At 43.6% G+C, this 144,179-nt stretch overlaps 1 protein-coding gene and 1 pseudogene across 5 annotated transcripts; both read left to right on the plus strand.

Moving 5' to 3' along the window:
• The window catches only part of LOC147458680 (protein STRICTOSIDINE SYNTHASE-LIKE 3 pseudogene), a 534-nt pseudogene extending 225 nt beyond the window's left edge, over positions 1–309 (plus strand).
• A 6,574-nt stretch (positions 310–6,883) lies between these two features.
• Positions 6,884–93,845, plus strand: LOC147458681 (prolyl 4-hydroxylase 1). 5 transcript variants are annotated; one of them, XM_086510128.1, is made up of 12 exons: positions 6,889–7,115; positions 7,696–7,743; positions 8,517–8,569; positions 59,049–59,114; positions 59,308–59,382; positions 72,922–72,996; positions 79,321–79,442; positions 90,061–90,112; positions 90,538–90,627; positions 90,702–90,794; positions 93,364–93,477; positions 93,546–93,691. In XM_086510128.1, the coding sequence occupies exons 1-11, from the start codon at positions 7,055–7,057 to the stop codon at positions 93,469–93,471; spliced, it is 843 nt and encodes a 280-aa protein (XP_086366254.1). In that variant the 5' UTR covers positions 6,889–7,054; the 3' UTR covers positions 93,472–93,477; positions 93,546–93,691. The 5 variants fall into 5 exon arrangements, with proteins under 5 accessions (XP_086366256.1, XP_086366254.1, XP_086366253.1 ...); XM_086510127.1 differs by having other exon boundaries at positions 6,892–7,115; positions 93,554–93,692; XM_086510125.1 differs by having other exon boundaries at positions 6,894–7,115; positions 93,364–93,845.
• The last annotated feature ends 50,334 nt before the right edge of the window (positions 93,846–144,179 follow it).

Here is a 144,179-nt window from a genome sequence, read left to right on the forward strand (position 1 = left end):
AAGCTAGAGAATTTCGGGTAGCAATCCATCATAGGCAAAGCCTTTTTATATAGGTAGCTTTTCGCTAGTCCTTGATTGCGGCACGTCCTTTTGAAGCTGTCCATATCCATCAAGACAATCTATGGGTTCTTTTTGGGTGGAGAGCCACATGCCCTCATTATGCCATACAACTCTAGTGGAAATCTGCAAGAGGTAGTCAAAGATCAAACTGGAAAAGCTGTGAAGCTTGTAATCGAGGTTGAGGAGAGAGATGATGAACATTGGCTTGGTTTTGTGCTCATGCTATATGTGGTTGTGTATTCCAAGTAAGGTGTGTCTATATTTATGGAGTGAGGAGAGGCTTTGGCACCAATGGCCATGGGCTCATTTGCTAGCATCATAACTCATCAACTTGTACATTGACTGCATGTGGGCATGTGCGCGCAAAGGCATGTTGCATATGGATGCATGCTCAATTCAAGCAATTTTTTGGAATCACATATTAACAAGTTCACCACAGAGAGAGAGAGAGAGAGAGAGAGAGAGAGAGAGAGAGAGAGAGAGAGAGAGAGAGAGAGAGAGAGAGATTGAAGGAGTGGGAAATAAAGAGAAATAGAGACGGGGAGAGGTAGAGAGAGAGAGAGAGAGAGAGAGAGAGAGAGAGAGAGAGAGAGAGACAAAAAAAGCACGGTCCAAAAACTCGTGTTGGGGCGAACATTTTGGAGCGAACTTTTAGAGGGAGCTTTTTTTTCTAGATTTGATCAGCTGAGCAATATCTTAAAAAAGCTCACTCCAAAGCTTGCTCAAAAATCTCGTTGCAGACCTCAACTCGAAGGCCATCCCCACCCGGCTACAATTTCCCTCCACCTCTCAACATGTTGAGGATCGCTTATTGGCCTCTTCACAGTTGTAATTTGAAGGAAAGAAGATCTCAATCTGCCAAGAGGTAGTAGATAAGTTCAACTTATCTAGTTGCTTACAATCACTCTCGGTGAAACGATAGAATATGTTGGTCACAATTAAGTGATAGTCTAAGCAATTTCCATGCAGAATATAACCAAGGGCTTCCAATTGCAAAATCTACACAAGGGGTTTGGTTTGCCAAGGCAACACCTATGGTTACCAATTGCAAATTGGTTTATTTTGCTAATCTTTCATTTAGTGTTTAACAAATTAAAGAAATACTAGGCATTTTGATGTTGCACTTTGGGTAATGTACCTTTCAAGTTTGGAAAGTACACTTGACTCCAGGTAAGTGTAATATACCTTTCAGGTTTGGAAAGTGTACTTTGGGCAATATACCTTTCAGATTTGGAAAGTGCACTTAACTCCAAGTAAGTGTAAGCACCTCCTAGTAAGCATATTATTTGGTTTAGTCTCATTTTTAATTATGCTTTGATTGAGTTTTCCAAGTGGGATGCATACTATGCTAGCATGCTTTCATCCATTTTGCTCTTCACACACCTAACAAGGTCGTGTTAGAGCAAAGAGTTTTGGGATAGTAGTGTACCAGATATATTTTGCACCTTGCATTTATAGGCCTACATGGTAAAGTTTTGTTTGGCACATGTTGTGAGTTTTACCAAATACCGAGTGAACTTTTTTGAGCAAACAAAACATCAAGCAAGTTATACATCTAATCAAGGAAAAAATTGATTAAAAAGCGTAACTTGTCCACTTGCTTACAAAAGCAAGATGGTGTATATAACACAATTTTAATTTTTGCTCATATTGCCTTTGAAGAGATGTTGAGTGATCATGACATAAAACCCAATCATCAAGCTTGCTTTGCGGAGAGTAGAGACTAGTCATACCAACTAATGTGCATGCTGACATTGAAGAGATTCCCTTGCATAATGGCGTATAAGCCATCTCTCTAGAGACAATAAAGACTACAATATAGAATCCAAGTGTGACTTGATTTTTACAATTGAAAGATTGATTATTAAAAATAGTCTTGACTTTGTGTGGTGAGGACATTTCAAGAAGAGAGAGTTGTTGTGCTAATTGTGCAGAACTAAAATCATGACTACTACCATCATCTAATAGAATTGTGATATGCTTATCTTTGACTGTGGCCTTCACTTTAGGCAAAGCGTGTGGAGATATAGAAATACCTGGAGAAAGGATTTTCATTAGCATCAAGATTGTATCCCTCACCATAGTTGGCTTCAACCTCATTGTCATCAGGGAAAGCATCTTCGATCAGGTTGACTATTACACCATTCATGCGGTTGTTGTTGAAATTTCTCTGATTGTGAATGGGTTTGCTCCATTGGATTGTCCATTGCTCGTAGTACCATTATTTGAACACTTGTTTGCATAATGGCCAAATCGAAAACATTTAAAACATTTCACCTTCTTATTACCATTAGGAATTTACACAGGGTGTTAGTTGGCTTGATGGTTATGGTTGCCACGTTTTTGCATGTGGTTGTTGTTGTTGCCATAGGGTTGAGAGTGTATAGAAGAATTATCAAACTTGCATCTCTTGAAGAAAGTTCGGTTTTGATTCCTATTCCTATCAAAGTTAGGAGAGAAGGAAATTTTGTTATGGTTAATGTTAGTAGGCTAGTTAGTGTAATAGTATTGTCCACCTTTCTTCTTCTCTGCATTGGGAGCCAAGGTAATAGCTTTAGACAATGAATTTGGCTCAAAGATACCTACTTGAGCGCCAATTCAAAGTGCTAGCCTTGATATGTATTTACTACTCTCCACCTTTCTTTTTCTCTGTATTGAGAGCCAAGTTAACTAGCTTTAGACAATGAATTTGGCTCAAACATACCTACTTTAGTGCCAATCTAAAGTGCTAGCCTTGATATGTATTTACACTTTAACTTCTTATTGTTAACCTGTTCAATGGCTTGTAATTGAATTAGACGGTTCCAAAAATGATCAGTACATGCTTTCACATCTTCATCTCTATGTGAAGATTAAATCCCACTGACATCGTGCTTTAGCTTTCTATTGTGTGGATAAAAATTGGGATAGAAATAAATTTTTGAATGCATGCCAAGTGTGTGCACATCTACCATGATGGTTGGTGGCATTCCACCATAGTGCATTGCTACTAGTGAGGTGATTTGATGCACATTTAGCCATTTCATGTTCAAGAAAGTATTCGTTTTGAACATAATCGTCTAATTGACTAACTCACGCCAAGACATTGCTAGCATCTTTGGCGCCATCAAAATCTTTGAAAGTGAAAGTCTTTTTGCTAATTTTGTTTTGCTTTGGAACATGAGTAGATTCAACATGTGCAGTGTGCAATACCCTCTCCTCTAGTTCTTGCCTTTCCATGCACTCATATGCTAGTAATTGTTGTGGTTTGATGAGTTGTTCATCAGTGATTGTTGGTGGTTGTGGGAGATGAGCCATGGTGGTGTGCCTTCTTTTGTTTCTTTTTAAAATAGATATATGTATTGATAAAGAGGGTATGCATGCATTAACAATATTTAAAAACAAAAATTACTTAATTGTATGTTTGTAGTTGGTTGTCAGTCCTCCACATGTGTAGTACAAGAGCGAGGTTGAGTCCAACGATCATGTTTGTGCGAGAAACTTTGAATTTTATGTTTTTTGAACTCCCTTTCGTGCCATGGATGATCATATTAGCTGTTCAAACTTCAAGGGCCACTTGGGTTTGATGGGCAGTCGTACATTATTGGACACGTTATAGCTTAAGAGAAGGAGAGAAAGAATCTTGCAAATGAATGGCCTAAATTGAGTAGCTCCCAAGCTCCATGACACCTCTTTGTGGGGTTGGGTATTTATTTCTTTATTAAATTAACTTGGAGCCAAAAATTAGAGGCCCCTCTTTACACTTGATTTCATGCATGAACCTTCATAGGGTAGGTTCTCACTAGCTTTGTACAAGTGAGCCACACAGGCTTATTGGAAAAATAACTATAATGTTCATGCTAAAATAAATGGATGAGCATAAAATAAATTATCGAGAAGCATTATTGGTATTGTTGTCGATTTTTTCTCCTCAATTTCTAGAGTTCCAATCTATACATCATCAACTCACTTATCAATGAAAAATAAAGACATCACAATAATTAACCATCACAAGCGCAGCTATTCCAATTGTAATGCTAACCACATACAATAGAAGGGTCCCATAGGTCCCTTCATATGGCATTACTTTTACATACGTAACGGTCTCCCTACCCTCGAATAATAGGTATATTGGGTCTTCTTCTAAAGTCATTAAGTTCACAAGCTCTAAAATAACAATTTTGTGTATCTTTCCCATTTTTTTACATACATTACACCACAAAAATCCACCACATTAATCCACTAGCACCCTTGAGCAATGTTTGTACATGTTTGGTAGGCCCTCGTGGGATGGCTACCTGCACATACTCCATAGACATAGGCTCACGGGTAGGATGATGGGTTTTGCACATAGTAACTAGGGCCTCAATTCTCTTTTTGCATCCATAGCACTAGAGAATTAAAGCGACTTCCACATTATCTGTTTCTCCTTTCAAGCAAAAATTATCTACATAAAGCAAAGGCATCCTGCTAACATTTGTCAAAGTAGTGTGATTCTTACAAAACCAACGGATGTGGAGGCTTCTATCCATGAGTTCCTCTAGGAAGCTCAACATCAATCTCTCTCGGATGTATTTTTTTGTTGTAGGACACTTGGACATACGAATTTTCATATAATCTACCACATTCTTCACAGTCTCCTTGGGATCTTATTTAAAACTCAAGATTTGTGTTAGGGTGTTGTGTTTTATGCTGGCTTTTGTGTTGTCTTCTTTAAAGGCTTTGATCATGATCTCAAAGGCATAAAACACAGAGACTTGTAAGGTTTGAAACCATGCTACTGCCTTGTCTTCTAATGTGAGGCCAAATCCTTGAAGGCATAAAACATCGAGACTTGTAAGGTTTTCTTCTTTAAAGACTTTGATCATGACCTCAAAGGCATAAAACACCGAGACTTGTAAAGGTTTGAAACCATGCTACTGCCTTGAGGCTAAATCCTTGAACCATGGTGTGCACATCCATTACTTTCTCTGTGTAGCCCACTTGTCTAAACTAGGCCACATGGTTATGTGGGTCCATTGTACCTTTATACCTCTTTGCACTGTTTTTGAGAATGGGATGGATTGATCTCCTTATGTGAGATGCATTCATGAGAATTCGCAAGCATGATGGTACTTGCAAGGGGAAGCTTACATTACTGACCTTGATCTCTTTAATTTTGGATTCGATAATCAACCAGGTTGACTCAAGTTTTATTTAATAGAGCATATAATTTGTATTTTTTGGTGCTTGGTTCATACTAAGTATTGTATGGTCCTTACAAGTTTTAGGCTCAAGAATTGACTCATCATCTATTGATTCTAAATTAGTTGGCCACTTGAGCCTTTTTGGGGTTAATGTCTAAGTATTACAATGCTCTGTGGGACTTGTTTTTATAAATAATTTGGTTGTGTGAACTAATCATACTTTGTTTATTATAGCAATGTATTTTGTTGTTTACATAGGGCTTATTGTGAGGACACTTTTTGCTTTGGTTTATTTGGTCTTTGAGAATGTCGTACTAGGTCACCTTGGTTGGATTATTGGGCAATGAAAACAATCAAGACCTTCACTTGATAGAGATTGGATATTACTAAGAAGTGTTTCAATGGACAATCCTTACCATAATCCGTAGAGACCCTTGATTGTTTGTGGCTTTGATCATACTTTTGAGTGAGGTTCTTTAACATGATAGGATTTCAATTCCTAGTTAGATGCTGACTAGTCTAATCAAGGACCTTTGCAATCTAGCTCTCTCAAATGTGTTGCTTTCGGTACACATGGTCTAGTTTGTGAATTATTTTGTAATTTGACTAATCAAGATTGTGATAGTGAATGACCATATAGTTAATATTGTTGGGACTACCACTATAAGAAAGACACATGCGATAGTTTTCACCTTTTTCCATAGTTTGTGGCTTAGTTTGGTAATTGATACATTGTGACTATAATCAAGCTAGGAAATATCCATTCATAGTTTGGCAATTGGTTGATACATTGCAACTATAATCAAGCTAGGAACTATCCATTCATACTAGTCTTCAACTATTCGTTGGTATAAATTTTCATGAATTTGGATCAAGTTTTCTCCTAAATCCAACTATTTTACTTATTTGGTTTGTTCTTCCCAAGTTTTGGCACCTCTGACAAACTTTTTGCTTGTATTGTACAATGAAAATTCACCAAGAATAGGGTAGATATATGAGTTGGTAAAGTTTCATGTTATATTGGTGGGTGACCATGGATTGCGATCCATGCACATCTGAAATTTTTAAATTTGACTTTACCAACCTCTGGTAGTACCTCTCTACAATGTCTTCCCAAAATTTTCAAGTGAATTGCAATTGTATTACCCCCTCAAATGTGAGTTCCATTGTCTAATTTTGCAGTATGCATTTTAACAAACTTGTTTCTAGCTGATTTTTTGACCACATTAGCTCAGGATTGAAACTGCTTTTCAGATTAACCAGTTTGGTCCTTTTTGATAAAACACAATTTTTTGTACAATTTTTAATCTAAAACATACATTGGAACATGGATAACAATTGGTTGGGTCTATCGACCCCTTGTAATACACAAACAAGAGTAATAAAAGGTATCTTTTTTTGTAATGGATGTGACTGATGACCCTTCCTAACCGGCTAAAATTGCAAAATCCTATTCCGACCTTACCTTGAAGAAAATATTTTGGCAAACTTTCACAAATTTTACCATGAACATCATACAAATGCTTCTTAACAACTGGTAGAGTTTAAAACGTGCCTTCGGTTAGTCAAAAACATTTTGGCAAACCCTGCTCTCAACCCTAATCGCCACCGACCGCGGGCCCACCCCTTGTAGTTTACTCTTGAGATGTTTAAATAGTCAAAAAACACAACCCAAAAAAGAAAAGAAACGATAGGCCTATGGTCAGTACCGTTTGGGCAGACCAGTCATCGAGCGATTCTTCGTTGGCCACCTTCAACACTACATCAACAGCTCAAGCCAGGAGGAAGAGGACGACGAGCGAGGTCAAAGAAACAAAAGAAGGAAGAGAATGGCGAAATCTAGAGTTCTGTACGCTCTTCTTTCTTTCGTCATCATGGGCATGAGTATCGGTACGTACTTTCTTTCCCTTCTCTGCCTTTTTTGGGAGCTCAGCACAGAAAACATGGCATTGAGCTTTATGCGTACTTATCTTCCTCGCACCTTCCCTGTTTAAAAGTAAATGCGCATGTAGCCAACAAGACAGATCGTTTTAAGTCTGGTGTACTGAGAGCTTAAATCACTCCTGCACTAAATGGTTTTGGAGGAAAACTTTTTAGAGTTGTGGCATTATCATGAAAATTTTTCTTTGTGGAACAGTGCTTCATCTACAATTTTTTTTTCCGGGGTAGGTTGCAACACTCATGGTCTAAGTTGAGGATTTGAAAGCTGCCATTGGTGCTTTTTTCAAAGTAATAAATTTTGTGTCTCGTTTATATGATATTTTAGAGAGACTTTATAAAACCATAATTTCTGTCGGTAACATAGAGGTGGGAAAACTTGGTCATCAACTATTTTATATCGAACAAAATCTCAGGTGCAGTAGGTTTATTTCCTCAAAAAAATTTGTAATTCGAAGTCTGACCTCTAAAGGCATGGACATGCCATTATAATCAAGTTAATTTGTGCATTATGTGGGGATTTTATTTGCAGGGGCAGTCCTTCAATTTGCTCTTTTCAGGCGGCTCGAAGATTCGACTGGTATTGCCCCTCACATCTATTTTTTGGCTGACTGTAAGACATCAATCACTTTTTAAGCTTCAGAGTTCAGCCGCTCTAAATTCTTGGGGCTGCTGCCATTCAAGTGCTGTGTGGGTATTATCTCAAACGTCATGTGCTGGTCCCCCTCTCCATTGCACCATAAATGCTTTGGTTTCAACACCACATACATATGCGCAGCTTCACCTTTCAAGATGACTTGTGAGGCAGTTAAGGCAGATGACAATCTTAGCTGAACATGTGATTAGTCTAGTTCCCGAGTGAGTTATGACCAATGACAAGCTAAATCACAGCAGCATACTGCCTACCCTCACTTATATGATATATTGCATGGGCAAAGCAATGTACCATATAAAGTAAGGACTGACCTGCTAAAAGAGCTGCTTGAGTGAAGGTGGGAACTACTCACTTGATCTCGGCAACGTATGGCCTACTCACTGGTATCATCACTTGTATATATATATCTGTATGTGTGTGTGTGTGTATACCTAGGTGCTTTAGAGAGGGTGTGAACTACTTAGTTCAATAGGGATAGTACAAGAAATGTATGTCCTATAACTGCAAGATAAGCCATCATTACATCTCTCACTTCTCTGTTTACAAGCTAACTTTGTGGTGTGAGAAAGGTAAGCTGGTTTTGTGCAGTTTTCCAGGAGTTGTATGACCAAGTAGCCTGTTTATTTCAGTCGTGCATGCGATTATGGTTGATTTGCAGTAAGTCGAATTTATTTGCAGGGACTTTTACTCTTGTCCAGGTGTTTTTTTGTGGGAGAATGACGCTGATGCACGAGTTTTGCGTGTAGGGCTAGTAAGTGTCCTGACTTGTCAAGATAGTGTATATATTAACAGAGTGGCGGATGCAGTGTAGTCTTCTAGCTTGTTAAAATGTATTTAGAGGTAGGAGCATAATGAGCCATGTGTATGATAGTTTTAAAACTCACAAGGTGATTCACTTTTACCATGGTAGTCTTTAAGAGCTGTTTTGCCAGACCTTTGACCTTAGTTTACTGGATTCATGAGAAGGCTGGAGATCATGCTTATCTGTTCAACCTACTCTAGACAACAGGAAAATGCAGGGTGTTGCATTTAAGCCCACCAGTACAGGCAATGCTTTGAGACTTTCCTTGTTTTTTAAGTGAACTGCTTTGTTCCTCTGATGAAATTGCAAAGTGAGTTGCAAATCAGACAAGATGAAGCTTTCATGACCTTGGGTGATTGGAGTTTTTGCTTAGGAGATATTACAGATCCGGAATAAAGGCTCGTTTCAAAATTTTCTTGAAGCGATATAGTGCTTAAAGATGTATGTACATGCTCTTATCAACAATTGCACCATGCATGTGGCGGGGGAAGCTAGGCATGTTTGTAGTCTGCAAACAAGAGTTCTAGCCATGCATTTAAATGGGAGGTTGAGTTGGTTCTAGTTGTTGGCAATGGTTAAAAGAGATTCACAGAAACTCACACCCAAACAGCACTAGCTGGAACTACATTTTGGTCTGAATTGAGAAAAAGTTTAGTCACCTGACTTGCAAGTTGCAAGTAACTTTGGAGTAGCCTTGCAACAGGTAGAAGTGGCCAAATTGGTAGATAGCAGCTGATCAACAATCACACGTCCTTTCTTTATTTGGTACCTTCTTCTTCCTACCATTCATGGAGGGGCTACATATTGGAGGTCTTATTTATTGGGATCCCAAGTCATTGCTTTGTCTGTGGGACAGCAGGACATATGGTACCTGAATGCACCCAGCGCTCTCTGCCTCCTGAGCATATATAGCATGTCAAGAGTCTTCATACACTTCAATAGAAAAAGATTAGATGTTGAGAAAGCAAGGGAGGGAGAAACGAACAAAAGGAGGCGCAGAAGATTGAGGCAGCCAGTCGTGCTTTAGATTACACAGATTTACAGGTGTAGGCATCCCCCTCCTGGAATCCCACCTCCAAATATAACCTCTGTTTTGGCTGCTTTACCACCTATTTCTCCAAGCCTGGAGTATTTTCCCCCTCTTGATGCATCTAAAGCTGTTTGGTTCATAGAAGATGCCTTTCTCGTATAAAGGAGAAAGAAAGAAAGAAATCCTTATTAACGTCCTCTACAGGTGGAAGTCAACCTATAGGACCAATCAAGTACAACCATTATACATTCCACCTTGGGGTATCATGCCATGAACCTGTGGCCATATGGTGCTGATGAGAATGCTGGTAGGGCTATGTTCCTCTCCTCATGGGCCTCCACTCCTTTCGGAGGGGGATTGGATAAGGGAGTGTCTGCTCTACTATGGCTGATTAGATTAGACAGACCTGGAAGGGGGGTCTTCCCAAGAAGTATGTCGAGAGGGTGAGGCCTAGCTGGGCCGGGTGTGCACAACTCGCATTGGCTGTTGGTGGGGGCAAGAAGAAGAGTGAGGCGCGAGGTGGTAATGGAAGGCGTGCAATTGCTTTTGCGTGCGTTGGGGGACTGAAACCATGAGCCTTGTCTATGGCAGGGAAGTGCTGTAACCCCAGCCCTGCGAGATCCCCCTCACTGCTAGTTGCGGCCCCTTCTCAAGTGCCATAACCCTCCTTTTGTTGTGTTCTCTTGCTTATCACCTGCCGTGTCACGATTGTGACGTATTTTGTCTTTATATTACTTTGTATTACCTTCTTCACTTGATTCTTTTGCAGATATGAAGATGCACCAAATCCAAGACCCCGATTCTCCAAAGGATGTGTCTCTTCGCCCAAGAGTCGCACTGTTTGGCGAATAGCCATGCCTCGTCAGCGAATGGTTGCACCTTTACGTCGAAGGGTTGCAACTAGGGACACGACTAGGCCTAGAGTCATGTCTTTTGACCTATGGTCATGTCTTTTCAGTTTCTATATAAGAACGCCCTTGTAACACATTTCAATCAATCAAACACAGAGTCTTCTAAGTCTTATCTCTGAGTCAAGTTAAGTTTCTTAAGTCTTAATCATGAATTTAAGTACTTAATTAAGGATAAGTAACTAGAATCCTTACAGTGGTATCATTGCAAATTTTTTCCCCGGACCCGAGGGTTGTGAGCCTCTCACCCTTGCTGCTACGCGCTAACCCTCTCCCGACGTTGTATGGAAGCAAAAGAAAGATGGAATGCAATTTTTCTCCCGACGGTATGAGGTAACATTGGTATTTGTTTATTACCTACTACTAACTATATTGTAACAATGATGTGTGTGTGTGTGGCGTACCCAGAGAACCTTGTGCACCCTTTCATCGGGTTACACCTTTTGGCCCCTTTGTGCATGCATGCACCCTTTCATGCGAAAGGGCACTGACCTGGCAAGCGGTCGCTTCATCTCCCTTGGATTGCACCCTTTCGCATAGGGGTGTGTCTCTTCGCGGATGTAGCTCTCCCTTTGTTGGTGGCTGACTTATCTTTGCTTGCTGGCTGCTGCACATCAAAAGGGCATCTCTTTGTGAAAGGGCACAAGAGAAGGCACCCCTCCACTCAGGTGGCACCCTTCCCCCCAAGGGTTGCACACAGGGTGTGCCCCTTCGTGGCACCCTTCCCCACACACCCCGTGGGGCTGCAATTTCCACCCTGACAGTTGCTGGATTTCCACGTTCACTGGCTGCTGAATTTACTTGCGCTGAACCTCTTTGCGCTGGCTGCTGCCCCTTTGTAAAAATATTACGCTGGCTGTTTTGATGTTTCAGCCCAGCAGCGTTAACTTATTAAAACATAAAAAAAACAGCCCAAAGGTTGTATGCTTAAGTGGCCGCCCAAAATTGGTTGGCCTGCCCCAAATTTACCCACTGTGTGGGCACAACTTAATTCAGCCAGCAGCGTAAAAGAATAAAACATACCCAAGCAATGTCAAAATCTCACGCTGCCCCACCTTCCCCCCCTCCAGCGCTGGCTTTGTGTGTGCATCTCTTGCGCGCGGTACATTTCCCAGCCATGGCGGACGAACCTCTTCTATACTCGAAACTAGAACCATGGCGGACGAACCTCTTCTATACTCGGAACTAGAACCAGAGCCTCTCCCGGAACCGGAACCTCTCCCAAACCCGAACTTGTTCCCGCATTGGCACATGCAGAAGAGAGACCTCTTCCAAAACCGCTTCCACAACACCCATTACCGCTCCAAAGGCCAACCCCATACAACAAGAATACAGGTTGTATGCGACACATTGTCACGCCACAGTTCCAATTATTACCTCGAAGCAATCGGCATGGCCGAATCACAAGATGGCAACGACTCTGTTCCACGTGAGGACCTGATAGCAGTTCTCAAAGAGCAGATGGCCGCACTTTCGACAAGTCTCGCATCAATCAACATTCGCTTGGAGAAGATGCAGATGCAAACCTCTTCCCAAAGTCATTCTACTGCTTCTTGGACTACACGTGCTGCTTCTCTGCCAACGTCTTCCGATGCTTCAGTGGTCGACCAGGAAGAAGTGTAACCGGCCCATAGGGTGGTAGACGTTAGCTTTCATCCGATTCTTTAACACTTAACTTTACGACACAAAGCAATGACTTAAAAGAAACCTGTAACTGGGAATAGGATTACACTTCAAAACAAAAGCACAGCCAGGAAGCTAGAATGCCTCCAAGTAGACAGCGACACCGGTAGGCCCCAAAGGTTGGCGCCGCTTTCGGTATTTCTTTATTCTTTAACAGAGGGAATAAAAACTTGTGATTTCCTACAAGCTGCCCCGTATAATCCAGGCTGAATTGTACCTGTTCTGGCCTGATTTTGGCAGCATAACTGTACTAGGACGCTTCACAGTCAGTATCCCCATGCAATAGATGACTTTCCTAACGCATACGGACACTTTGCAAAACCTGGCGAGAATCTGCAGCACGCTGAATTCTCTGTTTTCTGCTCCGAAAATGCGCCAGATCACCTCTACAACGGTCCCCTCTCGTCCCCGAACCTCCTGGGGGTATTAGAGATTGTTTAGGGCCAAAACCCTAATCCTGCAAAAATACACAGCAGGCTGTAATTTACTGTTTCGGGCTCTATTTCGCGTGCCGGTCACATCCATAGCAAGTCCTCGAGCTCCCGCACCTGTAGGGCTACTTGCCCTTTGAATCGGACGAGATTTCGCACGTGAAACCTCTCTGAATTCACCTGTACTTGCGGGGGATTAGCCACTAGCTAATCCAGTACCTGTGCAAGAGGCTCTTGCCTCGGCAATCGCGCATGAACCCACACAACTGTACATTGGTCAAATGAGAAGCCCACTTGAGGGGCATAACATAACTGCTCGTAGGGGAGAGAGAGAGCAGTGCGTAGCGTGCACGGCATCACTCCTGGCACCGCACCGTACATAAGAGGGAAAGGAAGCACTCCATAGCTCTTAACCTGTGACTGAGACTTCAAAAATGAGCCTCCCAGCTATAAATTTAGCGCTACCTTCTCTTGCATGAGGAAAGTGCACAGAAATGTGCCACTTGGCGCGTTTACAAGCCATTTCCCGTTTCGGGGTTGCCGCCTGAAAATCTCCCGACCGGTTGTCCAATTGACTTCGCGGCAATGTAATAAAATGTTCCTCTTGTCACACCGGAGGTAATGACGCGAACACATTTTCAAGTCCAAAATAGCAGTTCCCTAAATTTTAGGAGATGCTTCCATGGCACTCACACTGGTCATTTGACCATCAATCACCACTGGAACCACATCAAAAAATGCAATGTCGGCCAGCTATCATGTGATTTACACTCGTAGCCCCATCGTGGCTAACCTTAGTCCATTTGTCCAACTTTAGTGCTCACTGGCCGTCCGGCCTAGACTCTCACTGTCTGCCTCACACCATGCAACTCGGGCATTGGCATTTCTAGAGGGGTGCTTTAAAACAAGTCAAATAAAATTCCCCCAAAAAGAAATCAACAAGTAAGGTTGCCACAGACTCGTGACATACCCCCCTCTTGAAATCACGAACGTCCTCGTTTGCATGAATATCAATCCATTAGTGTGTACAACACTTCATGGACACCGTATCATGGCTGTCAATCTTTTTGTGTGTACACACTTGGTCGACATGGTACGAGATATACATGCTCGTAGTTAACACTCTTGTGTATTCAGCACTTGTTAACTCATGTATCGTCTACCTGTGAGATTGTTCCATTGACATAGTGGATAGCTTTCACATTGTGCCACTGGCTTTAATAGAGTTCATAACTTTTAGTACACTTCGAATCCTTTCAAGCATAATGAACCAACAGTTTAAAAATGCGTCAACATGTACTCATTAGAAGCAATTGCTGTACTCTTGACAACCGACAAGACATACTTACTTCTATAGCACTGAACAGACTTTTGAACAAAACTTTTATTCTCCAAGGGGAATTGCAAAGCAGGGTACACTTCTATTGCACTAAATCCATAGATACATGAGAAGTGCTGGATCACCCCCCTCTACTGCAGGTCTCTTTCTTTTTGACCTTTGCTCTTCTTGAGTTGGAGAATACGTAGGTGGTAAACCAAAGGCTTCAAGGTAAAGTTGCAATACATTTAAGGTAAAGTTGCAATACATTTGGTGACTCTAACAGTTCACTCTCTTCCATCCACTTTGCATCCATAGGTAGATAGTTCTTGAACTTCACCAAATATCGCCTTATAACCGTGCCTTTGACTTTTCTTTCCTTGTGTGCCATGATTTGTTCTGGGACCAAAATTTCATCAAGCTCTTCAACTTCTGGCTGCTCCTCAACTGGCGTATCCTCTGGCACATCACCAATAAATGGTATGAGAAGACTCACGTGAAAGGCATTGTGAATCTTCCAGTTCTCAGGCAATTTCAGCCTATAACTGACGTCACTGATCTTCTCTGTTACTTGAAAAGGCCCATAGTAATGCATACTAAGCTTTGTAAAGAGACTTTCTTTACCTTTTCACTTTTTTAAGGGTGCCTTTTCAAACCGCAATAGTACCCATCACCAAGTGAAAACAACAATTCACGACGGTGGAGATCAACAACTTTCTTTTGCTTTGCCTGTGTCCTTTCAAGGGCATGCTTTATCTTCTGGTACATTTCATCCATATTATGTACATATAGATCTGCCTGAAAGATCTTTTCCTTGGTATGCAAAATGAGAGGAACTTTCACATGACCTTCGACAATTTCAAAAGGTGCTTTGCCCGTTGAAGAGTGCACCGTATTATTGTACGCATACTCAACCAACGGCAAATACTGCTCCCACTTCGCCTTGTGCTCTGACACATAGCACTTAAGCAAATCCAAGACAATAGAATTTGCCTCTTCTGACTGTCCATCTGTCTGTGGATGAAACGACGATGAGAACTTAAGCGTAGTGCCCATATTCTCAAATATGCCTCTCTAGAATAGACTTGTCATCCGTGGGTCACGGTATCTGACAATCGACTGTGGCATACCATGGTACTTAAAAATATTGCACATAAAGGGACGTGCCATCTGATCTTGTTTTATCTTCTTCCTAATAGGAATGAAACGAGCTTGCTTGCTGAATCTGCAAATAATGGTCCAGATTCTATCATTCCCTGTCTGTGTTCTTGGAAGATCAAAGATAAAATCCATAGCTATGCTTTCCATGGTTTATTTGGAATCGGCAATGGCTATAACAGCCCTGGTGCCTTTTGCCTGTCAAACTTGACCTTTTGGCAAATCATGCATGCTCGCACAAAGGCATCCACATCTCTCCTCAAGGTAGGCCAATAAAAGAATGTCTCAACCGCTTTCACTGTAGCATCTATACCATGATGCCTTGCATACGGTGGGACATGACTCTCTACCATGACCTTATGTCGCAATGGCCTAGTGACACAGAGTCTGCCATGCATCATCATAAAACCATCTATGAGGAGGTAGTGCTCACATGTTGTCCTTCATGTACCTGTTCGAAGATCCTTGCAAAATCTTCGTCATTCGCATACTGGCCCTTCATGTCATCAAACTCATGATGATAAGGAATTGACAGAGCTGAAATTTGTGGCTTTCTTGATAATGCATTAGCCACAACATTCTTCTTGCCTTCCACATGCACAATCTGGAAATGAAACATGGAAAGAATGCTTGCCCATCGCATATGCTTTTCCGATAGCTTTGACTGTGTCAAAAAGTATCGCAAGGTCTGATGATCCGTTTGGACAACAAAATCAACACCTAGCAGATAGTGTTTCCAACTTAAGAGCGCATGAATCACAACTAGTAACTCTTTTTCATAGACTTGCATGGTCATCTCTGGCCCTTGCAAGATTCTGCTCTCATAGGCTACTACAGTCTACCTGCCATCTTGCATTAGCACTGCACCAATGCTACTGCCACAAGCGTCACACTGGACCACAAATGACTTCCTGAGATCTGGCAAAACAATGACTGGATTTGAAGTCATCTTTTCCTTTAAGAGATTAAAAGCTGAAATCTCTTTTTGGGTCCATCTGAAAGTGACCTCTTTCTTTTGCAAAGCATGTAAAGGTGAAGCAATCTCTGCAAAGTTGCGAATGAATCTTCTGTAGTAAGAACATAGCCCTAAGAAGCTACGGACATCGTGCACAATCCTTAAAGCTGGCCATGTCTTGATTGCTTCCACTGTCACAAAGTGATGACGTGGCGGACAACATAAACCCTAATTTCTGCGAGAAACCCTAAAATTCCTGCAAACCCTAGTTTCTGCGAGAAACCCTAATTTCCGGAAATCGTGGAGGTTAAAAAAAAAAATAAATTTTTTTTTGGGGAAATTTTGAGCGACGCAAATCTCTGCTTTTTGCTATGATTTGGGAGAAAGAGAGAGAAAAAGAGAACTTGCTTTTTACTGGCTCTCATTGAGAGAGAGAATCTGCTTTTGCTTTCAAGCTTTTAGGGCTCTGCTTTTGGGCATCCCTTGTAACCTTTAAATAAGTGGTGAGGGTCTCACTTCTCAGAGCATCTGGACGCAGAGTCTGAGAGTGAAACCGTAACCGCTCTCTTGTACTTGGATGATTGATTAATATAAAAAGAAATACCGAAAGGGGTGCCAGTCTTTGGGGCCAATATCTCTAGGCACGGAACTCCGCTGGGCCAATGTACATCTATTGTGATCTGTGACTCGTTTTGAAGTGGTTATTTGGTGCTGTCGCGGTTACGGTGGTATCCGAGCACAGCCGATTTCTCTTCTACGGGAAATCCGATCCCCAATTAATTTTTCCGCGGCACCTATGGCTTCACGCAAGGATCAGTCGACTCCCTCTGCATCTGGAGATGCGGGTTGGGATCACAACGAAGATTCAGGCAGAGAGTATGGCCCGTCTCGGCCTACTCAGGCGGAGAGACAAGAGATGGAGCATCGTCAATTAATCGGCGATGCAACGAAGATGATGCTCAGTTTTGCGAAGGATCCGAAATTGGCAAAATATATGAGCGAGACTTCTTTTAAGGAAGTGCATGAACAGTGGCAGAAAACCACTACACCACCACTGAAACCCGCTCTCAAGAAACTTTCTGATCACAAAGAGTATTCAGAGAAGGAATTACAAGAGGTGGTTGATGCACGGATTGCTTAGCTTTTTGACGCGCAAAAGAAAGCCAAAAAGCACGGCAAAAAGCAGAAGAAAAACACTGACTTTTCGGGATATTTGGGTCGTCAGTCGACATTTGACAAGGCAAAGAAACAGATGAAGCGTGTTCGATTTGAAGGAGTACCCAGTTCTTCTTCTTCTTCTGACAGTTCTTCTAGCTCCTCGGATTCGAGCGAAGAAGGCAGAAAAGGTAAAAAGCGAAGCAAGAAGCAACGCTTCGGAAAGGGCAAGAGAAAGGCAAAGAAGTCTAAATCTCGCCCAGAGACTGACAGTTCTACTGAGGACTCGTCTACAGACAGCTCAGACTCTGATGACGGAAACTTTTATGCGAACAAGAAGAATTTTTATAAAGCCAATTAGTATGACTTTCTGGAAGATAAAAGCAAGAAAGTTCGAGAGTTTAAGGAAGGTGGACAGTCAATTAAATTTGACACTTTCTCAGGATACTCAGATGCTTCGAAGGCTTTGTCTTTTATACAGTAGTTTGACATCGCTTTCGCGGGAGGACGCTACTCAGAGCACTCCAAGATTCGGAGAGCTGCCTCTTGCTCTAAAGGGAATGCTCGCACTTGGTGGTCCACTCTTCTCTTAAACAAGATTGCGCCAGTTAAATGGCTGAAATTTAAGCAGCTTTTTATTTCTTCTTGGTTGACGCAAGAATATGAACGAGATGTACGAGCTGCTTGGAACCACCTTCGGATGACCAAGAAAGATACAATCAATGCTTATTGTGAAAGATTCTGAAGCTCTTTTCTACCCGCTTCTTCATTCAAGAAGATCTCGTTCAGAGAACAAATTGAGCCGTTCACCTTGGGTCTACCTACAGAGATCCGAGATCACTGCTTGGAACAGAAGTCAGCTTCTATTCAGGAGTTGATGAGTCATGTGAAGCGGGGCTTTGCCATTCACTTTGGCAGTCTGACCTACCCCACATATGAGGCCATGACACAACGAGCCAAACAGACTTCTGGGAATGAAAGTAGAAAGAAAAAGAGCAACCCAGAGAAAAAGGATGCACGACTCAACCTTACTCCTGAGGAGAGAGCTCGCTTCATCAGAGAGAGGAAGTGCTTTGGATGCGGGGAACATGGACATATCTCCGCGAAGTGCCCTAAAAAGGCACAGAAAGAACAGAATGATAAAGACGACGACAGGCCTGAGAGTTCGAGAGCAGCTGAGGAAGGTGGCAGAAAAGGCAGATAGAAAAACAAAAGTGGTACCACATGGCGTGGAACCTGCACCGAATCTAATGAATGAAAGTACAAACTTTGCCGCTTTTGGGGCAAAGTGAAGGATCAGGAAGCTCTTTTGAAGGAGCCAAGGCCAACTTCTTTTCACTTGGAATTGGCGGCTCGATTTGGAATTACGCCTGACAGACTGACGCCACAGGCGGAGGTAGTTCGACTGGCACCCAGATGGGATGTTGCCATTACACCGAGCATTGGCAAACTTCGTTTGCAATGACAGGGGTGTTCAGGGCACGTGAGTGACGTTCTACTCGGAATCCCTTGGTACCACCAGAACTACGTCGTGGTTGACTACCGGGCCGAGAATGCGACTTTGACAAATGAAGGGCTCAGAGATTGTACTTAATGAACTTCAGTTTCTTTACTCATTCTTTTGGGAGAGAATTGAACGATGGATAAAGGTTGAATATGTTTTGACCTCAACAAAAGAACGCCAAGATTTTTCTCCACACTCATGCCGATTGCTTTTTAGAGGGCCTGAAGATCAGACCATTGACTTGATATCTGGAAGCACGTCACCGAATCGGCCACCTTACCGTGTGAGCGGAGTACAGAATGAAAAGATTATGAACCCTGTGAAAGATCTCTTGGAAAAGGGTCTTGTCAAGCCTAGTACTTCACCGTATTGCTCTCCAGTGTTGTTGGTTTTGAAGAGACGGATCTTGGAGAATGTGCATCGATTATAGCACTCTCAACGAAATCACCATCAAGAACAGATATCCGATTCCTAGGATCGATGATATACTCGACAGGTTACAGGGATCCTCGTGCTTTAGCAGGATTGACTTGAAGAGTGGATATCATCAGATCAGGATAGCGCCAGGAGATGTCTACAAGACAGCTTTTCGGACGACTTTTGGGTTATTTGAGTTTTTGGTGATGCCTTTTGGCTTAACCAATGCTCCTGCGATATTTAAGCGGATGATGGACATGATTTTTCGAGAGTACAGGCTATTTGTTGGCACTTTCTTTGACGACATCATTGTTTTCTCCAAGAATGAGGCAGAACACAGAGATAATCTGCTTCAAGTCTTTCAGGCATTACGAGATCACACGTTAGAGATTAATGCAAAGAAAAGTGAATTTTTCCTACCACAAATACACTTTTTGGGACACATTGTGTCAGCAGGAGTGCAAATGGACCTGGCCAAGATAGAGACTATACGTGATTGGCCCAATTTGAGGAATGTCCATGAAGTTAGAAGCTTCTTGGGATAGTGTTCGTACTACAGGCAGTTCATACGAAAGTTTGCAAAGGTTGCTTCCCCTTTGCATATCTTGACATAGAAAGGAGTACCTTTCTCGTGGGGATCCACAGAGGTGACTGCCTTTCAGACCTTGAAAGAGAAATTGACTACAAGACCTATTTTGACTTTGTTGGACTTGCAGAAGTCATTTGAAGTATATTGTGATGCTTGTGGTCGTAGTCTGGGTGCGGTCTTGATGCAAGAAGGCCATGTCATTGCTTACGAGAGCCGATTGTTCTCTAGGCCGGAGATGACAGCAGAGATTTATGAGAAAAAGCTTTTGGTGGTTATCCATGCTCTTACTTAGTGGTGGCATTACCTACTCGGAGCGGATTTTACTGCCTTCACAGACCATCAGAGTTTGCGCTACTTCTTGCCACAGAAGCAGTTGTTGGAAAAGCAGATGCGGTGGGTGAACATCTTGTCATAGTTTCACTTCTAGATTGTCCATGTGCAAGGACAGAAGAATGTGGTGGCAGATGCTTTGTCTCGGAAGCCGTTGGTTCTGGCTATTTCCGCGATACATCATAGGAGCTTTGAGTATATGGTCGATCAGTATGCCACAGATACAGATTTTGCAGATATTTTCACACGGCTACGGGATGGGGAGACAATAGCTGGATACTCCCTTCGGGAAGGCTACTTGATGAAAAAGACTATGTTGTGCGTTACACAACCGTTGAGGGAAAAGGTTATGACTGAATGTCACTGTCCACCTTTTACGAGTCACCGCGGCATTGCTACCACCATGAAGGGGGTAGAGAGATACTTCTTTGGGCCGAGACTCAAAAAGGATGTGGAAGAGTTTGTGCGCAGTTGCTTAGTATGCTAGAAGGCCAATTTTGACAGGCATAAGGCACAGGGATTGTTAAAGCCTTTACCCATACCCACCCGCCCTTGGGACAGTATTGAAATGGATTTCATTTTTGATCTCCCAATTACACAGAATAATCACGATGATTTTCCGATTACATGGCACGTCTGAGACGATTGTCTCCGACAGAGACCCCAGATTTATGAGTTTGTTTTGGAAGGGAATTTGGGAGAACATTGGCACGCAGTTGCAGTTCTCGTCATCGTTCCACTTGCAGACTGACGGTCAATCTGAGATTGCCAATTCAATGGTTTTAGATTGCCAACTGCAGACTGACGGTCAATCTGAGATTGCCAACTCAATGGGAAAGGAACTTACCTTTGGTGGAATTTGCCTACAATAACACGATACACTCTTCGACGGGGAAGACACCATGCGAGATTGTTGAAAGTGCTACGAAGGTTCCATCCTTCGTGAGCACGAAAGATTAGATATTTGAAGCGGATGAATATTCGCGAGATTTGGATACGGCTTTTGCCAAGGTTCGGAGACTTTGCAGGAGTCTCAAGAACGACACAAAAAGGCAGCGGATCGCCATCGTCGCGACTTGAAATTGAAGGAGGATGATTGGGTGCTCTTACGTTTTGAGAAGGCACGCCCACGAAAGAAAAAGGGAAAGGAGAGGCTTTTTCCAAAGCTTAGTATGCGATACTACGGACCTTTCCAGATCACTGACAAAATAAATGATGTCTCCTTTCGATTGAAACTGCCAGATACTTGGAGGATTCACAATGCATTGCATGTGAGTCTCTTGAAACCTGTTAAGGGTGATGGTGCCTGATGATGGGGAGCTTGATGAGCAACCCAAAGTGGAAGAAAACGAGATCCTTGTTCCTGAACAGATTTTGGCACATAACGATACGAAGAAAGGTAAAGTCCAAAGGCGGTTCTTGGTTAAGTTCAAGAACTTTCATGCATTTGATGCGAAGCGGATGGAGAAGGAGGACCTAGCAGATACTCCTCAGATTGTGAAACTTTACCTCGATGTTTTCGTTTAGCATAGTCTACTCCAAACGGAACCCCGAAACTCAGCTTGGCCGGAGATCTAGTGCAGTGGGATGCACAAGAGGGGAGTCACTCCGCTCCTTTGTCAACAGATGCCTTGATTTTGATACTAAAGTCACTGATGTCTCTTTGAGCTTCAGGGATACTGAGAGCTGACAGTATTCTGCTAGATGACTTATGAAATGGAATTCCTGATAATGATACTGATTTGTTCTTGACTTCTTTTGAGTGCAGGAACTGATAGACGAAATGACTGCAGCATTTTGGTCTACTTGATCTCGAATAGACAGGTTGCAATAGGGGTTAGTCAATCGGACATCGATGAGGTCTCGATTGGACCTAGATGTGATTGCTAGCTACATTGCCGATAAATCATGGTCTGAATGTTGAATGTCATGTGATGTCCTGTGATGTCTGGTGATGTCCTGTGATGTCGTGTGATGTGACTGTCGATTTTGTACATGTGCTAGATGTGTGTTCCTAGTACGTAGGTACTAACAGTCAATGTCTGCTAAGACGGTTTATGGCTTTTGTCGGTTTTGTAGGCGTAATCGCGGTCGATTACAATGCTTTCAAGAGGGGGGTATGTCACAAAGTCATGACGTGGCGGACAGCAGAAACCCTAATTTTTGCCAAAAACCCTAATTTCTGGAAATCGTTTTGGGAAATTTTGAGCGACGCAAATCTCAGCTTTTTGCTATGATTTGGAAGAAAGAGAGAGAAAAAGAGAACTTGCTTTTTACTGGCTCTCATTGAGAGAGAGAGAGAGAATCTGCTTTTGCTTTCAAGCTTTTGGGGCTCTGCTTTTGGGCATCCCTTGTAACCTTTAAATAAGTGGTGAGGGTCTCACTTCTCAGAGCATTTGGACGCAGAGTATGAGAGTGAAACCCTAACCGCTCTCTTGTACTTGGATGATTGATTAATATAAAAAGAAATACCGAAAGGGGCGCTAGTCTTTGGGGCCAATATCTCTAGGCACGGAACTCCGCCGGGCCAGTGTACATCTATTGTGATCTGTGACTTGTTTTGAAGTGGTTATTTGGTGCTGTCGCGGTTGATTCTTGACTTGGAGTGTCCAAGTCTGTTACATCCACCTTCGCAGGATCCATTCGAACACCATCCTTTGACACAATGTGTCCGAGAAAGTGGATCTCTTCCAAGAAGAACTCGCTTTTCTTGCTATTGATGAGCAATCTGTTCCTGCGTAACTCTTCGAACACAATGGTCAAGTGATGCCTATGCTCCTCTTCATTCTTCGAGTAGACTATCATGTCATCAAAGAATGTGCCAACAAAGTTCCGATATGGACGGAAGATCCTATCCATCATCCTATTGAACGTAGCAAGAGCATTCGTAAGACCAAATGGGATCACTAAGAACTGGTAGAGACTAAATGTCGTTCTAAATGCAGTATTGTGCACATCCTCAGGCCTAATTCGAATATGATGGTACCCACTTTTAAGGTCGATCCTGCTGAAAATCGCCGCACCCTCTAGGCGGTCAAGAATATCATCAATCCTTGGAGTAGGAAACCTATTCTTGATGGTATTCTTATTCAACGCACGGTAGTCAATACACATGCGCCACGAGCCATCCTTTTTTTATACTAAGAGCACTGGAGAGCAATAGGGTGACGAGCTAGGCTGAATCAACCCTTTCTCTAAGAGCTCCTCCACTTGGCTCATAATCTCTTTCCGCTACGCCTCACTAACCTGGTACCAAATCACATGATCCTCGGGCCTCCCCAGCAGTAGTTGAGATAGTAATGAATCAGAAAAACAGCCATTAAACTTTTGCAAAAATGCTAACCTGTCTTTATCTAACACAGATAAATTTGACTGGCAACTATCTGAAACATCACGTGCAAAAACCAAGTACGTAGAAAGATGATTCTTTACTACAGAAGTGATAGTAGAAGCAGATACAATAGGGACTGACTCTCCTTTTAGCTTTACATCCAAGCTGTGAGTTTTGCCCCTATGTTGTACAGTGATCGTTTTGTTGTAGGCATCCAAGACTCCATGCACTCGGAACATCCACGGGATCCCCAACAAGACATCACATCCTTCCAGCGGCATGATGTAGAACTCTTCTGTGTCCACATACGACTGAATATGCAGACGCAACTTTCCAATGATTGGAGTAACGCACTCTGAGTGGCCAGGACATGCCAATCTTGCCTCTGTGGTATACCCCATCTCTTCAGCTCTGATGCCCAGCTTCATAGCTAATTCTGGCGTGATAAAGTTCGCTTTGGCACCTGGATCAAAGAAGATAAGTGCTATCTGGTCTCTAACTTTACCTCCACGCTCTGCATAACTCACTGGCATCTGTCGCCCAACATGTCTGGCACTAAACCTGCCGAGGGCATAGGCTTCTTTCCTTTCCTGTCCTCTCCAAGACATGTCAATCTTGCCTCTCTGGTATACCCCATCTCTTCAGCTCTGATGCCCAGCTTCATAGCTAATTCTGGCGTGATAAAGTTCGCTTTGGCACCTGGATCAAAGAAGATAAGTGCTATCTGGTCTCTAACTTTACCCCCACGCTCTGCATAACTCACTGGCATCTGTCGCCCAACATGTCTGGCACTAAACCTGCCGAGGGCATAGGCTTCTTTCCTTTCCTGTCCTCTTTGTCTTTTGAGTCAGCTGGCCTTTTCTTTTGTGGACAGTTGGTTGCAAAATGACCAGTCTGTTCGCATATAAAGCACTTGTTTTCAGCCATCAAGACCTTCTTTTCCTCGGGTGTCTTACGCATAAAAGGCTTCCTTTTTTGCTTCCTTGTCTGCGCTCTAGAAGTCTCGGCTGAACCTTTGCCTTTATTGAACCTAGCTGGCCCCTGGGACGCTTCAAGAGCCGCTCTCGTAAAGGGTTGCTTTGCTGAATTTTTCTTTTGTTGCCCTCCTTTCTCATTGCTCGAAAACCCACTGTCTTCTCCTTTCAACAAGGCAAGACCAGTGTTAGCAACTTCCATAAGCTGAGCGAGGGTAGCCACTTTGTTCTTGGTACAGTAATTGCGAAGCCCTTTAGGCAACCCACAAAAGTACTTCTCTATCTGCACTGTCAATGGCACAAACCTGTAGGAGGTCACTGAGAGTAACGCTTTACAGAACCTCCTATTGTACTCCAGCAAGCTCTTGCATGTAGCCGAAGTAAGTTGGTGCCAATCTATCATGACGTGGGCTTCAAATTCATTCGACAGCCAAGCAGATGCAAACATTTGCTTGAAGTAAACCCAAGTGGCGGGTGCTTGTCCTTGCATTAACAATGTCGTCCACCATGTGAGCGCATTGTCCTTTAAGAAAGTGGCAGCTTTTCTTACTTTAGAGGCTTTTATAAAATTCCCTCCTGCATAAGCTGTATCAAACTGCTGGAGGAAAGGAAGAGCCTTTGCTTTATCCTCGAAGCCACTAAAGGTGCTGAACTTCACAGCTGCACCTCCTTTGTATGGTTTTGGCTTCTCTATTGGCTCCAAATTGTCATAGGGAAGCTTTTGCAGCATGGGCACTATAGTAGGGACCATCTGTGCCCCTTGGCCATTGAGATTCTGCATCAAAGGTGCCATACCTGGCTGCTGTCCAGAAAAACCAGCCATGCCAAAATTGACCCGTGGCACCCCAAACTGGCCCTGATTGCTCTGAAAGCCTTGCTGCATGCCAATGTTACCATACATGGGGTTTGGCGTCATGCCATGCATACCCCCAAACACTGTTCTAGGCATGTACTGCTGGTTTCAAGGCCCATAACCAGCCATACATTGGAACACGGATCCACCCCCAAAATACCCAAGATGTACCGTGGGTGGTGGAAAAACCTGACGCATTGCTTGGAGACTGGTTCCCTGTCCATTCAATGCAACATTTTGACCCTGAAAGGTGGCGGGCTGAACTGGCAAAACCTGCGGAGTAGGGATCCTCGCCACCTGTTCATGGACAGGAGGGACTTGTCTAGGAGCCTGACGTGACTCCGCAACATGTGAACGCTCTCTATCCTGCTTAGTCGCATGGGGGACCTGGGCTTGAGCCTCAACGGGCTCTATACACTGAGGGCATTCCCTTGCCTGCTGTGACTTTAATGGTGCTTGCAGATAATCAATAAACGTGGGATTCTGCACCAACTGAGTGAAGACATTCACAACAGCAACTAATTGTGTCTTGAACGCATCCTCTTCCAAGTGCCCAGTCATGAACCCTTGAACTTGTTCACGCTGTGCATTCACGAACAAAAGGCGTAGACAGTGGCGGTCGTGAACTCTCGCCAACTTCATGCTGTAAAGGAATAGCCTGTCTCCCTGGGAAAAGGATCCCTCTTCTCTAGCATTGTCTGTCTTGTCAGCCGTAGTGTAATTCCAAGTTCTTGTGCTTTGTGTCTTCGCCGCAAACCAGCCAAGGCTCACTTCTTAAGGAAAAAGTGATCTTATCTCGGCGACGGAACCATGTAACCGGCCCGTAGGGCGGTAGGTGTTAGCTTTCATCCGATTCTTTTACACTTAACTTTACCACACAAAGCAATGACTTAATAGGAACCTGTAACTGGGAATAGGATTACACCTCAAAACAAAAGCACAGCCAGGAAGCTAGAATGCTCCCAAGCAGACAGTGACACCTGTAGGCCCCAAAGGTTGGCGCCCCTTTCGGTATTTTTTAATTCTTTAACAGAGGGAATAAAAACCTGTGATTTCCTACAAGCTGCCCCGCATAATCCGGGCTGAATTGCACCTGTTCTGGCTTGATTTCGGCAACATAATTGTACTAGGACGCTTCACAGTCAGTATCCCCACGCAATAGATGACTTTCCCGACGCATACGGACACTTTGCAAAACCTGGCGAGAATCTGCAGCACGCTGAATTCTCTGTTTTCTGCTCCGAAAATGCGCTAGATCACCTCTACAGCGGTCCCCTCGCATCCCCGAACCTCCTGGGGGTATTAGAGACCGTTTAAATACACAGCAGGCTGTAATTCCCTGTTTCGGGCTCTGTTTCGCGTGTCGGTCGCATCCGTAGCAAGTCCTCAAGCTCCCGCACCTGTAGGGCTACTTGTCCTTTGAATCGGATGAGATTTCGCACGTGAAACCTCTCTGAATTCACTTGTACTTGCGGGGGATTAGCCACTAGCTAATCCAGTACCTGTGCAAGAGGCTCTTGCCTCGGCAATCGTGCATGAACCCACACAACTGTACATTGGTCAAATGAGAAGCCACTTGAGGGGCATAACATAATTGTTCGTAGGGGAGAGAGAGAGCAGTGCGTAGTGTGCACGGCATCACTCTTGACACCGCACCGTACATAAGAGGGAAAGGAAGCACTCCCCTTGTCATACCTGAGGTAATGACGCGAACACATTTTCAGGTCCAAAATAGCAGTTCCCTAAATTTTGGGAGATGCTTCCATGGCACTCACACTGGTCATTTGACCATCAATCACCACTGGAACCACATTGAAAAATGCAATGTCGGCCAGCTATCAGATGATTTACACTCGTAGCCCCACCGTGGCTAACCTTAGTCCATTTGTCCAACTTTAGTGCTCACTGGCCGTCCGGCCTAGACTATCACTGTCCGCCTCACACCATGCAACTCGGACATTGGCATTTCCAGAGGGGTGCTTTAAAACAAGTCAAACAAAATTCCCCAAAAAGAAATCAATAAGTAAGGTTGCCACAGACTCGTGACAAGAAGCCCTTAGACAAAAGCCTTCAGAACTCAAATTTTCTCTCTCAAAGCATGGTTTCTCAGAGATAACTAGACACAAAGGACCTTCGTGCGAACAGCAAAAGTCTCAGCGTGAATATTCTTGGAAATGTTATAGTTCTAAGGAACGTACTTCTTATTGGAATCGTCAACAATAGAAGCAACAACATGATGCTTTCAAAGGAGCATCAGTGATATAAAGATGGGCTTACTTAGTGTTACATATATCTGACGCTAGTTGAGTACTCGTTTGTGAATGCCGCGACGCTGGAAAAGTTCCCCCTCGTGAGCCATGCCCTACATTTAAGTCTTTCTTTTCTGATGGTGGTAAAGTTGAAGATTTATTAATCCTTTCCTTGTGCAAGAGAATTATTCAAAGTTCTAAGAGGCAATAACTCCCTCAACTTCCCCCTTCTCAATTGGAAGCCTTAATACCTGTTGAAATAGCTGAAGATTCAACAGATTCTGGTTCTTGTGTGACAACCAACAGGCACATAACCCCTTCCTCGGCCGTGATCCAGGCAAAAAAATCCGCCTCGTCACCGCCCTTGCAGAATAAAGTCTCTCTCTGAATAGATACCAAATGCAGTGGTGAATGATAATCCTTCAAACTTGAAGACTCCATTCCTTATCTTCAATAAGACAAAGGATAAAACAAATACAGACTCTTGCAACACGACTTTAGTCGCTGCAATTGAATCTTTGGACACAACTTGTTTTATTGATAAACCCTTACAGATGGATATACCTTTGAACACTACTCTATCTCAGTCTACGACATCCCTTCAGGAAGATTTTACTGTTCCAGATAAACCAATGAAATACCTTAGAGATTTTCAACCAGTGGTCATCGCTCAAGAGAAAACTCAAGTCAGTTTACCAATAGTTTCACTTGAAGCAAATAAAGATTCAATCTTTTCTTGGACAAAGCTCGAAGTTACAAATGACTTTGACAAAGGCACTATTCAAGTTGCATATATGATCAGTTTTCGTTTCGGCAAAATATTTATGGTCAATAACAATGCCATGACATGGGACTTAACAGAAAGTTGGATGCAGAAGCAAGCAGAAATACATTTTCCTTTTCTCGGAGTTTCTTCAACTACCGTGGGTTTTATTTTAAATGGGAGGGAATGTCACGATTGTGACGTATTCTTTGTCTTTGTATTACCTTGTATTACCGCTTGATTCTTTTGCAGATACGAAGATGCACCAAATTCGAGACCCCGATTTTCAAAAGGTTGCGTCTCTTCGCCCAAGAGTCGCACTGTTCGGTGCTGCCTCTTCAGCGAATGGCTGAACCTTTACACAGAAGGGTTGCGACTCTACAGTAGAGGGACACGACTATTGGCCATAGTCATTTCTTTTGACCTATGGTCATATCTTTTCATCGTGTCTCTTCAATTTCTATATAAGAACGCCCTTGTAACACATTTCAATCAATCAAACACAGAGTCTTCTAAGTCTCTCTCTGAGTCAAGTTAAGTTTCTTGAGTTTTAATCATGAATTTAAGTACTTAATTAAGTATTAGTAACTAGAATCCTTACATGCCGTTGTTGGTAGCCTTTTGAGCTCTACCACGTGTACACTGCTCTTACGCGCCATCTGTTGTACTTGTTCGTCCCTTGCTCATTGCATTTGCCTGCCTTAACTGCTGTTTCGCTGGCCAACAAGCGGTGTGCCCGCGGAAAAGAGCAGAACTCGGGTGAAGAGAAGATCCTTCTCTAACACAGATTGCAAGTGAAAGAAGAACCTTTAGACCCTCAAGAACCTCAAGAACTCAAGACCCCCAAGAACCCAAGAATCAAAGACCCACAAGAACCCAAGTTCCTCGTGAACGTAAGAACCAAAGATCACAGTGTATGGTCATCACCCGAAGCGGAATGGATACTTTGCATGGAGGTGATGGGCATGAAAGTAGTGAAGGCGAATTTCCTCACCATGGAGGTTTTCCTGACCCTCCTCCTTCGCCATCTATGCCAGGGATTGTACCAAATCCTATGGAGGCTTTGGTGAAGACGATGATAGACATGATGGCACAACAACAAGAACGGCAGGCAGCCTCCGAGGAATGGATGATTCGCGAGCGTGCTTGGCGGACAAGGAACGAAAAGAAAGAAAAGCAGAAAGAAAGGCAGCTTTGGAGCGTGAGCGCAATGCTGCGCTCTTCGCAGCCGTAGAAAGACGAGCGGCCTTGGAGGCCGATCGTGAAGCACAGAGAGACCTACGCACGCAAGAATTGGTTTGACACGTCCTCGCCTCAAAGTCCGAGCCAGCCAAAGATGTTGGTAGTTTATCAAGTGGCGCAAGCGGAGATTCGGACTCCAACAATCTGTCATAGAGAAGATCCAGTTCAGTAAGTATGATGGTAAGATGGATGCTACGGTTATTCATTCTTGGTTGCATCAATTTAATGCTTATTTTGCGACAACTAAGAAGACAGGAAATAGCAAGGTTTTGATGGCAGCTATGTACCTTGCTACTGATGCCATAAACTGGTACCACGCATGGCAAGAGGCACAGTTAGCCGCGCACCTAGAGGAAGCCGGCGAATTCACGCCCCTTTCCTTCAGTTGGGCTGATTTCCAAGACAAGCTCAAGGCGTGGTTTATGCCACCTTAGTACCTCGCACGATTGAAGGATGATTGGCGTGGTCTCAAGCAAAATGGTATGCCAGTTATGTCTTTCTCTAATCGTGTTTTGCAGCTCGGCCCTTAAGTACGCAAATCGGATGCGGAGCGCAAGGAGGCATTCCTTTATGGATTGGACGAGTATATCAAGTATGATGTCGAGATGCTCGATCCAATCGATTTCAACAAGGCGGTAGCGATTGCTCTCGCACTAGAGATGAAGCACAACAAGGGAAAGCTTAAGGAAAACAAGACTTCGACAAGTACCTCTCAGACCTCTTAGAACCCTCAGAACGGTAAGAACGGTAACTCTTCTAACCAATCTTCCAATATTATCTCAGAAAAGAACTCTTCCAATGAACCTAAGGGTAAAGCTAACACAATGGCTAAACCTAAGCTCACTCCAGGTGAAAAGGTAGCACAAGGAATTTTAGGAGGATACATCACGTCGGAAGAGCAAAGCACTTATTCTAAGGAAGGTCGTTGTTTTCATTGTCACATTAAGGGTCACATAAAAAGAACATGTCCTAAGCTTGACTATAATGAATCTAAAGAATCCATAGAACCCATTTCCTTTGTCAATGCAATAAATGACAACACGAGTGTGCCCCAAGTTTCTCATGACCTTCCCATTGATGAGTCTCTCATTAAATGTTATGGTTTTATGACGGGGCAACGTTTTGTCATATTATGTGACCCAGGCAGTATGCATGATGTGATTAGTCTCTCGTCTCTCTTGTTGAGAAAGCCCGCCTAGAGGTAAGTCAGAAATCTCCTCTCGAGGTCTCTGGCTTTGCTCCCGGTATGGACTCTCTCATCATGAAAGAGTGCTTTGATGTGTTGTTTACAGTTCAACAAGCTGCTTTCCGTAGAAAATTTTTAGTCTCTCCTCTCTTAGGATGTGATATATTTTTGGGCATTCGATCGATGGTTTCGTGAGCATAACCCTCTCATTGATTGGGCGGAAAATACGTTAACTTTCAATGCCAAAAGTGACTCTCCCATTGTCATTCGTGGAGGGCAAGTTGTTCATTCTCCATCTCTCATTTCTAATGTGGAGGCGAAGATTCAGGAGAAGGAGACTCTCTCGGTCTCGTCTTCTCCAAAGCATGATACACAAGAATTGCATGATTATGATAAGCATGATGAATTGCATGATAATGATGAGCATGATGCTTTGGATGATAAGGACAAGCATGATGATTTGCATGATGATCAAGATGTGTGTTCTCACAAGCATGATGATTTGTATGATCAAGACGTGATTGTTCACAAGGATGATGGTTTACTTTTTCTAGCGAAGCTAACCGCGTTGCAGATTCGATCAATCATGAAGAATCGATCTTGGCTTTCGAGTCTAGGTCCACAACACTCCCCAGGCAGATTCGATCAAACATGACGAACCGATCTTGGCTCTCGAGCCTAGGTCCAAAGAATTCTTAGAGGAAGTACTATGTGTTCGAATGATTCGTCAGCACGCATTGTCCGAGTGTTTCATTCGTGATCGTTTCCTGTATTTTGATCAGCGTCTTTATGTGATCCCTTTTCCTAGGCATGCCATATTGTACGTTGAGCACGTTTCACTCATGAATGAGCACGGATGTATGCGGATTATTCATGAAAAGCTGAAAAGTATGCATTCAAGGAAGTCACATTCCATGTCTCTTCCTTGGCACGACACAATTGTAGAAAGAGCACAAGAAAGTATGAGCACCAAGCATGGGCATTTCCGTTGTGAATTGCCATAGTTGATTGATTTAGCTCAGCAAGACAAGATTCGATCTCATTGTTTGCGTGTGTGTGGTGAACGGTTTGGCACTCTGTCTATTTCTATGGCTTTATTTCGGGTCCGTTCATGAGGATTCCCGTGCGCGCTCATGTAAGAAACTTGGACACCCCAAGTCTGGAATCTATCGGGACACGAAAAAGAATCACCTTAAACACTTTACACTTTAAAATCATAGTTTAGTTGAGTCGACACGGCTCGGCGTAGTTCCGTGCCTAGAGAGATCGGCCCCAAAGACTGACGCCCCTTTCGGTATTTCTTTTTGTATTAATAATTGACAAAGTACAGTTGCCCTTGGGACTCCTTTGCTTGCCGGCTCGTTAGCACACACTGAGCCAAAAGAGAGCCAAAGGGACTTATTTAAAGGCCCTTGGCCTTGGGGAAAAAGCAATACAGGAAAAGCTTTAAACTCAAAAGCGCTTGGCTCCCAAAAGCAGGCAATGCAAAAAGCGAAATTTCGTACGGACTGCCACGTCAGCATAGCCAACGCGCTCTGCGGAAATCCGTGCGGACAGCCATGTCAGCAGCTCAATGTGAATTGCGGAAAACCCATATAGCAGCCAGTTCGCGCTCGTTTTTTATTCCTAATGTCCCTAGGGCCTTGTCGGCAGGTGCCCTATAAGCTGGGTACACTTCTGGACATGCCGAGGCATCAGTTTGTGACATACCCCCCTCTTGAAAGAGTTGTTATCGCCCTCGATTACGCCTGCAAAATAGACAGAGGCCATAAACGAGTTCAGTAGACACACTCTAAGCACCGACGCACTAGACCAACACAAATCTAGCACTCGCACAAAGACGACTCAATCAATGCACATTTACATCATATCTCACATAGAAATTGATTCCAAATCTAAGACCATGATTCTTGGCAACATATTTAGCAATCGCATCGAGGTCCATCCCGGACCTCATTGATATCGGATTAGCTAATTCTTATTGCGATCATGTCTATAGATTCTCAAGACCGAAATGCTGCAGTCATTTCGTCTTTCAATCCTGCACTCAAACAAAATCACATGAGAGAGTACACATCAATCAGATTCAAGTTCCGGAATTCCCATTTTCAGGTTTCTTATTCATAAAGTCATACAACAGAATATTGTCAGCAAAGTAGTATCCCTGAAATCCCAAGGGAAATCAGTGACTAGACCAACACAAATCTAGCACTTGCACAAAGACGACTCAATCAATGCACATTTACATCATATCAATTACATAGAAATTGATTCCAAATCTAAGACCATGATTCTTGGCAACGTATTCAGCAATCGCATCTAGATCCATCCTGGACATCATTGATGTCGGATTAGCTAATTTTTATTGCGATCATGTCTATAGATTCTCAAGACCGAAATGCTAGAGTCATTTCGTCTTTCAATCCTGCACTCAAACACATGAGAGAGTACACATCAATTAGATTCAAGTTCGGGAGTTCCCATTTTCAGTTTTCTTATTCATAAAGTCATACAACAAAATACTATTAGCATAGCAGTATCCTTGAAATCCCAAGGAAAATCAGTGACTCTATTCCATCCAGGTAATTTGTGACAAAGGAGCGGAGTGACTCCCCTCTCGTGCAGTCCTGTTTGCACCAGATTCAACCCTGCCGATCCGCAAGATCTTTCGGAATAGACGCAGCTAATACAAAAGCCTCAAGGTAAAGTTCCAAGATCTGAGGAGTATTCGTCAGGTCCTCCTCCTCCATTCTCGTCGCATGCAATGTTGGATAGTTCTTGAATTTCACTAAGAACTGTCAAATCACTTTACCTTTCACTTGTCTTTCCTTATGGGCCAGAATCTGGTTTGGAACAAGTATCTCCTCGCTCTCTTCAACTTCAGGTTGCTCATTAGGCTCCCCATCAACTGACACCTCACCCTTAAAGGGTTTCAAGGGACTCACATGAAACGCATTGTTAATTTTCCAAGTATCTGACAACTTGAGTCTAAAGGATACATCGTTTATCTTTTCTTGAATCTGGAAAGGGCCATAGTCCCTCATGCTAAGCTTAGGAAAAAGCCGTTCCTTTCCCTTTCGTTTCCTTAGGCGTCCCACTTTAGGTTGCTCATTAGGCTCCCCATCAATTGGCACCTCACCAAGGGTTTCAAGAGACTCGCATGAAACGCATTGTGAATTTTCTAAGTATCTGGCAACTTGAGTCTGAAGGATACATCATTTATCTTTTCTTGAATTTGGAAAGAGCCATAATACCTCATGTTAAGCTTAGGAAAAAGTCGTTGCTTTCCCTTTCGTTTCCTTAGGCGTGCCTTCTCAAAACGTCAATCATCTTCCTTCAACTTCAAGTCGTGTCTATGTCGATCTACTGCCTTCTTGTGCCGTGCTTGAGACTTCTCTAGAGCTTCACGAACCTTGACAAAAGCAGTGTCCAAATCCCTCGTGTACCGATCGCCTTCAAAAATCTTGTCCTTGGTGCTTAGAAAGGGAGGGACCTTAGTACCTTCGATCCCTCAAGGTAGAGTGGTCTCTGAACTGGCTGAGCTTAGTCGCTTCTTCCTTCAGGATTTTGCAGCTCGAGCTAGGGAGGAGGAGAGGCGTCTCCGTCGGGCCTTGCTTCCTTGTAGAGGATGCAGGAGCAACATCCAGACAGTCCTTGGTTGGAGGAGCAGATGCAGCAGGCTAGACAGAAGTTGGCTGGCATTGAGAAGAGGCGTCAGGAGTTTGCCTTCCATCGGCAAGCATCTTAGTGGACTCAGGTGGGAGATAGAGTTAATGGGGAGTTCTCTGAGATGATGGGTCCCTGCCATTCGCACACTAGGGTCAGCTAGTTGAGGAGGCGTGACGGGTCAGTTGCTTCAGAGGTTGAGGATATGCGTGCAATTGACTTTTACCGAGATTTACTGTTAGTTGAGGCACAATGAGAGCATCAGGATGCATGCACAAAGCAGGTTTGGGCACAAATGCCCTGCCTTCTTACTGAGGAGATGCGTCAGAGACTAGAACTTCCCCTCGAGTTAGAGGAGCTCCATGAGGCCCCTCAAAGCACTCCCCCGAGCTAGCTGTCCAGGGGAGAATGGTTTGACTCCAAGTTTCTTCTTGGAGTAGTGGGACTTGCTTGGTTCAGATCTTTGCATCGCTTTTTGATACATTTCGCACACAGGAGAGATGCTTGATAGCATGAGTGAGGGTTTGATCTACCTCATTCCCAAGGAGGGAGTCTCCTTGGATGAGACTCGACAGCGGCGACCCATCACGTAGCATCCTTCACAACATCTTCACTTTTTGGGAGTCGTCTGTCCTTGTGCGTCTCCGAGGAGAGGATTTGGTGATACTCCTCCTCGATTTTGAGAACGCTTATGACAGAGTTGACTGGGGTTTCTTGTAGGGCACTCTACGCGGGACGGGTTTCTTAGATGCTTGGATCAGAGGTGTGTCGAGTCTTTACAGGCATGCACACAGTCGGGTGCTTTTGGCAGGGGGACGAGGGCTTCATGCTCACACGTTCGGTCAAATAGGGTTGCCCTTTAGCCCCTCTTTTTGTTCTATACTGAGGCAATGAGCAGATTTTTGGCCTCATAGCAGGTTGGCTTGCGTTGGGTACAACCATGGTGGCAATGTAGCTGGGCTTGTGTCGTAATGTGGATAGACTGGTATTTCCACACTTCTAACTTGGCTTGCCATACCTCTGCTCATACCTACAAAAGGATTCGTAGACTGGCTTTCCATCCTGATGATCTTAGCTTTTTGTGCGCGTCTGTCGCACGTGTCGATGCAAGGGACTTGCCAATACACTGTGTGCGAGCCACAAATGGCTGCAAGCACACAACCAGACTAATCTAGCAAACTCACGAGAGCAAGGGTGTGTCGCTCACCGCCCTACGCTCGCCTTCGTGGAGGATTCCTCGCGGGAAGAAGGAGCCGTCGCTGCGCCGCGCTCAACCGCTTCACCGCCGCCGTGCCGTCGTCGCAATGCTCGATCACACTCTCTCTCTCTCTCTCACGCATACACACACACACACACACACACACACAAGGAGATGAAGAAGAAGAAGATGGAGATGGAGCAAGAACACTCTTCAATTGCACAAATGAAAGAATGAGAGATTTTTAGGTTTATGTGACTTTTATATGAACTCGCCCCATTTACACTTGGGCGCCCATACTTAGCCAACTAGCCCTTGAATGTTCTGTTAGAGTGCACCTCTCATCGGCGATCACTCTTATCCTTTTCCTATTGGACCGACACGCCCGATCCTTGACTCTACCAAATAAATAGTACGGCGTCTGTCGTAGGTGACAGGAATGTGCGTGAGGGTTAACATGTCCCCCTTCCTGATGTAGATTCCGTCCTCGGAAGCTATTGAGTTGAAGCTCATTCGTCGAGGTGGAAGAGCATTTGAGATGAATGTCCTTAGCCTTGTTCAGTCACTGCAAAATCAAACAAGATTGGCATAGTACTTGCATTCTCATATACAATTAAAAAGCATATGCAGTTGTAGTCAGACAAATTGATTGGTAACATAATTTTAAACCATTTGTCAGCAATAAACATTAAATTGTAATATAATCAAATGCATAAATAGTTGTAAAGGTAAAAAACTAAACAAGTTCGGAGTCGCTAATTTAACGATCGAAAGGCACTAAGGATCGACTATTATATAATAGGTAAGCTTCTCAATTTTCTCTTGTCAATTAAGTTGTTTAATCGCGAGAGCCAGGTATTTCATGTTCGAAGACTGACTAGAGGCTATACCTAGAAGACCTCGTAGTTAAGCTACGATAAAAGAAATTCTCATGAAATCATCGCCTGACTTATTTACTTTTCTTTGACTCCCCAAAGTCTTTTCACCGTGATTCAATTTTGATGTGCGTGCTTATTTTGTATGCTTTGGGTTTTTTGCTTTTCAAGGAAAAGCGCCCACACTGGGGACCTCTAGTGCTCTAGTACCATAGGCGATACATGTGAGTGGAGTACCAAATCAAGCTGAGATTTCTCTTCTAGCTTAAGATTTTACATTGTGGCACTTTGATTTTTTTGTTTGTTCGTTTTCAGCATTTTAATTTTGTAACTTTGGGGGGTCATATAACACTGTTACCCTCCCCATGCTCATCACACTAGTAAACTTCTTTTATAATACTTAAGCTAAAGGTCAATAAGAACTAAGTCCACTAGAAAGCCCTAGTACATTGCACACAATGCTGCCTGAATCGGATTAAGAACCTAAGTAACCGTAGATTATTAGGAAGGCATTCCTCATGGTATTAAGAGAAGATCTTTAACACCTAGCTTGGTAAAACTAGCTTAGTCAGACTGCTTGATTTTTAAACCTAAACAAGTGATTATGACAAAAAGTTACATTGAATTTAATGTTTGATACTAACAAATGGGCTGAATATTTGCTACCAATCACAGTTAAAGCACACAAACATGGATGCAAAAAAGATAAGGGGCCATGCTAATGGACAAGAGACACCTGTTTGTGTTGATGATCACACTTGATTTGAAGAGTGAACGAGAGAAAGATTCCATGAAGGTCCAAATCCTAACCACAGCAACACGTTCCTGTACACACGAGGAAACACTAAGAATACCTCTAGGAGGCACATCAGTGGGAAGAAAGAACTTTGCTAATCACTAAACTCTAAAACAGAAACACTCCTATCGTACTAATCTTATCTACCCTCCATCACTTGAGTGATGAGGATCAAAGGTGTTTGATGACATAGGTGTCTGTTTCAGTGCACCGGATGTGAATGTGTAGGTCTGTCAATGTTTTGACTTTGATTGTGCATACTCGTTTGCTAATTGCTCTCGCTCTTTGATTTTTTTCTTTTTTGTGAGTATAATTTTTTATATATATGTTCCCTAAGATTGGCTATTGAGAGGTCAGGGAAAGAAGGGTAAGAGGGAATTAATTCAATAGGCTGACGTGAATGAAGACTTCCCCCCTTCCTTGCGTAGGTCATACTGTTTGAAATGTGCTCGTCACCCTTTGAAACCAATTGTTCCAGTTGTTAATAGGTGAGGATTTTTGCCAGTAGTTTTCTATTACCTTAGGTGCCTCATTGAGTTGCAAGGGTGGTAAGGTACTCTCCCAGGATCGAACTTGAAGTGGTTCATTAGGTGATTCTTGAACACTGGGAGGTGTGGATTCCTTTGTAGCTTTATGGAGGTCCACTATTGTAGGTGGAGGCTGTGGAGAAGCTTTTACCTCTATGGATGCATTACATGAGGAGTTAGAAGCTTCATGGGACTCCCCCCTTCCTGAGCTACGTGGAACAAATCATTCTTTCTTCGGTATCCAAACTAGCTCTGGAGCGGGTGTGTAGCATTCTGTGATTTTTTTCTTTTCACGATCGTCAATTCGTTTTGGAGCTACAGGATTGGGCGCACATGGGTCAGGTGACAAGTAAGAACACAATCTACGTTTTGGCACCCAGATTTGATCATTTCCTTGATAGTAGCCTTGGGCTTCCAATAGTCGTTTAGGAATCCACCGCCACGTTTCCTTAACATTTTTTAGAGCGAGTGGGACGTTTCTTACAAGGCTTCTGTTTTTAGCACTAGCTATGGTCGCTAAAGGAAGCTTTAGGGGACCCACTTGTATGTTTTCTTCGTTATATTATGATGAGTCTTGTTAGAAGCTATATGCATTGCTTCTAGCATATTTAAGGGTACGAGTGGTGGCATTTCATCCCCCTCAGGTGTTACCCAAGTCGTCCCCCTGTTTCTCCGAGTGTCTATGATTGTTGCTAGGTGGACTCAATCCACATTGTCCGACTCAGTAATCCCAGGTAGTACATCCATATAAGGAGAATCTTCCCCAACATTAGTGTCCGCTTAACACGTGTAACAATACTGCAATGGGGCTGAGTGAACTGTGGTGTCAGATCTATGATCAATTATAAACCTGTTTCCTAAAGGATGTGCTCGATCAGTTACAAGATCCACTCAAATGACAGAATTTTGGAACTGCAAGTAGACATCGTTTTTAGACTAGTTATGCACCATTTTTGCTTCCCTCATGAAAGGACGTCCTAAGATCATCTCAGATGCGAGAGTGTGCTTGGAGAAATCGATAACAATGAAGGTAATTCTTATTTTATGTCCAAAGAACTTGATCTTGAGATTTGCTAGCATCCCAATAGGTTTAACAATAGACCCATTGACCATCTTTACTACTATGGTTGTGGTCTCAAGGTGTGGTCTTCCCATAGTTTCCCAACAATTTTTAGTCACAATGCTAACCCCAGCGCCACCATCAAGGATTCCCTTCACAGTTAATCCCTTAGTAGTGATTGGTATAGTCGCATTGGATTCATCACCCTCAAAGTATTTGTTAATATGTATTTCTATAACAAGGTTTTCATCTAGGTTGGGTTGTGGATCTAAGTGTTCCTTCTTTATTGGCATCTCCCCAGCTCTATCCATCTGTGCAAATTGTGGTAGTAGCCCAAACTTCAGTTCTCCATCGAGGAAAGCTCGAAGAGTTGAGACTAGCTCAGGGTCTTTATATAGTTTGGACATGATGGTGGTTCTAACTTCTGAAGACATGAAATCCATCAATTTGGAATGTTTAACGGCACTTTTTGGGGTTCAGTTACTTGATGTGGGGAAGATGGGATCTCCATTTCTTCGATACGATCAGATAGTCCCTCATTCTTTCTACAAGAAGTGAGTACGCCCACTTTCCCATGACTTTAAGTCACTTTCTTCTTGGATGACACTAGGTATGGCTAAGGGTCTATGGACTCGGTGAGGTTGTTGTTGCGTAGGGAACACTGTGTCTGTAATCTGGATCTGCCTAGGTGTTGGCTCTAGATCCCTTTGGGTATCTTCTATCAAACTCCTTAATTGCTTGACTCGCTCGATCTCCTCTGTAGGGTTTGGATAAGTTCCTATCTTCTTCTTGGATCCTGGCCATTGTGGCTCATGAAGATCTTCCTTGTTGGTTTCTTTCCTAGTGGTCGTTTTAGTCTCCATGGTTTGACCTGAATCAGAATCCTCTTTAGCGTTGTTCATATATACGGGGTCGTCACCAGTCCCTATGTTGGTCTTTGAACCGGGGTCTGACTTCGTTGCTTTTTGCGATCTCTTCCTTCGTGTTTTTTTCTTTTTCTGAGATTGGGCAATTGATACCGTGTCTCTTTCCTCAAGAATATAATTTTGTTTTTGGAGCATCGATCGTGTGAGTACGTTTACTGGTACCACATTTGTACTTTGTGATGGCTCCTCGGTAACCTCAATCAATTTAATGGCGTGATCTTCGGTGCATTTGGATTATTTGGACATTGGGCAATCAAATGATCTATGCCACATCGATTACACATGAGTATCGGCATTGTAGACGTGCTCGCTTGATTGGTTTGCATTAGTGTGGCATTCTTTTGCAGCATAATAGGACACTCGGCCACACGATGTGGTTTAGAGCTCCCTATTAGGGTAGACCAGCTATTGGATGCTGAGTTTGCCGACGGCTCGGCTTTGTACTTGAAGGGCCAGGAGGCCAATCTGTACAGGTGCGAGCAGGCTCTAGAGGTGTTTTGCAGTGCATGAGGCGCACTGATCAATTGGAGAAAGACAATGGCTTTCTGGGTTGGCAGTGCTCCTACGCCTGATTGGTCGCCACGTGAGGGCTTTAGGTGGATCCCCCAGGGACTCAAATACGATATCTGGGTTGTCAGGTTGGTTTGGACTTGTCTTATGAGCAGCAGACTGCTCCCCTCCTCCTGTCCATTAGGAGGAAGTTGTTGCATTGGAGTTGAGCACGGCTCTCTTTGGCAAGCAGAATTGTAGTGGCCAACTAAGTGTTGTTGGCTACTATGTGGTACATCACTTCTTGCTGGATCTTCTCGAGCTCCTTTATCAGCGAGCTAGAGAGGTTGATCAGGAAGTTTCTTTGGTTAGGGCGCCACACCCAGCTCGCTCGGGTCAAAGTAGCCTGACAAGTTATCACCTTACCATGTTCTTAGGGGGGGTTGGGGATCATCGACCCAGCATAGCATAGCAGAGCAGAGCCCTTCTTGAGAAGTTTGTGGTCAGAAGACTGCTTCCAAGGGAGGAGCCTTGGAAGGAGTTGTTGCTTCACAGGCTTGTTGCTTCACAGGCTTCGAGCTCGAGTGCCTCATGCAGGAGGCCCATGGAGCCCTCCTATCAGGTGGATCTTTACAGAGATGTGCAGAGTTGGTCTCTGAGCAGGAGGTAGGCGGATCATTTTGCTGCGAGCTTGCTTAGGCATTGGAGTAGTTGAGGAGTGGCCTAGAGCAGCATCAACCCACTTGCACAGAGGAATGCTTGAGACAACCCCTTGTTTGAAAACCCATGGTCAACACTCAGAGAGGCCACCTGGTTGGTAGTAGGCCTCATGTTTCTTGGGGTGTTAGGGCAGAGGGTCCACCCCGCACTCTCGGTGACTGGCTCCAGTTTCAGGTTTGTCAGAGGAGGCTCAGAGAATCCAGCTCCGAGGCATGAGAGGGATGTACAGCATGTGCGAGGATATTACAGAGGCTGTACCTGCTGAGTGGCTCACCCCTCTAGAGTCGGCAGCTCCCAGATAGATGGGGGCCTTCACACGACTGGAGGTCCTCATCGCAGTTTGGGCTTGCTCGGAGTCCGTACCCCACATGTTCTTTGAGGTTCAGGGAGAGTTTCGCCTTCACAGAGTCTCAGTGGAGGCTCCACAGGTTGCAGAGTCTTGCTTCCAGACGATACGGTTTTTGGGCATCTGTGGGAGGACTTGTGTCATAGATCGTGACCCTGCAGATCTTGAGATAGGCCACTGGCGGCTTTGGGCTTGGGAGAGTTGCCCTTTGGCAACCCTGGAGAATGGTTCTGGAGAGAAACCCTTCTCTTCGGCTGATCACCGTGGGATCCCATTCTTTTAGTACACAGCTCGACTGGGGCGCCGCATACTAGCTGCACGGAGAGAGGCTTGCCCTGCTGCATCACTTCATTGGGAGGAGGAGGGTCTCGCAGTTGAGTTCTTGTCAGGTTTTTGGGAGCGGTTGTGGGACTCGAGACAACCGAGGAGAGTCACTTTGTTTCAGTGGCTTGTTGCACACTAAGCTACAGCAATTGGGAGCTGGCTAGTCCACAATGGGTTTTTGGCAGCATATGCAGCTTGTGGCTATCCTTTGGAGAGTTAGCGACACTTTCTGTGGGACTGCCCCATGGCACAACAGGTTTGGCTTCGGGTCCTTCGGCTGATGTCGGCTCTTTTCTCAGCTCGACATTACACTTGGGGTGCTGTAGCCTCGTTCACTCTCACGTACCCTGCGCTACATTTTGAGTTGGCTTCTGTCACAAACTGGTGACGTGGCCGCTCTGTACACACTCCCGCTCTGGTTGGTTGACGTGGCAGTGCCGTGGCAGCAGCGTACGGACCTCCCTTGTAATCGCGGGGCATTCTGCGGAAATCCGTACGGCCTGATGACGTGACAGCAACGTACGACAGCTTTTGGGCCCGCTTTATTCTACGCAATTTAGCAAGAGAGAGAGAGAGCTTTATTTACCAAGCAAGAAGCTTGTGAGATGAAATGCTTTATTTTTGAATGCTTTTAATTGGCAGCTTTTGGTTCTCTGCTTTTGGCATCCCTTGTAAACCTTTATAAGTGTGGCTTGGGCTCTCACTTCTCAGAGCATCTGGACCCAGATTCTGAGAGTGAGACCCACCCACTCCCTTGTACTTTGTGCAACAGATTTATTACAAAAAGAAATACCGAAAGGGGCGCCAGTCTTTGAGGCCAATACCTCTTGGCACGGAACTCCGCTGGGCCGGTGTCGAATCAAATTGTGAACTGTTTTGAAGTGAATTCCTGTCGTGTTGCGGTAGATTCTTGACTTGAAGTGTCCACATCTGTTACAGTGGTATCAAAGCGCGGCCTATTTCTCTTCTACCGGGAAATCCGATCCTTTTTACGCGGCACTTATGGATTCAAGCAAAGGACAATTGACTTCCTCTGCATCCGGAGATGCGGAAAGAGATCACGAAGAAGATTCACGCGAGTACGGCCCTCCTCGGCCTACTCAGGCGGAGCTTGAAGAGATGGAACATTGGAGATTGGTCCATGAAGCGACAAAGTTGATGTTGAATTTTGCGAAAAACCCTAAACTTGCAAAATTTTTCACCCAGACCTCCTTCGACGAGGTGCACTCACAGTGGCGGCAAAACATGGAGCCACCCCTCAAACTGACACTCAAACAACCTCCTATGCCGAGGATGTTTACAGAGTAAGAATTAGAAGAGGTGGTTGATGCACGGACTAGCCAGCTTTTTGACGCACAGAACAAAGCTAAAAAGCACGACAAAAAGCAGAAGAAAGGCACTAACTTCCCAGGTTATTTGGGTAGTCAATATACTTTTGCCTCGGCAAGAAAGCAGAAGAAGCATGTGCGATTTGAAGGAATACCTAGTTCTTCTTCTTCTTCTGGCAGTTCTTCTAGCTCCTCCAACTCGAGCGAAGAAGACAGAAAAGGGAAAAAGCGAAGCAAAAAGCAACGCTTTGGAAAGGGCAAGAAAAAGGCAAAGAAGTCTAGATCTCGCCCAGTTTCGGACAGTTTTACAAAGGACTCGTCTTCGAATAGTTCGGACTTCGACGACAACGGATTTTATGCAAGCAAGAAGAATTTCTATAAAGCCAACCAGTATGATTTTCTGGAAGATAAAAGCAAGTATTCTCCTCTTTGTTGCCACTTTGGGCAATGAATTTGTGTTGCTTGCCTTTTTGGGAACTGAGTTTCTTTGGGTCGTGGACTTGATGAAGAATTTGCTCTCGAGTTCCAACTTCCAAACCACTTCTTTATGTCTTGTATCCATCCCGTGTTGCTCAAGATTTTTCTTTTATGCGTCTTATGAACTTTTTTGCTTGCTTCCCATGAAATTGTAGCAAGTCGATGTGAAGGGTTTTGACACATCTTTATTATGTACTCCACAACCATTATTATGTACTCCACAACCCTTTCCATGCCCATAACCTCAATTAGAAGAGATTGCAACTTAAGAAGTAGGAGTATATATGGTGTTTGTGTCTTAACTTGGAGAAATTTTGTAAGAAAACGCTTTTGGACGTTCTCCAATTCTTTCCAAGGAGATTTTGAGATGCTCCCACTCTACAGTTGGCCTCAAGGGAAATGCTCGAACTTGGTGGTCCACTCTTCTATTAAACAAGAAAGCGCCACTTAAATGGCTGAAATTTAAAAGGCTTTTTGTTTCTTCATGGCTGACTCAGGAGTACGATCGCGACATACGAACTGCTTGGAACCATCTTCGGATGTCCAAGAAGGATACATTGGACGCAAACTGCGAGAGATTCTGGAGCTCTTTTCTACCAACTTCTTCATTTAAGAAGATCTCGTTCAAAGAACGGATTGAGCGGTTTACCTTGGGACTTCCTACAGAGATCCGAGATCACTGCTTAGAGCAAAAGTCAAATTCCATTCTTGATTGATGAGTCATGCAAAACGGGGTTTTGCCATTCATTCAGGCAATTTGACCTACTCCACATGAAATCATGACGCAAAGGACCGAACAAACTTCGAACGATGAAAGTAGAGAGAAGAAGAGCAACCCAGAAAAGAAAGAAAAGGATGCACGACCCAAGCTCACTCTTCGGGAGAGGGCTAACTACATCATAGAGGGGAAGTGCTTTGGATGTGGGGAAAGTAGGCATATCTCGGCGAAGTGTGTTAAAAAGGCACCGAAAGAACAGAATGACAAAGGTGAAGACAGGTCTGAGGGTTCAAAAGCAACTGAGGAACGTGGATGAAAAGGCAAGATGAAAGCAGGACTGGTTCTAGATTGCGTGATTATTGACCCAAGCATGATTGACAAGAGTACAGAACTTTGCCGAGCTCGGGGCAAAGTCAAAGCTAAGAAGCCCTGATTTTCTTTGATGGAGGAGCCAAGGCCAACTTCATTTCACCTGAATTGGCGGCGCGGCTCAAGATCACACCCGATCGGATGGGACCACTAGCAGAGGCAGTTCTAGTGGCACCCGACAGGGACGTAGCCATTACACCTCTCATTGGCAAACTTCGGTTGCATTGTCAGGGGTATTTGGAGCACGAGGACTTCTACATAATGCCCTTGGAATGTTGTGATGTCCTCCTGGGAATTCCTTGGTACCATAAGAACAACGCCGTGGTCGACTATCGGGCGAGAAAAGTGACTTTGACTACAGAGAAGCGCCGAACTATTGTACTTGATGTAAAACTAAAGGGTGAGTCTGTTCCTATTGTATTGGCTTCGGCCGTTTCAAAATTAATGAAATCTAGTCTGTTTGTTTACTCGATCTTTTTTAAAGAGTTGAATGATGAACATAGGACAAATTTGTCGGGACTCGATAAATAACGCCAAGATTTTCTCCACTCATGCCGATTGCTTTTCAAAGGGCCTGCCAGGCGAGTTACCACTAGCAAGTCCTGAGGATCATACCATTGATCTAATACCTGGAAGCACACCACCGAACCGGCCACCTTATCGTGTGAGCCGAGTCTAGAATGAAAAGATTATGAACCAAGTGAAAGACCTCTTGGAAAAGGGTCTTGTCTAGCCTAGAACTTCACCGTACTGCTCGTCAGTGTTGTTGGTTTTGAAGAAAGATGGATCTTGGAGAATGTGCATTGATTATTGAGCTCTCAAAAAAATCACCATCAAGAATAGATTTCCGATTCCTAGGGTCGATGATATTCTTGACCAACTATAGAGATCCTCGTATTTTAACAGGATCGATTTGAAGAGCTGGCATCAGCAGATTTGAATCGCGCTGGGAGATGTCTACAAGACAGCTTTTTTGGACGACTTTTGGGTTATTTGAGTTTTTTGGTGATGCCTTTTGGCCTAACCAATGCTCCTGCGACATTTAACCGAATGATGGATAGGATTTTTCGAGAGTACAGATTATTTGTTGGTACTTTCTTTGACGACATCATTGTTTTCTTCAAGGATGAGGTAGAATATAGAGAACATCTGCTACAGGTCTTTCAAGCATTACGAGATCACAAGTTGGTGATTAATGCGAAGAAAAGTGAATTTTCCCTATCTGAGATACACTTTTTGGGACACATTGTCTCAGCAGCAGCAGGAGTGCAGATGGACGCGGCCAAGATAGAGACTATCTGTGATTGGCCCAATTTGAAAAATGTCCATGAAGTTAGAAGCTTCTTGGGCTTGTGTTTGTACTACAGGCGGTTCATTAGAAAGTTTGCAGAGGTTGCTTCCCCTTTGCATATTTTGACACAGAAAGGAGTTCCTTTCTCGTGGGGATCCACAGAGGTGACTGCCTTTCAGACATTGAAAGAGAAATTGACTACAAGACTAGTTTTGACTTTGCCGGACGTGCAGAAGTCATTTAAAGAAGGACCTTAAATTTAAAGTCAAGTCTCTTATTTCAAAAGTTTTTGCATACAAGCGTGAGAAGGATAGGTACAAGGCATTGCTAGTAGAAAAGTCAGCCTTGAACTTTGACTTCTTATGGTTGAAAAGTAAGAATGTAGATGTAGACAAAGGAAGAAAGAGATTCACCAAGATTGTAGATGACATTGACATCATATCTTGGTTAGGATTTCTTTTGGACAATTTATATATAACCATCGGCGACTCTCTTTTCGAGCAAACAATTGATATCCCTATGGGCACCAATTGTGCCGTTTTTCTTGCTAATTTCTATCTTTTTTTTTTTCCGAGAAAAAGATCCTTCTATTAGTTACTGAAAGTGCCCATAGAGCTACAACCACCTCTTTAAGAGAGGGCTACAACAACCATGGTGGGAGACTCTCCCAATGAAAAAACCAGCATATGTACAATGGGACTAAATCAAGAAATGGGGGGAGGGAAAAGCCACACAAGTGGTTGGTAGTGCCATCGGAGTACACCCTGGACCATGGAGTAGAAAGGCCAAGGATGCCAGAGTGGAAGGAAAGCCTCTCTGCGCTCTCGCATGCGGTCGGAGCTGCCCTGTAGTCCCTCGAACTGTCCTCTGAGAGTGTGGATCAGCTCTAGCCAGAAGTCACAAATAGTCTCTGCTTGTGGCACGTGGCGAGCCTCAAAGATGCGGAAGCAGCGGGCCCGCTAGATGAACTAGAGTGCCAGGCCACTGATGAGCTCCCAACACTCCTCTCTCTCACTGCACCACTCCTGTGGAGTAAGCTCTGTAGTAGCAGGCTGGAGTGTAGGTCGCCCCTCCTGCATCACTATCATCTTGCTGGTGGAAGATAGCTCAAACTGAAGTGCCGGGTCTGAAAGGGTGGACCAAGCCGTTGCTCCCCAAGTGTACTGTCGAGCCGTAGAGAGAGCATGCATGAGCCGAAGAACTTGTAGCCACACCTGTTGGGCCGAGTGACAGTTCCAAAGACAATGACGTTGACTCTCCACAAAGTGGTCACAAGCTGCATATGCGGCCGAGAGACCACTATGCACTAGCCAGCTTCTGACTGTTGTAGCTCTGTGTGCGACCAGCCACTGAAACAAGGTGACTCGCCTCGGCTGTCTGGAGTCCCACAACCTCTCCCAAAAAACTGCTAAGAACTCAGTTGTGAGCCCCTCCTCCTGCCAATGAGGTGCTGCAGCGGGGCGGGCCTCTCTCTGTGCTGCTAGTATATGACGTCCCAGTCGAACAGTGTACTGAAAGAACGGGACTCCTGGGTGGTCTGCAGAAGAGAAGGGATCCCTCCATAGCCACTCACAAGGATCCCACTGTACTCGTGCCGGTGGAGAACACTCCCAAGCCCACAGCCTCCAGTGTCCAGTCTCAAGAGCTGTTGGGTCAGGGTCTATGACAAAGGTCCTCCCACAGATGCCCACTACTCGGATCCTCTGAAAACAACACTCTGCTACCTGTGGGGCCTCTTCTGCAACTCGCTGAAGGTCTCCCACACCGTGAAGCTCGAAGAAAAGAGTTGGGACAGTCTCTGAGCAAGCCTTGACTGAGATGAGAACCTCTAGTTGTGTGAAGGCTCCCATCCACCGGGGTGCTATTGGCTCGAGGGGCGTGAGCCACTCAGCTGGAACTGACTCTGTGATGTCCTGGCACATGCTCTGCACCCCTCTCATGCCCTGTAACTGAAGGCCCTGGACCTCCTTTGACAAACCTATGAACTGGAGCCAATCACCTAAAGAGCGCGCTGGACTTGCTGCCATGGGACCTTAGGAAACATGAGGCCGACTACCAACGAAGTGGCCTCTCTAAGTGCTAACCATGGGGTTCCAGACGAGTGGCTTCCGTAGGCGCTCCTCTGTGCACGTAGGCTGTCTCTGCTCCAGGCCACGCCGCAAGTGCTCCCAAGATCGAAGCAGACTCACAGCGAAGCGGTCCTCCAGTCTCCTGCTCAGACCAACTCTGCGCATCTCTGTAAAGATCCATCTGGTCGAAGGCTGCCAAGGGCCTCCTGCCTGAGGCACCCTAGCACGTAGCCACTGTAGCAAGAACTCCTTCCAGGGCTTCTCACCTGGAAGAAGTCCTCTGACGATGAACTTCCCAAGAAGGGCTCTGCTCTGCTGTGCTGGATCAATGATCCCAAGCCCTCCTTGTGAACAAGGAAGAGTGATGACCTGCCAAGCCACCTTGGCTCGGGCTATCTGAGTGTCACGTCCTGACCAAAGGAAGTTCCTGATTAGCCTCTCTACCTGGCTGATACAAGAACTCGAGAAGATCCAGTAGGAAGTGATGTACCACATAGTCGCAAACAACACCTGGTTGGCAACTACTACTCTGTCAGCCAAAGAAAGTCGTGCTGAGCTCCAGTGTAACAACTTTCTCCTGATAGACAGGAGAAGGAGAGCAATCTGCTGCTCGGGAGACAAGTCCAGACCAACCTGATAGCCCAAGTACCGAACTGCAGTCCCTGGGGGGATCCACCTGAAACCCTCTCTTGGCATCCAATGTGGCACAGGAGCACTACCAACCGAGAAAGCCACTGTCTTTCTCCAATTGAGCAATGCGCCCGATGCACAACAGAAGGTCTCCAGAGCCCGCTCACACCTGTGGAGGTTGGCCTCCTGGCCATCTAAGTACAAGGCTGAGTCGTCGGCAAACTCAGCGTCCAATAGCTCATCTCCCCGAATAGGGAGTGCTAAGCCCCATAGACCAACCTGATGCGACACCAAAAACCTGCTCATCGCCTCCGCATAGAATAGAAAGAGGAAAGGGGCAAGAGGACAGCCCTGTCTGACCGAGCGTCTAAGCATGAAGCGATCACCTCTCTCTCCTGCCAAGAGTACTTGACTATGAGCCTGTCTGTACATAGCTGACACCCCTCTGATCCAAGCATCTGAGAAGCCCATCCTGCGTAGAGTGCCCTCTAGAAAGTCCCAGTCAACTTTGTCGTATGCCTTCTCAAAATCGAGAAGAAGGATCACGAGGTCCTCACCACAGAGCCGTGCCAGGGCAGAGGCCTCCCAAAAGGTAAAGATGTTGTCAAGGACACTGCGTTCCTTGACAAAACCTGTCCGAGTCCCATGTATTAGACTCTCCAAAAGTGGGTGAATCCTCAAACTCAGAGCCTTGGCAAGAATTTTGTAGACTGAGTTGAGGATGGTGATGGGGCGCCACTGTCGAATCTCATCCAAGGAGCCACCCTCCTTGGGAATGAGGTAGATCAGGCCCTCACTCATGCTGTCAGGCATCTCTCCTGTGTGCAAAATGTACTGAAAAGCACTGCAGAGATCTGGGCCAAGCAGGTCCCAGTACTCCAAGAAAAAACTGGGAGTCATCCCATCCTCACTTGGACAACTACCACGGGGGAGGGCCCTAAGAGCCGTGTACAGCTCCTCAAGCTGAAGTGGCAGCTCAAGCCTCTGATGCATCTCCTCAGTCACAAGACAAGGCATCTGTGCCCAAACCTGCTCCTTGCATGCACCCGGCACCCTGACGCGCTGACTGGGACTCTGCAGACAGTAACTCACGGTAAAAGTCAGTAGCAACTGCACGCATATCCTTGGGCTCACAAGCAACTGACCGATCGGGCCTCCTTAACTGCCTGACCTTGGCATGCGAGTGCCGAGGTCCCACTGCCTCAAAGAAAGCACCAATCACTCTGTCGCCCACCTGGGTCCATTGAGATGCCTGTCGGTGGAAAGCAAACTCATGTAGCCTCTCCTCTGTGCTAGCAAGCTCCTGTTGAGCCTGCTGTAACTGCTGCTTCAACCAAGGGCTATCTGGATGTTACTCCTGCATCCTCTGTAACGAAGCAATGCCCCGTCTAAGGCGTTGCTCCTCCTCTCGCACTGCAGCCCGGCGAGCCAAAGACTCCTGGAGAAAAAAACGACTAATCTGTGCTAGGCCTGCGGCCACTCTGTCAACAGGAGAGTCCTGCCTGTCCAAGCCCTCTGTCCAGAGAGCCTCTACTCTCTCTCTGAGTGCTGAGTCCAACAAGACCCTCTCTGGGATGCGAAGCATCGTGCTCCCACTCCTCTGTCTGTCTGCTACTGTGAGGATCACTGGTGCATGGTCCGAGAAGGAGGTCCCTACCAGGATGCCCACTGTCCCTCCCAAGTCACTGAAGTGGTCACTAGTGTAGAAGCGATCTATCCGCGATAGATTCACTCCTCCCACTCTGCGGTCCGATCGAGAGAAGGTAAGGCTGTCTGGGGGCCTCACAAAACTAGAGTGCTGCCATGCATCCGAGACCTTCAAAGTCATACAAAGCCTCTCCCAAGCTGCCAACTCAACTCCATGCACAGTAGCATGGCTACCACCAATCCTGTCAGAAGGGTCCTCTAGCATGTTGAAGTCGCCCCCAATGCACCAATGCTCTGCCTGCGGCAGAGACTCAACTATCTGTGACCAAAACGCTGCACGAGCACTCGCCACATTGGGCGCATAGATGTGCAAGAAACCCACAAGGCTACCCTGAACCTGCATAGTAATCCACTGAGCCTTGCCTGGCACAATCATCCCTCTGCCCACTATGGCCTGCTGCAAAGAGTCCGCAATAGTCATACATATTCTACCTTGGATGCCTCCAGGTCCAAAAGCAACTGACCAGAAAGTATCATATCGTCCACGCAAGAGCTGACCACGCCTGATGCGGCTCTCACATAGATGGTGCTCCTGAAGCATAAGGAGATCAATCTCTCCTCCCACAAGACAACGTTGAAGCTCCTGACGCAGTCGGCCCCGTTGGCGCTGAAACTGGGGCCCACCTAGTCCCTGCACGTTCCATGAGATGATCCTCATGGAGAACGAGAGAGAACAGATGCTGCGGCAGCAGCTAGACAGGCTATCTTCGAGGCTGGCTTGGATGGGGAGTAATCCGCATCCGAGCATCCTCTAGATAGGCGCGACTGCAACGAGTGCCTGGCCCAAGCCCAAGCAGAGCGAGCCGTACATAAAGCAACCTCCTCTGTCCAGGAGTCCTCTTGAATGTATACATAGCATGGCAAGCACTGTGTATCGGCAAAGAAGTAAACCACAATGTGTCTACATCCTGCTGAGTCTGGAGGTGTCACCGCAACTTAGCCAATGGCCACAAAGTCCGGAGCAAATCTGTAACTCCTAGTTCTTCCATGTGGTGAGAGAACTCTAGTACCTGTGTGTGCAACCATCCCAACACTGAGTCAAGAGTCCACTCTGCCTGGTCTCTGCCGCAGAGGGGGAAGGAGAAGCCAACTGCTGAGTCCAAGGCCTCTGTTTCCCTAGCGGCAAGGAACAGAACATGGATCCTGAAGCAGGCTGCCTCATGGTCTGGTGAGGGGTCGTCGAGAAAACGAGTAAAGCTGTAGTCGAAGAAGTCCCAGCGGCGCCGGATGTCAATGCTCGTCAGACCACAAGGGATAGATGCAAGGGAAGATGTCTGTACCTGCAAAGGGGGCCGCAAGAAAGGCTGTCCCTCTCTCGCTAAGCGAATCGTGGCAAAGGCGCTGCCAAGAGATCTCCTAGCCGCAGGAGAAGGCTGTGCCCCCTGGGTCGAATGTGGAATTGTAGTAGGAGGGGGGGGGGAGGAGGAGATGGGGGGAGTGGTGGAGAAGAGGGGCGGGAAGGAGCGATAGAGGAAGAAGGGCGGGGGGAAGAGGCGGCGGGAGCAGGAGGCGGGGGGGAATGATGAGGAAGATGGAGGGAACTCTCGGGGGGAGGGGCTGTCGAAGGTGAAGCTGGGGAAGGGGCTGGGGCAGGGACCTCGTCCTGCTCTAGAGGACCAAAACGGTTCCTCGTGGGAACCCACTGTTGCTGAGTAGGTGCCTGAGGAACACTCTAAGTGCCAGTCTGACGCTGTGGCCCCTGTCGACGTCTGCCACGGACCTACTGCCATCCCTCCTCCACTGGAGCCCCAGACTCAGAGGATGGCTCTGCCTGTGTGCGCTGTATCTCTGGCTGTGTCTGTTGGCCAGCCCTTGCAGGCTGGGGCTGAGGCTGTGGTGTAGGTCGAGGCCTCATCCGTGGACAGGCCTTCGCTGATGGCCCATCTATCGACAAATGAAGCACTGGTTCGGGAGGCCCGAATACTCCACGCTCTGTCTGAACCAACCCCCACTCACCCGAGGTAGAAGGATAACCTTCGGGAGCGTGTGAGTGTCTCTGACCAAAACGCGAACTGAGGGAATGCCAACCGCCTTGGCAGCTACCGAGGCTGCCGTACGAGGTGTCTCCAGGATAGTCCCAATAGCTGAGCCTATCCTGGACAGAAGTGGTAAGTACTCCCTCCGCAAACCCGGAAAGCAGACAAAGATGGGGATGTCTGCCTCCTCTACTAGAACATCTGAAGCAGGGTCGAAACCATGTCTCCACTGTCGAAAGTGGGCACGTGCTGCTCGGATGGTCAGTGGACTCATGGCGATGACCTTGGACGCCATCTCGGAAGTCTCAAACTCGATCTGGTAGTAACCGCGTCCGAGTATCTGTATGTCCAAGATCTTGCCCACCTCTACAAGAAGGCGGGCCTGGAGAAGGTCACGTAGCTCTCCTCTGCTAGGTCGGGTGCCGAGGATCCTGCAGATGACAGAAGTCGCCTACAAGCGCTCTACCTCTGCGGCTAGGCTCGCTTGCTCTATCGGTGAAAGAGAAAATCGAATGGTGGGCTCAGCGGAGTCGGGCGAGGGGGCTTCGGGTGAGTCCCTCTGTGGCGGAGCTGGAGCCTCCATCTGTGTCTACTGTTGAGTTGAAGAAGCGGACGGTGAAGAAAATCTGCAACCGAGTACACCGAGCACTGGTCCGAAGAAGAAATGCTGCAGAGCCAGGTGCAGAAGACCTTCGGGAACAAAGAGGGGGGGGGGGGGGGGGCAGTGGACGGGGGCTGAGAGGCAGCGTGGGGCGACGGTGGCAGGCAGCAGCGCACAAGGGGGGGCGGGCTGGGCTGGGCAGCTCGAGGGCGAGGGGGGTAGAGCGGGGGGGCTGGAGGCAGCGCGAGGGCGAGGAGGGGGGGGGGGGAGAGCGTGCAGCAGTAGCGAGCGTAACTTTCCTTCTAATTTCTATCTTTTTACTTATGAGTTTGATTTTATGGAGCGTCTTGTCCTTGCTAACACTTGCCCAATATTTTTGCACAAGTTATGCAATGTAAGACACTTTGTAGATGATCTTTTTGTTCCCGACGTTCCTTCTTTTCAAGATTTTATGTACTTGAATTCAAGTTCTGTAGACGGAGGAATTTATCCCAAGGAGTTTTGTGAACTTAACTGTACCACAAATAGTGTTTGTTGTGCCTTTTTAGACCTTAAGATTTTTAAAACTCCCTTGGGATTAGAAGTGGATATCTATGATAAGCGCCTTGAACCAGAAGATGCCAATCTAATTATCATCCGTATGCCTCACATTTCTTCAAACATTTCTCTTTTAGCTAAGTACGGTGTCATTTGCTCTCAACTATTTAGATTTTCTCGTCTTTGTTCTAGTAAATCTGCTTTTGTTGTTCAATCTTGCCATCTTATTTCTTTATTAGTTGAAAGGATACTCATTCAAAAGAATCATGAAAAACGTTCGTTCATTTTTGCATCGTAGTAAGTTTATTTTTAATGTTTCTTCCTTTGCAATGTTGAAGACAATCAGTAGTAAATTCAATAGAAGTGGGGAGCTAAAAAGCCCACTTATTGTTTGACTTAATAACACCTTATGTTGTTGTTTCGATCTCTAGCGCTTCTAGTATTTTTACTATAGCTTGACAAATGCTAGCCTTTATCATGGCTGAGTATGCCCATCACCTCCGGAGGGTGACAGAAACTAAGCTCGTTGGTTTTGTAGAGTACGTTCAAAGCATGAATAACCTCTATACAAACCTGCACCTACTCTTGGGCACTGACGATGTGAGTAGGGATGTCATAGCTGTTGTCCAAGCTATGCATGATAAAGGTGATAATCTTCTTTTTCCTGTTTGGACAAGCAGCGAAGTTGAGGTCACATATTGTCAAGTTTGGATCTTTGCTCTTCATAGGTTTGTAGTAGTATTCATTTTTCAATTTCGTATTTAGCTTACCCGAGGACTTAAGAGTGTGTTCCTTTAGAAGTTGTCGTGTGAAGTTTGATTTCTAAGATTAAGTTTTTAAGATGCTTTATCCTTTTTTGCTTAAAAGTTGAGTACTCGTTTTAAGCCAAGTAAGTTACGTCAACTTATTTTACGCATGCTTTTTCTAAAAACATTTTTAAGTTAATAATGTTTTGTTTTATCTAGTTTTGTTTCGTAGCAAACAAAGTGATTTAGTTTGTTTGTTTGTTTGTTTTTGTTTTTTCTTTTCTTTTCTTGTATCCCTTGCTTTTATAGTTTTATGAGTACTTTATTTCCTCTTATAATTCGTGAGTTCAGACTATTTTGAACTTATGAAGGTATATATATTGTCATGCTTGTGGTCGTAGTCTGGGTGCGGTCTTAATGCAAGAAGGCCATGTCATTGCCTACGAAAGCCGATTGTTTTCAAGACCGGAATTGACAGCACAGATATATGAGAAAGAGCTTTTGGCGTTTATCCATGCTCTTACTCAGTGGCGACATTACCTACTCGGAGCGGATTTTACTGTCTTCACAGACTATCAGAGTTTACGCTACTTCTTGTCACAGAAGCAGCTATTGGAAAAGCAGATGCGGTGGGCGAACATCTTGTCACAGTTTCACTTCCAGATTGTCCATGTGCAGGGACAAAAGAACTTGGTGGGATGGCTAGCCGCTACTTGATGAGGAAAACCATGATGTGCGTTACACAGCCGTTGAGGGAAAAGGTTATGACCGAATGCCACTGTCCACCTTGAAAGGTGTGGAGAGATACTTCTTCTGGCCGAGACTCAAAAAGGACGTGGACGATTTTGTATGTTGTTGCTTGGTATGTCAGAAGGTCAAGTTTGACAGGCATAAAGCCGCTACTTGATGAGGAAAACCATGATGTGCGTTACACAGCTGTTGAGGGAAAAGGTTATGACCGAATGCCACTGTCCACCTTGAAAGGTGTGGAGAGATACTTCTTCTGGCCGAGACTCAAAAAGGACGTGGACGATTTTGTATGTTGTTGCTTGGTATGTCAGAAGGTCAAGTTTGACAGGCATAAAGCACAGGGATTGTTACAGCCTTTGCCCATACCCACCCGCCCTTGGGAAAGTATTGCAATGGATTTCATTTTTGATCTTCCGAGAACACAGAGTGGTCGCGATGGTATTTGGATTGTTATTGACAGATTTAGCAAGCAAGCTCATTTCATTCCAGTGAATAAACCAGTCAAGCCGGATCACTTAGCGAGACTGTTTGTGGCCGAGATCTTCAGATTACATGGCATGCCTGAGACAATTGTCTCCGACAGAGGCCCCAGATTCATGAGTTTGTTTTGAAAGGTTATTTGGAAGAACATTGGCACACGGTTGCAGTTCTCGTCATCGTTCCACGTGCAAACTGACGGGCAATCAGAGATTGCCAATTCAGTGGTACTAGATTTATTGAAGTCTTACATGTCGGATCTGAAGACTCAGTCGGAAAAGTTTTTACCTTTGGTGGAATTTGCATACAATAACACGATATAGTCTTCGACGAGGAAGGCGCCATTTGAGATTATTAAAGGTGCTACGAAGGTTCCACCCTTCCTACGTACGAAAGATAAGATTTTTGAAGCCGATGAGTACATGCGTGACTTGGACACTGCTTTTGCCAAGGTCCGCGAGGCTTTGCAGAAATCTCAAGAAAAGACAGAAAACGGCAGCAAATTGCCATTATCGCGATTTGAAATTGAAGGAGAACGATTGGGTGCTCTTACGTTTTGAGAAGGCACGCCTGAGAAAGAAAAAGGGAAAGGAGAGGCTTTTTCCAAAGCTTAGTATGTGATACTACGGACCTTTCCAGATCTCCGAAAAGATAAATGATGTCTCCTTTAGACTGAAGCTGTACTTGTAGAATTCACAATGCTTTTCATGTGAGTCTCTTGAAGCCTTTTAAAGGCGATGTGCCCGATGATGGGGAGCCTGATGAGCAACCCAAAGTGGAAGAAAACGAGGAGATCCTTGTTCCAGAACATATATTGGCACATAAAGATATAAAGATTAAGGGTAAAGCACATAAGGTGGTTCTTGGTTAAATTCAAGAACTATCCTGCATTGGATGTGAAGTGGATGGAGGAGGAGGACCTAGCACATACTCCTGAGATTGTGAATCTTTACCTTGAAGCATTTGAATTAGCATAGTCTATTCTAAATGGAACCCCGAACTCAGCTTGGGCGGAATTTGGTGCAGCGGGTATGCACAAGAGGGGAGTCGCTCCACTCCTTTGTCAACAGATTGCCCCGATTTTTGATACTAAAGTCACTGATGTCTCTTTTGAGTTTTAGGGATACTGTGAGCTGACAGTATTTTGCTGTATGACTTTATGAATTGGAATTCCCGATAATATGATATTAATTTGTTCTTGACTTGTTTAAGTGCAGGAACTGATAGACGAAACGACTGCAGCATTTCGGTCTGAAAGATCTCGATAGACGTTATTGCAATATGGATTAGTTAATCGGGCATCTATGAGGTCCCGAGTGGATCTAGATGCGATTGCTAAATACGTTGCCGATAAATCATGGTTTGAGATCCGAATGAATTTTTTTTTGAATGTGATTTGTCATGTGATATCGTGTGATGTGACTGTCTATTGGTACATGTGCTAGATGTGTGTTCCTAGTGCCTCGGTACTAACAGTCGGTGTCTGCTAAGACAGTTTATGGCTTCTGTCTGTTTTGTAGGCGTAATCGAGGGCGGTCACAATGCTTTCAAGAGGGGGGTATGTCACAAACTGGTGACGTGGTGGCTCTGTACACACACTCTCCCGCTCTGGCTGGCTGACGTGGCAGCATTGTACGGACGTCCCCTGAAATTGTGGCGCATTCTGCGGAAACCCGTAGGGCCCGATGATGTGGCAGCAGCGTACGGCAGCTTTTGAGCCTGCTTTATTCTACGCAATTTAGCAAGAGAGAGAGAGAGCTTTATTTTGCTTTATTTACCAAGCAAGAAGCTTGTGAGATGAACTGCTTTATTTATGAATGCTTTTAATTGACAGCTTTTGGGGCTCTGCTTGTGGCATCCCTTGTAAACCTTTATAAGTGTGGCTTGGGCTCTCACTTCTCAGAGCATCTGGATGCAGAGCCTGAGAGTGAGACCCACCCACTCCCTTGTACTTTGTGCAACAAATTTAATACAAAAAGAAATACCGAAAGGGGCGCCAGTCTTTGGGGCCAATACCTCTTGGCACGGAACTCCGCGTGGCCGATGTCGAATCAAATTGTAAACTGTTTTGAAGTGAATTCCTGTCGTGTCGCGGTAGATTCTTGACTTGGAGTGTCCAAGTCTGTTACAGCTTCCACCAGAAGGATGATAGTGATCCAGGGGGGACTGACCTACACTTCAGCTTGCCAGAGAGCTTACCCCCAAGGAGTGGTGCAGTGAGAGAGAGGTGTGTTGGGAGCTCGTCTGTGGCCTGACACTCTGGTTCATTTGGCGGGCCCTTTGCTTTTGCATCTTGGAGGCTTGCCCTTTCCCACCGGCAGAGACTGTTCGTGATGTTTGGTTGGAGCTGATTCACTCTCAGGGGCCAACACAAGAGCCTCTAGGGCAGCTCTGACCGCATGCGGGAGCGCAGAGAGGCTTTCCTGCGACTTTGGCGCCCAGGCCCTTTCTTCACCATGGTCCAAGGTGCACCCAGATGGCACTACCGTCCACCTGTGTGGCTCTTTCCTCCTCCCATCTCGTGATTTAGCAACATTGTATATATTCTGTTTCTTTCACGGGAGTCTCCCCTTGTTGTTGATATAGCCCTCTCTAGTAGAGGTAGTTGTAGCCCTTTGGGCAGTTTTATTAACTAATGGAAGGATCTTTTTCTCGGAAAAAAAATAAATAAGCAAAGAGGCTCAAATACTTCTCATTGTGACACGTATATAACACACCTTTATACATACCATACGTCTGAAATCTGATAAATCATTCTAATGTTTCTTGCTAGGTTGGTCAAGCATTCCTACCTATCCATTTTAGTTTTACCTGTTTATATAGCTTTCTTGGGATCATGTACCCACATGATACCCATTGGTCACATATGAATTTTTGACCTTGTGTGGGCATTAGTAGTATGTTTGTTGGTATATTTGCCAGATGTTAAATTTGCCGTGAATGGCTATTGAAAGTGACGTGTATGTATAAGTTGTTTTATGTGGTATTGAGAGAGGCGATGATAGTCTAGGGATGATATACCCTAACTATAATAAGACGAGTATACAAGACAGAGATGTGTAGATTGGTTTTTGCATCGACGTTGCTTGCTTTTGAGTTTGATTGGGCAAGCTCAATGCCAAATAGAGATTTAAGTTACTTCCAAACCAAGCACTAGGAGTCATAGCTCCCTATCACCACATGTGCACTGTTTTAATTATATTCTCAAACAGCTCAAACAGGTTCTGTTGTGAAGGCCCCTTACAAGGTTGTTTACATTTGACGTACGGGACAACTTGTACGTTTTGCTCTATAGCATGAACTAGTATGTTTTGTTCACGATAGTTTTCAGGTCAAAGTTGGGGCCTTATTGACCCGCCAAACTGACATTGTGGGCTGCATTTTTGGCCTTATTTTTGGCTCTAGCCTTTTTAGCCCTTTATCCAATAAGCTCTTTCCCTCATGTTTATTCTGTACAGACTAGAGTCCAGGCTAAAATAACAAGTCTTCTATTGTTTATCGTACACAACATCCACATTGCTGATGTACATTAACTGATGGTATGTGACGGTACGTGCCAACCTTGGCCCCTTACCATCAAATTATGTGTAACAAATTTACCAAAAAATCACAAATCGAGACCATATTGTTTACTTAACTTTTTGTCTAAAATTATGAAGATAAAATTGTCATGTTTGGTATAAGCACATTAATTACTGCATGTATCAAGTCTATTGTGGATCATTGTCCACTTTTTTCTTTTTTTGTAGGTGAAGCAAGAAGTGATTAGTTGGTCACCGAGGATCCTTCTTTTTCAAAAATTCCTGAGCCCTGAGGTTGTATATAACAAAAATGTGCATTTCAGTGCCTGCTTGCCATTCTCAACTTCTGTAGCTTAACTTGTTGGGTTGGAGCTTATATTTGAATCCCATGTGTCTTTGTTGAAGTTTGTTATGCTGTTGTGTGAAGTCAAGGCTACTACCGTTGTTTAGAAAGGCATTCAAATATGTTAAAATGTCTATTGTGCAGGAATGTGATTACCTTATTGCTATTGCTCGACCAAGATTGGGCAAGTCAACTGTTGTTGATGTAAATACAGGCAAGGCATGTGTGTTTATTTTTCAGACTTGGTAAGGGCAGGCCTACAATGTTTTTGTTACAGTGGGTATGTTGGTTATAGCGTTTAAACTGGTGCTTCCGAGCTTGTGGATTTGGAGCAAAGTTTGTTACAAAATTGATTTGAGTTTTTTGCATGGTTCAAAGTTCAAACAAATTTGTTTATAGCATCTGTTTTTAAGAATCGATCTTAAAAGTTTCTCCCGCACCATAAATTTTCATTTTCCTTATTACAGTTCTTGTTCTGGAGTAAAGAGGCTTGAAATGTATGCTAGTGATGAAAAAGCTCCTTATTTTACCTAAATATGAAACATGGCTAAGGTGTTTGTCACAAATTGCTGATGTGTCAAGCCACTAAAGAACGGAGCCAACCTTCAGATCCCGGCTGAGGGGCCTAAACCCTAAAAAGAAGCAACAGAAGAAGTAAAAGTTCCTCCAACTTGATACCTCAGAGGAAATGTTGAGAGAATTGGAAAGGAAAGCCAAGCAGTGAGGAACTGCTCGCTGCTGCTGCCGCACGCCCCCCCCTCTCCAACCCCCCCCCCCCCCCCCCCCCCCCCCCCCCCCCCCCCCCCCAGCCCCGCCCCGTCTAGCGCTGCCAGCAGCCCTGCTGCGCGTGCGCTGCCCCCCTGCCCTTCCTTGCGTTGCCCCTTCCTGTCTCGCCAGCCCCCGCCATTGCGCCCGCCGCCCACTTGCGGCTCCAGCCCATCTCGCGCTGCCCTCTCCCACTGCCCCTTCTAGCCCGCCCCGCGCTAACCCCCCCCCTCCCCTCTCCTATTTTCGCTCATTGAACCCCGCCCCGCTCATTTCGCTCTCTGCCGTGCTCTCCCCGAAGGTTTCTTTAGTTCAGGCTCTGACAGTGCTGGTTTCTTGACAGTGCTTGTCGGGGTCTTTCTGCAGAGTAATCTCTCTATCCACTCCTTCTCCGCCACAGCAGCAGACACAGATGGAGGCTCAAGCTCCGCCACAGAGGGACTTTGATGAAGTCCCCTCGCCCGACCCCGCTGAGCCCACCATTCGACTTGCTCTCACTCTGACAGTGCAAGCGAGCCTAACCACAGAGGTGGAACGCCTACAGGCGACTTCCGTCATCTGCAAGATTCTCGGCACCAGACCTAGCAGAGAAGAGTCGCGTGACCTTCTCCAGGCCCGCCTTCTTGCAGAGGTGGGCAAGATCTTGGACGTTTAGTTCCTCGGACGCGGCTACTATCAGGTAGAGTTTGAGACCTCCGAGATGGCGTCCAAGGTCATCGCGATGAGCCCCTTGACCATACGAGCAATTCGAGCCCACTTTCGACTGTGGAGACATGTTTTGACCCAACTTTGGATGTTCTGGTAGAGGAGGCAGACCTTCCCATCTCCGTCTGCTTTCCTGGTTTGAGGAGGGAGTACCTACCACTCCTGTCCAAGATAGGCTCAGAGATTGGGACTGTCCTTGAGACACCTCGCACGGCAGCCTCAGTAGTTGCCAAGGCGGCTGGCATTCCCTCAGTTCGAGTTCTGGTTAGGGACACCCACACTCTCCCGAAGGTCATACTACTTCCTCGGGTGAGTGGGGGTTGGTTCAAATAGAGCGTGGAGTATTCGGGCCTCCCGAATCAGTGTTTCATTTGTCGACAGATGGGTCATCTTGCGAAGGTCTCTCCACGGAGGAGACCCCGACCTACTCCACAGGCACAGCCCCAACCCTCAAGGGCTGGCCAGCAGCAGCAGGTAGAGCCACAGAGCACGCAGGCAGAGCCACCCTCCGAGCCTAGGGCTATAGCGGAGGAGGGCTGGCAGCAGGTTCGTGGTCGACGTCGGCAGGGGCCACCGTGCCAGCCTGACACTCAGAGTGGCTCTCAGGCTCCTGCCCAACAGCAATGGGTTCCCACGTGGAACCGTTTCGACCCTCTACAGCAAGACGAAGTCCCTGCTCTAGCCTCCACCTCAGCCTGAAATTTGACAGCCCCCCCCCCCCCTCGAGTTCCCCCCCTCCTCCTTCTCCCTCTGCCTCTCCATCTCACCCTCCCACCTTTGCCGATCCCCCTCGCCCTCCCTCCCCCCTTTCTCCCCCTGCTCTCTCACCTCCTCCCGCTCCAGTCTCGCAGCCATCCTGGGCTGTTAGGAGATCTCTTGGCAGCGCCTTTGCCACGAGTCGCTTGGCGAGAGAGGGATAGCCTTTCTTGCGACCCCCTCTTCAGGTACAGACATCTCCCTTTGCATCAGTTCCTCGTGGTTTGACGAGCTTTGACATTCGTCGTCGTTGGGATTTCTTTGCCTACGACTTTACATGGTTTCTCGGCGACCCCTCACCAAAGCTTGAGGCAGCCTGCTTCAGAGTTCATGTGCTGTTCCTTGCAGCTAGGGGGATAGAGGCCTTGGACTTAGCAGTTGGCTTCTCTTTTTCTCTATGCGGCAGGTACCAGGCTGAGTGGACTATAGACTCAGTGTTGGAGTGGCTGCAGATACAGGCCCTACAGTTCTCTCATCACATGGGAGACCTAGGGGTTTCAAACTTGCTACAGACTCTTTGTCCATTGGCCAAGTTTGTTGTGACACCTCTAGATGCAGCAGGATGTAGACATATTGTGGTTTACTTTTTTGTGACACGCAGAGCCGGCCATGCTATATACACATACATGAGGACTCCTGGACAGAGTAGGTTGCTTTACGCACGGCTCGGTCTACTTGGGCTTGGGCTCTATGCAGTCACGCTTATCTCGAGGACGCTCGGATGCGGATTACTCCCCATCCAAGCTTGCCTCGAAGATAGCACGGTTAGCTGATGCGGCAGCATCAGTTCCCTCTCGCTCCCCATGAGGATAGTCTCATGGAATATACAGGGACTAGGTGGGCCCGAGTTTCAACGTCAGAGGGGCCGGCTTCGTGAGGAGCTCCAGCGATGTCTTTGGGAGGAGAAATTGATCTTCTTATGCTACAGGGGCATCATCTGTGTGAGAGCCGCATTAGACGTTGTGGTCAGCTTTTGCGTGGACGATATGAGACTTTTTGGTCAGCTGCATTTGGACCTGGAGGCATCCAAGGCGGGGTATGTATGACTATTGCAGATTCTTTGCAGCATGCCATTGTGGGTAGAGGGAGTATTGTGCCAAGCAGGGTTCAGTGGATCACTATGCAGGTTCATGGTTGCCTCGTGGGCTTCCTGAACATGTATGTGCCCAATGTGGCGAGTGCGTGTGCAGAGTTTTGGTCTCAGATTGTTGAGTCTCTGCCGTAGGTAGAGCAATGGTGCATAGGGGGTGACTTCAACATGTTGGAGGAACTCTCTCACAGGATTGGTGGCAGCCATACTATTGTGCATGGAGTTGAGTTGGCAGCTTGGGAGAGGTTTTATATGACTGCGGGTTTCAGATGTGTGGCAACATTCTAGCTTTGTGAGGCCCCCAGACAGCCTGGCCTTCTCTCGTTTGGACCGCAAAGTGGGAGGCGTGAATCTATCTCGGATAGATCGCTTCTACATGAGTGACCACTTCTGTGACTTGGGTGGGACAATTGGCCTTTTGGCAGGGACTTCCTTCTCGGACCATGCACCAGTGATCCTTACAGTGACTGATAGGCAGAGGAGAGGGAGCACGATGCTACGCATCCTTGAGAGGGTCTTGATGGACTCAGCGCTCAGAGAGCGAGTGGAGGCTCTTTGGACACAGAGCTTAGACATGCAGGATTCTCCTGCTGAGAGAGTTGCCTCAGCACTCGCTCAGCTTAGTCGTTTCTTTCTTCAGGAGTCTTCAGCCCCCCTGGTTGCAGCGAGAGAGGAGGAGCAGCGTCTCCGACGAGGCATTGCTTCCTTGCAGAGGATGCAGGAGTAGCATCTAGACAGTCATTGGTTGGAGGAGCAGTTACAGCAGGCTCGCCAGGAGCTCATCAGCACAGAGGAGAGGCGCCATGAGTTTGTTTTCCATCGACACGTATCTCACTGGACCCAAGTGGCTGACAGAGTGACATGTGCTTTCTTTAAGGTAGTGGGACCTCGGCATACGCATACCAAGGTCAGTCAATTGAGGAGGCCCGACGGGTCAGTGGCTTCAGAGTTAGAGGACATGCCTACAGCTGCTACTGACTTTTACCGTAAGCTACTGTTTGCAGAGCCCCATTCAGAGCGTCAAGATGCATGCAAAGAGCAGGTGTGGGCACAGATGCCTTGTCTGGTGACTGAGGAGATGTGTCAGAGGCTTGAGCTGCCTCTACAACCAGAGGAGCTGCACATGGCTCTTAGTGCACTCCCCCGTGGTAGCTGTCCAGGTGAGGATGGCTTGACTCCCAGCTTTTTCTCGGAGTACTGGGACTTGCTTGGCTTAGATCTCTGTAGTGCTTTTCAGTACATCCTGCACACAGGTGAGATGCCTGACAGCATGAGTGAGGGCATGATTTATCTCATTCCCAAGGAGGGTGGCTCCTTGGATGATATTCGACAGTGGCGCCCCATCACCATCCTCAACTCAGCCTACAAAATTCTTGCCAAGGCTCTGAGTTTGAGGATTCAACCACTTCTAGAGAGCCTTATACATGGGACTTAGACAGGTTTTGTCAAGGAGCGTAGTATCCTTGACAACATCTTTACTTTTTGGGAGGCTTTTGCCCTCGCGCGGCTCTGTGGTGAGGATTTGCTGATTCTTCTTCTCGATTTTGAGAAGGCCTACGACAGAGTTGACTGGGATATTTTGGAGGGCACTCTACGCAGGATGGGCTTCTCAGATGCTTGGATCAGAGGGGTGTCAGCTTTGTACAGACGGGCACACAGCCAGGTGCTTTTGTCAGGAGGTAGAGGTGATCGTTTCATGCTCACACGTTTGGTCAGACAGGGCTGCCCTCTTGCCCCCTTCCTCTTTCTGTTCTATGCTAAGGCGATGAGCAAGTTTTTGGTTTCACAGCAGGTTGGTTTACGTGGCTCAACGCTTCCTATTCGGGGAGATGAGCTACTGGACACTGAGTTTGCAGACGACTCAGCCTTGTACTTGGATGGCCGGGAGGCCAACCTACATAGGTGTGAGCAGGCTCTTGAGACTTTCTGTTGCGCATGTGACGCACTGATCAACTGGAGAAAGACAGTGGCTTTCTCCGTTGGTAGTGCTCCTACACCTGATTGGATGCCAGGTGAGGGTTTCAGGTGGATTCCCCCAGGGACTGCAGTTCGGTACTTGGGCTGTCAGGTTGATTTGGACTTGTCTCCTGAGCAACAGATTGCTCCCCTCCTCCTGTCTATCAAGAGGAAGTTGTTAGATTGGAGCTCCGCACGGATTTCTTTGGCAGACAGAGCTGTAGTGGCCAACCAGGTGCTGTTGGCTACTATGTGGTACATCACTTCTTGTTGGATCTTCTTGAGTTCTTGTATCAGCCAGGTAGAGAGGCTGATCAGGAACTTCCTTTGGTCGGGGCGTGACACTCAGATAGCCCGGGCCAAAGTGGCATGGCAGGTCATCACTCTTCCTTGTTCTCAAGGAGGGTTGGGGGGATCATAGACCCATCACAGCAGAGTAGAGCCCTTCTTGGGAAGTTCATCGTCAGAGGACTTTTTCCAGGGGAGGAGCCTTGGCACGAGTTCTTGCTTTAGCGGCTTAGTGCTAGGGTGCCTCAGGCTGGAGGCTCCTGGCGACCCTCGACTCGATGGATTTTCACAGAGATGCGCAGAGTTGGCTTGAGCAGGAGAATGGAGGACCGCTTCGCTCTGAGTCTGCTCCGATCTTGGGAGCAACTGCGACAAGGCCTGGAGCAGCGTCAACCTACTTGCACGGAGGAGCCCTCGAGACAGTCTTGTTTGGAACCCCATGGTTAGCACTCAGAGAAGCCACTTGGTTGGTAGTCGGCCTCATGTTTCCTGGGGTCCCATGGCAGAGGGTCTAGCACGCTCTCTAGGTGATTGGTTACAGTTTTCAGGCCTGTCAGAGGAGCTTCAGGGTATTCAGCTCTACAGGGCATGAGAGGGGTGCAGAGCATGTGTCCGGACTTCTCATAGGCAGTACCAGCTAAGTGGCTCACACCTCTCGAGTCAGCAGCGCCCAAATGGATGGGAGCCTTCACGCGACTGGAGGTTCTCATCTCAGTTCGGGCTTGCTTAGAGACTATACCCTCCCTGTTTTTCGAGCTACAGGGTGAGGGACGCTTACACCGAGTTGCAGTAGAGGCCGCGCATGTGGCAGAGTGCTGTTTTCGAGGATCCACTTGGTGGGCATCTGTGGGAGGACTTGTGTCATAGATCCCGATCCAATAGCTCTTGAGACGGGCCAGTGGAGACTGTGGGCTTGGGAGAGCTGTCCACTAACACGAGTACAGTGGGATCCTGGAGAGTGGCTTTGGAGGGACCGTTTCTCCTCTACAGACCACCTAGGTGTCCCTTTCTTTCAGTACACTGTTCGATTGGGACGTCACATACTTGCAGCACAGAGAGAGGCTCGTCCTGCTGCAGCACCTCATTGGCAAGAGGAGGGTCTCACAACTGAGTTCTTGGCAACATTTTGGGAGAGGTTGTGGAACTCCAGACAGTCGAGACAAGTCACTTTGTTCTAGTGGCTGGTTGCACACAAAGCTAGAACAGTTGGAAGCTGGCTTGTACATAGTGGTCTCTGGGCCGCATGTGCAGCTTGTGACCATCTTGTGGAGAGTCAGTGTCATTGTCTTTGGGAATGTCCTTTGGCACAACAGGTGTGGCTTCGTGTCCTTCGGCTGATGCTAGCTCTTTCCACAGCTCAGCAGTGCACTTGGGGGGCAGCTGCTTGGTCCACTCTCACAGGCCCGACACTTCAGTTTGAGCTATCTTCCACCAGCAGGATGATAGTGATGCAGGGGGGTTGACCTACACTCCAGCCTGCTACAGAGCTTATTCCACAGGAGTCGTGCAGTGAGAGAGAGGAGTGTTGGGAGCTCATCAGTGGCCTGACACTCTGGTTCATCTGGCGGGCCTGTTGCTTCCGCATCTTCGAGGCTCGCCCTGTACCACCAACAGAGACTGTTCGGGATCTTTGGCTAGAGCTGATCCATACTCTCAAGAGGACAGTTCGAGAGACTCCAGGGCAGTTCTGACCGCATGCGGGAGCGCAGAGAGGCTTTCCTTCGACCCTGGCGTCCAGGGCCTTTTTTCACCATGGTCCAGGGTGTGCTCCGATGGCACTACCGTCCAGTTGTGTGGCTTTTCCCTCCTCCCATCTCTTGATTTAGCGGCACAGTGTGACATGAAACGTTTCGGGGTTTCATGCGTTTTGGGGTTTCGAGGTTTCTGAAACGTTTCGTTTCGGGGCTCAAAGAAAGCGAAACACATGTTTCGTTTTACATGTATGTACCTATAATTATACATTGAATATACAAATAAATTTACTTGTCAAAACATGTGAAATACCAAAATCTGGATGTGAGACTTGAGTCACGAGTAAACAAGGTATCGATTTTGTGAAGCGGCCTGGCTTTAAAAATTCCCAAATGGGTGGTTTAAGGTCAATTGGTCGAAAGGGGGCCAAAAAAAAAAAGTCGACTCGTTTTGCCGGTTTCGTCGTTTCGAGGTTTCAGAGGGCCGAAACGCATTTTTATGTCACACTGATTTAGCCTCATTGTACATATGCTGTTTTTTCATTGGGAGTCTCCCCATCATGATTGTTGTAGCCGTCTCTTGTAGAGGTGGTTGTAGCCCTATGGGCAGTCTCATTAACTAATAGAAGGATCTTTCTCTCGGAAAAAAAAAGCTCCACCAACTTTTGGGATCCCGTCGATGGAGCCCAGAGGAAATAACGGCATTAAAATAAAGCTGGACCGACACACGCACAAAAAAGAAGATTAGCATAAAAATTGATGACGTGGCAGTCCGTACGGATCTTCGGATTTCCCGTTGACTGATGACGTGGCAACTTGTACGGATTTCCGCTTTTTGCGCTGGCTTGTTGACGTGGCGGCCTGTACGATTTCCGTGATTTACGCTGGAGCTTTTGTGCACCTGCTTTTGGACCAGATGCTTTTGAGTTTACTGCTTTTCATGTAACTGTTTTTGAGGCCAAGGGCCTATAAATATGTGCTGAGGGCTCATTCTTTGGCATGCTTTGGTGAGAAGGTGCAGAGCGCGAGTACCGGCATTGTGCTGAGTTCAAGTAATATAAAGAAACACCAAAAGGGGCGCCAAGGCTAGGGGCCAATACTCTCTGGGGTGGAATTTCGCCACCCCGTGTCGTGTGTGCTCTCTCTCTTTGAGTTCAGTTGCTATTGAAGTGCTAAAAGTGTGTTCATTCTGTTCTTTTCTATTGACACGTGGTGCCCGTCTTGTGACAGTGGTATCAGAGCATCAGGCGTGTGCTTTTCTGAAAGCATATCGGTCCTACAAAAGAGCAGACAGAGCAAACCGGCGCTTCCAAAGGCTACTGGAATTTTATTTGTGCTCCGATCCGAGACTTATTAGTCACTTCCACCCTTACTTCATCACGCATCGGGCACGCTCTCGTCTTCACCGCTCTGTCTTACAGGGCATAAGCCATAAAAAACCCCAAGACATGGCGCTCATGGATTTAGTAGAATATTTGCAGTTTCTTCTCGACGAGCTTCGCAACATTCTTTCGCGGCATCCTCAGCAGAATCTTCTGATGTTGCAAAGTTTTCAACAATTTTTGAATTACATGTAACCCCCTCTGATGCCCCAGGTGGTACCTCTTCCAATCGGCAACTAGAGCTTACCACAGAAGAACATCCGGCCACTAACCACAACTCTCGGCAACAACGAACAACTTCTTGGGAGTCTCGTGAAACCCAACCTCAAAGGCCTCGTTTGACGCCTCAACAACGAGACACCTTATTACAAGAAGGCCGATGTTTTGGATGCTTTCAATCACCTCCACAGAGACATGGGGGGAATATGCCACATCTCTCTACACAGCATCGGGGCAACCACCTTTGCCGAACCCACTAGAGACATGCCCCGAGACATGTACTTTCTTTACTGTTGAGAGGGTAAAGAAATCCATTGACAGGATGAAGACAAGGAGAGCATATGATCATGATGGTCTGGTAGCAGAGCACTTCATCCATGCTAGAGATATGCTTGTAGAGCTTCTTGCTATGATGTTCAATCGAGCCATGTACGAAGGCTTTCCTGAGACTTGGAGTATGTCTACGATTGTGCCTATTTTCAAGTCAGGAGATCTATAACCGGCCTCTACAACATAGAGGGCGGTACTATTTCAATTACCTGTTAACTTTACACAGAGCATAGAGAAGGGAAGAGAACACAGTTGCGTCTAGCGACTAGAATGTCACTGCGCACACGAGACCGACACCCTGTAGGCCCCAAAGACTGGCGCCCCAAAGACTGACCACTTAGCACAAGCTTTCACAAAGCTGTCCAAACCTGGCGAGGGCTGAAAACGCAGGTTTTCGACCTGATTTTGGCAGCATAACGGCACAAAAACCCCTGTAGGTCAAAAGCACCTGTCTAGAACGGATTCCCTCGCTATCTGGAAGCTTTCTGGTGAGCTGTCACAGAATTTCAGCTGGCTGTAATTCCCTGTTTTTCACTGCCGGGTGCCCAAAAGCCTGTACACGCATCTCAAGGCTCTCACGAGGCTCCCCCGGGGTTCCCTTGCAGTTTAGGTGCGAAACCCTAAACCTGCAGAAAAACACAGCAGGCTGTAATTCGCTGTTTCGAATTGTTTTTAGCGGAGCGAACACGCCTACGCGTGTCCCAAGGGCTCCCGCACGCAATGGGACAGTTCCCCTGTGAATTGGACGACTTTTCACGCGAGAAAACTCTCCAAACTCGCAATCTTTCGCGATGGAACTGTGCGTACTTGTGGGGGACTAGCAATTAGCTAATCCGGCTCCTGTTCAGAAGGCTCTTGCCTTAGCAAACGCGCATAAACCCCCAGAACTGTACATGTTCAACTGAGTAGCCCAACTAGTGGGGCATTACCATATGTGCCAAAGGGGAGAGAGAGATGCACGAGAGCAAATCATCGCGCTACATGAGACAGAGGAGAAGGCAAGCTTTCCATTAAAGTTGTAGACCTGCACCCACTACCCACACACACACTGTAGCTCACTTATGAGTCAAATCAGCCTCCTCTCTCAAATTGGGCGCCCCTTCTTCATGCTGGAAGTGGCAAAACTGCCTGGAGCTGCCATGTGTCCAGTTTGCCCCTGTTGAGTTAATTCTCTAGTTCCCACTGACTTATAAAGTTATAAGTGACTTTTCGAGTGGCCCAGACTTCATTTGGCGCACCCAGGCTTCCATACTCATCAGAATTCAGTGCTAACTGGCCCGACCAGTCCTAGAGTGACCGACCCAGACTCCCGCTGTGAGAAACCTATTTGGCCACAGTCGTTTCACACTGGCCATGCAATGTCAACTCGCACCTTTTCAAGGGTTCCGGGGAAAACAAGTAAAAATAAAAATAAATAAAAATATCTAGTACTTATTTACGGAAGGCAACAAGAAAAATATACCTCCTGGTGACAAGATCCCATGATTCCCAGAAATTATCGCACCGTCATGGTTGGTCACACATTGGCTGGATGTATGCATCCGTTCTTGAGTAAGAGCTGAGTAGATGGGCAGAGCGAGTAGGCATACGAGCCCCAGGGCAAGCAGGATTCAGAAGAGGTTTCTCCACTCTTGACCAAATTCTGACACTCAGAGCTATTATTGAGGAGGGTAGACACCATGGCAAGAGGATCTATTGTAGCTTTGTGGATTTTTGCAAAGCTTTTGACACAGTGCCGAGAGCCAAACCTATACGCAGGCTACAGGACATGGGTGTGCCTATAGAGTTGATATGGGGTATTCTGGCTTTATACAGGACAGTGATGGGGCGGGTTCGCACTACTGAGGGAATGTCTGACATGGTCCACTCCACTATTGGAGTAAAGGAGGGATGCCCCCTATCTTCGACTCTTTTTGGGATGTATGTAGATGAATTTTCAGACTATGTAGAACGTCAGGGAGACAAAGGGGCTCAGCTAGCAGGAACATGCATTCCGTTGTTACTATGTGTTGATGATATTGTGTTGATTTCTGACTCTCCAGAGGGGATGCAACGTCATTTAGATGCTTTGCATACATTTGCTAGCGACAGTGGATTGTCTGTCAACCTTGGGAAAACCAAGGTTATGGTGTTCAAATACCACACCACAATGGGTCAGGAGGTCAGCACCCACATTTATGTATGGTCAGGAGAATGTGGAGTACACAAATGCATATACTTATCTTGGGGTAGTTTTTGGTGGATCGGTGTTTTCAATGAGGAGAAACTAGATTGATGAGAGCATATGAAGCCTTCGGAGGACTGGAGAGGATGTGTTCGCAGGTTCAGTTCCAGGAACCGCGAACAAAGCTCTGGCTTTTTGACACACTAGTGACTTCAGCTATGCTCAATAGACCATCATGGGAGATCTGGCAACACAGATGGATGGAGATATATGGAGAGGCCTTTGGTCTCTTATGATCGCTCAGATGATTCGGCTAAGGCCTCAATGCCGCATGAGATTATCCGAGCCGAGCTAGCCCCCCCCTTGTGGTTGAGGCATTGACTAGATCAGTATCCTTTATACATAGTTTATGGGACCTCCCCAGGGACAGATATGCTCGGCTTGCCTTGGAGTCATCTTGACAACTTGTGCTACAAGGCGATACAGCATGTTGGTATGGACAGATGATAGCATGGTTTCAGTCACATGGTTTCAGCATGGATAGATTGCCTCCGTTTCAATACTCCCTGTCTCTCACACGGACAGAGATCACCACTCATACGCCAGGATCTGATTCAGCTAGATACCAGGAGCACATGGATACAACCGACACAGGAGTTGTGGGCGCGAAGATGGCCTTCTATAGAGAGCATCTTCTCCAACTCACGGAGGACGGTTTTGTGACTAGGCCTGCATACATGGATACGCACTTATCTCATGGGATAGATGCGCTATTGGGTAGATACGCACATCCTCACATCAGCTCCAGATCGAGATTGGCCAATTTCGAGGGGTACCAACAGCAGCCAGGATATGTCACCTATGTCACTTAGAGCCAGAGACAGGATATGCACTACACATGTCACTGCCCGGCGTACTATGAGATATGCGGCCGCTTCCACTGTCTGTTCAAAGAGGGTTTCGGACAATTTTCTAGTCATGAGATACGAGGATCAGAGATGTCTCAGATTGTTCCTGCTAGAGCTGCGCAGACTTAGGGAGAACTTGCTCAGGATATCAGGGGAGGGACAATCTCAGAGACGAATCACAGATTTCTTTACACTAGCCAGGGGAGAGCCAGAGGAGCAGTCATTATAGAGCAGTCATTATAGAGCAGTCATTATAGCAGATCTCAGAGCCCACCTACACTAGAGGTATGTTGATTGACCGAGCCATTGAGCTAGGCAAATCCTGACGCCCACGACCTCGAGGGGTCTCCCATCATCGACGAAGGCTGCAACAGAAGATACAAATCACTCTCGCTCGACATGCAAGACGCCCAACCAGAGTACTGACCATGGAGGAGGTTGATGGGATTCAACAGTGACCGATGAGAGAGATTTCATTTGAAACCCCCCCCCCCCCCCCCCCCCCCCATCCCCCCCATTTCAATTCCGAATCAGCTTCAGATTCATCCCGAGTGTTTTAGGGTTGGTTAGTTAGTTATTTGTACTTCCCATACTTAGACATGGTATCAGATTCACCAATTGTAACTTTTTGGTCTCATAGGTCATTTTGGTCTTTTGGAGACGTTAATATAACATTTCATTTCATTTCTCTCTCTCTCTCTCTCTCTCTCTCTCTCTCTCTCTCTCTCTCTCTCTCTCTCTCTCTCTCTCTGTGCTTCTGCATCGTGGACTTTGACATGGTATCAGAGCTCTTGGTGTAGCTCGGTGCTTGAGGTACCTTGATGTGGAGGAGCAGCTCCGTGAGAAGAAGAAGCACTCAGTAGAGAGGAAGCTCGTTGCTCTCCCTTGTCACCCCCCCCCCACCCCCCCCCCCCCCCCCCCCCCCCCCCCCCCCCCCCCTTGCAACCCACACCGTTTCTAAAACGATGGGCGCTTTGCCTCTTTACCGCCCTCCAACGCCCTTGCCCTGCTTGCGTGGCGTCTCTCCCCCCCCCCCCCCCCTTGCAACCCACACCGTTTCTAAAACGATGGGCGCTTTGCCTCTTTACCGCCCTCCAACGCCCTTGCCCTGCTTGCGTGGCGTCCCCCCCCCCCCCCCCCCCCCCCCCTTGCAACCCACACCGTTTCTAAAACGATGGGCGCTTTGCCTCTTTACCGCCCTCCAACGCCCTTGCCCTGCTTGCGTGGCGTCTCTCCCCCCCCCCCCCCCCCTTGCAACCCACACCGTTTCTAAAACGATGGGCGCTTTGCCTCTTTACCGCCCTCCAACGCCCTTGCCCTGCTTGCGTGGCGTCCCCCCCCCCCCCCCCCCCCCCCCCCCCCCCCCCCCCCCCCCGCCCCCGCCCTTCTCTCTCTGTGTGTAAGTGTGTGTCTCTCTGTGCGTTAATTTGTCACCTCTTTGCTATAAACAGATTGCTAAGACTTGCTGGTCTGAATTCTTTGTGGGTAATTGCTGCTAAGACAGGGTATTGAGAGCAAAGTGCGAACAAGTACAAGCATGTTTTTAACATCTGCAGAGAGAAAATATCCGATGATCGAGGTATTCACTGTCTTCTCATTCGTACTGAATTCAGGTGTCTGGATTTTATTTTACTGTCATTCTCGTTTTTTCTTCTTTGTGAAGTCAATTTTGAAAAAGCCTCCTATCTCAAATTTGGGACAGATCCTATTACATGGTCTAGTCTAATTGTGAATACTACAGTTCCATGATCCAGGAAAGCTTGTTTTGGTGGGCACTCGAGGTACACTGGATGATTTTTAAAGTTGCTATGATATAGTGCTATCTGAAATTAGGTATTATAGACTCAGTGCCCTAATCAAGCTAAATCAAATTCTGCCCTACATTTTAAACAAAATGTTTGGAAAATAGGTCTTCCCTGGTGGTTGGTGCCAGCTTACATGGCAATTCGTCCGACTCCAAGTGCTTAACATGTTAGGATATGGCCTTCTAATTCTTGGTGATTTGTTCTCATCAGTTGGCCCAACGGAGTGATTCTCAGCTATCCACATTATTTAGTATGGAGTTTATGCCACCTGGCAAACTAGCATTATTATGATCAGGAGTCTCATGTTCCATCAAGGATACATGTATGTTGAGTGTGATTGCATTAATTGATGTTATGTTAACGTATTCATCAGTTATCTGCGCAAGATTTATGAGATTGGGGATCATCATAAGCCATAAACCCAAACCATAGGCTGTATCACAGAAAACCAAGTTAACACGTACTAAAACTCTTTCCTTAAACCCTAGATTCTGTCACATTACTTGTTTCTTAGAACGATCAAAGCTGAATCTTTTTCTGCTCCAATAGTTGCCCTTGCCTCCGGATCCCACCATCACACCAACTGCACACCTCATGCTGCAAGAACCGTACCCTTCATTGTATCGGCCAATTTGCACTTTCGCATCTCACACCATAGCAGCTTTCCACTTCATTGCACCTGCCATTATGCAGTTTCGCTTTGTTGCACGCTCTTCTCAAGTGTTAAACTTGAGAACCAACCCTTTGTGGTGGAAACAGATGCAAGTTCTTTATTGCATGGCTGACCTGTAGCATTTGAAAGTCGCAAGCTAACAAACCCACAAACCCGTTACTCCACGTTGGAGAAGGAAGTGCTGGCAGTCATCCATGCGTTGAAAATTTGCCGTCATTACCTCTATGGTGCCCGCTTCGTGGTATGGACTGACCACCATTCATTGAAGTATCTCTGTGATCAGCCTGACCTTCGTGGTCGCAAAGCAAGGTGGGCCGACCTCATGCAAGAGTTTGATTTTGAGATACGCTACCATAAGGGCGCTACCAATGCTATCAGCGATGCCCGTAGTAGGATTTTCGCACATTGAAATCTCAAATGATTTCTTTCTTTCACTCAAAGGGCGTTGCCAGACAGATCTTCACTTTGTTGAGATTTGGCGACGAGTCCAAGAAGGATTACTTGCCCGGAGAGGAATGGCAGTTTGAACGCTCGTCGGCTGGCTATGGAGAGAAAGGTAGCGGAAAAGTATTCCATAGTGTTGGATTACTTTTTTAGTAAGGCAAAGTGTGTGTGCCTGTTGATGAGGATGTCTGTAACAAACTTGGACACCCCAAGTCAAGATTCTACCGCGACACAGCAGAGATTCACTTCAAAACACCTCACAAATCAAAAGAGAGTCGACACGGCCCGGCGTAGTTCTGTGCCCAGAGATATTGGCCCCAAAGACTGGCGCCCCTTTCGGTAATCCTTTTTATATTAATCTTTGAGCAAAGTACAACCGGCCCGCGGGTGCTCGCTCTCAGACTCTGCGTCCAGATGCTCTGAGAAGTGAGCCCCCTTGGGTCACTTATAAAGGTTTTACAAGGGTTGCTAAAAGCAAAGCCCCAAAAGCATTAAACTTCAAAAGCAATGTCTCCCAAAAGCTAGCACTGCCAAAAGCAGCCAGCGGAAATCGCGGACAGTTTTGCCACGTCAACAGCCAGTGCGTTTTACGGCAGTTTGTACAGCGGCCACGTCAACACGCTCTTTGCTTCTTATTAATGGCACCTAGGCCCCTCGACAAAGGTCCATAAGTTGGACATGCCATGTCATCAGTTTGTGACAATGTCTGCAAGAAGATTTTGCTTGAGTATCACGATGCTCCAAGTGCAAGACACCCTGGCATACACCGTACTTTGGTAATCAATCATGAAAGCTTTTGTTGAGAAATATATGGGAGAATGTGCACAGTGTCAGCTCAATAAAGCAAAGGTCAACGGCATGCTAGGCTCTTACATCCTTAGCATATTCTCGGAGAAATGGAATAGCATTTCTATGGATTTTGTAGTTGGATTGCTCCGAACCAATCGTGGTCATGATGCCATCTGGTCGTTGTTGACCGATTCACGAAAATGGCACGTTTTATTCCTACTCACATCACCGTAAAGCTCCATGAGTTAGCTTAGCTCTTTGTGGGATCCCCGTTGAACGGAGAAACGGACGAGGAGCTCGGATTGGCAACGCGGAACGGGAGGCATACAAAACACCCAAATAATGCATTTTGTAGCTTGTAGCCTTGTAGACTTGAGAGCTTGAAAGAGGCTAGAGCTTGAGACTCGAGAGGGTAGAGCTTGAGCCTTGATAGCTTATGTGCATTGTGAAGGTAAGGGGTGAGGGAGAGGGGCATTTTATAAGGGGAAGGCCCATTAAAAAAAAAGACACTTTTGTTATTACCTCTTCTGCCGTTCCAGCCCATTTGGATCCGTTCCGGTCCTGCCGTTTTAGTATCACGTGCAGGTCTACGAATGCCAGCTGTTCCGATCCGTTCCCTGTAGCCCATAGTATCCGAAATGTCGGAGCGCCTACAGTGCTTGGAACGTCGCTCTGGTGTTCTAGTGTCCAAAACATGCGGCTCCCGGTAACACTACGATAGACAAACCGAACGCTCTAATCAAACCATGGAGGATATGCTACGTGCCTGTCTCCCGCCGTCAATCTGATTGGGAGCATTATCTTCCATAGATTGAATTTGCTTATAATAGTACTAAGCACTCGGCTATTGGTTATAGCCTGTTCATGCTTATGTACGGCTATGAGCCGAAGCCAACGATCGCTCTTGGAATCAAGGGGGTTAAAATGCAATCCGTAGCCATTTTCTTGTGCGACACGCAAGAAATGCTCGTGATTGCTAAGGAAAGCATAGAGATCGCTCGAGATAGGGCTACCTTTTATGTTAACCAACATTGATAGCCTTGTGATCTGCAGAAGGGGATGTGGGTGTACCGTAAGGTACCGAAGGATTTCGAAACGATCCTTAGTGCTCAAAATTATCCTCGCAATATTGTGGGCCATTCTAAATTATCAAGAAGATTAGTGATGTTTCCTACAAACTAGTGTTCCATGTCAGCCACTTGGAGCGGTTGGGAGAGGATGAACAAGTTCCTTTGGTGGATGTCCCGAGTTTGGAGGGTACCACTTGCTACACTCCACTGGAACCCGAATTAGTTCTTGATCAAAGGGTCAAAGAGTCTAGACACACTTCTTACCTTGAGTATTTGATCAAGTGGAAGCATCAACTCGAGTGGGACTTGGGAATCGTTAAGATCATTGAGAAGAGTCGTTTCCCTGGTTTTATAACCGGGGATATTGTTGAGGACAACAATTGAAAATAAGGGGGGAAGTGTTACGTCCCAATACATTAGGATGGGCGCTTGAGCTATGTCTTCAGACGGTGCCAAGGTTGCATCAGTACGTACGTGTTGATCCGTATAGTACGGTACATCCGTACGGTATGGAACCATACGTACGGATTCATACAGTACGCAATGTCTCCCCCCCGGTTGGTTTTTGTAATTGAAAATCAGAAAAATACCCGATTCAAGAATCAAGTCGAGCATAGCCACAAAACAGCCCACTCCCTATCACCTCTCCTTGGGAGATACCGAGATCGAGAAGACAAACCTAAAGACATGCCCATACTCTAATGACTGTGCGCCACACGTGGAAAAAGACCTTTACAAGTTATGAGAGTTATGTAGTTGTCTATGGAGCAGGGTCATTGCAGACATTCTGTAGTGGATACATGTCTTGATATGTATGTAAAAATGTAGAATTTATGCTAAAAAAAAGGGTACGTACTGTTACGTACCTTAAAATTTTATCAGTACAAAGGTATGTACCTTATTATTGAATCCGAACCGTACCTTCCTATGGTTAGGGCGGTTAAGGAATCCGATACATAGGACCCTAGGTTCATTTGTGAGCTATCTAGTGTGATCACCTGTAACAAACTGCTGACGTGTCAAACCCTAAGAAGAACAAGTAACACAAGAAGTCCTACCAACTTATGGGGACCCCGTCCGATGGGGCCCCAAGTGACATAAAGGATTAAATAAAGCAGGACCCGCACACACACAAAACTGATGACGTGGCAGATTTTCGAAAATTGCACTGACATGATGACGTGGCATGCTGTACGGATTTCCACGTTTTGCGCTGGTTGATGACGTGACAGGCTATACGGATTTCCGTGATTTATGCAGCTTTTGAGCATTGCTTTTCGACCAGATGCTTTTGAGTTTTGAAGGCTTTTCATTGTAATTGCTTTTTAGGCCAAGGGCCTTTAAATATGAGGTTAGGGCTCATTCTCTCGCATGCTTCCTGGAGAAGGTGCAGAGTTTGGAGTACCGGCTTGTACTGTGTTGATGCAATATAAAGAAATACCGAAAGGGGCGCCAAGGTTTGGGGCCAATACTCTCTGGGTTGGAATTCCACCACTCCATGTCGCGTGGTGGTCTCTCTCTCTCTCTCAGTTCAGTTGTTATTGAAGTGCTAAAAGTCTATTCGGTCTGTTCTTTTCTATTGGCACGTGGTGCCTGCCTTGTGACATCACCACACGTGGACTCTAGGCCCTTGGCACCTCTGCACACCTGTTGGGTGTGGGGTTGGTGGTATGGGACCCTCGTCCATAAGTGACACGTGGGAGGCGTAAAAGGATAGACGGTTGGCATGCAATCTTCAAGACGGGGGGCGTATGGGACATCGGATCTCCACGGGGGAGAAAGGAGGGGGGGGAGGATGGGATTTTTATACACACGAGCTCACATGCCTCTTAGCAACACGTGCTAGCTCAAATGGTTAGAGCAGAGCGCTCCGGGGTGGACGTCATGGGATCCAAGGGCAGTGGCAGCAGAGGTGGAGCCCTAATTTTATTGAATATCAGATCTGATCAACGACGGATTAAACCTCCATTGTTGATCCGTTGGGCCTTCACTTTGCCCGTGTCATATAGCGATGAGGGTATGGGACACCAGCCCTTGTGGTAGAGGCTAGCTTGTTGGTTATAGGCTCCCAGGCTTGGGGGTGAGTTTGTATTGGCTCTATGGCCGGGAGGTGAGCTTGATGTCTGCTCTCTACACTTGTCTATGTGTGAGTATGGCTTGTGTCATGTCATGTGTGCAGGATGGATCCGGCAAGGGACTAACACTAGTGGTCAAGAAGGCCAAGACTGCTTCACGCAAACAAGTTTTTGGACTATCAAGATTTGGATCTAGCTGTACTGGTTATTTGGTTTGAAGTTTGTCACAGTGCTCTCCTTGCACGGTTTGAGCCTCGAGAGTCGATACCCCTATTGTATCTTGTGAGCACTTGGTTGTGCTGCACAGCCAGTTTGTAGTCGATATATTGAGAGTAGCTGGGCTCATACTGAGTTTGGGGTCTATGTGGCTGTATCTACTTTTTGTTCATTGTTTGCTGTCTTGCTGTGTGCCATTGAGTGAGATTTCTGTGTGTATTGCACCAAGGAGCACCCACACTAGATAGCACGACATAGTTTTCTTGCTACAAAATTTAATGCATTTGAATTCTGTGGAGTGTTTCCTACTCGGCAGATGTGTTCTTATAGCTCTATTTTGTACCTTGTTTTTCCCCCCCACTTGAATATCCCGCGGACACCGGCAGTTGTATTATTGATTTGTCTCATAGAAGGACTTCAGCCTCTAGTAGCTTCTAGTTTGGAACAGAACTGGAAGTCAAGTTGAACTTTTGAACTTGTTGCCTTACTTTTTGACTCCTAGTATGTTACATGTTGGTGAACTGTTTGAGGAGGCATTGTCCAGTTACACATGGCTAGCTGTCTCTTATTTGCAAAGCAACCAACATTTGCTGGTTTATTTCACATTTATTTGCTGGTTGTTTTAACTACAAATGGATCAATTAACAAGTTGTATTCAATGCATGTGAAGTTTGTCATGTTTTCAGACTTTAGATGCAGCAGTATTTTGTTGTAAGCAGATTGCCTTGTAAGTCTTGTAGACACACCCATGGTTATGTTATGTAGTGAATTATATTACTGACAGCTGCATGAGCCTGCTATTAAGTATCTTTATTTTAACCCTTTCCACAGGCCATCGAAAGAAGAATAGCTATTTATTCAATGGTTCCAGTCGAGAATGGAGAGCTTCTTCAAATTTTGCGGTTATCATATGTTCATTTGAAACTTTGTGAAACTGATTTCTATGTACAAAGGTTTGCTGAATGTATCTTTGTCTAGTTTGTTGTGCATGTGTCTGTGTTTACACTGACAGACTTGCAGATGTATGTGTTCATAAATTAGCATAGAGAAAACCACTGCAGAGATACCTCTGTGCATGCAGGAGGATTGGTTTGTCTTCTATGATGGGCGTATATACAAGCTGGGGGGGTGGGGGTGGGGGGTGGTTGGACCAACCAATTGCACTGACTGCTTTTTGCTGGCAGATTTTGGCCAAGTGCTTTTGGATCAAGTTGCTTTTGAGTTTACTGCTTTTAGCAACCCTTGTATCAATAAATAAGTCCCAAGGGTCTCACTTCTCAGAGCATTTGGACGCAGAGTCTGAGAGCGAGCACTCGCGGGAGTTGTACTTTGCTCAGAGATTAATATAAAAAGAAATACCGAAAGGGGCGCCAGTCTTTGGTGCCAATTTCTCTTGGCACGGAACTACACCGGGCCGTGTCGACTCAGTAATTATAAAGTATTTTAGGTGAATCTCTTTTGTGTTGCGAGGCCATAGAAGCTTGTGCCAATCCAATTCATTTAAAGGCAACAATTTGGATTTACGAAAATTAACATGCAGTCCAGTTGCCAAGCCAAATAAATGCAAAGCATACATAAACTGTTGTACATCCTCCTTATCATTTCTAGGCATGAAAAGAGAGTCATCAGCATCGGCTTGTCCTATAAATTGTTTCCCAGAAGGTAGAGCCAGACCATGCAAACGGCTTGAGGAAGTGAGGGCCTCAAAATGCAGCAGCAACGTATGCGAAGCAATTGCATAAAGCAAAGCACTAAGAGGACACCCTTGTTTGATAGAACGCCCCGGAGCCCAGGTATTTGTGAGAGAACCATCTAGCAAACCTGCAGAAGTGCTCTGAGCATACAGGAGAAAGACCATCCATGAGATTTTCGGCCAAAACCTATTCATTGTTTCTGCAATATAATCCCAAAATATAGTAATAGAGACCTTTTCATTGTCAACTTGCATGACTAATACATCTTGCTGAGTATATTTCACTACTGCCAATGATGACATTTGCCAAATTGTTAGTAATGTGCCGACGAGGTATGAAACCATACTGGGATTGATGAAGTCCTTGATGCAGGTAATCCTTAATACGGTTGACTGTCATTTTGGCCACACCGGCATAAGAGTGATAGGCCACCAGTGAGGAAATTGGTCACAAAAAGCATGCTTTGGCAATAGCTTGAGCAACCCTTCCTTCCACGAAAGGGGGACATCCTACTTCTCCCAATCTGTATCATCATGACCAATAATGGTTACTTAAAGTAGTCCCAAAAGGACAGGAGGAATTTAACAGTAAGCCTGTCCCAACCAAGTGATTTCAGGTTTTGTAAACTTGCATGCAACTTTGCCTCAGTGAACGCAACTTCCAAATTTTGTGCTTGCTGTACAGAGATGATGACAATAACATACGATAGAAAAAGATTGCGTGTCTGTCCAGCTTCTTGGGTAAGAGGGGACAGTGCTTCAAAGATCTTCCCATAGTGAGCAACTAAAGATGTTGCAGGGAAGATGTCCATTCCCCAGAGGGAAGCTTGACTCTTTTGATGTCTTGAGATTGACGAGAATGATGCAAATGCTTGAAGAACTGTTTGGAGGCAGTGGGCACAACCTTTATCAGAAAAAGCGTGTTGCCTTGCACGAGTCTGCCATTTAGCCAATTTCCTCTCATCATTATGGCGTAGGGACATCTGTATCCCACAAGATGCAAAATCTATTAGTATTTGCATCCAGCCTGGAAGGGCAAACCGCTTTTCCCAATTGGGGAGCCAACAACGGGAGAGTGTGACGCAATGTACGGAGAAAATCCACCACCTCCACCCATACTGGGCATTTATGTCGAATGATGTGTCATTTGCATGTTAAAAAACAATGGCGACATTTCAAGCAGAGTATCCTTGTCCTCATTGTCCGTCACCAACAAAACCTCATAAAACCCTCCGGCTCCAAAATAAACTCCTCGAACCACTTGACGTTTAAGCATGAAATCCACCCATTGTCCACATCCTGTGCCATAGGCATTTTGCCAAGAAAGAAAAGTATAACTGCATTTAGCGCATGTTGGGCGACCGGATTTATCAGCCACTGAATAGGAATGATGACTTCTTTCTCAGTTCCGGACCTCCCACGCTCTACAGGCATCTGCACAATCTTCGTGTAAGCATTCCTTGATGAGGGACATCACATCAGCCAATGCGGAATCCATCGCTTTGCGTCTTTTGTAGATGCAGGGGTCATCTGTCATGAAATTGCAACAACGCTCAACCACTCAACACAAGCGCGCGCGCACACACACACACACCGAGCGACTGTAACTCTCCAAGATTACAGAGCTGTAAACAAACGAAGGCTGTACAGAGCTAAGGAAGGGGCAAAAAAAACTGCACAGAGCCAGCAAACAAACACACACACCCTTCGCACCGTACACACACACCCTTCAACAAAACGGGAGCTGAACAGAGGACAGAGTTAAGCCTGCGCAGGGGTAGAGGTAAACCAATTTCTGCACAAGAGTGTGCTCCGAGCTCTCTGTGCAGGCAGGTCATGCATGTTATTAGGTCGCGCAGAGGCAGCTCGCACAGAGGCTGGAGTTCGCACAGAGGCAGCTTGCGCAAAGCGTAGAGGCCCTCACTCGTCTCTCTCACACACACACACACACACACACACACACACACACACACTTGGTCACTTCACTTGGCTTTTATTGATACATCCGGCTACAATCTGCTAGTTTTCTCAGCCCATTATTGCACTTTTTGTTAAGTAGCTGTTTTTGCCCGCAATCTTGCAGCTATTGTATTTGGCTTTTAATATGCTTGATAGAGCTGATGGTTATATTGTCTTGTGGGTTATTACCATGAGTATTTACCTTGCTATTGCCTCAATGGGAGAATCTTGCTATTGCTATTACCATGAGTATACCTATTGCATGATGGAGCGGATGGTTATACTATTTTGTGTGTGATTACCATAACCTTATGGGGGTTTGCCTTGCATTTGCTACTGCCCTTGCTTATGGTATACTTATTGGAGTTGATGGTTTTTTGTGGGATTTTGATTCCCTGATCATATTAGGACCTGTGGTTTCTTCGATTTTAAAGCATTAAGATCTTGACCTCTTAAGTGGGTCCTATTGCTTTACACTCTTAACCCCCCAATGGTTGCATGCGTAGTGGGTTTACCCCCCTAATAAAACTCTCACTAAGTTAATGAGAGGCTCCTTTTTTGCTTCTTTCTTGGTGAAGAATAGGGCCTCTGTTTTTAACTCTGCTATTGGGGTTAATGCGGCCTGCCCTTGTTGCGATAGTCTGCAACCCATCTGTCCCCCTTGTTCTTCGGCACTACAGGCACATCACAACATTTATACTCACCTGGGTCCTACGATGGACTATTAACATCTCTTGCAGATGAGCTCTCTCCTTCAAGGGATGGCCCTACTATTTAATCAAAGTCTCCTTGAAGGGATGGCCTTGCTATTTAATCAAAGTCTCCAGCTATCACCGAAGGTTGAAAAGAATGTTAGGTTTGCAAATGATCCTGCACCCACTGCCAGTAGTGTGCAATCATCTACGAGTCTAAGGGATATATCAAAACGAACGCTGTTAGCATTGTATGGCACACATAATTCATATGCACAGTATGTAGAGCGAGAAAGGCAACTCTACAAAAAGAGTCGATGAGAAGTTGAAAGGCTTACATACTAGCTCATAGAATTATGCTCAGTGATAAATGAGAAAGGATGTGTCACATGCGCACTTCACTTGCGCTACGTGAACATGCTTCTACTACAGTCTAGCGTCATTCGTAGTCTAGCTTAGGACCTAGCCTGGCACCTTTGTGAGCCTCTAGCAGGATGTGCATGTCCATGCCGGTCATAGTTGCATACCCTCTCTTGCACATGACCGCATTTTAGCACGTAGGCATTTACTACGCGTGAACCACCTCTTAAAGTGCATTTTATTAGTAAGTGACTTCATTTACCCTTGTTGGAATGGCTGCCCGACTCAGGCTTTTCCACCTATATAAGCAGCCTATGGGCGCTAGTAGAAGGCAAAAGACATTAGGGGCCAGGAGTACTAGGCAGCACCACCCAGCCCTTGGCGTTTTCAGCCAGCAGCAGCGTTTTGCTTTGCCCTCGGCACCCCGCAACAGATCCATCGCGGACAACCATAGCCTCGCCGTGGTCGCAGTCCTCGCAGTGTCTACACCAGTGTTTTTAGTTTCAGCCCTCAGAACAGTCAGCGTTTTTCAGTTTTCAGCCATCGTCATTTACGAAGACGGCCGATCAGCCCGTAGCCTTGCCGCATTAGCAAATTCTCATCACCATTCCCAGCGATTTCAGGTTTCAACCACGAGCATCAAGAGCATTTTCAGATTTCAGCCCATTAGCTTCGACATCATTGTCGACATAGAACCCATTAGTACCTCGTCGTCGACATACAACCCATCAGTACCTCAGTACCCGCAGTATCCTAGTACTTTCAATACTTTTTAGTACCTCAATAATATCTAACATCAGTCGCATCAATATCCATTAGCATCAGCATCTCAGCATTTAGCATTATTGTATCAGCATTGTGCAAAGAATAAAGAAAGTACTTGCTCTGGCAACAGAGCAAGAGAGCCCTTGAGGGTTTGGGAGCCGACATCCCTTGTCGTCTCTCTTGTGTCTCTCTCTTTCATTCAGTTCTGTTCAGTTTTTTCAAGTCAAGTCAAGTGTCCCTTGTGTTTGTGTTAAGTACTAGATCCGAGCTAAATCCGTAAACACGGAAAGAATACATTATAGCCCATCCACTCTAGAGATGAATGATGTTACTCGAGTGAACTCAGAAATTTATCCAGAGCCAAACTCTTACCCATCGGAAGTCAAGCTTCAACGTTATGATCCGACAAGCACATATTATGACCGAAATGGACGTAGACATAGATGACAGTTTACAATTTATAATGCCTTGGGTCCTGAAACCACAGAAGCTCATGTCATAGGAGACCCACGGGATAGACAATATCAAGGTGAAGATAATGCAATTTACAACTTGACTTGGGGAAGCATATGTCATGTTTTACGGAGGTACATAGGAAACTATGCAAGGTTTGCAGATGACAAAGATTGATAGTGCTATACACATGCCCTTACAGTCCCAAAAGGTGAGAGATCAAACAAGAGCCAAATAGTTTTGAGCTCTTATCATGGAGAAAGCTTTAGTGATCACCCTAGCAAAGGGGGAACTGCAAATCCATCAAGCTCAGCTCTTATACCAGGAACCGCAATGTCAATCAGAATCCCTAGAACTTCTAGCCAACCCCTTTCGAAGCAGAAGCCATTACTGGACCATATGGTTGCTGAAAGTTCCCAAATGACCTAGATTCCATCAGAATCTAGATTCTATCAGAATCTAGATTCTATCAGAATTTGTTTGACATATACTTCTATGAAGATCATCAAGGACAAAAGTTTTAGTTGACTTCCACAAGTCAAAGTCAAAAGCCAACAAATGCCATAGTGTTCGAGCAATTGCATGTGACCAAACTCACATATGTATGCAGTGAAATTTCTACGAATGCTAAGATTGAATCAAAGTTTATCTCATGATGATGCAGAACCTCAAGCTGCGAGAATAAGTGATAGATAGGTCAAAATCAACTGAAGCTAAAGCTCAAAAGGCTACATAGAAATCAACACCAAAATCTCCTCCAAAGAGACAGATTCTGCCAGAAAGCCCAGTGGATCTCTTAAGATCAAAAGTTACCTAAATGCAGGCAGATAATGCTCAACAATTGCAGGCGAAAGGTGCAACAACATATCCAAACGAGCTAACATCTACTAAAGTAGGTGATCAAAGCAAAGGAGATGCAGAAAAAGCTCAAGCTAAGGATGCCACCATAGCAAGATCAGTCAATATAGAAAGAAATCTTGAGAAGTTCAAGTGCAACATTACTGGTGAACATGAAGAAAAGCTATCAAGAAAAGTAAAGCTAGATTTTCAGCTGGACAAGAACCTCATGTCTTATTGCACTTTGAAAGAATGTGGCCAACCACAGCTGGAAGATGCTCATGAATTTGTTAGCATATCTGGAAACAAACAAGCAAAATGTTGGGGAATCATTTCCATCGCCATTCAAATAGGTTCAAAGACCCTCATAGCTTAATTTCATGAGATGACAATAAAAGATGTACCAGAAGATGTCACTGACCCAAAAATTTCTAGAAGCACGTAGTTCAAACAAGATGCAGTCTTCAAAGACAACCAAGAATGAAGACCAGGACTGGTCACCGGCGGAAGACAGCACAAGTACAGTTCAAATGGAGACCGATGCCAAAGCAGAGTTTATTGAAGATGTTTCATCTCCAACCAAGAAAACCTCAAAAGAGCTTAATGCAGATCAAGCAATAGCAAGTGCAGATCAAATAGGGCAAACAACAACCATGAAAGCTATTGAGCAGAAAATGCTATCAAAGCCAAAAGTAAAGAAGAACGAGGTTGCAGACAACTAGGAAGCAATAGGAAGTCCAAAGATCTGTCAGACATTGCTAGTTGAATCAACCGAGGTAAGTTAGAGTGGAACTTGGAACTCAAAGTCTCAAATCACCTTCCATAGCGACCCAACTAGATCAAGATGAGACTATGGTAAAAGCAGGACACGGATCTTTAAGAGAACCACCAAGGAGGATAGCTATAGTCCTCAACATTGTAAATGGAGCTAGTGTCAGGTGCAATGCTTTACTGGATAAAGAAGCAAAGTGCAATATGGTTGTAGATAGCATCCAAAGAATGCTCGAGATTACTCCATGCAAGTAAGATAGCAAAGTAATACGAGATAAAAAGAAGTGGTTGCTACTCTTAGCATCCAAAAGCATGAAGAGGTGGTAAAGTTTTCAGTAAATCCTTCAAAAGACATGCTTGCAGACGTCATCCTTGGATATCATTGGTTAGACCAATACAAAGCATACAAAGAAGATACAATGCTATTACTCTACTTGCAAAGAGGTAGCCAACAACAATTACAAGTACTGCTAATTCCAGATTCAGAGTTGCAAATGTCACAAGAATCAGGGACACGTATTACAGACAAAGGTAAAGCTAAATTGTACCTACAACCGACGAGCGTAAAAGATGTGACATCATATGCCTCTACATCAAAGAACCCTCATGGATCAGTTTCTTCAAGCAAGTCGGGCTTTATAAACACCCAATCATTTGCTAATCCATATAAAACCTCTAGGGAGCCACCGAGAAAAGCAAAGGTATATCTGCCCAAGTACTCATTAAAGCAAATGAATGTCAACTAAGTGTTTTTCCTGAGCAGTCTAGTAAAAGTCAGTGACCCAGTATGGATTGAAGACAGAAGATCAACACAGAAAGACAAACACATGGGATGGATAGCATCACAATGGAGTTTAGAAGAGCAGGAGTACTATAGATGTAACGGACAGATATGGGTATCAAAACTGGAGATCAAAGCATATGAAATGCAATCAAGACCCTCCCAAAGGAGAAGGCCAAATGCTCGACAATATCCTAGGATACCTAAGAAGAGGCAATACAAAAGGACAACACTGAATGCAACTCAAGTCTACCACAACTCTTAAGAGGATAGAGAACAGAGATGGACTTCAAAAAATCTTCCTCTTGCACAAGCATTCTACACAAGCTATACGAAGATTTGGCTACCAGTCAACTAAACACCAACTACAATTACAACAAAACTGCATGAAGATCTCAAGAGCTCAACAAAACCTCGAGCTAGGGAAAGTCATCAAGGAAGTTACAAAGAGGTTTGGATTCCTAAGTCTTCCAATGCTTCTCAACAAAACACAAATGCCAACAGTCAACAAAGGCCTCCAACAACATCAGAGACTCCTTACAACAGGCCTACCTAGAGAATCAAACAAACAATGGAGTCTTCATAGGCAAAGAAGGACAACTCAACAAACAAAGCTACAGACTCAGAGATGACGAAACAGGTATGGCAAAAGAAACCCTCAATACCAACTTGGTTCTTCAATAATCCACTCTTTGAGGATTCCAACTTACTTTTACCTGAAGAAATGTTTGTAGTAAGCACAAACCAGGGTGCAAAAAACACTCTTTTGGCATAGTCAGAGTCGAGCTGCTGAGCCACAAAATGAGCAAAGCGTTAGTCCCAAAGCTTTAAGTCTTAATAAACTGTGTGCTAAGAGTCGTAGTTATTAGGCTTACGCTCAAGTTGGAGCAATTGAGCATATCTAAGTCGTGTCGCTCATGCTGGATGAGATGAGCATTAGAGTCAAAGTCTATTAACTTTACCATGGTGCAGTGACGTAGAGTTCAACACTCACACATAGTGCATAGTAAGATGAGAGCACATATCCTTGACAACGAAAACCCTTCATAAAGGGGTGCCAGCTTGTAAAGCCACGTCATATGCTTTTATAGCTGCACCTTCTTTCTGAAGAACCCCTGAAAAACCTTTCTTGCACAGCGTATTGTTTTTCATGCATTTTTGTGTATGCATATAGGATGTCCCATCATTGCACATATGCATTAGACACTCTTTTTTGCTCTTGCTCCCACCTATGCACCTTGAGTGGACTACAACAAGCAAACGAATTTCCCACATTGATATCCTTATATTTGCTACCCTCTTATTTCTATATCAATCAGCAAATATTCCCTTCAATACTTTATTGGTTTTTTTATGATATTGATAGTCCAACAGCCTTTTTTTTGAAAAGAAATAAAATGCTTATGATAGCACTGGGTTTATGATGTTTGGGGATAACATGAAGCTTACTGAAAACACTACCCCTTCATAGGTGTTTTTAAACTCACTGGTTATATTCTTTTCTCTATCGGAATGTCATGGATTACCTACTGTGAATTTTATGTCTAGAAGACAACTGCAAGTAGGCACTGTGGGTTATGCTTCTAGGTTATAACCTGGTCCTTTGATCATACATAAAAATTGGAAATTGTTTAAATTACTGGTGTCAGATGGCCTCATTATCCTTTTCGTATTGCTCTCTTCAATCTAACTTGAATACTATATAGCAAAGCATAATCTTTACAGGTTTTTCTTCTTTCTCAATTTTACATTAAATTTCTCTGAGTACTTCATGCATGTTCAAGCTTGGGTACTTCTGTTGTTTTTGGTCTCATAGACTGTAAAATGATCTCGTTTTCTAAGTATGTTCTAAAAAAATTTGCTTTTTTACCTTATAATGACTTTGAATAACCAATGCTACTTACAATTCTTGATAATGTAGGATTGATTTGTTCCTTTGACTGGCTCTAAGCTTGACCTGACTACTCTGAAGCTTTATAGATTGCTGGCCATTTTTGTCCTTTAATATGCCTTTGATAACTGGTAGGCTGATATATGATTGGCAGGCAACACTTTGTGTTTTATTATTGGCAATGTAAAGGTGTACTATACGTGAGGATTTTTGTGTATACTCTTAGCCTGGAACTCTAAAATTCTACTGAAGATCTCTGATCTTTTGATTTGGCTGGCTGGATGTTGAACTGAAGGTTTTTTGCTTATATTGATAATGCATAACTCAGTTGTGATTAGGGTGTTGGCCTTTTTGGTTCTTGGCTTGGAACACCAATACTATATTGGGGTGTTTTGACTGGTAAGTTCCATTTAGAGTTCCGTAATCACATCATCTCATTGGAGGACTGGTGCTTGGTACACAAGGTAGTGGGATACAGGTTGTCAGCTAGACCTTTCTTGACAGACCTGTTGTGTGTGGCTATCCTTTCGCTGGGGAGAGGTTGTTTTAGGGTTCAATTTGAGACATCAGACTGTGCTAGTTCAGCTCTGGCACGGAATGCACTTGACTTCGGCAGAGCTTATTGTAATTTATTAGGACAGAGATAGGGAATGGATCTTGCAAGTCTGACAGAGGTCCATTTGTTACAGTTAGATTTCTAGGCTCATTAGCAGAGTTTCAACAGCATATATCAGAGATTGGGAGTAGTCTAGGTGTTGTTGTAAGTGAGGATGGAGCATCGTTTGATGGGGCATACACTCCCACTTTGCAGTCCATTCTTCACTCTTGCTTGTGAAGAATCTTCCTCGTTTTGGCTCTCCCTGCAATACATGGAGGAGACATTCTTTAGAAAGTCTTCTTTAATTGGGTTTCCAGATCGTTTTGTTCGTTGTAGAGCAGGACATTTGGCAGCTGGAATGTCCCGCAGGAGAGGCAGACACTGGCATGGGGTGTATGTGGTTCCTCTGTGGATCCTCGACTCTATGTTTTCCTTTTTAGCTCCATCTACATGTATCCTATTTAGTCTTCTTGTCCCAATCGATCAGTCTTTTACCCTCAGCTTTCTTTCTTCTGAAGATCTTGAGGGGCTTTTTCGCCTATAGTTGTATCTTGTAAATTGGCGTTGGTCGTGCTTTGTCTTGCTACAAACCCATCATTTTTTACGCGCACGTGCCCACACACACACACATCCTCTGGTTGTATCATGTATCATGCAAGGCAGCAAGTTGGTGGAATCATTATTGACTGGTCAATCAGATTTGAAATTTCAGTTTCTTGACCTGAAACAATGTGGCATTTTTACTGAGAATTAATTGTTTCTTTCTGACAGTTATGAACCAGGTCAATTTTACCGTCCGCACCATGATTATTTTGCTGATGAGGTAAGATGTCAACTCTTGCCTCAGGCCAACTATGTGTTCTGTAGGCCATTACGTTGTGGTTATTGGATATTGCAAGCTTCAAATCAATCAAGTCAGTGAGGGCTTTTGCTGAGGTTAGAGAAGTGTGGCGTAGTGTTGAATAGGAAGACCATGAAAAGGGGAGGGGTGAGGTACATCTGAAGAAGCGTTGAGGGTGTGTGCTTCAAATCAATCAAGTCAGTGAGGGCTTTTGCTGAGGTTAGAGAAGTGTGGCGTAGTGTTGAATAGGAAGACCATGAAAAGGGGAGGAGTGAGGTACATCTGAAGAAGCGTTGAGGGTGTGTGGGTGAAGCAGTGGGCAGGAGAGAGAAAAGGGACTTACATGTTGCTTTATTCTATGGAGTTCAACATTCAATGGGGCTGATTTGTTGTTTTATGTGATGCAGTTCAACATTGAACGTGGTGGACAACGGGTTGCTACTTTTTTGATGTATCTTACAGAAGGCATGCAGGGAGGAGAAACTATTTTTCCTTGGGTACTGTAGCTGAGGTGCTAATTGAAATTCTTAAACATGTTGATATGTTACTTAACTTGAATGTTTTGGTCCAGGTGGGCGATCGCACATGCAGTTGTGGAGGGGAGGAGAAACGGGGAACCTGTATTGAGCCCAGAAAAGGGGATGCTCTTTTGTTTTGGAGCCAAGTACGTTCAAGGATTGTATGTTTGCTCATGGGTGTTATATGTGTGTGCGGGCCTGTTGTTCCTCGTTGTCCAGTTTGCAAAATGTAGTACATGGCGTTAACGTCAAAAAAATTAAGATAATCCCTTTGACAAGTGCGGAGCTCTCTCTTGCAAATAGATTCCAAAGGATATAGCAAGTTATTCTGACACCTACATCACGCTGAGGCACACGTGCGCATGGGTTGTCACAAGTGCAAGCACAGATAATGCCTTTTAGGCTTTTGGTGATGCAGGAGGCAGTACTAAGAACCATGGGAAAAGTAAAGGTATCCTTTTGAGTGTCCTAGAAGGATGACGAGGTTAGCATCACTTTCCAGTTTCATGGACAGTAGTTAAAGGGGTTCTTCTGGCATATTTTTATCATTCGATCACATATCAGCAGAAAAAATAGTTAATCAAAAATCCAAAGGGCGACAATGATGTCCCTGTACCATGTAAGGGGGAATCGGGGGACTCTCCCATGACACAATTATGAGCTCAGTGGGCCATATTCTACGAAGGGAGATAGGAAGAGCCCCTGGTATTTCCAATGTTCAGATAAAGTAACCATCCTAATGGGTGATAGTAAATGCCTAGCCGCCATCATTGAAAGCTGTCTACAAGTCTCCCATGGTCTGAATGGAAGCATTGAATACCCCTCAAATATACTGAAGCAATGGTCATTTGAACCACATAGGGAGGTTGCTAATGCGCTTTCCCTGCTCATCCCGGTCCTGATTCCAGGACTGTGCCACAAAGTCTGGGAGGTGCACCAGATGAGATGTCGCCCCTGGATCTGAACTGCATTGTATCCTAGTGTGGAGCTGGAAAAGCTACTGCACCCCAAACGAAGTTGATGTGAGGAAGAATAGCAACTATGAGGCACAAGATCCGATGCCAAATCTGCTGTAGTAAAGTGCAGTCTCAATGGCAATGCCTTTGACCAGCACATACCTGGGATGTATACTAACCAACTTCCAATAGCAACACTCATGTGAGCCACCAGCCACTAGAAAGAGTGGCTCAGTGGGGGTGTCAGGGATGCCATAGATAGCCCAAAAACGGCAATAAATTTGGCTATAAGGCCTTGGCATGACCGAGGGTCTGCTGCAGATTGCAGTGTCCCGTGATCCATCCCCTGGGAGTTGCCTAGGTCCATCTGTGGACATATCAGGCCAAATCCAGAGAAGCCAACTCACACTAGTCACCTCCAAGTGATCAGGATCTAAACCCCTTGTCCTTTTTCTTCAAGCAATTGTGCAAAGATGCATTCCTGAACCAGTGCAGACTCATGTTTTACTCCGAGAAGCCAGTCATCTTCAAGGACCTAAAAAAGAAGCAATCCTGCTACCTCAAGCAGTAGCTCCAAGGGTGTGAGATCTCCAGTTCAAGCTGGGTCAGAATACCCCCCCCCCCCCCCCACACACACACACAACCCCAAATCTCAAAGACTCCGGAGTCCGAGCCTGGCCTGCTGCCATGGGATACTGCATTCTTTCACACAACTTATGTGGGTAAGATGACTCGACTTTCTAAGGAGTGGACTATGGCTGGCACCTCAAACTTGGAGACCTCAAAAGAAGTTTGTTGGCTGACTTTAGAATTGTAATAGGCCTCCATTGCCGAATTTCATCAACCACACTCAGGATTTTAACAGGCCTCCATTGTCAAATTCCATTACTGCGCGGTGGCATGTTGCTTGCTTCAGTAGGAGAAAAATGAGACCCTTTTAAGGCATCACAACCGGGTCGGGGATTTCAAAAACCTTGCCATCACTAGTGTATGTGCCCCACACCACTAAAAAAATTGAAATCAGTAGGGAATCTTCTAACTTGTGCTGTTTTAAAGGGTTGCTGCGAAGACGAAGTGAGTGGAAGACCAACACCTAGGAAAAATTTGGAAGCGGGCAAAGGTGCTGGACCAGCATCAAATAGGACGAGTGCTATTTGTGGATGATGTCATGGCAGCTGATGGGGAAGTCTTTTGGAGGTCCTCTGCTGTCGTGTGTTACTAACGCAGCCTGCAGGGAAGTGGGGCCGTTGGTGAGGGAGATTGCTAGCCAGGGGCTGTTGTGGAAAGTTGTTGTGAGGAAGTGTGGTTTAAAGCCCTTGGAGCTTTATTGCTAGGCTCGCTATCTTCTGGCGAAAGAAAATATCAAGAGGGCAGCTCTGCTGCGAGGAGTTGAGGGGACTTTTTATGCGTGTCTTGTTGAGGTGAAGCAGAAGTTGCCATCTGTGTCTACTGCTTTGGACACGAGGCGGAGGTGCAACAAGGGGAGAAATAGGGGCAGAAGCCTGATTAAAGCCTCTTCCCTAACCTTCCCCTTTTTTTTTTTTTCTATGTCCTCCCCACACATGCACTCGTCGTTGTGGACTCTCTCTCACACATACATGCTTGCAAACACCCAACCCTCCCGCATGCACACACATCCCCACCCCCACCTATGCGTGAACACATATGTGCTCACGCATATGAAGGTGTGTTCACTTGCAAACCTGCACACGCGAACAATGTTTTCAAAGTATGAGCATCTATATCTTCATGTTTTCAGAAACTTGATGGAACAGTGGATCCAGCCACATCACATGGCAGCTGCACGGTGACAGAAGGAGAGAAATGGTCGGCTACAAAGTGGCTCAGGCAGAAGGAATTTTCTTAGTTAAAGGTTCAATCAAACCCATACTAGCTTTTTGTTAAAAGGTGTCATACTTGAATGTGGCTGATGCCAATCAGTCTGATAGGACAATGTGGCTGCGCCCTTGCCGGTGGTGAACGACTGTGCAAAGTTATGTGCAACATCTGTAATAAGTGTAAGCACTACTGATACAATGACAAAAAAAATTTGGATACTAAAAGCATCCTTCACATTTTTGGTATTGCTGAGATCAAAGGTCTACAACATTGTAACGTCTGTATCTACTATCAATCCCATGGAAGGAAAACCTGGGCACAAAAATCGTCCTGCACCATTTTTGATATCCTTGAGGTAAAAACCTCTTTCACTTTCAAAAAGATCCAACTCTTTCACATGTCTACGGTTAATCATGAATCCATATCTAATCCTGAGTGAATCTATAAAGGATGTGCATCGATGAATCCACTTGCAGTGTGTAGAGGATTTAGCACAGCTCCCCCAAAGACTACAACCATAAAGGAACACACCTTTTTATTACTCACAATGTGGTCGCTCATATTATCACTTCTCGATTTAGAGACTGTATGAAGTATCTCTATTCTTGTTTGCTATATATGCTTTGCATGTGCACAGAAAGCACCAAAATGCATATGACATCATTGATCGATGACCAGCGTGTTCTGTTTGGCACAAGCTATTTATGCTTCAGAAGGGGGCTTTGTGGACAATATTACTTATAGAACTTATCAGAATACCAGCTACAAATTGAATCCACAAGCATACATATGCATGTGTATGATGCACCGCGTTTGTGTGTGCACACGCACGCAAGTGTGTCTGTATGTGTAGGTTGCAAGCCATATAGGCAAAAGAATTTTTTGTTACCTCTATTGTCCTTTTCAAAGAAAACGTGAGATAAGATGGGGCAAGGGGGGAAAGAGAAAAAGTATACTTGAAAATCAAAAACCCTTATGGAATTGGGATGAACAATGCCAATTGACATAGAAATGCCATACTACATGGGGGGGTCCTTAGGGAGCAGCTTTCCTTCATAGACATACTTCCTAGCAAAAAGAGGAACCACCATCGCCAAGCAAACAATAGGGTGGCGGAAAGCAGGTGTCAAAAGCTCAGCTTGTCTTTTGCCACGTACCTTTATGTAGTAGAGCTCCTGTTTAGCTAACTTTGAAAAAGTACTGTTCCATGGCTGCGGCCTCCTTGAGTTGGGTAGGAAGGTAGTGGGGGAGAAATTTTGAACCGAAAGTTAGTTATTGTCCCACCAAGACTTATTGTAAGGTAGCATAGTTGTAGGCGATGTGTGTGTGTGTGTACGCGAGAGAGAGAGAGAGAGAGAGAGAGAGAGAGAGAGAGAGAGAACATGCAACAAACCCGGCAAGACAACGGTGAGGGGAGAATTGCAAACCATGCACCAGACTCTCGCCCACATGCAAAGCAATTGGCGCTATTTATGAGCGTGTCAGGAGCCTTTTTAGCACGTGTAGAGCCTGTCAGTCATTCATGCGCATTCCCGGTACACCAACGGTGCTCATCAGCTACAAAGGGCAGTGAAGAGGTGGGGAATCTCCCTCACCCCCACTGTTTCGGCCTGGAATAGGCGAGGCGGAGGCCGAGCCTGTTCCTGTCTCGGAACAGTGGGGGTGAGGGAGATTCCCATTCGTCATGCATTTGTCTTGTTCATTGTTAGAATGCTAATGCAATGGACGGTTGAGATTGCTTGATGCGCTGGAATACATAGGCCCAAGGCATGACGAGGGGAGTGTTGTTCCGAAAGGCCCAATGGTGAAATGGTGGAAAGGGTGTCGTGGGCCTGAGGTGGGGCTGGTGCACTTTTCCACCGCTTGGAGACCCTTGAGGCATGCATGTACACACCGAGAGAGAGAGAGAGAGAGAGAGAGAGAGAGAGAGAGACTCCTCGGCACTAGAATAAAATGCTTTGACAAATATTATCTTTTTATATAAACTACAAGAATGGGCCTTAATGTCTGCACTCTTCAAGGAGTGACTAGTTGAAACAGAATTTTGAGAAATGTTCCTGATAACACTAAAGAGACTATAAAAACCTATCGAGGATGATCGCCCCACATTATAATATATTGCAAGAGTGTAAGTAAGGAATTATTCGTGAAAGTTGACCTTTTGTATTAAACATTAGAACAATTACGAGAGTAGAGTTGCATAAACATTAGAACAAATATTGAAGCATGCGCATGATGAGTGCGACCATAAGAAGATGCTCTTTAAGCAACGAGAAAATACATCACCACCAAGGAGAGCCCATAGTCAGCAAATAATGGTTTTGGGACCATTTTCACGTGGTAGAAACCCAAAATTGAGTTTATGAAATGTAACGAATTGTGAGCTTGATGCATGTGTATGGTCCAAGGACCACTCATAAAGCGTAAGTAGCCTAAAAGAATAATACTTGAAATCTACATTTGAAATAAATGTAGTGCAGTTGCCCGAGGAAGGATCAAGGACAATTAAAGATACACCAAAGGTAAAGGAAGAGGCTCCATAAGTGAACCCAAGTAGGATTAGCTTCTTGCAAGAGGGGAATGGTCATAGGACCATTCTTAAGGGTGACCTACACAAGAAGAATCCTGCAAGGGCAATGGATGTTTAAGAAAAAACACATACAAAAAAACTGTAGGTGCTTGTACAAGGTGATTGGTTCTATGACCATTCTTTAGAGATGGTTGAGTATAAAATCTCCTTGGATGTAATTGGCACGTAAGAGAACATTTGAGAGTGGCATTTGGGATGTCATTAACATGCAAGACAGAACACTTGCATCTATCGTTTTTGAAATGGATGATGTCTTGAGGAATGGTCCTAGCACCATTCTTTGAGATGGACAAAGCCAAAAAAATTTCCAACTATGATAAGCTTGATGCAAAAGGAGAATTGTCTTAGGACTAAGGTTCATTCTAACCAAACTAGGATGAGCTTCCTATAAAAAGAGAATGGTCCTAAATCCATCTACCACATTTGAAAAAGTCCCATATACATTCTTGTCTTACATGTTGAACACACGCGGCTGCTTGTCTCACACTCTTGCTAACTCATATGATTGTGATTGCATCACATCTATGAATCGATTCTAGTGATATCGTTCCAATACAAACACAGTCACTTCCTAGCATCATCTATATGTTGAACGTCTTGATCAATTCATGTGTATTTGACATCGTTGGAACAAACCTTTATTCAATAAGTAATTATTATGATTTCATTTAATATATACACTTGTTTCAAATGATGTTTATTAAGTTTAAGATGTGACACTAGAATAATGGCCAAAGTCCTTTGAAAAATATCATCTTCAAAAAATTAAATCAATTTCATAAAACCTACAAGAAGGGGCTTTTATGATGACATTAGGAACACTATGTTAGATCATCCTTGGGCATGATTAGATAAATGCAATTATGTCTACAATAGAAATCTTGTAGGATTGTCTTGGTCTAGCGACCATTATTTAAAATAGCTCATAAACATGACTAGTTGAAACAAAAGTTGGAGAAATGTTCCCACAATTGGGTTTGTTCCTATGATGCCCATTTCATTCTCTCTCTCCCCCCCTATGACACTTACTTTAGTCACAAATAATGTGGTCTCCATAAATTGTCCCATGGATCAAGTCAAAAAGAGTTTTTGAGATTTTTGCAAAATAAATTTGCCAAAACACAAGTTCATTAATGACATCCAAGACAGATTAGGGCGTGGATAAGCTGAAGAAGGCTTTTTTTTGTCACTTGTTTGGATAAAGTCCCTAATAATCTTGTCCTGGTATGCAAGGCTTACATGTTCGAGTAAGCAAAAAGGAGGCTACCAAAATCAGATTTTGTCCCATATAGAGTGTCTCAAATAGAAGCCTTGGAAAGAATATACTCCATCTGTGAGCAATTTCATATCTTAAACACATCTTCACTTCCCTAGCTAATGGCTATTTATAAAGCTCACAAGAAGGCTTTCAGATGGATAACTAATAAGGGAAATTGGTTTTTTTTAATTTGTCTTTGTTACTAGCATGTACCTTAAAAGCACGAATTCCACTCATCAAGAAGAGGGCATTTTCTCTAAATCAAAAGGATTTTCTATGCCACGACATTAGATTCCAAACCTAATGGGTTGTGGATTCCCTATATGATGTACTTATCAACCCTCCCCTAAAAGCTTCATCAGTTTCTCAGCATGTGTGAAAAAATGCTATGAACACATTCCCCATGAAGGTGACCTAGGACTGAAATCAAGAATATTCAAACTCATTACATATGCCTATGACAATCCACATAAGGATTAAATATCCTTCAAAAAACTTCCCACTACTTGTGTCAATGGAGCCTGATTTGATATAAGATACAAAAATGGATGTTTAACCCTAAAGACCAAGCTATTTTCATCGATTCATGGCTTGTGGACAACATGATTGTCCTATGTAAAGTTAATGACATACCGATGGGATTGGCTTGTTCACATATATGGTGCAACTTATATCTTCATTCTTTGGAACATGACTACATCTCTACAACGTTACAAGATCCCACAACTAGGCATAAGCTAGCACTACTTCATACTACCTTTAGGTATTTTGATGATATACTATGGGTCAACAAAAATGACCATACGCTCATTTTTTAGCATTATTAAATCTATCCCCCTTGCCTAACAATTGACCGCATTGCAACATTTTAAGAATGGAGTAGGGCAAAAGACATTCCTTAGTATGCACCTTGAGGTAAAGGATGGAAGCATCAATAGAAAGAAGTTGGAAAAAGGGAAATATTCTCAATCCCGATCAAGTACATTGACAAAGGCAACAACAACCGACCATCAGCATGGGCTCATAAAGTCATATTATACAGATAAAGCCTATCCTTTTTTCCAACTCTTCACATCTAAATGTGGCCCAAGACATTGAAAGGCTAGATCAATACTTCTGTAGAAATGGATTTGAAAGGATCAGGCTATGGAGGCTAGTAAAAGGATATCTGAATAATTATCAATCAGAGTTTCATGATATTCTAGCTTCATTATACATGCTGAATGGCGGGCACCAGGTCCCTCCCGGGGCCTAGTGCTCCCTCAGGGACCTCCTATCTTCAATCTAGGGAGGGAAGGATGGAGGGGAACTATCACGTACCTTGTGGGAACCAACACTTGTAGTTTTTAAGGGAACCTCTTGTAATCCTTGGTTTAAAACCAAAAAAATCATCTCAGCATAGCTAAAGATGGATCGTGTTTAAGTGGTACGAGTTGGTAGAGTCAAATGTGTGATCCGCCCCCACTACTGGCATGGCGGGGGGTCTTCCTCTATTTTCACCCCCATCACCCCACTCCTCACAAGCAAAAGAAATGCCATCACCAATTGAAGCTTGCAAGACATTGAGCCACCTCTCTTATGCTATTTAAAAGCATGTGCATGAAATGCGCAACGCTTAAGGCTAGAGATATCCTACTTGATCCTTACATCATCAGTAGAAGCTCCCCAAACATGGATAATCATATCCCCATAAAGCCTATAGTCCATACTAAGTTGACATCAATAACAAGTGCATTGTTTGACACCTGTAGTCCATAAATTAAAGGCTAATTAAATTTTTTGGTTTATGATGGATGTATGTAACAAAGAGAATGCTTGCATAGAATGGCTAACTGAGGGATCCCTTCGTTGACACATGAATTGAAGTCTCCTCGTGACTTGTCAACGGGCTCACTACTCAATGTGTAAGGTATGTGCAAACCTCTTATGATGTACAACTATTATCTTACTAGCTCTTAAGCTTGGAGATTGACAAGCATTGAAGTTCATTGAAGCTTCTATAGTCCTTACCATAAAGCATCATATCACTTCTACTCGAAACTTGATGGTATCTATATTTTAGCCAGGTCCATTCAGTGTTTGGGGTGGTGTACTACTGCTGCTTTAACTATGGAATGTTCCCAAATTTTATTTAAAACTTCCAATGCTTTTGCCTGCCTTGGATTAGCAGTCATATATTGCCTCTTGCATTCTTGATTGCGTGTCTATACAATATTGTATTCACATAGCATATTGCATGCGCATGACAATCTCAGTTGGTTTCTATGAGATGCAAGACACAATGGATCCTATGAGCTGTGGATGGTTGGATGAGCTCTTGGCACCATAGTATTGGCCTCTTATGAAATTTTATGCCATGTTAGCAGTATGATACTCTTGTGCCTATCACTTGCTTCTACTTGCCTTGCCTACTTACATGTACATATTGATGCTATTGGGACTACCTCTATTGCCTAACTTACTTTATACTAGCTATGGAAGGTGTATGTGGACTTGGCTTACGGACCCCTTTCTATTTAAAAGGTGAGGGATTTCTATCCCTCACTTAGCCTTTGATTACTTAGGCTTCCAATCTTGCTTACTTTTATTGTGCTCTAAAGGCTATGATTCTACAATTTGCTTAGTATATGTATTGACTTGGATATGGTTCACTAATGATCTGGTTCCTTTTTTACATGGGTTTTTACCTCTAAGATATGCTCGCTTGATGGCTCCATCTTTAGGTCTCAACCATGAAAGTCTTGAGAATAATGATTTGATATAAATAAGGAGCTAAAAAGGATGGAATAGAAAGAGGGAAGATTAGATCTTGATTGTTGCCTCTGACTCTTCATTTTTGCCCTTGAATAGGGATTCTTTGATCGCATTTGAACTGCTTAATAGACTAATGCTTTGCATAAGGTGGGTAGTTGATTGCTGGTTTGGATTTAAAACACTAGTAATGTGTGTGATTTGATTTAAAACCTTTAGACTCTATGGTGAGTTGCATAAATAAGTTCCAAGATCCTTTGGATGATTGGTTGGGCACTTGTGTGATAGCTAAAAATTGTTTCTTTTACTTACGCTGCTTTTTACTTAGGGAAGTTTATTTTGCTAGACTTGAAAATTTCTCCCATCTTGCTATGGTATTTTAGTTTTGACAAGTGAATCTTTAAATGCTTTGGATGCTTTACAATATTTTTAAGTAGGAAGTGAGAGAATTGGAAATATGATATGGCTGTGACTACAAGGATTGCTCATGGAATTTATGGAAGGGGCTTCCTCTTGAAAAGTTACTAGCTTCTTTAGAGAGCATCAATTTTACTATCAATATTTACAAACTTTGCAGTAAGATTTAAAGGAAAGGATGGTTTTCTAAACTTTAAGTATGGAATTACTTTTGTACTTTTAAATGCTTTTGCACATATAACATTGTAACTTGTCTAATAACTTTTAAGTATGATGACATGGATAACAACTGATAGGTTCTTTGACACGTATAATACATAGAAAAATGTAACAGAATTTGTTTTCTTGTGTCTATATGGATGCAAGTGAGAATCCTATCTTTGCTTGAAGAGGTTTAGCTTTGCTACAATCCCTCACTTTGTTGTCTTGTATCTATATGGATGCAAGTAAGAATTCTATCTTTGTTTGAAGAGGTTTAGCTTTCCTACAGTCCCCCACCTTGGATATGAAGGCATATTTCATCCTTGTAATCTGGTTTAGTCATGATGACTGAAATGTTAATTCATTCTGATCGTATTGTACAAAAGTGAGTCAAATACATAATAGTTTTTGTGAAAACCTCCTTTTGAACAAAATGTTATTTTGTGTATAAGTATTATCTTAATATCGCAACACACACACACACACACACACACACACTTACTTCACTACTTGCTTGTAGTTTTTTCAAGCATCAAATTAGGTTGTATTATGCCATGGATTGTCGACACTTTGGGTTAAAAAAAGACCCACACCTTTTTGCTAGATATGGGATAGGACCCTTAAAAGGTTATGATAGTTACAAAGCGTGGCTAAATTACTACTTATTACTGCCCTCATTTACCATGCCCTCAGGCGCTATGGTAGCCCTATTGTGCCAGACCGCATCGCAGGCGGCTACTCATTGACAAATCCCCAGGGGGAGCTCGGTCTACTCAATACACTCTGCAAGAAACTAGCCATGAGTGATGGCGGCCTTCCTTCTTCTATTTAAAGAGGTGAGGGCGCATTCTGCCCGTCACTTAGCTTTGCGTTTGTTTTACTTGCGTTAAATGTGAGGACTGCATGGTTTTTACCTCTATTGCACCAAACATGGAGCTTACAACACAACCAACTTAGGTTGGCCACTAAGCTTAGCATCAACGATCTCGTTTCTGTCATTTTTTTTATTTATATGATCTCATTTCTGTCACATAAAAAGCCTGTACTTAGCAATGATATACTTATTGGTTGGGTTGGCTATACTTAGCAATGCATGATATAAATGGTTGGACCATTGTATAGTTGGCTCGGTTTGACAATAACAAGCATTACTAAGGAGTGTTGTTCCTCGTTCTTTAGCCTAGTAAGGTCCACTATAGTGGTCGGCTATGATTGGCATCATATGATAAATAGTTGGAAAGGTTGTTTTGAGGCATGACTATGGTATTGTTACTGGTTTTTTTGCCACTATTCATTATTCATAACAAATTGCAGGTACATAATATTCAAATTTTTGGAAAAAAGGGGTTTTCTTACCCAGTATTCACTGTTTTCTATCTACTGATGATGAAAATACATAAGCAAAAACTTGAAAAATATTGGGCAGCATAAGCGGCCGCTTAGCTTGGTATAATAAACCACTGTGTGGTTGGCCTTGCATAAACAGATTATGGCACTTCTGAGGATTGATGTTCCTTATTGCTTAACCGGGTAAAAGCCATTATGTGGGTTGGCTAGGTTTATATTGTAATGGCTGAATGGGCTAGCAAACATGAGTTAATGATCCTACTTCTACTTACGATGGCTCTGGATTGAACATTGATTGGGGGTCAGCCGATTGGCTTGTGACATACTAGTTGTACCTTATTGTTTACTGTTCTTTTTTGGACTTGATAAAGGTACTACTTGTTTTCTTTCACTTAGTGCATGAATTACTGCAAGAAACTGGGGTTGTTTGCCGATTGTTCTGGGTTGGATCCCCACCAGCTGCATACTGTTGCTAGACTTGGTGGTTTATTGGTTTTTTTTGGGTAATGCTATACTGTTTCAGCATTCCTGTGATGAACGGGCTTGAAAAAAGCGCATAAAACACACACACACAGACACACTTACTTCTTTCATGCACTTGGTCTAGCTAGATGTCGTGTTTATATCTAAAGATCTCTGCTATTTGGCTTACTCATCAAAGAATGAAGGTAAGTAACATACAAAATTTGAGGAAGGAGAATGCCATAAACCCTAATTGGGATTAAACTTTATCTGTCATAAATAATAAAAAACTTGTTTGATATTCTTAAAGAAAATTTTATCTAAGCTCCTTTTGCTTTATGGCAAAGTGAGTATGGAGCTTCATCAATGGAGCTGGTTCACTTGGTTTCAAAGCTGGTATGGCTTTCTAAAAACATTAAAAAAACCTTAAATTTTGGGTGATAATTTTTTTTGGAATATAAATACTTTGGACTAGGCTTGAAAGTTTCCAAAAAAACTTTTTAAGATGGACATGGATAACAAATGGTATAGTCCATTTGATACCTGTAAAACACATTCAAGGCTAACGTATCTGTTGTCTTGTTTGGATGGATGTAGGTAAGGACTCTATCTTATCTTTGGAGGTTTTTTTGGTTTTAAGCAGTTGTCCTTACATGATTACACATGCACCTATGACAAGGGAAGTGCTTCTAATATCTGTATACTAGAATGAGGCTTCATTTATATAAACATTGTACAAAGATGATTTTAAGACTGAGTTATTTTTGTACTTATCATTCCTTCTCTCTAGAGCCAGCTGTCTTTTGAATGTAAAAGTTCAATTATGTCTTGTTATTTATGATAAAACAACTATACACACGTCCTAAACATAAGGTTTATTCCATTCTATGGGGAAACCGGACGCTGGCTTTAGAAACTACTTTTGGAACTTAGTTCTAAGTTTGACCCACAGTCTGTAAACCCTTGACCCGTTGACTGGTGTTAGGTAGCCCTTCATAGACTATGTTTTTGGTCTCTGGCTCATAGCTATCATAGTCTCTGACTTTGCCGGTTTCAGGATTGCAGGCCCAATCTACAAGACTAATTCTATGTTTATATATGTCCTTTTAGGATCACGAACAATTTAAAATGACAGCCCGCTGTCGAGAAATTTGCAGTCTTGCCAGGAAAGCACTGGGCTTATGGCTGTGAGAGTTTGTGAGAGAACTCAACAAAAACTATATGAAGGAGTTAAACCATAGATGCCATGAAGACTAGGGTTTGGAAAGAAGTGCAATCAAAGAAGACTCACTCTTTCTCTCTTGCACTCACACACACAAAGAAAGAACGCAAAAGAGAATGTCAAAACAATACGAAGATGAAAACATCAAGGCTATGGTCATATCGTATCATGGGTAATATGAAAGGGTTAATGGATGAGTTAATGGCATTCAATCTTGGCTGACCAAATAGGTTACGAATTGTTCTTTGGAATTGTAGTTTTGTGCTTACCATAATATATATATTTTGTCTAGTGATTGGGATTAATTGTGTGTACAAATCCTCTTGGTTCATAGCAAGATAACCACGCTTACATCAAAAGAAAAATTATAGTCTATGAGAGGTAGTATGATGGGATCCGGTGATAGAAGTATTTCATTGAGCCTTTCAGGGCCAAAGAGAAACACTATAAGTTGTTGAAAGTGTATTTTACGGCTAATCCATACGTTAATTCTCATAGATTGTACAGAGTGAAAGCGATAGAAATGATCATCATGTGGGTTATTCATCTAGGATAGTATGTGAGAAATGTAGATATGAGAGAAGTGAAGAGATGAGAATTTTCCCTCCCAAGCCCTATTCTTGCCCGTAGACAATAAGGATACTGCGGAGAGAGATGTACCTGTAGCAAAGAGAACCTAAAATTTGTAGAGAGGATGAATTACTAAGAGTGAGAGAGATAGATTTGGTTAAGGAGATGAGATTAGATACATACATACATACATATATATATATATATATATATATATATATATATATATATATATATATATATATATATATATATATATATATCGGATTAGAGATGAAAAAGAAAACAATAAGAAATCAAGAAAACATCAATGTAGAACACATCTTACTTGACAAACCCTTCGGCACCATTATTGATGGAGAGAGAAGAAGAGGGGAGCACTCCACTTTGATTGATACGCCAAGTACAACACCTTCTTTGATTAGAGTTGATCTTCCAAGGATAGCGTACAAGAATGGCTAGTCTTCCTCTAGGAGAAAGTGTAGGCTTGGGCTTATGTTAATGGGGCTAAGTACAATTAGGCATTACTACTCACTCCCTCAAGAATTCCTCTCATCAATGGCTTGAATGCTTGAGTTCTTTCCAAGGAAGAAGAGGTCCCCTTTTATAGGTGAAGGAAACCCACAAGGGTTTACACAAGAAGAGAGGAGCCAGTGTGAACAGGAATTGGAAAAGTTGGAAATGAGCTGTCCCTGCATGATGTGGGTAGACTGGGGTCCAGTATTTTGATCATATCTCCTCAACCGTGGCTCCAAATAAAAAAGTAAAAATATGGGCAAAAACTTCAGCTCATTAGCTACGATTTTCATTTTAAAATCGTTTTCCAATTCGGATTGGAACCTTGTGTAAAAAATTCATCAAAATAGGGTCCATTTATGGCAGCAAAAGTCTTCATGTGGTCTTCTTAGCCTAGACTTTCATTTAATTCCAAAGGACACCTCATGCCGTATGAAAGCATGACATTTCTCCTTGACAAAGTTTTGTAATCATGCTTGCAATAATGCATTAAAATAAGTGTATCTTTGAAATCATGCCACCTAGTGTCCCACTAGGATTTGATTCTCTCCTAGTAGCTATTTAAAAAGAAATATAAGAAAAGTATAAAAAATACATAGAATATATATATATTGGAGTTTACCCTAGATATAGGATCTAGCTAGGGTGTGAGATGATAATGAAATAGTAGAAATAAAGAATCAATGCTTTTTGCCCCAAGTTAAAGAGGCGGAGCTATTGATGCTTTTCCCATAGTATTTTCTGATGGTAAAGTAAGGATAGGTTACCCTTGAGAAAAATAATAGGATGAGATAGAAGGCTTATTATTATACTTAAATATGCATATGTACACTATAGGAAATATAATTATGTATCTAAAAAAATACAAGATAGATCTTGTAGCATGCGTTCCCACTATGTACGTGTCACAGCACGACACCGCATAAAAATAAAACACAACCCTGAGAATCATACAAGGATTCTGGAGCAGATTAAGTTTTACCTAAAAGACCATACTCCAAAAAATGCCTTAGTAGTTAGAACCTGACCTTTTCTGGCAAGAAAGGCTAAATATTGTGTTACTTACTAAAATATGTAGTCATAGCCTCATTAACTTTTTGGTATATTGCAGACCCTTGCTCTCTTGCAAGGTTTGGAATTACCCTTTGAACCCCTCTCTGTGGAAACATCTCTTGTCCTCAGATGTATTAGCAGCTTGGATGCTTCTCAACTAATTTATGACTCGGCTCTTGCCTCAGACAAAAAGATGTCTATCATACACATGTTATCTTTTAATGATTAGGTCAAAATTGGCTAGCTTGGACAAGGATTCAAAAGATGGTGTTAATTTGATTTCCCAATACACAGCCTAGCTTCCTATACTCTCTATACAATATCAGCAAGAGCTTGCCTTATTCTTGTCTGCTGGGGTTGATCTGTTTAACTTTTTGAAAAAACTATACGGCCTCAATCCTACCTTTATAAGTACCCCGACGACCCCGACTATCAAGAACAAATCTTGATCTTTGAACAATTCTCCAATTTTTCTAGAACCTTACCTTGGTTGAAGTTTTTATAGCTCTAGTTTACCTTAAATAATGGTCCTAGGAACATCGCTCAATTGAATAGTTCAAACTCATCTCAAGTGTTCTTGATTGCTACTAGTTACATCCTTGTCATTCTTAAATATTCACTCTCCCATGTTAGCACATATGAGAAGTATCTGAGGAGTGTTCTCAGATCCACTCTTGCACTAGCAGCTCTAAAGGTCTAAGTTGTGATAGAGTTGATAACTTCTTTGACCTTTCTTGAGCTCCACTCTTGTACTAGCAACTCTAAAGGTCTAAGTTGTGATAGAGTCGACAACTTCTTTGATCTTTCTTGAGATCCATCATCTCTTGAAAATGGACATACAACCATCCTCCTTGAATAAGAATCTGCTTCAAAATGTGTATTCTTGTATAGGTTTCTTCTTAAGGGTGGCTCTAAGACCATTGGTGTCCTCTTGTGGGATTCTCCTTGTAGGTCATTCTAAAGAATGGCCCTATCATCATCCCCTCTTGCAAGAAGTTGAATCTAGTTGGTCCCACTTGTACATCTTTTCTAACATATGGTCCTAGGACCATACTACTCCACACAAAACTCACCTTGATTGTAATTTTATTTAGATCTTATATTTCTCCTTGTCTTGACTGTTCATTGGGTAGATGTACCAATTCATTTCAAATGTAGATTTAAATTATTCACTACTTTAGTTTTCTTACATTTAAAGAATGGTCCTTGGACCATACTCACAGATGGATAACAATGAATGAATGTTCAAGCTAGAGAAAAGATATATATGATTCTAGGAAGTAATGGAGTTGTCTTGAAGCAATGCATCTCTAGCATGGACTGAAGATTATGTTGCAATGACAATGAAATTAATCACAAAGACTGCTAAAGATATAACCTAACTCATCGCTCTCAAAATCAAATATGTGAAAGAGATTTTGTTGAGGTCTAGGTGCCCTTTGTCATCAATATTTCCCTTAGTATATTCACTTTTGGTAGCAAAAGATGCTCTTATAAGGAGTGCATATGCGTTTTTATGTCAAGGTATACATGCATATATATGTTTGTACACACACACACACACACACACACACACACACACACACACACACACACACACACACACACACACAATACGTGTGTCTAGTTGTTTTACCACAAATAATAAGACAATTGAACTTTTACATTCAAAAGACAGTTGGCTCCAGAGAGAAGGAATGATAAGTACAAAAATAACTCAGTCTTAGAATCATCTTTGTACAATGTTTATATGCATGAAGCCTCATTGCAGTATATAGATATCAGAAGTACGTCCCTTGTCATATGTGCATGTGTAATCATGTAAGGAGAACTGCATAAAGCCAAAAAAAATCTCCAAAGATAAGATAGAGTCCTTACCTGCATCCATCCAAACAAGAAAACAGATACATTAGCCTTGAATGTGTTTTACAGGTATCAAATGGACTATACCGGTTGTTATCCATGTCCATCTTGAAAATGTTTTTTTGGAAACTTTCAAGCCTAGTCCAAAGTACTTATATCCAAAAACAATTTATCACCCAAAGTTTAAGGTTTTTTTAATGTTTTTAGAAGGCCATACCACCTTTGAAACCAAGTGAACCAGCTCCATTGATGAAGCTCCATACTCACTTTGTCATAAAGCAAAAGGAGCTTAAATAAAATTTCCTTTAAGAATATCAAACAAGTTTTTTATTATTTGTGACAGATAAAGTTTAACCTCAATTAGGGTTTATGGCATTCTCCTTCCTCAAATTTTGTATGTTACTTACCTTCATTCTTTGATGAATAAGCTAATTAGCAAAGATCTTTAGATATAAACACGGCATCTAGCTAGACCAAGTGCATGAAAGAAGTAAGTGTGTGTGTTTTTTTATGCGCCTTTTTCAAGCCCGTTCATAGGAATGTTGAAACAATATAGCATTACCCAAAAAAACCAATAAACCACCAAGTCTAGCGGCAATATGCAGCCAATGGGGATCCCACCCAGAACAATCCACCGAACAACTTTTATCCAAAAAGTCAGTATGCAATCGGGAAACAACCACAATTTCTTACAGTAATTCATGAACTAAGTGAACGAAAACAACTAGTACCTTTAGCAAGTCCAAAAAAGACCAATAAACAATAAAGCACAACTAGTATGTCACAAGCCAATCGGCTAACTCCCAACCAATGTTCAATGTAGAGCCACCGTAAGCAGTAGTAGGATCATTAACTCATGTTTGCTAGCCCATTCAGCCATTACAATGTAAACCTAGCCAACTCACATAATGGGTTTTACCCGTTTAAGCAATAAGGAACATCAATCCTCAGAAGTTCCATAATTTGTTTATGCAAGGCCAACCACACGGTGGTTTTGTATACCAGGCTAAGCGGCCAGTTATGTTGCCCAATATTTTTTGAGTTTTTGCTTATGTACCATCATCATCAGTAAATAGAAAATAGTAAATATCGGGTAAGAAAACCCCTTTTTTCCAAAAAAATTGAACATTATGTACTTGCAATTTGCTATGAATAATGAACAGTGGAAAAAAAACCAGTAACAATACCATAGTCATGCCCCAAAACAACCTTTCCAACTGTTTATCATATGATGCCAATCATAGCCGATCATTGTAGTGGACCTTACCAGGCTAAAGAACGAGGAACAACACCCATTAGTAATGCTTGTTATTGTCAAATCGAGCCAACTATATAGTGGTCAAACCATATATATCATGCACTGCTAAGTATAGCCAACCCGACCAATAAGTATATCATTGCTAAGTATAGGCTTTTTATGCGACAGAAACAAGATCATTTAAATTTAAAAAAATGACAGAAACGAGATCATTGATGCTAAGCTTAGTGGCCAACCTGAGTTGGTTGTGTTGTAAGCTCCATGTTTGGTGCAACAGAGGTAAAAAACACGCAGTCCTCACACTTAATGCAAGTAAAACACACGCAAAGCTAAGTGAGGGGCAGAATGCACCCTCACCTCTTTAAATAGAAGAAAGAAGGCCGCTACTCATGGCTAGTTGCTTGCAGAGTGTATTGAGTAGATCGAGCTCCCCCTAGAATTTGCGGATGAGTAGCTGTCTGCGATGCGGTCTGGCACAATAGGGCTACCATAGCGCCTCATGGCATGGTAAATGAGGGTAGTAAGTAGTAATTTAGCCTCACTTAGTAACTATCATAACCGTTTAAGGGTCCTATCCCATATCTAGCAATAAGGTGTGGGTCTTTTTTTAACCCAGAGTGTCGACAATCCATGGCATAATACAACCTGATTTGATGCTTGAAAAAAATACAAGAAAGTAGTGAAGTAAGTGTGTGTGTGTGTGTGTGTACCCGCTTATCTCAGGCACCATACACAATGGGTCGATAGTAGGCCCATTGTGAATGGGCCTACTACCTTATTAGAGAGATGGGAATATCAAGGTTAAAATGTAATTCATGCCAGTCATGTCGAGTAAGTGATAGTAGAATTTTATCAATTATGTCGTATCTATTGAAGCCATTCAGGTAGTACTTTTTTATAAGTATCTTAATATCTTCCCAAGCAAAGAGGTAGTTAGAAGAGGAGAAGATAATTAAGTAAAGTAGGGTGATGCAAGTGCTAAGAGCTGCTGTGTTGGGCCTATTACAATTCCTTTTTATGAACTCAAAAGGGGGAAGGTTTAGAAGATCTCTCTTCCATATAAATTTTTGGTCATACTCTTCAACACAGGGTATATGAAGAGAAATAGAAAAGTTACGGAATTGTATTGAAGTGCAGAAAAATCCATTAGGTGTTGTGAAACCTTGTAAATAAGTTGGTTCTATTTTTAAGAAGTTAAGATATATATGACAGATCTCCTCTTAAAAGGCTTGTGGAAAGAGTGTGTCTTTTTTAACCATCTAGGTTTTTTAGAAAGAGATATGTAGAAAAAACGTCTCTTGCTAACATTAACAAAAGCTAGTTTGATAATCTGTGATAGTACATCTTTAAGCTCAAGAAGTTCACCTTCTAAGGGAATATTCTTATAACACTGAGTAATATCTGCTGAGAAAAGATGAATTTTTTTTTAGGGAGGTTAAGAGAAACCTCAGTAGAGTTTTTTGTTATCTAGAAGGGGTTGTATTGTATTTGTAGAAAGTTATGGCAGATTTTTATTTAGATGCACATATAAGTTCAAACTCTACTGATATAAGGTCAAGACAAAGAGTGATAACTTTAGTGATATCTGTAAAGATGCCATTTGAAGCGTCTAATATCCATTTGAATTTATGTTTATGAATTTATAGGTAGGAAAAAGTACTGGCAGTTTAGTATCCTGAAGAGAATATCCCAATTTCTCTAAGTTTCTTGAGATGTTATTGGTAAATGTTTGTAGAGATGTGATAATTCTTGTGAACTCCTTTCCGGACACTCGAGAATATGTAGCTTTCTAAGCTAAGTTTTTACAAATAAGAGTGGGACAATTAGAGATTTTATCTAAACCAACAATAAACCACATCTCCGATACTTTTTGAAACTCATATGCGAGTTGTGGTGTTAGCCAGGAGTTATCTGTAGATAACCAATTCCTAGGTACTTGTGAGATTTTTTGGAAACAACATTCTTCCATTACTTTGGTTAAATCCAGTAGGACTGTCTTTGTTAGGAAATAAGACGTAGCTAAATAGATAATTAAGTAGATTACTTAATGGAGAGAGACAGATTTACATACACGAGATTATAGAGAGAGAGAGAGAGAGAGAGAGAGAGAGAGAGAGTACACACGATATACGTGGTTCATCCAATGTGGGCTACGTCCACGGGAAAGCAATGGAGAGAGACAGATTTACATACACGAGATTATAGAGAGAGAGAGAGAGAGAGAGAGAGAGAGAGAGAGAGAGAGAGAGAGAGAGAGAGAGAGAGAGAGTACACACGATATACGTGGTTCACCCAATGTGGGCTACGTCCACGGGAAAGCAGCCACTCAATGGCTTTAGTACTTCAAAACAAGAAGTAGTTTACAAAGGGATTATACCCTTAATGGAGCTCCCGCCTTGCTTCACTCTCACCACCTCACACTCACCTTGTTGCATCAACTTCACACTATGAAATGTGTGTAGAAATGGCCTCCTTTTATAGGCCAAAAGGGTTGCCCTCTCTTATGAGAGACAACCATGTGTAGCCGCCCTTGTGCGAATAAGTCCAAATCGGATCCTCCAATCCGTCCATGTGTGGCCGCCCTTGAGAAGACAAGTCCGCTTTTGAATTCGGCCACCGGCCACCGGCCATTGACTTCCGACCACCGGCCACCGGCCATTGACTTCTGACCACCAGCCATCGGCCATTGAGTACCGGCCACTGGTCAACTGACCGGTTGTTTTCCGACCACTTTCCGGCCGCCGTCCGGCCATAATATTCCGGCGAAAAAAATTGCCCCTGATTCTTGTCCGTGAAAATTTTGGTTTCCAATGAGTGATTTTCCTTCACGCACGATGGCTTCTCCTCATAATGTGGGCCTTACAAATGTGCGCTTTTACCACAAAAAATTACAAGGATAAATCAAGCTCCATACTTAACAATCTCCCACTTGGAGACTGATCTCCAAACCAAACCTGTGACTGCTTTCCATTCTGGCTTCTTATCCTTGAATGCCGATTGAAGATGAGCAAAATTTCAACTTCTCCTCGTTGACCACCTTTGTAAACATCTCTGAAGGATTTTCACTTGTATGCACCTTTCCTAGCTTTAGCTGTCCCTCTTCCAAAAGAGTACGTATGAAGTGATATCTCACCTCAATGTGCTTTGTCCTTGAATGAAAGGCTAAGTTCTTCGCAAGATGGATAGCGCTTTGGCTATCACTGTACAAGACACAATTGTCTTGTTTGAATCCAAGCTCTTCTAAGAATCTGTGAAGCCACAGAATTTCTTTGCTTGCCTCCGTCATTGCTACATACTCTGCTTCCGTGGTAGAAAGTGAAACCACTTTCTGTAGCTTTGAAGCCCAGCTTACTGCTGTGCCTCCAACCGTGAACACATAGCCAGTAGTGCTCCTTCGAGTATCTTTGTCACCTGCCATATCTGCATCAGCATACCCTTCTAGAAAAATATCAGTTCCTCCAAAACACAAAGCATTTGTTGTTGTCCCTTTTAGATACCTAAGTATCCACTTCACAGCTTACCAATGCTCTTTACCTGGGTTGTCCATGAACCTACTCACAACTCCCACTGCATGTGCAATGTTTGGCTTTGTCCAGACCATAGCATACATTAGAGAACCTACCGCTGCAGCATATGGAACTTTAGACATATAGGCTATCTCCTCTTGTGTCTTTGGACACATATCCTTCGTTAGTTTAAAATGACCAGCCAAAGGTGTAGAAACTGGTTTTGCATTTTGCATTGCAAACCTTTCTAGTACCTTCTTGATGTAATCTTCTTGAGATAGCTTTATTGTCTTCTTCGTCCTGTCCCTTGATATTTTCATACCAAGTATCCTCTTTGCAGCACCTAAATCTTTCATTGAAAAAGATTTGGACAGCTCCTCTTTTAGGTCTTTGATGTCCTACATGTTAGCACTTGCAATCAACATGTCATCAACATACAACATTAGGATGATGAATTTCCCATCTCCCAAATTCTTCGTGTAGACGCAGTGATCCGAGTTGCATCTTGTGAATCCATGATCCAACATCCATCCATCAAACTTCAAGTACCATTGTCTTGATGCTTGCTTTAAACCATACAAGCTCTTCTTTAATCTGCAAACCATTTTCTCCTTACCTTTTACTTCATACCCCTTTGGTTGAAGCATGTAGATTTCCTCCTCTAAGTCACCGTGAGGGAATGCCGTATTTACATCCATTTGCTCAAGATTTAGATCATGAGCAGCCACAAGGCTTAAGACAAGCCTAATTGAGTTCATTTTTACAACAGGAGAAAATATTTCATTGAAGTCAATACCTTTCTTTTGAGAAAAACCTTTTACCACAAGCCTAGACTTGTACCTTTTCTTCCCACCTTCTTCTTCCTTTAGCTTGTACACCCATTTGTTTTGAAGTGCCCGCTTACCTTTAGGCAACTCAACCAACTCCCATGTTTGGTTGCGATGTAGTGAGTCCATCTCCACTTGCATACTCTTCATCCATTCTTCTTTGGATTCATGTTGCATAGCTTCTTCGTATGATTTCGGCTCTCCAGAATCTGAGATCAAGAGATGGTTGAAGGAAGGAACAAACCTTTCTGGAGGTCTACTTGCTCTTGTAGATCTTCGGGGAATAGGTTGAGGCTCCTCATTTGGTTGACTTTGTTGCACATTGTCACCGTTTGCAGTCCTTGAGTCTTCACCCTCCTCAAGCTCCATGTACTCATCACCTGTTTCTTTTGTTTGTTTTCTTTCCAAGTAATCTTTGTACATATTTTTTTCGTTAAAAATTACATCCCTACTCCTTAAAATTTTACCATCTTCAGGATTCCATAGGCGATACCCAAAGTCTCCTTCTCCATAGCCAATGAAGAAACACTTTTTGGACTTTGCATCTAGCTTTGATCTTAGGCTTCTATCTATGTGCATGAAAGCCTCACACCCAAACACTTTGAGAAATGCATAATTCACCGGTTTACCTGTCCATGCCTCTTCTGGAACTCCCCCATCCAATGCCGTTGAGGGTGACCGATTGATTAAGTACACAGACGTACTTACAGCTTCCGCCCAAATCTCAAGCGGTAGGCCTGCATATAGCCGCATGCTTCGTGCTCGTTCCATGATTGTCATGTTCATCCTTTCCGAAATCCCATTTTGTTGAGGTGTCCTTGGGGTTGTCCTTTGCCTCCGAATGCCATTGCTAGCACAAAATCTTTCAAAAGCTTGGCTGCAATATTCGCCTCCATTGTCGGATCTGAGGCATTTAACCTTGGTACCTGTTTCATTCTCCACAAAGGCTTTCCACCTTTGAAATATGGAAAATACATCGGATTTATTCTTCATGACATAAACCCATGTTTTTCTAGTCGCATCGTCTATGAATGTTACATAGTACAATGAGCCACCAAGTGATGGTGTACTTGCAGGACCCCAAACATCAGAATGAACCAACTCAAGTTTTTTATTTTTTCTTTCATTTCCTGATTTTTGAAATTTTACCCTCTTTTGTTTACCATAAACACAATCTTCACAGAACTCTAAGTCCACTTCTTTCAAACCTGGTAGAAGCTTCTTTGTTTGAAGGATTTGCATTCCTTTGGCACTCATATGCCCAACTCGGTAGTGCCACACCGCACTATCAACTTCTGTAGTTGCTGCACAAGCTAAAGGTTGCGTGCTAATTGTACACAAGTAAAGTGTACCGACTTTTTCACCCTTGGCAACCACCAAAGATCCCTTTGAGATCTTCCACCGTTTGTTTCCGAATGCAATGTTGTGACCTTCATCGTCCAATTGTCCTGTAGAGATCAAATTTTTGCGAAGAGAAGGAACATGCCTAACATCTTTAAGCTTCCATTCATTTCCGTTAGCAGTTTTGACAGAAACTGTACCTTTGCCGACAATCTCACAAGCTTCATCATCTCCCAAGTATACATACCCAAAATTACCTTTGGTGTAGTCTTGGAAATGTTGCTTGTGTGGTGTCGCATGGAATGAAGCCCCGGAATCTACTATCCAGGAATTAGACACATTGTCTAATGAGAGAATTAGAGCATCTTGCTCTACTTTACCTGCCACATTGGCCTCCGATGCTGGCTTGTTGTCTTGAGACTCTGTCTCCTTCTTCTTCTTGGAACAACAATCCTTCTTGACGTGGCCCTTCTTGCTGCAGTTCCAACATTCAAGAACTGACTTTGTGCGTGACTTGCTCCGCCTTGAGCGATCACGATCCTTTTGGTTTTTGAACCTCTCCTTAGGCCTTCCTCTTGTTTCCACTGATAGTGCAGCACTTGATGATTCTCCTTTGCTTCTCCTTCGCATTTCCTCGCTTAGGAGAACACCCATAACATCATCAAACTTAAGAGTATTTGTGCCAGAGATAGAATTACTTACAGCCATCACAAGGCTGTCCCAACTATCCGGTAGAGATGATAGGATAAGGATAGCTCGCACTTTGTCATCGAAATTGATTTTCACTGATCGAAGTTGACTTATGTTTGTGTTAAAGTCATTTAGGTGTTCTGCAACTGAACCATTCTCTGCCACCTTTAGATTGAACAAGCGCTTCATAAGAAATACCTTATTGGATGCCGATGGTTTCTCGTAGAAGTCGTCAAGTGACTTCATCAAGTCCTCCGTGGTGTTCATCTCCGAGACATTGAAGGCCACCGTTGACGCCAAGCTTAACCGGATTGTTCCCAGTGCCTTTCGATCAAGGACAATCCATGCTCCATCTGCCATTGTTGCGGGCTTCTTCGCAAGACCGCCTAGTGGCAAATAGAGGTCCTTCTGGTAGAGATAGTCTTCAATCTGCATCTTCCAATGTTGGTAGTTTTTGCCGTTGAACTTCTCAATCTTGAGATTCCCTTCCTCCACCATAACTCCCACTCAATTCAAGGAATCCTTTCCTTGAGATAATTTAGCTACGAGCAAACCTTGCTCTGATACCAATTGTTAGGAAATAAGACGTAGCTAAATAGATAATTAAGTAGATTACTTAATGGAGAGAGACAGATTTACATACACGAGATTATAGAGTATAGAGAGAGAGAGAGAGAGAGAGAGAGAGAGAGAGAGAGAGAGTACACACGATATACGTGGTTCACCCATGTGGGCTACGTCCACGGGAAAGCAGCCACTCAATGGCTTTAGTACTTCAAAACAAGAAGTAGTTTACAAAGGGATTATACCCTTAATGGAGCTCCCACCTTGCTTCACTCTCACCACCTCACACTCACCTTGTTGCATCAACTTCACACTATGAAATGTGTGTAGAAATGGCCTCCTTTTATAGGCCAAAAGGGCTGCCCTCTCTTATGAGAGACAGCCATGTGTAGCCGCCCTTGTGCGAATAAGTCCAAATCGGACCCTCCAATCCGTCCATGTGTGGCCGCCCTTGAGAAGACAAGTCCGCTTTTGAATTCGGCCACCGGCCAACTGACCGGTTGTTTTCTGACCACTTTCCGGCCGCCGTCCGGCCATAATATTCCGGCGAAAAGGAATATTCCGGGACTGAGTTATGCATTCAGGGACTGAGTTATGTCGAAGAAGATCATTATTGTAGACCAAGTTTTTAATGGGTTTTTGATATTTACAGCCGATAAGTACATTGTCTAGTAATTTGTGATTGCCAAAAAGTAGGTCAAAGCACTCACAAAAAAGTGTTTTAGGATGTATCCAGTCAAGAAGCTCATTCTGAAAGAGACAGTGGGCCTGGCTTGGAAATTTTTTGTTGAGAAACTTCCTTCCACATGGGCTCATAGCAACCTGCAGTTTCATCAATGATTACATTTCAAGAAGGTTCCTGATTGGGGTGTTTTTGCCTCTTCCCCTAGTGTAGCTATGAGATTTTCCTCGATTAGATGAAGAGCTAGGTGTCAGAAAAGAAGTAAAAGAGTTGGAGGTAGCAAGAGAATTGGGTCTTTTTAGAGAAGGGGAGTCATCTTCATCGATACAAGGTTTGAGTAAGCTCGTGATAGTCTTTACACCTTTGTAATTGGCATAAGTGGCTAGATAGATCCCAGGTTCATTAGACTTTATTTCCTTCAGAATATCTAGCATTAGCCCACGAAAGATGTTAAAAGCAATCTGAGCAATTATTTTGTTTTGCTTTGCCACCTAACCAAGAGCAAATAAGGGAGAGATGAAAGTCCACGGGTTTTTTCGGGAAGAGTAGGTCTAGATGGTTGAGAATAAACCATATGGCATGATCAAACCACATGATGCTGGATTTGCATGAAGCTTTAGGGTCAAGAAATTTTGCTTGCACATTTAACATAGGTTCGAAAAACATTCCAAATGGATTCTGTGTAGAAGTCAAGGTTGCTTTTGGCAAACTCCATGTTTCCCTTTGTACGAATGTAGAGGCCTGTATTGGAAGGGCATTTGGAATGATCGATGAAGTTGAGGTTGAAGGGGGCTTTTATGAGTTTCCCTTTATCAAGGAATTGTCCACCTTTCAGAATTTTGAGTCTGCAGTCTTCAATAGTAGAGGTAGGTAGGTTAGCAAGGTAAATCTAGGCTTCACTTAGAATAGGTGCTAAAAAGGCTTTGTTGGGTAAGACCCAGAGCTGATGGTCTACCCCAAAAGATTCAATTTCAATATGCCTAATAGGTAGGAAAGGAAAGATTTTGGAGACTTTTGGTACCATTTTTAAGACGTTAGAGTCATTGAGGGAGCAAAGATTGCTCTGAATTCTTGAGGGATAGTCGGGGTACTTATAAAGGATACCACCTATTTGAGGTACTAAAAAACAAACTAGAATTGTCTTCCTACAAGAAGATAATGGTCCTAAGACCATGATCATTGTACATAAAGCTCTAGATTGTATAGATCTCTTGTAGAATCTCACCAAAATAGTCTAAATCTCTCTCTCTCTCTCTCTCTCTCTCTCTCTCTCTCTCTCTCTCTCAAAATAGATATATGAGGTCTATTGGATTTCTCCAATGATGTAATTTATTTTTTGTTTTCTCTTCTTCTACTCTACTCTTCTAACTACACACACACACACACACACACACACACACACACACACACACATGCAAACATTCATTACGTATTTACATTCACTCATTAAAAAAATATATTCTTCAACCGTGACTTCAAGGTTCGAGCATTGTTGGGATAACACTAGTGGACAGGATCCCAACATGAAACCATATTGAGATCAATCGAATGGAGAAGGTTCTTGGTCTTTTCGGGGATTATCTTGATGAGAAGGAAAATTTGATGGTGTTATTTTGTCGAGAACATGCATGGAGCTAAGCAAGCTTAGCACCTCAAAATGGGTACTACATCGTGTTGAGATGTCGAGCTCTACATCTTGAGCTGACATCCACTACGGGTCTTGGCCGCTTATGGCATTTACTCACTGGCGCATTAGGTGACCGACACGGAGGATCTCTACCAGTGATTCTACATCTGGACTACACTTATAGTGCCAACCTAGTACGCTTCTAGCGAGTTCACACTTAGTGACCGCATGTACATATGTGCTACTTTTCAGTTTTAGCACTTAGTCATTTTGTACTCTCTTTTCTGTAAGAAGAAGAAGAAGCTTTCCATCTCTGTGTGGTGTGTGCTTGTCTTGTGTAGCTCTCTTGCATCCTCATTCTTTACATGGTATCAGAGCATGGTGCAGGCAAGAGAGGCCAAGAGAGAAAGAGCATCACAATCTCTTCGTTCGCAATCCACGACCAGATGCCAAAGTGCAGTACACAGAGATTTACTGTACAAGTACAGTGGTTGTATGTACGCTTGATTGTGGACACTCGTTGAGTGTAGAAAGCGTTACAGGTACCACGATAGCAGGTTCAGCAGATTTGCAGGTTTTTGCAGATTGCAGCTATTTTGTCTTAGTGCTTCAAGATGTCTGATGGTTTCAGTCAGATTGTTACTGAGAATCTTGAGAAAAATTACTACCCTACATGGAAGTTCAGAATAACAAATTTCCTGAAAGGAAAAGGTTATTGGGACTATGTAGAAGGAGACAATGAAAAGGAACCAGAGATTCCCGAGGCAAATGCTACAGAAGAACAAAGAAAAGACTTGAGGGACTGGCAGCAAGGCCAGAGCAAAGTGATGTATTGGATTTCTATGAGCATCACAGATGGCATGATGGGCTATCTACAGGATGCTGAAACCCCCGCCATTGCATGGAAAAACTTAGGCAGAGTGTTCGAGGTGAACACCAAGGCCAGGAAGCTTCAACTAAAGTCGGAGCTAAATCAGGTTAAGAGGAACAGCCTCTCAATCAATGATTATGCCTTGAAGATCAAGAGTATCATTGAGGCTCTTGGATCTATTAAAGTCTCAGTGGAAGACGATGACATTGTCCGTGCATGCTTGGATGGTCTAGGAGATGAGTATGTACATTTCAGGTCTTCCATGAATACAAGAGACGACATCCCCGTGTTCCAAGATTTGATTTCTATGCTTATTCTTGAGGAGAAGAACCTTGGTCTTGACACATCTTCTTCTCGTGGAAGAAATAATTCTGAACAGCAGGTCTTCTATTCTAACTCCAATAGAGGTAGAGGTAGAGGTCGTGGTCGAGGCCCAAGGGGTTGCACGGGCCAATTTCAAGAAGGTCAATCAAATCAAAACAATACAGGTGGCAGGGGAAACCAGTCTCAAGGCAGGGGGAGTCAAAGAGGTCATGGTGCAGGATCAAGCAGGCAGCAACATACTGCAGATAGTAGAGAATGTCGGACTTGTGGTGAAAGAGGTCACATGTCACGTGACTGTCCAAATGGAAAAGCAAGTGGAAAGAGAGAACAGGGCAACTATGCATCTACTAGCAGAGATGCAGATGATAGCAAAAACGAGCGCATGTTTGTTATGCAACATGTAATGAATACAATGACTGCAGAGAATTCCACCCAAGATGATGTTTGGTATGTGGATTCAGGTGCCTCTAATCACATGACGTCTCATGGAGAGTGGTTTAGAGATATGCGCAAACTAGATGTGTCAGGCTATGTGCAGACAGAAGATGACTCAGCTCACCCCATTGCTCATGTAGGGGACATACCTCTAAATACGAAGAATGGGAAATCAAAGTACTTAGCAGATGTACTTCATGTCCCAAACATTACAAAGAATCTTGTTTCTGTTGGACAAATGGTTGAGCAGGGTTTGCAGGTTCGCTTCAATCCAAATGGCTGTTATGTAGAAGATTTCCAGAATGGCTGTAAGCTGATCATAGAGGGCAAATGTGTAGGCAGAATGCTTATGCTGAATGTAGACATGCCTGAGGTAAAAGCTGCATTATTTGCACAGGGCACAGGTGTTGCGGCTGATGTTGTCATTTGGCACAAACGCATTGGCCATGTCAATGAGCAGAGATTGCACAGCATGCAATCAAAACAGATTGTAAAAGGTTTGCCCAAATTCAAGGTGGATGGTATGCATAAAGTGTGTGCAGCATGCCAGTTTGGAAAACAGTCAAAGGGCTCATTTCCACATGAGCGCAATGTATGTAAAAAGTCACTTGAGGTCGTGCACACAGATGTTTGGGGTCCAACCGATACTACAAATATACATGGTTGCAGGTATTATGTCTCTTTCATTGATGACCATACAAGGAAAGTATGGGTCTACTTCATGTGTAACAAAAGTGAAGTGTTTGGTCACTTCAAGACTTCAAAGTCATGATTGAGAAGGAGACAGATATGCAAATCAAGACATTGAGGTCAGATGGAGGGGGAGAGTACTTCTCCAACGATTTTTCAGATTTTCTGCGAATGCATGGTATACGCAGGCAGTTTACATGCAGATATACTCCACAGCAGAATGGGGTCGCAGAAAGGAAAAACAGACACATTGCAGAGGTTTCACGTGCATTGATGAATGAGAAGAACATGCCTTATCATTTCTAGCTGAAGCTGTAAATACAGCTGTGTACATTATGAACAGGACACCTACAGCTGCGGTGCATGATGTAACGCCTGAGGAAAAGTTTATAGGTACAAAGCCTGATCTGGCACACTTGAAAGTGTTTGGCTGCATAGCTTACGTGCATGTACCAGATGAGTTGCGTAGGAAATTGGATCCTAAAGCAGAGAAATGTATTCTTGTGGGATATTCCCTTGAACAAAAGGGGTACAGGTGCTACAATCCTACTACACGAGAATTACGAGTGAGCAGAGATGTAGTCTTTGATGAGATGAGCAGCTGGTACAGTAATGCACATGGCACTATTGGGGCTGATGTAAAAGATGATGTGGTTGTACAAAATGTGAGGCCACAGTCACAGGTTTTGAGTGGACCACAAGAGTCCTCTTCTCATGGCTCTGTTGAGAAGCCATGGAATGGCAGACTACGTACGCAGGTTACTCCACCAGCAGGTATAGGGAACGTATCACGAAAAGGAAAGGAAAAGGTTGATGAATCTCCCCTTATGGCTGATGCATCATCAGGGTTTTCACATGTAGACATGGATTCGGATGGTTATGAACAAAGTCTTGATGAGGAATTTGGAATTCCGGCTGTCAGGACACCTGGTGTAAGGAAAGTACAAGAAGATGCTAGAGGGCAAAGTAGTGACCCAGGACCGCGCAGATCTAACAGAGTCAAAAATCCAGTTCAGAAATTGACTTATGATGGGTATCTAGCGCATCACCAAGCCTACATGGCTAAGATGATATAGGATGTGGAGCCCACATGTTTTGAGGATGCAGTTGGAAATGTGCATTGGGATGATGCAATGAATGAAGAGATGGCTGCATTGGAAGCAAACGACACATGGGAGTTGGTGCCATTGCCAAGTGGCAAGAAAGATATTGGCTGTAAATGGGTGTATAAAACCAAGCATAAGGCTGATGGTAACATTGAGCGTCACAAGGCAAGGCTGGTCGCAAAGGGTTATGCACAGATGTATGGCATAGACTATGAGGAGACCTTTTCTCCAGTGGCAAAGATGACGACTGTGAGAGCTGTCATAGCAGTGGCTGCATCTAGAGGATGGATTATGCATCAAATGGATGTAAAGAATGCCTTCTTGAATGGTGAGTTGCAAGAGGGAGTGTATATGGATCAGCCACTTGGTTATGTCGATCCAGGTTACCTAGATTATGTATGCAAACTTCTCAAAGCTTTGTATGGTTTGAAGCAGGGCTCTAGAGCATGGTATGATAGGATTGCCAAGTATCTTGTCAGTATTGGGTTTAGGAGAGCTCATGTTGATCATTCACTCTATGTACGTGAGAGTGATGTGGGGATTGTGGTCATTACCATATATGTAGATGACCTTATTATTGTGGGTGACAATGCTATGGAGATTGACCATGTGAAGGGTCTTCTCAAGGAGGAGTTTGAAATGAAAGATTTGGGCGAGTTGCGTTACTTTCTTGGCATTGAGGTGATCAGGACTCCAGAGGGTGTATGGCTGTCACAGAGACAATATGCTTTGGACATGTTGTCAAAGTATGGTATGGATGATTGTAAGACAATTTCTATTCCCTTGGATGTGAATGCAAAGCTGAGTGCAGAGAAGGGTGATGTTGTTGAGGATGTCAAGATGTACAGGAAGATTGTGGGTATTCTAATCTACGTGACTATCACGAGGCCAGACTTGAGCTACACAGTAGGCTTGGAGAGTCAGTTCATGCAGCTTCCGAGGAAGCCACATTTGGATGGAGTACGACGCACACTTTGGTATGTGCAAGGGACTCTTGACTACGCATTGTTCTATGCAGCAGATGCGCCATTAGCATTGTATGGGTATACAGATGCAGATTGGGCAGGTAGCATTGTTGATAGGAGATCTACGAGTGGCTTCATGTTCTCTTTTGCGAGTGCTGCTGTTACTTGGAGCAACAAAAAGGAGCCTACGGTTGCTTTATCGAGCACAGAGGCCGAGTACAGAGGTGCAGCAGTTGCAGCGTGCGAGGTAGCTTGGCTACTCACATTACTTGAGGACTTGGGAGTGCAGGTGGACCAGCAGATTGTCATCCATTGTGACAACCTCAGCAGCATGCAGTTGGCTAGGAACCCAGTGTTCCATGCCAGGACCAAGCACATAGAGGTTCATTACCACTACGTTCGAGAGCGAGTGTTGGCGGGCGACATCGACTTGGTCTACGTCAGCACAGAGGAGCAGATAGCGAATATCTTTACCAAGGCCCTCGGAGCTGAGAAGCTTCGACATTTCCAGACTATGCTTGGACTCTGCAACATGCAGAGCTTGAGGGGGAGTGTTGAGATGTCGAGCTCTACATCTTGAGCTGGCATCCACTACGGGTCTTGGCCGCTTACGGCATTTACTCACTGGCGCGTTAGGTGACCGACACGGAGGATCTCTGCCAGTGATTCTACAGCTGGACTACACTTATAGTGCCAGCCTAGTACGCTTCTAGCGAGTTCACACTTAGTGACCGCATGTACATATGTGCTACTTTTCAGTTTTAGAACTTAGTCATTTTTTACTCTCTTTTCTGTAAGAAGAAGAAGAAGCTTTCCATCTCTGTGTGGTGTGTGCTTGTCTTGTGTAACTCTCTTGCATCCTCATTCTTTACACATTGACCATGTGGCCATGGTTCTATGTGAAACTTCATTCAACATTCATAGTGTTGTTCAGGTAAATAAACTACCTGTTGGGTTTGAAAGATGGTAGAGTGTGTGATTGAGTGTATCCATTATGACTCATAATCCCTGCAAATGTGACGCTTAAATATAGTCGTACTCTGCAATCTTGGGACCTTTAAATTTGGTCAGTGTCCTGATTTGGATGTTCTTATAGATTACTACACCAATATACACTGGCAATGCAAAACAGACGGTTCCCCTTTGCGAGGTATGTCTTGGGTATTTGCCTTTGTAATTTACTAGGCATGTATTTTGAATGATACTATCTTTGTAGGGAGCTTGGAGAGAAGGCCGATTTACACAAGAAGTTTCTCTCTATACAGATGAGGGAAATGTAGTATTGAGAATCTATGCGTGACGTAGATTCCTTGCATGTTTGGTGCTACAAATGGGCCGATATGTAGTCTTGCTAGATAAAAAGAGTCAGTGGAAAAATTACAACATCTACGCAATGGTAAGTATCACCCCTAAACCAATAGTGTGAAGTGAAAATTTAGTAATGACTCTAAGGACAAATTGTTTGTCATGAAGGCACATGCGCACCCCCTTCTTGCCATGCCAAAAGGAAACTCATTGTGTGCAATGTGAAAGGTGTCCTCTTGAAACGGTGGCGGTGGGAAATTGCTCCTTTCCATGCTACAAATATGCATAATATAGGGAAAATGGGTATTCCACTATGACCATGCCTATTGCTATTTCTTACAGTGATGTTTGAGCTTTTCAATGTAGGGGTGTGGAGCTCCATGCAAGAGCAAAATCTCACCTCAATTATGGATTGAGTAAAAAGTAAATATGAAGAGGGTGGGTATAGTGATACATTTTTCAAGTTTTGCTTACATCAAGGACACTTTGAAGAGGTAGAAGTTCATCATCCAATGTGCTATTTGTGAAGAACTTTAGATCTCAATTGGTTGCACCTTACATTATGCATCCTTTAGACACCATTCTAGCAGATGACAACCCTGAGAAGGCAATACAAACCAACCTTACACGCTTGTCACAATGAGAAATTATGAGGGAACAAAAATAATAATGTGCTCCTCATGAATTTACTCCCATATCTAGAAGGTCCCATTTGCAAGCAACATGTGGAAAGTGAAAAACGTAGTCTATTTTCAATGAAAAGCCAAGACTTCTCTAAAAGTGTCCAAATAAGGTTTTTTGACAAAGTGATTTTGGATTCTATATATATATATATATAATTTAGAATATGCATGCAATATCTCAAGCTATTTGGATCACTAAATCTCCAAAATTAGGTTGAAAAGAGAAAAACGTGTTTTTTAAGACGTGATCGAGGCATAACTTTTTCCAAGTCTTTTTTATATATCCATAGTACATTGGCCTAAGACACTAGATATCAAGTCAATTGGACAGCATAATCTCTAAATTTGGCCGAGAAAGTGAAAAACGCAGTGTATTTTAAAAGAAAAGTCGAGATTTCTCTAAAAGTGGCTAAACATAACTTTTTTGACAAATTGATCTTGGATTGTGTATATCCATAGCATGCAAGATATCAAGCTGTTTAGGATCACTAAATCTCCGAGATTAGACCGAAAAGAGAAAACACACAGATTTTGGGAGAAAATACGCTTGTGTTTCCGTTAGAGTGGATCCAAGACATCTTTTCGTAAAACGTTTACATAAGTTGTATATCCATAGTGATTTGAGCATGGATGATTAATTTCAAGTTTTTTGGATGCTTACAACTCAAAATCGAAGGCAAAAAGGGTCAATAAAAGAGTATGTTAAAAACGCAAAAAATTTGTCAATTTCGAGCTTTTTAACCGCCATAGTGTACCAAAACTTGTAGGTAGAGTTTTGTGATACTTGCAAGCAAGGGCTAAACTTTAGACTACTTTCTAGGCAACAAGAGAACCAAAAACTCAAGAGTTTACCAAAAATTAGTTTGGACATAGTAAAAAAAAAACTAAAAGCTCTATAACTTTGCAATTTTGAGATCCGAATGGAGTGTAAACATAAGGGTAAGCATAGACAAGCCAAAATTGAAGTTGTTATTGAAATTTGAGCTAAAAATACTCATGGGCTTTCAAGTCATCACTCTTCTTACATTCACATAGAATCTTGTCAATAAACTTAAAGATTGAAACAACTCAACATAGAAGAGAATTCTTCAAGTGAAAAATTGTACTAGTTGCCTACAGTTAATGATGAATTTCAGAGAGGTGATGTGGAATATGAAGGCTTCTGGTTGCTGAATTTATTTAAGATTTGGAAAATTCCTTGCTCTTTAAACACAAGATCTTCTTGTGGAGATTGTGCTCTTTGTACATGTGCATTGTTTTGAAGAAAAAATATCAAATAGAAGGTGTTGAGGATGTGGCTAGAAAGAGACGAGAAATTGAAGCATCCTTTCTAGAACTACAAATACTTCAAAGAGTGGTTGAAGTGCATACTCCAAAACATACAAGACTCATGGTAGATGGAGGTTATAGTATTTTCAATGTATTTTGGGACCTTTAAGCTTCTAGACCCAACTACATAAATTTATATAAACTCCATTTGAGTGTGCTCTTGTGGTTTATTTGGTGCACCAAAATATTTGGTGCACCAAAATATTGAACCTTTTTCAACGAGTACAACTCTAGAAGGTCACCATACATTGAACATCAAGGTCAAGGCCATGGATCGTCTTTTGCTGATAGCCACTTGAGATCCTGAACATGGGAGATGGTCAAAAAAATGTATATTCTCTTGTAGAAAAGTGATGTAAAATACTAGGTGTGTGTTTGTTATATATGTTGGGGTAAAGGTGGCGTGCCTTACTGGACACATGGTCTAGCCATCCACTTACTTTTCCCTTATTCTTTGTACATATACAAGAATAAGGAGATCTCTCAATTTTTTGCTTGAGAGGTTAGCTCCACCTACACACAATCTCCTTCTCCTTCCTCTCTCTTGGAGCATGATTCTACATAAATAGCTCATCATAGAGAGCGTTGGTGCATTGTCGACGAGTAGGCGGCCATTATGCAACTCGTCATTGGATCTTGGTGCAAGTGAAATCACTCAAATCTGGAGTAGATTGGAGTCTAGAAACATGAGCATTGGTTTATGCACGCATGCGCTAGTTTACAAATTATGTATGCTATTTGTGGGTTTTTTAGTGCATAGCCATTTTTGATTACTCAAACACAGGTTATTTTTAACCTATGTGTTTTGTGGCTAACGGACATTTTTGCCAAGGTTTTTTGCTCATAGGTTGTGTTTTTTCCAATGTGGACTATGATGCACATGTTATGTGCTCATGTAGGGTTACTTCAGAGAATTCTATGCATATATTTGTGTGATTTATGGTCATGTATACCATATGTGGATATATGAGTTAGTTATAGCTCATAGGTTGCAAATTCATAGGTATACACATTTTGGACAAGGGATTTTTTCAAAGAGCCACTTGTGCAAAAGTGAGCTCATTTTGCCATAACTTTGGCGGTTGAGATATGCCCACGTGTAATTTTTGTTTTCTTATTTAGTGTCAATTCTATGATTTATGCTCTTTGTTACATCCAACAATTTCTCTTGCTTCTCTCCATCACATTTGGAGAGTGTTTTGATCATGGTTTTGGCTTGATATATGGCATTTGTGGATAAGAGACCGAGTCTCTAATTTATATATAGCCTAATTGGCTTTGCAAGTTTTTTATATGCCAGATTATCAGTGAGATTTTTCTCAAACTACAAGGGAAATTCTTTTGGAGATAGATTGTTGTCCTCATATCCACTCTCACACGAGTGAGATTTGTGTATGCTCTAAGTGGCTACATGTTATAGGTAGTCATATATTTTGGTTCTACAGGTTACATGTATAGTTTATACACATAACTATGTTTTTCTCTTTGACTTGTGGAATGCATATTCAGCATCACATTTGCTCTCTACTTATGCATACAATTATGCATTTTGTGCTCTTGTGAGAGCTATTTCTCTCAAGTTTTGGTGTTCCTTTCTTACAATGATACTATTTGTTTTTGCATTATCCCTTTGTGCTTGCTTATGCATGGTTTCTGCTTGGTTTAGCAAAGGGTTTTGGACACTATTTTTATAAATCTCTTTGTAGACCTACATTGAGCTATAGGTTGCGTATGCAAGCATCAAATTGATGCATTGATCATGGTTATGGGTGTATAGTGGTCGAGGTGATCTCCCACTTTGGCATCTTTGATGATGTTTACGGTTGAGAATTTAATTGATAATCATAGGGAAGACTCTGTTTGATTTTTCCCAAGATTTCTTGCCATCCATTTTTTGATGCGGATTTTGTTTTCTTGACATCTATATATAGCATATATATGTGATGTTCCAAAGTTTGTAGAGATGACTCTAACAGATGGAGGCCTTGTTCATGCCAATACTGGCCTTGTTGGCATTGTGGTCACACAAGGCACATTAAGCATTGATGCTATTGACGTATGAGGCAGTGGCAACGATGTGTGCAAGATGCAGAGACAATTTTGACACATGCTAGAGATATGGCTTAATATGCTAGTGACAATGATGTCACGTTTACCTCTAGCATTCCTCATGCTTATATATTTGGCACATGTGACATTTCTTCCCGTTGGTTGTTAGATGAGGATGGAGCCTTCCTCATCACACCATGTCGTGAGTGGTTCAACACTTTCTCTAGTGGAATCCTTGGTTGAGTGCACTTAGCCGATGGTTTGACATTTGACATTGCAAGAGCAAGAGATGTATGCATGTCATTGCCTAGTGGTGCATCATATATACTTTGAGATGTGCATTATGTTCCTTCTAGTTGAGGCAAATTTTGATCTCAGTAAGATAGTTAGAAAATTTTGGGTGTCAAATACTGCTTAGAGAGAAATATTTCTAGCTACATTATGGATTGCTAGTGATTGTTTGGGCAGCTTGGAGTGAATTGGTTTACCCTATACATGTATCTGAGGTACGAGATGGTTCAGTCTTGATTGTGTTGCAAACATGTAAGCGAAATACGAGACAAGTCTCCTTTGTGCATCTCTAGATTCATGGATAAAGATGCCTCCTACTATGGAGATGGATAATATGTAGTTTATTTATATGCTCATACTGAAGGCTGATATGGTTATGCTAAGACACATGGATCCAATCCCAATGGACGAGTGGGGGTGATGGTGATGATGCATTTGATGTAGATAGTGTTGAGGTGGCTAGGATAGCCATAGTTGCACGATTTTTTTCAACCTTGGGGAGTCTCATGTATGACCTTCTATTGTCAAGACCCAAAGTAGCAACTACAATGGGAGCATTTGCAATTCGGGTTGTCAATCAAACGATGACTGTCACTAGCATGATGCATCATGGAGCTATATGGGTCATTATGAAATACTTATGGGATATGCATGCATATTCTAGCAAAGATACCGTGCTTTTACACAATACTATACGGTGGCATGCATGTACTTAGAGAGAGCCAATGGGCATAAGTTGAGAGAATCTCTCACCTACCATTGTATATTCTACTAGGTCCTATAGTGGATCCACTTATCGGCACACTCACCTTTAAGTGCAAGGTTGTTGGGTAAGGGTGGTGTGCCTTACCACGAGTCAAACATAGTGTCCGACTGTGCAACCCTCCAATGTATCCAATCTACTTTGTGTGGCATTTTTTGAGTGTTCAAAAAGATTTGTTGGTGGCTTTTGTCTCAATTCCACTGCAAAAGGCAGGAAGGTGATGTAGTCATCCCCAACAAGCTCATTCTTTACAAATGCTTGTCTGACTTTTGGGGTAAAGAAAAGTAGTACAATGCTCAAAACACCTTTAATTGTTAATGATTCTATGTAAAAATTCTTTTATAATCTCCGACATTGCTCTTTGATTTTACCAAAGCTTGAAAATATCCAACAATCTTAGTTTGATGGGTACCTCATTGATAAAGATGTGAAATGGATTTGGCTTTGGTTGCTTGCATCCTATCGCTTGCAACATTCTTGGGAGAACATGATCCACACCCCCTTGGATATCGAGAGCCTCTCAATGTTTTGCTTTCTAATAACTAAAGCTTAGAATGTTCTCTAATTGGCCAAACTCTCTATACCCTCTTGCCTAGCCTTTAAAGGCCCTGTACTTTCTCCTTAGTATCCCCACTTGCCTAGCCTAAAAAGGCCCTGTACTTTTGGCTCTGCTCAATATCCCCTATTGCATGGCCTTTAAAGGCCTTATACTTTTTTTTAAACATACAGCTTACTCTATATGCATGGTGTGTTTATAATACAAGTACGCAATTCACAAAGTGCACAAAGCACTAGTGTCTTGAAATTGGATAACTTTCCAATGTATTGTCTTGTAATCCAAGATAACTATTGTTATACCTTTTAAGGTCTCTATAAACTATATCTTGTTTGTGTGGCTTATGTTGAAGTGTAGGCTTATCTTATTAGTGTAGGATTAATCAGCCTCCCACTCACACTATTACCAATATTGGTCCATGCTAACATTAATATGAAAGTTAGTTTATAGTAATAACCCTTAATTACATGTGTGAAACTTGAATACACCTTTGTGTTAGTTAGCATACACGTGTGCCAGGTTTATATTAATATACATGGATTTTTTTCTTCTCATTCCAAATGTTTGCTAGCTACCATAGTAGCTAGCATACACCTATGTTCTAGTGAGCATATTGAAGTATGTTAACTAGCACATGTGTGTACCACTTAGCATACACTTTTATGTTAGTTAGCATAAACTTGTATGCTAACTAGTGTACAAGTGTATACAACCTCACCAAAGCTTAGAACCAATAATTTTATGTTCGTTAGCATAAACTTGTATGCTAACTAGTGTACAAGTGTATACAATCTCACCAAAGCTTACAACCAATAATTAGATAATAGTTATTACCTCTTATGTGTATGGAAAATAATTTTATACTATATAGTTATCGACACTTACTTGCATGGAGTTGGGGAACCGAGAGAGCTTTTGGAGGGAGCTTTATATGGAAAATGGAACGGTTGGCAAATCTATTGAAAAAGCTCTCTATACAATCTTTGTACTGGATTCCCTAATCTTATGCAAAAAGCTTCCTTCATCCAATGTTGGTTGATGCCACATGTCATCACCCAAAATTGTATCCAAACATTAAAAGTCACGGCCATAGAGTGGCAGTTGGGTAGTTGGAGGTCTTTTTCCGCCACATTAAAAGACATTTTGCATGTAAAGACAAGTGCATAAATCCATCACGCAAGAGCATCATATGACTCCTCACTCCACACAACAAGCAATAGATTATTCACCTTAAGATACAACTGAATTAAAATATTAGCATTACAATGCAGAATAGAACTTCTTTGATGCAATGCATGCGGCTTTAGTGGGGAGCGAAGAGAGAGAGATAGAGGGATAATGACAAGAAATGGAGATAGACAAAGGGAGAGAGATAGAGAGAGAGAGATATAGAGTGAGATTAGGCGAGAAAGGGTGAATCACAATTTTAGAGTTCGGAACTTGCAATTTGTAAGCTCAACTACCAAGAATTAGAACCACATTGATTGCAAGTTGATTGAGAAGAGTCACAAAAATACAAAAAAATCACATATTTACAAAATTCTGCAAGAAAAAGTAATCGTTCATAGCGATTTACAAAAATTTATTGTTCCACACACTGTACGAAGTATAATTGAAATATCCATTCTAGTTTAGTGACGAGAGGATCTAACTCCACAATTTTTGGATGTGGCTCAATCAATGATGCCTCCTGTAGTGCATGGTCCACCTGCTCTACAAGTTTTCTATCTTGCGCTTGAATTTCTCTTAGCCGTTGGGCTTCTTGCATATCGGTGTCTTGCAAACAACCACATTTACGTGGTCTTCATGCCATCCAATAGCAACGGAAATACCATGCACCATTCCATAATTATCCGATAGACAGATGACTATGAACACACCTCGGTCATCTGATGTAGATAGGGCTAGACGGACAAGCTCTCCAAAATTACACACCTTCATTTTGTTCCATTCAAGCTCTTTAGAATCTAACAACCCATACACAAATGCATTGCAAGGCAAAAAAACGATGGAAGCGTTCAGTGCAGAATCCATTGCCGTTCCATCACACAATGGACAAAGACATTTCTCCACAACATGTGGCGTCACAAAGCTTAGCAAGTCAATCTTCAATTTATCCTTTGTCTTGCTTGAATCGAAACAAAGAATCTGAATATGGTCTCCATCGCTCTCTGCAAATAACCCAATCAGCACAAGATAGTTCTCAAAATACAACGCAGCTTTGAATCAATTTTTCTACTTACCGATCGACAGGTATGTAACCATTGGTAGGTCGGAGACATGCAAATTTTTTTGTTTTTAAACTCGTTGCAAAGTCCACCATCTCCTTTGCTAAAATTCCACTTCTCTTTTCCGATCAACAAGAAATGGACAAAATTTTAAGTGTATGAAAACATGTTTATTGTTTGGATGCTAGTAAGCATACTCATGTTTCTCTCTTATACGAGCCACACCGTGCAAACACAATGCCTCCCAAGACTGCTTTATCTGCCAAGCAGTTTTGTATAGGTTATTTAAAACTAACTATAACTATGGGAACAGGCACTATGCAATTATAAAGGCATTAACTTTCACACCTCAGATGTTCTATCAAACCCTTCCAATTGAGGCATTTGGATACTTACTCTGCTATCACAGATATGTGTGTGCCTCCATGTGCTCTTTCCTATCTATCCTTCACTGCATTGTTTTGTGCCTTCTCTTCATTTGGAGGGAAGTATCCCTCCCCCATACTCCAAGAACCAGGGAAAATCTTGGTAGACTTTGCTCCCAAAGTTGCATGCTATCTACATTGGGTTAAAAATATGCTCTAATTTTTCAATTTCAAACATTGCTTATAAGGTCTTGACCCCTTTTATGTAAAACTTGCATATCCACAACCATCTAGCACAAGAAAGTGTATTATTAGCGTTAAATTTCAATTATTGTTTTCACTGCAATTGTCTACTGTGTATACCTGCAAAGACACCTTTTTCCTGCATCTGCCAATGCTTTGCTTGACTCAGATTGAGTTCCCTTTTTCATTACAACTAGCTCATAAGAAAAGGTATTTCCCTTATGTGTCAACTTAGCATCCTCGATGAACGACTCCAGGTCCAATCCAGGCATCGATTGTAAATGTATATTGTGGGTACAACAGTATACATTCTCTGCCTCTCCAATAATGGAAGACCAAAAAACTTCGATCCTCAACCACTCTCAAAAAACGGTAGATTCTCTTGTGACAACGTAAAAATGATATTGACATGATCTATCACAAGACTGAATTGTCCAAAAACTAGGCAACCAATTGAACCGACCAATCTGAGGAATGTCCAAACTCTTTTCTAGATCACCAAAGGCCATCACACATAGGATGAATGTCCTTTTGTCTGAGGGAAGAATTCCACATGCCAACCCATACAATCTTTCCTCTGTTATCAAGTTTGGCTGATTGGTCCACTTGATTGCACGCTATGTCCTATACAAAAGTCCAACGAGGTCAATGAAAACGTGCAATTTCAGTATTTGTCATAGCTTTGAGTGAGATCCAAGACCAACGCACCTCCACCATTCATCTCCCAATGCAGGGTCAACAATCGCCAACGCATATCTGTTTAGCTTTTTAGACTGCATGTCTGCCTCAAAGAAGGTTTTTTTTAATCTAGCTTGAAACTGGCCGGAAGCATACTATTCTTCTCTGCCACAATTTTTTTCAAGGCAAGCGTGTATTTTTCCTATAGACATGACACCAATGAGAAAACAAATTTATGAACACAATACTTTTTGACCAACAAGAGAACAATCTGAGAACACGTACTGGATGTAAAAGCTGTGACATTAGTGCAACGAGCACATTGTACCAGGACTTCCTCCCCACCCTTTTATCGATCTCTGCCTACATCCAACTGTATACCACACATGGTAGTTTCTCCACCCATTGCTCGCACCATCCATAGCATGTATGTGTATGATGTGGATATGTATCTTGTCTCATTCAATCTACAAAAAATGAAGCAATTCAATCCACAAGTCAATCTCACACTATTTATAGACAATTGTGCCTTCGACTAGTTCAAAACCTTAGTTGCCACTCTTTTTAGCCTTTGAAAATGGGCTCTTAAGTATCTACACCCACAATTCAAAGTGGTTAATTATAGAGAGTAGTGGAGTAAGTCTAACATAGCAGAGTTGCCAAGGGCTATCTCCTTTCGGACTTCTTATGGCTCAATAATGGTAAAGCCGTAGGCAAGTCTAAAAAGACTCCATTATTAAGTCCAAATCTCGCGAGGTGTGCACCATATCCCACATAGTGGGCTCAACAAAACCGATAATAGATCCTAGTTTCACTTACCCTAATATAATTAACAAAATCAACCATTTATAGGCTACTTAAGGACCTCTCTTCTTAAGCAAGAAAAGAGAACCAAATGCTTTGATACCAATGTAATGGAATTGGACTATTAACTTGAGAGTAGCGAAAATTAGAGAGGGTACTTTTGAGAAATTACTTTGTGAGCATAGCGTGAACATAATTGAAGTTAGCAACATAAACATAGTATTTAGTTAACTTGGCATGAACATACTTTTGGAAGAGAGAGAATTTAGAGAACATGACAACAATTGAGGATCGGATTTATGTGGAACCGGTCCCCCCTCCAATAGGCATTTGTATTATGATTTCTCCCATCAAGAGAGACTTGTTACAATACAACCTTTGTGACCTAGGTGATGCAATGAAAATGGAAATCTTCATGCATCACGGACATAACATTAACTTTGTGGAAAGCATTAACTATCCCAAGCCTCAGTCCCAAGACCTCAAACACCTTCGAAGGTGGAGAGAGCTAGTAGGGAATGAGGGTAGGGAAGAGGAAGAAGAAACATTTCATAGGAGAAAGAACTAGTTCCTCACTTATCATCACTCTTCTTGCTAGCATACATAATAGCATAGCAATGAAGATGGAGAAGATGGAGAGCTTAAGCATTGAAGTATGGCCCTTGGTTGGATTTGCATTCCATAGCCAAGTGTTGGTGTAGGCTCTCAACCTATCTACTTGCTTGGATAAGGAGAGGGAGATCTTGCACTTTGCACTTCACACAATGAGAGTGTGTGTGGGAGAGTATACCCCATAAGCAGGCCCCCTACTTGCTTTGGTTGACCCCCCCTTGTAGCTCATGCTTGAAGCTCATTGGACCCCTCCAGGCCTAGCCAATCACAAGCAAGAGTCATACCAAGCAACAAGGGTAGCCTTGGGACAAGAGTCCCCCTTTCCCCTTTGAGAGAGAGGGCTTGGTAAATGTTAAAACAATTAATTAAATATTATAAATTATCATTGGACCCCTTGGGTGGCCAACCAATAGGCTTTAGGCACACCATGAGGGCAACATGAGGAGGAATTTGACAAGTGTCCCTTTTGTTTTCTTTGTACCAAGCTTGCCTTGAGTGAGTGTGTGAGTGTTCTCTCTCATCCTCCCTCTTGTAGGGCTTGCCCCCTCCTTGTAGGGATTAGTGTTGACTTTTGCACACCTCAAGCCACTCAACTTTGGACCCGGTTCCCACCACAAGCTTGGCCCTTAAGCCCCTCAAGCTTGGGCCGGGCTCCTACCTCAAGTACAACCCTAGCATCTCAAGCATGACAAGCACCTCAAGCATCTCAGTCATCAAGCACCTTAGTTATCAAGCACGTCAAGCACCTTAAGCTTGGGTCGGGTTCCCACCTTAAGGTTTGGTATGTCTGGCAATTTGTGTATTGTGCAGATTGGCTACCTATACTTATGGTTGTTCACACAATCTGGGATAAAGTCTCTACTTCCCAAGCAACCAAGATTAGTGCGGAATCATCTGATGAGGATAGGGTTGATAGGATTGGTTCACAGGCAAAAGTTGATACAATAAAGATATCTGATGACAAAGGAAAAGGAAAAGAGTTGGTTGGGAGAAAATGGTTTCTCACTGACACACCCACTAGATCTCCAGCTAAGAAGCCAAGGATAGATGAATTGGTCAAAGGAATCAAGGCAAAAATCCAAAAGCCAGCTAGCACTGACACCACTATGGTACAAACCACCACTGAATAGGAGAAACATGTTGAATAAACAAGCATCACAACGGAGCAACAAGCAGCCATCAGAACTGAAGAAGGCAACAAAGTATTTGGCAGCGGCTCACTACACCAAAAATCATTAATTTAGCAATGGTAAAGTTGGACCGTTTACAGAGGCTATAGACAACACGTTGGTCATAAAGAAACCAAATCGGAGTGCTTTACCATATGCTTTTCCAATGACTCTCTATGAGACAGACCAGATTGACCTAGAGGTCATCACTCAAGGGTGTGTTGCGACCATCCAATCTGGATAAAATACCATTGTGAATTTCATTGGTCAGATGATGGAAGCTCAGGCATCTACCTCTAGTGCTGATACAACAAGACTTCAGGAAAAAATTCAACAGACCCATGCCGAGTTGAAGAAGCTAGGCAGGAGAATGCTGGCTGGTCATCAAAAACTCTAGCTCTATAGATAAGGGAACAATAGAAGGCAAGAGAGATAGAGGGACTTGAAAAGAAGATCCACAAGCTCGTTTAGGAAAATAGAATAATGATGGAATCAAGAGAGGAAGCACAACGAGATGTTGATCGCTTCCAAACACTTCTCGAGGATAAAAGAGTAGACTATAAGGACCTGCACAAGACATATCAATTGATGAAAGAGGCCATCTTCCAAAAGTACATTTATCACCGTCTGGTGTAGATTGTGGACAATAATAGGGATTTGATTCTCAATGTGTGAGAGATACCCCTCCCCTCGGGGTCTATGCACAAAATATACAATTTACACCTTTATACAATTTTCAATGTACATCAGAGTTGTGGAAGCATTTGCATAGGGAACGAGTTCTCAGCACCCGACCAAGCATGGAGTTTAAGCCATGAGCCGATCTACATCCAGAGGTAGCTAGCGACTAGTGCTACCCCTGAATGGGAGTTATGAACGAAAGCGTACTCAAGGAAAATATAACATTGTGGAGGGTGAATATATGTGTACACCGCGTTGCGGAGAGAGAGAGAGAGAGAGAATATAGTGGAGGGTGAAATAGAGTGCACAAAGACATGAGAAAATGACAACAGTGGATCTTTAAATTCCCCATCTAAATGAAACAGGAAACCATATATTAATGCAATGACAAAATCTGGGTATACCATAACATCAAAAAGTTTATGACAAAATAACTAGCAGAGCATCAGACCCTGTGTAGGGATCGACCGGTCCACCCATCCACTTCCGCTCTACTACGAATAGAGAGAATTTCACTTCACCGGGTGCGAGCCAGAACACCTCCAACCTACCTGAGCCAGACATAAGCTAAGGTCGCTTTGCCTTCCTCCATAAACTCGAGCTCTGAAAGGATCCCAAGTACCAGCAAGTGGTAGGGTATTAACACCAACCATACCAGTTTAGGCTCCACGCCTTTTCAATGCCTAGCACCGGGTGTTTAGACAAAGCCAAGGTAAAATCCCCGACGCGTTAGCCGTGTAGGTCATTCAACCCCCGACGCACTAACCGTGTAGATGAGCCTACACAAAAAAGAAGAAGACCTAGGCAACACCCCCGATCCAGCAAAGCCCCAGGTCAACGACCCTTTAGTCTAAGACTAAGCGATGTAGGTGATCCTAGTCTTGTAGCGACGCTGCCATGAGAAACATAACACATGAGTCCAATCACAATAGCTCTTTCCATATGCACAAACAATCTTTTCCAAGCAGCTAGACTGTACAGGGTCTCTACCCTTACACGTTTACCATAAACCATCTTGATCACTTCATGATCCAAATCCAAAGCCATAAACTATAATCCAAACACATCACATGGGTGAGCTCTCCACGCTACTTGGATGAAGCATGAACAATCCTGCATAACCTAGTTTTCAGCTAGGAATAGCCCCTAACTTTTGGGAAAAAGTTCCAGTCTTTTCAAAAAACATGGCATAGCTTTTGGTGGTCAACTCTCCCACTTACCATTTAATTTTTACAGCAAAATTGGCCATATGAGCAGTATCTGGCCAACTAATGGAAACTGTAGCTAGACTATGCCACACCGTAATATCCTGACATAATTATGACCTTCCCGTACTGCCCCAGCGTATTTACGATATCGCTTTTTATAAAAATATTTCCTGTAAAAATCCCGTCTGGTCTCATTTTTGCTCCGGGTGATCATTTTTAAATCCGACAAAGACTAAAATTACTATTTTTACATTTAGATCATGATAAAAAGCACATTGCTTTTCAAAAACGCCGAAAAGAACGAAAAGCTAAAAATAGCGTAAAAAACAAAAAAAGCAAAATTTTCTAAAATTGAACCACGGGTTCCTCTCGTCTACTAGAATAAGAAAGCGGACTCACTTTTCACTAAAAAGCACTAAAAATCATGAAAAGCTATAAATAGCGTGAAAAGCACTCAAAAATCAGATTTTTACAAAATTGGACCATAGGTTCCTTGGAACACGTAGATCAAGGATCCGATCTTGTTTTTTTGCAAAAAAACACCTAAAAGCATAAAAGAACATGAAAAAGCTAAAAATAATGGATTTTTCCAAAACTGAACCAAATGTCCGTCTAACCTACTGGAACATGGAAACGAACCTGCTTTTTACTTTAGAACCTTCCAACACTGTCAATCAAGCATCTTAAGTCAAAATTTGGCAAAGTAGATATTGAAAGCTATTTTTCTTATTTTTAGAAGAGACCCAAAAATTGGGGATCTAACAATGTGACTTAGCTCAGTCCAAGCTCCGAGAGAAAGTAGGTCAGTACACTACAACACTAGCCAATGAAGCCCTCATGGAACTTTTCAAAACAGTTTAGATTAGGCAACTTTGCTTTCGGTCTTGACAATCAGAAAAAAATCAAGATGAGGACTATGAAGAGGAAGATGACGATGATGATAAAACCCAGGATCAGGAAACTTAGAAGAAAACTAATGATGATGACGATCATGATGAGGACGGACCGGGTGGCCTCAACACTGGTTCAGTCGTGGGTGGTTCAGTAATTGGGTGAAAACCTCCAAATCAGGCTTCAGAAAAGCCACTTGAAGACCACACCCCACCGACTGGAGAAACCCCGAAACCCCCTCAACAGGTTGGAGGACATGGAGGCCATGCAGATCATAGTCAGAATAAAGGGAAAGTTGTCTTATTAGACACTGACTATAATTCTAACCATAATCATTCTACTGAGCTACTGACATTAATCAAAATACTACGAAAAGATAAGAATCTTCAGATCCATTAATTTTTGGAGGATGACTCATTCTACTCGGATCTGGAGAGATTCGAGATGTTGTATGTCGAAGCAAGAAGGATGGCTGCAGACTGGAAGTTAGCCAATTATCACAACCAAGCAGTTTGTCAATCACCTGCATATTCTATATGTGTCCAAGTACTGAAAAGAATTCCCTAGAGGGATCTCACCAATGATGACAGAGTGGTTAACCCAGCCGCTAAAGAATTGACCACAATAGATCTTAAGTCACTGGGCTTCAAGTGAAAATGTTGTTAGGTAGTAAGCCAACATACAAATGCATGATTGATATTTGACAGCAAATGAAAGAGATGCTCATTCAGATGCAAAGTGCTAGGGGTGTTTAGGATTTGAGGATCAAAGCCTTATTAGAAAATAATACAGTTATTTTTTATATCACAGTGTCTTGTAATTTCATTTTCCAGTTCTGTATCCCAGTACTTTGAAGTGCTATTTGAAGTCTTTGAATCTGACATCTCTAACTCTAAGTACCAACTTAGAATAGCTGTCTGAACACATCCAACTCATTTCAAGTACAAAAACCATAGTTATTGCTACAACAAAAGTTACCTTAAACTTTTAGATGTACAAGGGCTCAAGAGTGTTAATTCCCAAATCCTCAACTCTCAAAGTGTACTTGAGTTCTTTTATCTTCGACGAAGTTTCCAAAAATCCTATAATAACTGTCAAGTCTTATGTCCATCTATTCCAACATGATTGACAAACGGACCTATGTTATGTAGGTCCTAAGACTGTTTACACACCACACCGACTAGTCGAACTTCACAATATGTGCATGTGAGCATGTGGAGGCTAGGGGCAAAAGGCAACATTCTGGGTGAAATGAGGCATAAACGAGAACCCAAACCACCAAGAAAATTGGCCAAGCACTATAGGGGTGTGAACACATTAGCCACTCACAAGAGACTTGGGAGGTTAAGAGCCTCGTCCAAGCATGGGTGCAATCAGAGCACTGAAGCTCAATAAGTAGAGTATTCCAAGTTTAGACCACCATTTATGTAGCTATTGTTATTGACCTTTTCGCCCATGTCAAAAGGGGGTGGGCAAGGTGGTCAAGAGCGCCTACATGGGTCTCTAAACATGGAAGTGATTCCCACCATATGGTTTCTTAAAAGTGAATGAAAACATACTCGCTAGGAAATGAGCACCAGATTGGCTATACCCAACCAAAGTTAAACCTCAAGTGCAAGTTGACATCGTAGTGATTGATCAAAACTCAAAAAATCTAGAAGGAAATCCTTGCGTGTCCAAATATGGCATGATTTTACATCATCCAATGAATTTGAAGTTGTTCTCTATGTTTACCTAATGAGGTTTCCTTCTCCAAATGTTTGACAACAGTTGCAACTCATGTGTTTACATGTATAGTGTCTTGGCTATTTCAGCTCATTTTGCTCAATTGTTGACAATGGGTAAGGCCTTGCCGCTCACAAGCTGCCCAAACTGACCGCCATGTTTTGGACAGCTTGACTTTTGCATTATGCGAAGTGTAAATACTTTATTAGCACTATCTTTTGGTAGAAAGGAAGGGTGTATGCGAAGGAAGTTTGTCTGTGGAAAGGGAGGGAGGGTGTATGCGGCTGGAGTTTAATTTAAAGTCTGTGTGCAATGAAGTACCTTTGAAATTTTGGAAAGTTTTATTTTTCACCCTCTTTATAGTCTATGTGACTCTCTCTCTCTCTCTCTCTCTCTCTCTCCCCCCAATCGGAGTGAAGGCAGTGCCAGCGTCTGTCTCTAGAAGCCTTCTTCATGAAGCGGGCAGAAATTTCGACTGCCAGGCGGTCCAAGAAGAGGTATCTGCTGGTCAAGGCATCGGTTTGCAATCGTTAAATGGGCAACGAGAAGCAAAGAGGCTCGACGAGAGGTGAAGACGCAGCCAGACGTTCAACCTCGTGACGACGTTTTGGTGCTGGCTTTTGCACATGCATTCACAAGGATTCAACAACTATGTTCTATGTGTGTGTGTATGTGTGAGAGAGAGAGAGAGAGACGAAGAGAATCTAAAGGCTGGAGGTTCCATCCACGTGGATCTTTTCCCATGCACCCAGATGGATGAGCCTTGCCCACTCCGTGGAGACAACCACATCATGGTCGGAGCTACAAGCTTCTTCCATTCCAGGTGTGCTGCTCTCCCTCTCACGAGGCGGGGGCGGGAAGGCCGAGCGGAAGCAACGGGGGCCACAAGGGGCAGCAAGTGGAAAGAGCAACATGTGAAAGACCTGTCGACACTGCTGTGCGCTTCAAATGGGGCTACCGCAAGCTACCCTCCCCAAGCGACCACATGTTCTGGCAGCTTTGCATGCTATGACTGCCTCCAAGCGTGCTTCACTCCCACCCAGCTTCTCTGCAAAATGCGTTGCCTCAAGCACCGATTTCTGCACCTCCAATTTTGGCCATGACAACTCCATCCTGACGAAAGAACAATATCGTTGAGGTAAAGTGCCTGTTTGGGTGTGAGGAACACATCAGTGAGTCTCTCTCTCTCTCTACTTACTTTCGATTTGCTGCAAACATGCAATGGCTTCCCTTTTTGAGCGGATCTGTGCTTTTCGTGAACCATTTTCTCTCTTCCTCACAAGTCGAATCAGCTGCGAGCAGTTTTGATGAATACCTCTCTCGCTATCTCTCTGGTCTCTCTGCTTTTCACCATCTTGCAAGCCTCTTCTAGATATAGGCAAGCCCACTTTCTATTTGGCAGATGTGGTTGTTTTCGAACAACCATCGCTAAGTATCAAATTTTATATGTCGCTCCCGATACTTGACCATCTCTATGGTTGGTCGAGAGAGAGAGAGTGATATTTTTCTAATCTAGCAATAACAATACCAAATCATCAACTACACTCTTTATAATCACCGATCGACGTTATAAATTAATCAATCTTACATATTTATCTTTCCAAGCTCCCCTTGCCTCCTGAGCCATAGTACGTGGGAGTTTGTCTTGCAGCTTGATCACTCTTCTCTTGAATTGCCCACTCCCACTCCGCGTCTACCATGTTGCCACCGTGATAACTCCTATCCGGATCTTTGATCTGGTTGGCTGTTGCGCGTCGCACACTGGACTGCTTGTTTTTCAAAAAATGTCTTTATGTAGCCCTCCAACCACTGTTGTGAAAAACGTTGATCGGGGACATTTGGAAATTTAGCTAACAGAGCGTCCTCAATATACCGCGCATGATCGGACAGTTGGTCTCTAGACTTTATAAAACAGTTCTTATACGTTGAATGTATAAAAAATTGTAGATGGTGTCGAAATGCCCTGCCCTGTGCTGTGTCCAAGTCCACCTCCCCGCTATATTTAACCTTATAGTAGCGCCCATGCGTGTCTGGTACGAGTGCATTAGTATCCTCGTCCTTGCGTCAGGGGCGACACGCTCTGAAAGTGGCGACTCCGTTCCCCCGCCACTACCAAAACAGGCAAAACCACAAGATTTGTTGTTGCTCCGTCTCTCATGGCGCTGCTGCTCTGAGACAAGCGTCGACGCGCGCTGCTAGAGGAAGTTCATTGACGGTGTTCTGGTGAAGCAAGAGTGGAATGGAGTGGCGTAGGATCCTGTGATGCGATGGGAGTGGGACCCTGCGATGGAAGGGGAGTAGGACGATAAGAAGGGGCCGTAGACTGAGGTGCCGTCGGTGCGAGGCTCTGTAGACAAGAAGTCCCTCCCTGACTCTCCCATGGTGTAGTCTACGAAAAAATATCGTAGGTCGCAAGCTGCTGTGGAGTGTAGGGACCAAAAAAATTCTTTGTCTCTCGGAGGTACTGGTCTCGTAAAGAGAGAGCCCGTTGTAGGTCTGGATCTACAACCGGTGGAGGAACCTGAGAAGGGTAGGTGTAGGATAGCCATGCCTGCAAATAACAAAAATAAACCTATGACACTCATGGTTTAGGGCTAACTAGCTAGAAACATTTTTTATTTCTTTGTTTGTTCTCACCGACTCAAGACTCGGGTCCACTGGAGGCGATGTCCACCCCGGGTGGGAGCCCACCTGGGATGTGAACCAACCAAAAGAAGAGTCAGTTGGCTGCTTCCCACCAGTCGCTCTCTCGTTAGACATCTACATTACAAAGAGCAATATAAGATTAAGCTTTTCACCATGCTCACTCATCTATAAATACATACACAAGTATATTAGCACAGAAACACGTAGATACATATACATACTAGTAGACCTAAGTAGAGGCTAGTAGTGCCAAAGGTCAACTGCACCTCTTTAGATATCATTACAGTTTCAACCATGGTAAAACCAAAGGTTTATTGCGGTAATCCATGCATGAGTGGATTAATGACCACAACGCCACGAATAAAAAAAGACTATACCCAAGAGGAAGCGTTTAACCTTCCGGTGCTATGCTCCGGTACTTAGTGCCTACATACATGCATAAATAAATATATATGTATAGACAAATATATATATTAGCACACAAACACGTAGATACATATACATACTAGTAGACCTAAGTAGAGGCTAGTAGTGCCAAAGGTCAACTGACCTCTTTAGATATCATCACAGTTTCAATCGTGGTAAAACCCAAAGGTACATTGCGGTAATCCATGCATGAGTGGATCAATGACTGCAGCGCCACGATTAAAAAAGGACTATACCCAAGAGGAAGCGTCTATCTTCGAGTGCTATGCTCCCGTACTTAGTGCCTACATGCATGCATAAACAAATTTATATGTACACACAAATATATATACATATGCGTAATGTATCCATCGTTTTGAGTAGAGATAAAAAGTTATGGTCTAAGTGATCAACGTCTAAGTGATCAACTGACCGTAACATTATAATTCTAATGTAATGCAATAAGTAACTCCATTTCTCTCACCGAGTCTCTCTCTCTCTCTCTCTCTCTCTCTCTCTCTCTCTCTCTCTCTCTCTCTCTCTCTCTCTCTCTCGATTGTGTAGTTGAACTATGAAGCGGATGCTCCATTCCAGAGTCATGCTTGCGCCTCCATGTAAAGCAAGCACTCTCAGAGATGAGAAACCAAACATGGACAACATCTTCTATGAAGGCATGGAAGTCTTCGCGTACGCCCACAAGAGCGACCCTAGGGAGATCCAACATGTCTTGGATTGGCCCTCACAAACTGAGGTAGCCGTTTCATCCCGTTATTGCAAAACACAGACCAACTTGTTTTACAAGTGAAACCCCTTGCTCAATTTTCATCTCCTTAACTTCTTTCTATCCCTCTCTATCTCTCCCTCTTTCCCCATCTCTCTCTCTCTCTCTCTCTCTCTCTCTCTCTCTCTCTCTCTCTTTCCCTCTCTCTCTCTCTCTTACTCTATTTCTCTCCTTTCTATCTACTCTCT

This window comes from Adiantum capillus-veneris, chromosome 4 (assembly GCF_014529385.1).
Source record: "Adiantum capillus-veneris isolate H3 chromosome 4, ASM1452938v2, whole genome shotgun sequence".
NCBI lineage: Eukaryota > Viridiplantae > Streptophyta > Polypodiopsida > Polypodiales > Pteridaceae > Adiantum > Adiantum capillus-veneris.

What these genes read in the sequence shown, in the direction of transcription:
- LOC147458681 (XM_086510128.1), top strand. Translation starts at nt 7,055, where the DNA reads ATGGCGAAATCTAGAGTTCTGTACGCTCTTCTTTCTTTCGTCATCATG. An exon ending in GAGTTTTGCGTGTAGGGCTA is followed by an intron (nt 8,570 to 59,048) that starts GTAAGTGTCCTG and finishes CTTTTTTTGTAG; the next exon opens with GTGAAGCAAGAAGTGATTAG. An exon ending in TTGATGTAAATACAGGCAAG is followed by an intron (nt 59,383 to 72,921) that starts GCATGTGTGTTT and finishes CTGCTAAGACAG; the next exon opens with GGTATTGAGAGCAAAGTGCG.